Raw genomic sequence first — 144,179 nt, 5'->3', positions numbered from 1 at the left:
GGCGTCAACACGGCATGACTGTCAAAGAACCTATTCGGCAAGCCGTTGCACTGAGAAAAGATCTATTTGATGCGTTGTGGCCCAATCATGGAAACAAAGAAGAATATACGAAGGGAGAAAAGAAAGAAGGTGATGACGATCAAAATCGGATTATGATGAATAAACGTTGCAAGAAGGATTGACGTGCTTTAACTTTAACTACGCCAAAATGGATTCTATTGAAGTGTATGATTATAAACAGCAAAAATGTGTACCTATATCCCGGATCCGGATAAGTGGTATCAACATTTCAAAGACTTGAGAGACGGGTACGTACGTCCAGACAAACAGGACCATTACTTCGTAGGTAGCGGCGCTCATCTCAGAAAAATGGCCGAGTTTGAAGAGGAACGAGAAAGGGAAACGATAAAACAAGAAAAAAAAGGGAAGAATTTTCCGTAGTAAAATTACTGACAATTGTAGCTCAAGAGGTTGATATCGCTAGGTCGGAAATAAGACGGTCACAAAAGCATAGCAATCTGAAGCGACATAGGAATAAAATGGACATAACTATGATTTATGATTTAGACAGCCCACGACATAAGAAATATAGCGCTAGTGCGACCTAAGATACTTTGGATTGCAACAAAAATAAATTTTAAAAATGAATAACTATGAACTCGAGGAAATGTTAAAAGAGTACCTTGTCAGTGTGACAATATGTACTGCCGATCAACTTCAAATACGTAGGGGACAGTACGTCATTTCAAATACAGACACGGGCTCCAGGGATCGGAAAAGCATTGGGTGGCCTTTTATTTTCCTAAGAGATGACAAGACGAATTTTTCGATTCACTGAGTAACATACCAGATCCCTATAAAAGTGTTAAAGAAACCGTATTGGAAAAACCCGCAACAGTTGCCAAGGATACGCAGCAACGCCAGTTTCAAAAACGGACTTTGGTGTTCAACTTTGACGTCTCGTGTACAAAAACTTGTTGGCTCTAATCTATTAGTATAAGATAAACTGCATCTTGTTTGAAATATGGTCAACTTTACACATGCAAAATTTCAAGACGCTACTCGAAAGTTCGCAGGGTGTCGTGTTCTACCTTAAATACCTTATTAATCAATTAAATCGCAACCCCGGGGAATCCTGTATCCCCCATGTCGCCGCAACATTCATCAGCTCATCTGCGTCGGTGAAAGTATTCACAATATTTTCCATACTACCCGGTTAGTTTCTAATGATAGAATAGCACAAACTGGCCAAATAGCCTAAATTATCAAAACAAGACTGTCAGTTATGCTAAAAGACGTTTATTGCGCTGTATCGCAACAAATACTTGCTAATGAGCGGGCCTCTTTTACTTTTAACAGTCACCACGATAATTTACCGAGACTAGGTTAAACAACTTTAAATGTTCAGTGAAACTTTATGGTGTTTACAACAGAATCGATAGAAATACAGTAAGGACCATTAAAATAAAAAGCATATTTGGCTATGGTATTTCATGAACAAGTGTAATTAAAAACAGAAGAATTTCTATATAAGAACAAATATCAGAGTTCATCATTGTATTAACTATGAGTGTATGAGGTCTATTTAGTTAATACATGCAATAAATGTCCTTATGTTACACCTATATATATTGATCATACATGAATTTGTACACAAGTAAATATATTGTAAAAGTAACTAAAAAGACATTAATTACTCCCAAAAATAACATCTGTAGGGCCTAAATATATTAACCGCAAAAATTATTGGTACGGCCTAAATAAGTTAAAAAGTTTCGTGTTACTAGTGAAAAACGCTCCAGGGAATTATAACTACCTGTTGTGTTGCGAGGCATTATATGTGACATGTTGGATTATCTCGTTGCTATTTGTAATGAATTTAGAATGCCTTTGTCTAAAAAGAATAGTTCTTGGTTATGTAAAAAAAACGGTCAGATGAGCAGCGAAAGTTGATTAAAAAGCCAAATTATGATCCCTTTCTAAGGGGCCGGAGAACATATGTGAAATTTCGTGCAAAAGCACTAAAATCATTTGTTCCATACAGCTACATTTCTTAGAATTTATTGTTTTTGTCTACAGTATTGTTTTTACATTTAAAATTTGTAAAATCAATTTTGTTTTCATGCTCTTTTGGTATAAAACAAAGTCTACGTTTCTATTCCTAATATATAAATAGTTTTTGATAAGCAGTAATGCATTGTTGCGCTAAGAATACGTCGAGTTATGTATAATTCCGTATATGCAAATTAGGTATTATACATAGATGTAGCATTCGATTTAAAGGAACATGGTTTTTGATTTTAGAAATATATAGGCTGAACACCACTAAATCCAGCTCTTCTTTATTTCATATAAAATCCACTTACTTCATAACGGGTTTTCGACATTTTCTAGCATATCAGATTTTCAGAGACTTATATTCCCATAAAGAACTAGATCGCTACTTTACAAAAAAAACAAAAAGAAAAGGAGGTGTTAACTTTTATATAAGAAAAGTACAGTTCGGTGAACACAATCCGCTGAATTAACTACTTTTCGCTTCTTTCAATTTCTCTTTTCGAGACATAAATTCTTACGCCGCCATTTTTACCTAGCATGCGATAGGAACATGCCGATTTCAATAGAATGCAAAGTGATACATACTGAAACGCGGTAGGGTAAAAGTAAGCACGTTGCTGTCGAGAAAATGCACTAGGAAAGGAAAAAAGATTAGTACTATTTCTATTTGGACTACTTGTGATAGACCAGCGGAGGCTTACATTCTATTTGGTAGTGATCAGCCTATAACATGAATTATTTTGCATCCAAGATGGCCGTCGCGCACTTGCTGTGACGTCATCCTCAAGCATGCACAGTCCTGGCCCCGAAGAGACCCCCAATGCTGCTGCTTTATTTAACAAAATCTGTAAAAAGATCCTTTGGAAGCAAAGAATGCAACCAAGAATTATAATAGCAGTCTCGGTTTGATTGAGTCTGTTCATGAGAGGTAATGAAATGTGCAACACCTCTCACGACCCCTAGCACGGGCTTAAGCGGAACTCTATTACGTGTACACATGTTGAATGGACTCCATGATCCCAAAGGACCAGAAAATATAACAACGTCGCATATAATCCACATACAACATGGGCTATAAAGCTCTTACAAGTGCGACAAACTAGGTATCCAATAACAGATACTTACCTCTGCTTATCATATATTGTATGGGGTATACTGGTTTCAGGTTGTCTGTCTGTCCATCTGTCCGTAGACACAATCTTGTGTGCACCTACTCTCCTCATCCCCTAGACAAAATTTAATGAAACTTCACACAAGTGATCAGTAACAACAGTAGTTGTGCACGGTGCATTTTAGATAATTTCAGTAAAAAATACTACAGAGTTACGGGACTTTGTTTTAATTACTATGCTCTATACATAGAGTCTGTATATGCAATCTTGTGCACGCCTACAATATCCTGAACCCATGCACACAATTTAATGACACTTAACACAAGTGATTAGTAGTAACTCTATTTGTACATGGTGCATGTTAAGTCCTTTCAGAAAAAAAAATCTACACAGTTATGGGACTTTGTTTTTGTTAATATACTATATACATACAGACTGTATATGCAATCTTATGCGCTCCTAATCTCCCGAACCCTTGTACACAATTTAATAAAACTTCACACACGTTATCACAGTACCAACCCTAGTTGTGCATGATGCATGTAACGTTCTTTTAGATCATTATTCTGCAGAGTTATGGGACTTGTTTCTTGTTAATATGCTATATACTTAGAGTTTGCATATGTCATCCTGTTTGTTCCTTATCTCCCGAACCATTGCACACAATTAAATGAAACTTCACACAAGTGATCAGTGCCAATCTTACTTTTACATGGTGCATTTAAGGTTCTTTCAGAAAAATATATGCAGTTATGGACTTTGTTTCTTGTTTCTATACTATATACATAGAGTCTATATACATACATAACACATAATAATGCAATAGTGTGTGCATCATGTATGTCAAAGTAAACCTATATACCGTTCAACTTGGGAATATGTTCTATACCTTCACCGTTTCATTGTTATTGTTTTTACCCATAATTCCCGGAACTGCTGCCGTGCAGTTTGCGCAATAAATAATTTTCAGGACGACATTTGATAAAATAAAATTGCTTATGAACGATCCGGCGCCACATTATCAAAACAAATTATTCTATCGAGTTGAAAATTCGCGGTATTAATGGAAATCGGTGTTATTCGGGTTTCTTCAGGTAGCGAGTTTATGGATGATTCAAGCGGCCCGCTTTTTGTTTCCAATATTGAATAATAATGTAGGCTACATTACAGCAGTGTTTGAATAATAAAATCATCGTTTATCTATATTTTTTAATGTAGTAAAGCCAATACTTCAAAAATGTCAAAATAAAACGAACCCGCTGCCGTTAGTTGGTTGTCAGACTATTCCCCCCCCCAAGATGATTCCCCCTCAAGACACCCCCCCCCCCCCCCCCAAGACAATTCACTCTCGGACAATTCCCCCCACAATGTTATGTAAGGGTGACAGTTCCCCCTTTCCATATTATAATATGTTTAAAGGGTTGTAAAGTTTATTTACGGTAATATGGAAAAATCCTATACTCCAATACTGTATATTTAAAAATAAATAGAAAATCTTATATTTGATGCATTAATTTGGTACCCAAAATAAGGAATTTTTTATGTGAAGTAGTAGCATTTTGGATAAGTAGCCATGGCTGAGAACTTAATTATTTTTAAAGCAATTTATTTATTTGTTAACGGTATCTATAATGGAACCTCTATGCAAAGATGTATGTAAAAAAAATAGAAAATATTTACATTTAATAAGGTAATCTGATCGTCAAAATAGCATATTTTTCTATGTGAAAATGTGGCATTTTCGGGAACGTGGAAATCATAAAAGTGCTTAGAACTTAAATACACTTAAAGCAATTAAGTTAATTTTTGTATTTATCTATAGAGAATTAACCTTTATGCTACGACATATATAAAAAGAAGTAAGAAATATTTACATTTGATAAGGTTGTCTGATCGTCAAAATAATGCTCATTTCTATCTGAAGTTGTACTACTTTGGATAATAGCTAGCTAGTACTATAAAGCATTAAAGTATCATTTTTAGCATTTTCATTAGTGTTTTATATACATAATTATTTTACATTCTTTCTATTTTTATGTATGTAGTTTATATATTATTATACTAGAATAAAAATCGAATCAAATATCTAATTACATGAGATATAATCTAACCATAATGTTCTTTCATGTTTTCCGAGTTTCCCGATGTTGGACAATAAAACTATCTTAATCATATTAATTGGGGAAAACTAAAAAGATTACAGTTATGTTAATAAAAGCCAATAATACCACTTTAAACATTAATATGAAAAACTTGATCAAAAACGAAGCTGCAAACATGAATTAAAAAAACGATGAAATATCAATACAATTTTACAACTTGAAACGTCCTTGGAATTCACCATGAAATTTATTAAGGATGTTACATGTGTTGGTTTGCTTTCATTCCAGAAAGCATGGAGTAATAGTATTTTCTCTGGATAGAAAGTACTATATCCTTACAATACAGGTTTTGATAAATTTCTTACAAGAAGAAGTTGATTGGCATTATCTAATTTGGGTTTATCACAATTTTCAACAAGTGCTTCATCAAAAGTATCACACAAAGTTAGTAATACTGAATACTGATAATATCCTTTATACATGGACAAATTGTTATATTGTTTATAAATATCATAATCCTAACACATAGAACACAATTAAAATGTAACAACAACAATATCATAATTGATTGATCAATGTCAGCTTTGATTACTGTTTTACAGCTGGTAATTCAATCAAGAGGTGTGAAAGATTGACTGGTTACCATTTTGATTAAATTTGTTTATTGCAATAATGTCATTACGCGATTCTGGTAATCAGCACCTTTCAATCGAATTGAGAAGTCAAAGGAACAATGATTTGTTTGTATGTATCCCTTAATTATTATACATTTTAGGTTTTTTTTCTGGAATAAAATATCCCAAAAAGGTTTGAGATTTATTTTATACAAGTACTATTTCCTGTTTCATGTGTAAATAATCCTTCTGTAAGATGGAAGTATTTATCATATTCTACATAATATAAAATCAAATAAAGCGGATGCAGTGGTCCTGTGAGTTATAATTGTTCGTAAGTACTGACCTGGCACTCTTTTTTTATTTATTTATAAAACAATATTTTCTGGCGTTCTCATATTTTATGCGATATTTGTGTCCTGAAAATATCTACATTAGTTAAAATAATGGATACAGTTAACCAATGGCACAGTTAACATAATTATTTAAAAATCTCTTTTTGAGTCTTTTGGCTGAATTTTGTTCTTTAATAAGTGCATCAGTTATCGATAAAATACTCTATGATTATAATTATTTTCAAGACACCTCTTTCCATTCACATTCATTAGATGTAGATAATTATAGATATTGAAAAATCCGCAGAGGATTTTGTCCTACACTCAATATACAGATATTAGAAAGAAGAACCTTGGTAATACACAATGGCCCACTATTCAGAAAAATAATAATAATTCAATGTCTTCGAAAAATGCTAAGCTGCTTCTTAAGATAGCTAAGTTTATTAAAGAAGCCACACAATATAGAGTCAATACACTTAAAAATGATACCACATAATATACCCTGCCGCTAAGATCTAAGGAATTAATGTAGAAAATTAAGAAAAATAATTGTCATGTTTATTTTTATGGAAGAGGTAATTAAGTATTAAGATTTATCACACCGCTAATATGTAAGGAATTAATTGCATAAATTGTTTTTACTCAAAAATTGATATTTCAAACAAAATAAGAAGTGAAGTTTAACTTACGTCATATCTTTTATAATACTCATAATGGATACTCCTAACCAACCACTAAATTTCAAATTTCCAAAACGCACTTTTGGAATAAAAAATCCTGAACAGCGCTCATTCAATGTTCAGTGCTTGGCTTTACTATGATGAGGTACGTATTCTCTGATTTCACATGTTTTCATCATGAAAAACTTTTTAAATCATTTCTTAAATTTGTAACATTATCAGGTCGGAGACTTCCCCCGGATTGAGAGACAGTCTCTCGATCTAAACACTGTCTCTCGTTTGAAAGACAAAATGTCTTTCGATCGAAAGACTGTATTTAGCTTAAGTGTTGAAAAAACATGAAATCATTATTAAAAAAATAATTTCCTTACAGGCGCATTATCTATTCATTGAAACAACTTGTTATTTCAAGTAAACTGTACAAGAAACAAATTGTCATAGAAGTTTGTTTAAGCATTATAATGCTTAAGCAAAATTCCCAAATAATTTTGATTTGAAATTTTGATAAAAGAAAGATAATTTTCTATATTTGAAATAAATTTGCGCATTCTAAAAAGACAGTTTTAATTACTCTTTCATTGATTTTCATTGCTTAAGCTAATTTTAGTCTTTCGATCGAGAGACATTTTGTCTTTCAAACGAGAGACAATGTTTAGATCGAGAGACGGTCTCTCAATCCAGGGGAAGTCTCCGACCTGATTATGTAAATAGTAAGAAAATACTGGAGTCAATACCCCTAAAATGTACCAGAACAAAAATTTTCCGGGGAGCCTCCCCGTACCCCCATTATGGGAGGAGGTATCTCCCTCCAGTACCTACCCCACCTTTCGCGGCCCCAATATCAAACACCTTCCGACGTTGTCCTAAGAATATTTTCACAATGTCTAACTAAAAAATATAGATAATAGAATAAAGGATATAGATATAATTATCCAATGAACTGTCAGTTACCAGGTCAAAGAGTAATAATTTCTTCATTTAGAATAATAAAAAGCTCACCTTAGAACAAAATTAGTAAAAAGAACGATACTTTTACATCAGTATAAAGAAAAAATAATATAAATAAAATAAGGTGACAATTCCCCCCCCCCCCCCCCAGTTTGGGGGGGAATCGTCAGGGGGGGGAATTGTCAGAGGGGGAATAGTCTTGGGGGGGAACTGTCTGGAATTCCCGTTAGTTTGCTTACTAAATATGAATTATGTAAAGTTTTCAGCAAATGTTAAGCATTATTTTGACACCAACAATTAATAACAATTTGCAGAAATAAAAAAGTTACAGGTACAGGTCATTTTCTGTCCGGGTTTATCATCAGTACCAGTATTGGTGCATTTTGGGACTAGATTCTGTGCACTCAAATATCACGTACTATTATCTTTAACTCATGGACACTATTTTCCATTGTCTATCTAGTCTTGATACATTTAAAGAAATGATTAGATCTACGGTCATTTAAACAAAACATTTTAAAACATTTCCATTTGTTAATTTTTATAACAAGAGGAAAACCATCAGTCTTACTGTCAAAACTGAAAATATCAGAAAGAACAATTTATGCAGAAAAAAAAGAAAGAATCCGTATGACTAGGTTTTCCCGTCAGATAGGCAGCGCCTAATTTCATATTAAAATTTACTAAAATTGCATTATCATCCATTAGAGATTCCTCTTAATCCAGGAACGAACCATGGCGGGTCTTTGGTTCGCGAGAAATGTGAAATGGTAGTCTCTGACCGAAATTTTTGATAATTGTCACATAAAGCAATTCTGACATTACACAAAATGGACGAACTAACAAGGAAGTAAAAGTTACCTGACTAAGATTTTACTTCCTACTTAATCAAAACTTCATGATGGACGAGTACTATGATGACGAAAACGGTGACTCTATATATGCAAACGATCTGACATCAGAGCTACTGAATGTACAAGAGTTATTGAAGAATAATTCGCTCGACGAACTTCTCAAAATTGATCGAGATAACATCCGAGAGAAGGAAAAAGAAAAACAGTGGTACCACGGAAGGATAGCGCGAGATGTCGCAGAGGATATCCTTAAGAAAGGTATCATAAGAGCTACAGTTTTTAAGGAACTGAGATATGTATCAAATAAAGCTTGTTTGAAATTGGGAGCTGTCAAAATTATCAGACAGGGAAGAAAATATTTTTGTTAAATTTAAGAAAATGGCTTTAGATTCTTTTAGAACCAGAACTGGTTCACTAGGCAGCTTACTTATTCGTCCAAAAACTGTTCTCAAGCTACTGGTCCAGTGCCTAAATCTGCACAGTGCTGAGTTATTCGGACACCATTAAAAATGCTTTGCGATCGTGATTTTTTACTGGAATGAACATGATCGTTGCAGACGAACGTTTTGATGACCAGCTATCAACAACAGTGTGTGAATGTAAGTATTTCCCGAGGAAATTACCTTCAAATATCTGCACCGCTAAAAGGAAACATCGTGTTATGACGTCATACAGCGCACGCCAGTTATTTGAGATGCGACAAGGTACTAATTTAATGAGAAAACAATTATGCCTGTTGCAGACGACTCTTTTTCTTAGTTGATCAAAGCTGATGTAAAAACATGTTTTACATTTCTGTACTACCCTCAGTATGCATATAAGAAATTTAACCGATTTCTGTTATATGATAATTAATGCAATAGAGAAGAAAATGCCAGCATTTTGCAGACAAGGGAAGCAATTCAATAAGATAAAATCGGCGCGGCGTCACTATAGTGCATAATTGCGTCAAAAAGTATGACGACATCAACATAATCTGCATGTGGGTAAAAATTGTTGTAAATATTAATTTTCACTAAGATAGATTTTATTGCGCATTATTAGCTCATCTGATTTTTTGAAAAAAAACGATGAGTTATTGTCATCACTTGAGCGGTTGTCGGCGTCGGCGTCGGCGTTGCCTGGTTAAGTTTTATGTTTAGGTCAGCTTTTCTCCTAAACTATCAAAGCTATTGCTTTGAAACTTGGAATACTTGTTCACCATCATAAGCTGACCCTGTATGGCAAGAAACATAACTCCATCTTGCTTTTTGCAAGATTTATGGCCCCTTTTGTACTTAGAAAATATCAGATTTCTTGGTTAAGTTTTATGTTTAAGTCAACTTTTCTCCTAAACTATCAAAGCTTTTGCTTTGAAACTTGGAATACTTGTTCACCATCATAAGCAGACCCTGTACATCAAGAAACATAACTCCATCTTGCTTTTTGCAAGAATTATTGCCCCTTTTGGACTTAGAAAATCAGTTTTCTTGGTTAAGTTTTATGTTTAGGTCAGCTTTTATCCTAAACTATCAAAGCTATTCCTTTAAAACTTGCAACACTTGTTCACCATCATAAGCTGACCCTGTACAGCAAGAAACATAACTCCATCCTGCTTTTTGCAAGATTTATGGCCCCTTTTGGACTTAGAAAATATCAGATTTCTTGGTTAAGTTTTAAGTTTAGGTCAACTTTTTCTTTTAAACTATCAAAGCTATTGCTTTAAAACTTGCAACTCTTGTTCACCATCATAAGCTGACCCTGTACATCAAGAAGCATAACTCTATCCTGCTTTTTGCAATAATTATTGCCCCTTTTGGACTTAGAAAAATCATTTTCTTGGTTGAATATTATGTTTAAGTCAACTTTTCTCATAAACTATCAAAGCTATTGCTTTAAAACTTACAACAGTTTTTCACCATCATAAGTGGACACTGTACATCAAGAAACATAACTCTATCCTGCTTTTTGCAAGAGTGATGGCCCTTTTTAGACTTAGAAAATCATGGGTAGGACAATATTTCTATTATACAAAAAAAATCAGATGAGCGTCAGCACCCGCAAGGCGGTGCTCTTGTATTATTGTTATATTTGGCAGTTATACATTAAATTAGAAACTAGTCCACTTGATCACGTGATTAACAGGTAATAAAACCCCAATCGAACGGAGATGTCTGTATCCATTTACAGGACTGAATCTGACTGCTTTGTTTCAAACAAAGTCGTGTTCATTTTTATTTTTTGGAGCACTGATTCGTTGCATTTCATACCGAAATAGTGTCCGAATATTTAAGCACTCTGAAGGTCAATTTTGACAGCTTTTACTGGCCCGCTTCGGATGACCTTTTTATGATGAAATCAGCAATATACGATTCAGTTGTTTTTCATAGAGATTTATAACGAACCTAAAATTATACATTTGAAATGTGATGCACATGGGGTTTCGGAATGCAAAGTTATGGTCATAAAACCACCAAAAATGTCCGGATTTAGGCACTGGACCAGTAAAGTATTAGTGCAAATAATAGGATTTTCCAGACAGCTGTCGCTGTCTCCAGGGTTTTCCCTCGGGTTTTTTATTTGGGAGTCCATGGTCGGACTCCCATGACTGCTAATTTAAGGGTCCCTAATAATTTTTTGGGGTCCACAAATTACTGATCTTGAAAATTGACATTATTATTATAAAAATTTACCCTAAAACCGAATGAACTTGTATCTTTTTAATTTAGATAGCAGCTCATTCAATATTTCGGAATGGTATCTTTCAAAATGGCATGAGCTTCTCAATTCAGACCGGTAACAAAAGGTGTGATAGTCTTTTTGTTATGATCAAATAGCCAGTAATTACCGGCAATTAACTTGTCACCTCGTGTCAATTATGTTGTTCACAGTTTGATCTCGGTTAAAGATAATACTCGATCCTTAATTAGTATCATAATTTTTGTGATTTATTAATATTTTTTCATCAAAATACTTTAAATTTATATGAAATTAATTTTGTTTAATAGAAAAATAAACCATTCGATCTTTTACGGAACGTAACGGCAATCTTAGATTTTAGTGGTGACAGTTAGCGCAGAGAGTAGTTTCCCTTTACCAAAATGGTGAACATCGGTAACAAAACCTGTTTTGAAGTTGGAAAATCGTCTATACCTGTGTAATATGAATTAAGGCACTGCCTAGCATGGGGATTTATCTTATATATATCCGCTTAGAAAGAAATATTCAACAATCAAGAAAGTGAAACTTCGTCCTAACTGTAGTTTACATTTAGTGGCATCATACCTCTTACAGCGAATATCATACTGTGCAAAATTACGGGAAGCCGTGACGGTGACGTCATTCAGCGTTCTCGCACTGGCTTTAGGATTTTTTTGTTTGTTTGCACTCCACGCAGAAACTTGACGGCCTTTACACTTCTTTACTGTTTTAAAAGTGTTTTTCATTTGCATGTACAGTTTTCATTACGAAAAAGAAGTAAAATAATCATGTTAGCGCAGTTTATGAACTTCTATGACTGATTCGGGGTGCTCGGATGTTCATGCAGACAACCAGTCTGCTGTGTGTATATAAATCGGAACCAGAAAACATTGAAAAAATTGCCTCAGTATATGCAGACAACAAAGATGAATAATTATATACAGACGTTACCGTCTCGGGGATTTTCATCCCCTATAATGAGCACCCACGATTCGGGGATGGTCCCGGTGGTAAAAATACTGCACATTTTACATGGGTATCTGCGCAAAGGAGGCTTCAGTGCAAAGGAGTTTCGTGACCAAATTTGCGTGTCCAGAGGACACAGAGGCACTAAAAATGCGAGTTCAAAGCAGTAAAAGTAAACATCAGGGACGCAGAAAACCTGCGTCCGGGAAAACCCTGTGTCTCCATCACATGCAAACTTGTTCTGCATATTTCTGTTAGAAAATCCCCAAATTGACCCCAGTGAAATCCATTGGGAAAGTTTTCTGGTTAAGATACAAAATATTTGTAATGATTAAAACTCTGAATCTGATAATGAATTTATGTTGACGTTAAAGCATAAACTTGCCTCACTGACATTTTATGCATGTATATTTTGTTTTGTTTCTGCAGTTTAGTGTTATCGGCAGTCTGCTGTTTATTGAAACCAATGTCAGGTTGACTCAGGATAGATATCTCCTCGCACCTGTCACATCATATTTTTTGGAGAATAAAGTGTCGTATTAAAATTATGAATTAAATTCAAACCATTTGCAGCGTTCGACACTAACGGTGTCCCGGGATCCCGAGGACACCAAAAATCCGCAAGGGATCCTAAAGTTCACAATTTCGGTGTTCCGTCGGGACTCTTGATTTTCAGATAAAATATGATTCTAAAAAAATGTAATTCCCCAGTCTTGTTCGCTCAAACATCGGTCTTTTGCTAAGCCAGGGCGTTCAGTTGACCCGGGTTTTGACCCGCGAAAATCGAGAAAAACTCGTATTTTACCCGCATAAATTACGGCACGTGCGTCGGCTTGACTCGCGGAAATTTACTTAGATGCGTTCCAAGTTCGATAGTTCTGCCCCCTGTCAATCAAAATCCCAGTGAATTTCAATATTGTTCGCCGGCACAAGCGGAAATATGGCAGTAGGCGGAGCGTCGTATGTTATATTAGCTACCGACAGATGTCAGTCACGCCACGCGCCAAATGACACGTGCTTATCTCGCGGTTTGTATTTAGTACAATATGCTTTGTCATTATCAAAGGTGTTTATTGATCAATGTTTACAACTTAATTGATTAACAATGCAGCCTTAGATTATCGTGTTTGTACCATTATTTTGTTTGCGATTACATGAGCCGGTGGGCCGTTACGGTCTATAACAAATTTATTATCATTGCCGAGGCTTTGTCTGGGCAAAACAAATTAAATAAGCAGAAATTATACGTGGTATGATGAGAAAATAAAGTTAAAACAGTTATCTTTTCAAGACCTTTAACCGTTACTTTTGTTTTTCGTATTTGTCACTCGTTTTCTAGACCGACATTTTCGAACATTTTTATCATTTCTTACAAGATTTTTCTAGTACAAACTAAAATAAAAAGCCAATAAAACGTCTGCATTTACGAAAAATATGATCACTGTTGCCAAAGCAGCTCTTATTTAGAAGAATTTGCTGATAATAAAAGCATGCAAACACTAAACCCCACCCACTTTTAGGCAATGTGCAAAATAAAACAACTAAAATATGAAATGTTTAAGAAAATCTATTATGACCAATGTACTAGTTTTAGATAAAGTCTGTGGGAGTCTGTAGGAGTTGCATTAATAAGGCCTAAAAAATCTTTGTATCTGGTAACATAAAAAATTAGGGTAGGTAGGTCGGAACATTTTTTTTTTTAATTTTTTTTTAATACTTTTCGGAATTTTTTTTTATGTCAAAAAAATGATTACAAATAAGGGGGTTATAAGGGGGATTGAACTAGGCGGCATACATTTAGACGAACTACAACAAATGGCAGAGGAGTGCGATGGTAGTGAAGATGAGGGGGAAGAGGACTTGGACAGAAATGACATTATTCTTTTACAGCAAAAGTCATACAAGCTATTGTTGTCATTGATGTAAAATGGAAATAAAGTGGAAATAAAATACATGTAGTACTGTAAACAGTTGTGTTTGTTAGATTTTAGTTTTTTTCATGTTCTTACCACATTTTGTTATCAGGGACTCCTAATTTTCAGCAGGGATTCCTAAATTTCCCAGCAGGTATTCCTTCGGGATACCTAGCAAAAAAGTTAGTGTCGAACGCTGATTTGAAGTTTCTACATGAATATTGATGTTTACATTAATAATTTATTAAAGCAAGTAGAATCTTAAGTCTGATTATTTTATAGTCTAATATTTTGGGTTTTTAATGTCTTTGTTTTCCTAACAGTAAAATGCAGATATGGGTAAAGCTTAGAGGGATAACAGCTATAAAATATCAGATCGTAACATATGCCATCCTGATAAGCCAAATGAGTAGGGCTAGCTAAACTATGTACATAGGTTAGGGAACCAGAAATTTAGTTCTGTGCAAAGCTGCCTAAATTCACATTGTTTCTTTTGGTATAGAGGTCAGACATATATTTTTAACAGAAGTCAAAGGATATATAAATTCTCATTTAAAAAACAGATGTTAAGTTTAAAATATGGGGGTCAATTTCAGAGCAATATTTTTTGAATAAGCTTTGTTAGTAGTCTTGCATAAAACTGCTGTTTTTGTTAGGGATGATTAAACAAGAGAGTAGTCTTTACAAGGAAATCATATATGCTATAAACACGGCTTTTAAGATAAAATTTCCCTGTGACACATAATTACAACAAAAAAAGAGTTCTTAGCGATACATAGGGTTTTATTTGTTTTATGCTAGAATAGTATTATCGATTGTTTCCTGTGAAAACCTCTGCAGAATCCTTCAGAATAGGTAGTTGTCCTCACCCTTGTTGTCTCCAGTGCAAACCATTTCATTAATATTCTGCAAATTTTATAACACAAAGAAACACTGGGTTGTTCCTACAAGTGAAGATGCTCCTATGTTTTCAAATTATAAATACAAATGAAATTTGGTTTGCAATTTCAGGACTTGTCAAGCATGGAAACATGGATGGATTGTTCCTGGTACGAGAGAGCTCCTTCTCTTCATCTAGTTTTGTGCTGTCCTTATATAGTAAAGGAATTTTTTTCCACTTTCAAATCAATGAGGTGAAATCAGCACATTTCAGCATTGATCAAGGCCCAACAGTCCATGGTAAGTTTTAAAAAGAGTAGCCTAGTAGACTGTTTGCATGTGTTTACATAATCTACGCTGTATCATGTGTTGATTATTTCATATGCTAAAATTTCAATATGCAGCTCTAATCTTTTATATTTGAGGTTGTTATGTCCCTTCCCCTCCCTTCAAAGAAAATGGGTAATAATGTTATGTTCAGCGTTTGGTTAGTTACCAGGGTTAGACACTAACTTATTTGAACAAGGTTCCCAAAGGAATCTCTACTTTTTAAATCTGGGGGTCCTCCTCAGGCTTTGGGATCCCTCATAATATGATATATAAAAACAATCACAACAGGTGTCTTATGAGAAGTTATGGTCGTGACCCCAGTGGGATTCGAACCCGCAACCTCTGTATTGAGTGGCTGACACCTTAACTACTACAGAAGAATGTATCCAAACTGGTATCAATTTACATGTTTGCCAATGTCAAGACAAGGTCTCGATTTTGGAGACACTTGTATCTTATAGACATAATCATTGTCAAGTCTATTGTGACAACCACTAAAAATTATAGATCTAATATCAAAAACAAAAATTCTTGAAATTCTTGACTTCTCTTCATATATTTTAAAATATAAAATCTTAATATTACCTGGCATTTATATTCCCGATGATACAAAATTTATTGTAGTTTCTCTTTGAGGTTTGAAGATATAAAGTGTTAAAGTAAGGGAATTATATTTTTAGGCATAAAATTCTGTTTTGGATAACTTTCACATTGAAATTCATATACAATTTCATTTTGATGTTTGAAAGTTTGATTTATAGTTAATAGACTTATCTTCCGAATCAGAATTGGTAAGTATTGATATAAAAAAAAACAACCATCAACATGAATAACACTACAAAAATAACGGATCGTAAAATTTCTGAAAGTGCAAAAAGATCGCTGAGATCGAGACTCGTAACCGACTACAGTATTCTTGTGCTAAAAATTAAAATATTTTTAGATAATATTACGTAATATTTTGATGATCAAACGTCGGTACATCACGGATGACTTCCGCTGCAATTAACTCTTGGGGTGTCATAAAATATTTGGAAGCCGCGGTCCTTCTGTTTTGATTAACACTTCCCGTTATGTAAGGCCATAAATTCCAAGCCATTGTAAACACAAATTGTTGTTCAGGGGAAATCTGCATGTATCACGCGTGACCTTCATGACCTAACACATTTAAAAATACTTAGATGTGAAATGGTTGTTATTTTTAGAATGAGGAAAGTCCCGCGAACCGGCCAGTTGCAAGCAGTTTTCTCAGTAATTTTCCATGACGTAGCGTCGTGCACATGTAGGAAAAAACCCCGGTGTCTTTCTTTGCAAAGTACTCGATATATTTAAATAGTAACCACGATCTTGTACGTAAATAATGATGACGAAATCCCATTATTTTGAGTTAGTAAACATCTGGAATTTGTTTCTTTAGGAAAAGAAAGAAAATAAAGCGATTGATTATGAGACACGGGATAAAACGATTCTGTTCAAATGGCCGTTAATCGGTATTATACGTTTCTATCGGGTAACCGATAGACACGGGTCAATACGTTTCTATTTGGTAATCGATAGATACGGTGATAAACGTATCGATGTGGGAAAGGGTTAAATATTTTTCAAACAGGTATTTATCTTTTACTTTTTGGATATCATTGACAAAAAAAATAGGTATCCAGCCGGAATCCCAGCTTTTAGAAGTTGGTGTTCCTCCTCAAAATTTGGGATCCTCGGGCCCCCGGGACACCGTTAGTGTCGAACCCTGGTTACTGAACAATTTGACCTAGTGATGTCAATCTGTACTTGATTATTATCTGTGGTCAGTAAATGACTTCCATTGCTTTTGGATAGTAAGGTCAAAAGTTCAAAGTAATAGCATGCTTAATTCTGTAAAATTACATAAATTTCTATAATGAACTTGTCTATCTTTCAATTTGGACAGTACCATTAACTGTTTTAAGGGGTGCTTTGCAAAAAGATACTGACTTGAATGGTGACCATTGCAGATCATGATCAGACTGCATGGATGTGCAGGCTGGTCATGATCTACACTGGTCGCAAAGGCAGAACCAATCATGTCCAGCATGATAAGGGTTAATAAATTAATTGATTAATTATCATTAATGTTTGTATGTGTCTAGGACTGGATAGATTGATACAGAACTATCAGGAACAAGCACAGGGACTGCCTACACATCTTACACTGTTCTGCAAATGTAAACCCCCTCCTGATGAACAAAGATATTCTGGTGTTACCAACCTCTTACATAGAGCTGTTCTGGAAAGTAAGTCTTTAATTGTAAAACTCTTCTGATGATCAAAGATACCTGTATTCTGATGTACCAACATCTCACAAAGAGCCATTCAACAAAGTAAGTCTTTTAATGTATAAACTCCTTCTGATGAACAAAGATATTCTGGTGTTACCAACCTTTTATATAGTGCTGTTCTGGAAAGTGAGTCTTTTATTGTAAAACTCCTTCATGTGAACAAAGATATTCTGGTGTCCTTTATCATTTCATATAAACAAAGAAATATAACAGTGTTTTTAACATTCTTAATTTGAGATCAAGTAGTTCTAGAAATGAAGTTCATTCAACAAAAAATGGTGATGTTTTAAACCATTTTGAGTTTTTGATGCTGCCCCGATAACACATTATGTACTGTATCTTTTTCTTCAACATAGTCGGGTGTAATGCAATGGAACTAACCACTTTGATACTGCTGTTCTTTACTGTACCAAATAATCAAGAAAGATGTAGTAATTTTAGATAGAGCAGCTATTAGAAAGAAGGCTTCCTGGCTGTTTTAATTATATTATATTTAGTAGGTGAAAAGTTTTATCTTTATATTAAAGAATGTTCATACATTTGTATGCTCACTTGCGTTATATTCAATTTCTTGATTTCAGATATTCCAGAGGTAGTGAAACAAATTCTAGCCAGCAAGTATTGTCCATCAGTGAATGCTAAGTCTGAATGGGGTTAGTATATGTTAACAAGTTTTGTCCATATGTGAATGCTAAAAAGTTTATATTAACAAATACGGTCCATTTTATTTCGTGAATGCTAAATCTGTAAAGCATAAGTGCATGCAAGCAAGCATTATCAACCAATGAATACTTTCATTGCATCTGGGTAGTTTTATATCAGTCAAAAATGTCATAGAAATTTTAAAGAATTGAATACCAGTTTTGCACATAATAACCCTAGCCATATATATATATATAATTACATATATGTTATAAGTGTGCTTACCATGGAAAAAAATGCATTTCTGTCTTGATGAACAGTTGTCTTGTGTGCTCTAAATTTTTATGTGTGATTAATACAGCTTTATTATTGACAGGTATGACTGCCCTACATGATGCTTGTTACTATGGTTTTGAGGATGTGGCTGATCTTCTCATTAGAAATGGGGCCAATGTAAACTGCTTTGATAAGGATGGTCAGACACCATTACATGTAAGTTCAAATGTATAATATAGTCATACACCACTATAGGTAAGTCAAATAAGTATCATGGTCAGACACCATTACATGTAAGTTCAAATGTATAATATGGTCATACACCACTATAGGTGAGTCAGATAAGTATCATGGTCAGACACCATTACATGTAAGTTCAAAGACATAATATGGTCATACACCACTATAGGTAAGTCAAATAAGTATCATGGTCAGACACCATTACATGTAAGTTCAAAGGTATAATATGGTCATACACCACTATAGGTAAGTCAAATAAGTATCATGGTCAGACACCATTACATGTAAGTTCAAATGTATAATATGGTCATACACCACTATAGGTGAGTCAGATAAGTATCATGGTCAGACACCATTACATGTAAGTTCAAAGACATAATATGGTCATACACCACTATAGGTGAGTCAAATAAGTATCATGGTCAGACACCATTACATGTAAGTTCAAAGACATAATATGGTCATACACCACTATAGGTGAGTCAAATAAGTATCATGGTCAGACACCATTACATGTAAGTTCAAAGACATAATATGGTCATACACCACTATAGGTGAGTCAAATAAGTATCATAGTCAGACACCACTACATGTAAGTTGAAAGAATTAACATGGTAACCGTCAGACACCACTACATATTAGCTAAAAAAAGTAAAACGGTCAGACACCACTACATGTAAGTTGACAGAAGCAACATGGTCAAACACTACTATAGGTGAGGTGAAAGAAGTATCCTGGTCAGACAACACTACATGTGAGTTGAAAGAAATAACATGGTCAGACTAATTTAGTCAGACTGTACTACTTGTTAATTGAGTGGAATTAAATTGATCTGGTCAGATACTGTTAAATGTAATTTTTATACATACCTAACATATAATCGGACATTACTACAGGAATAATTGTAAATCTGCATGTTGGTAGGATCATTCAATTACAATATTATTGTTGAGATTACTGGTTGATTTTGCGATGAAGCAATGAACAGAAGCATATACAGGTATATCCATGAAAATTTGGCAGAAAATATTACACCTCAAGTTATTTGTTGTTTATCTCTTCAGCATGTGGGGAAATTGTCACTTATTTGCAGAGCCAAGTTAAAACACCACTTAGCTCAATAGAGAAATTGCATATCTGAGGATTGTGGGGTTGTGCGTGTTCTCTGTGATGATTTAATAGAAGAAATTCTTTCTGATGTCATTTAGTCATCCACCTCTAATTTCATGTTGAGAAGTAGGCAGTTACATGTGGAGAACAGCTTAGAAATGGTACAGTACCCAGGAACAATGGTTAAGTTAACTTCCTGCCATTGTGTAACTGAAATACTGTTGGAAAATGGCACTATGCTCAGAACAAAGTACTGGTATAACAGTTTAGTTAATAGCCAGCCGCATGACTAAAAATTCATCATTTTATAAAAAAAATACTGTAAAAGTTTGAAGTTTCAAACCCAGAAAACAGAACCTATTTTCTATGTTGTAGAGATGTTGTACAGGGAACAAAGCTGGGATTATATCTATATTGATACAAGAAGGAAACGCTAACGTGAACGAAAGGAACCCAAAGAGTGGCTGGATACCAATACATCAGGCTGCATACAAAGGATACTTGGACTGTATTAAGGTACAGTTACATTTGTTGCACATGCTTAATCTTCTATTTGAAGCAAAAAGCTTATTTGAGCTGCACCATGGGAAAACTAACATAGTGGCTTTGCGACCAGCATGTATCCAGACCAGCTTGCACATCCACGCAGTCTGGTTAGGATCCGTGCTGTTCACTAACGGTTTCTCTAATTGCAATAGGCTTTGACAGCAACAGTATGGATCCTGACCAGACTAAGTGGATGCGCAGGCTTGTCTGGATCCATGCTGGTCACAAAGCCACTATTTTGGTTTTCTCATGGCAAGGCTCATATCAGTCCTGTCGCAGTTAGGGGGCATAGATTACAGCTTCTCGCCTACCTGCTTAGGGAAGACAAGGGTCACCTGGTAGTAGATCAGCTTAGCTTTTTCTTAAGGAAAAGGCGTGCTGCATGTATGCATTGTGGCATTATAATTATGATGCCATAATCTGCATGCTATAATTTTGATATCTTTGAAAAATTTGCACTGGTAGGCAAGAAAAATTGTGAATGCCGAATTTAAGAAAGTCTTAAAAGTATTGATGTAAATTTCCATGATAATGTCATTTCCGTCAAGTAAAGAGAAACAAAGTTAACTTTGGCATTTCAGTTTTCAGCGACTTGAATATATTTCTGCTTGTGGAATGTCTCAAATCCACACTTTTGCAAATTCTTCAACCCGAGATCAGATCCACTCATACAGAATGGTTCTGTGATATTTCAGATACTGCTAGATTACCATTCGCCGTACTTGCCCAGAGCTGATGATGATACTACTCCGCTAGATCTGGCAGAAAATTATGAGCATGCAGACTGTGTTAAAGAAATAGGTAAAATTCTGTTCTGTATGCCAATTTAAATTTTATGGGGCCTCAGTGGCTGAGTAGTTAAGGTCCATGACTTCAAATCACTGATGTGGTTCAAGCCTCACTCGGGGCATTGAATTTATCATGTGAGGAAGCCATCTAGCCGGCTTACAGAAGGTCAGTGGTTCTTCCCAGGTGTCTGCCTGTGATGAAATAAAGCATGGAGGGGCACATGGGGTCTTCCTCCGCTCTCAAAGCTGGAAAGTCTCCATATGCTATGTTAAACCAAACAAAACAAACAAACTCCTTTAACCTTTAAAGGAACATGCTTACACTTTTTTAGATTTCAAAAACTGTCCATTTTTAGTGTTAACTAATGGACATATGATTTGTTTGTACAATATCCCATTATGAACGTACAAAAGCAATAATTTGATAACTTTGAATTGTCCTCATAAATAGCCATTTCCAGTTGAAACCAGAAAATACTTTGCGTCTGAAATGAAATATTTTCACAGTATATGTTTTATTTTCAGAGCAATTTGAACAGCCAAAAGTGATAACCCACAAATATGACTGGTTTCACCCTGAGATAGACAGACAGGTGCGGTCTACTTTCTTTTTGATGTTAATACAGTGCATTGACTTTTTAAAATATTTTTCAATACAACCAGTGGCTTTCTGAAGGGGGAAATATAGCGCAGTAAACCTAAAAAAGGGAAAGTCCAAATGATATGAGCTGTGCCATGGAAAAACCAACATAGTGGCTTTGCGACCAGCATGGATCCAGACCAGCCTGCGCATCCGCGCAGTCTGGTCAGGAACCATGCTGTTCGCTTTTAAAGCCTACTGCAATTAGAGAAACCATTAGTGAACAGCATGGATCCTGACCAGACTGCGCGGATGCGCAGGCTGGTCTGGATCCATGCTGGTCGCATACCCACTATGTTGGTTTTCCCATGGCATGGCTCAATTACAGTTAGTATGACAGTTACCTGTCCATAACAGCAGCCTTAAATCCAAGTTGAAAATGTGATCTTCTTTAAGGGTAAATATAACAATTTAAGGGGAAAATACAGCTATTTTTGGCTAGGGGAAAGAGCCTGTATTCGACTGTAAAAAAAAATAGTGTTAAAATTAAGTCTTGCATTTGAATTGATTTTAAATTTGTTTAAAAAGGAAAAATCTAATTTTTTGAAGATGTGTAATCAAAGTTTATCTGTTAGTTCTAGACTGTACATGTATATAGATATAGTCTGTAAAGATATATAAAGACTTGTCTACCTTGTTAGTCACACTGTGAAAGTTTGATGCTGAATAGAAGGAATTTAGCCATACTTTTACTTTAACTTAAAATGGTTTACATAAATAGCATTGATTTATTTGAGTTTTATGCCCCAGCTCCTCTTATGAAGAAGATGGGGTATATTGCTTTTTTCTATGACAGTCCATTAGTAAACCAATGAGGAACATTAGCTTGTTACTTCCCTTGAATTGTTGTATGATAAAGCGCAAGGATAACCAGATATTACATTGGTCCCTTTCAGTTGGATTCCTCTGACTTTTTCGTTATAACCTTTATCCAAGATGTTGCGGTTGGTCAAAATATATATGCTTTTTATAAGTAGGTTTCTAAATAAAATGATTAATCCAACCTAAATTTAACTGAGGGCCACTAAAAGAAAACCTGTCTTTAGTCATTTTCCAATCCAATGAAATTTAGTATAGATATTGCTTTTGAAAATTACAAAGAAATCAACGATAAAAACCGAGGGAGGACCAATCTACATCTTGGACATAATCAGGGGAAGTAACTGACTAATGTTCCCCATTGTTTCCCAGTCTGTAACTGGAAAACCTGTCTTAAGCCTTCAGATGTCAAACATGGTAGGATGACAACACACGTGCACAAATTTTAAGTCAAATTTCGGTTATCTCGGAGTAATATACTTATATCTTGTAGAATTTGAGGTACCAGATACCAAGTTCCAACTGTATTTTAATAATGAACATGTTAGAATGAAAATAAATAATGCAGTCTTGTGGATTATAGTCTGATTAACCACGGTTTAAAATCCTGCTTTTAAAGAAATGACAAAAATATATTGCAGCTTGGTATAGGAATGGAAATGTACATTTGTATTTATTACAGGGTGGCCAGAAGTTGTTAGAATTAAAAGGATTACGTGAGGGGCTTTTTCTTGTAAGAAGTAGCAAGAAAAACCCAGATTGGCACGTGCTTACACTATGTCATGATCAAAAAGTTTTCAACTATGAAATCAAAACAAAGGTAAGTTTATTTTCAGCTTTCTGAGTTTACACTCACATTTTTCAGTGAATTATTGAAATATTAGATTGAAATATACATGTATATCTGAAAATTTCACAGCGTAAAATATAAAATCAAGTTTTCACCAGCTGTAAAATAGATGAATTTTTCACTGAGAGAAAATACAGATAAATTTTCACTAAGTGAAAATTAGTGGAATTTTTCACTAAGTTAATATATATCAAATGTATATATTTTGTTAAAATCATTAAAAAGACATGATAAACTGAAAAAATGTTTTTGATATTTAAATTAACATGAAATATTTTCACTTGTAAAATCCTGATATTACATTTTCACTTGCCACTTGTGAAAATATCACATCTGGTGTTCAAATGGAAGGGTATATAAGTCCTACACTGAAACAAACAGATATTGTCTATTTATTTTAGCTTGATTGACTGCCTTAACTAATTAGTTTTACATGTTGAGTTTAAATGTTACCTGTCGGACCATTTGATGATTATCGTTATTCACACTGTATGACAAATTTGAACATAACATACCGAAAGGGGCCTCCATGGCTGAGTGGTTATGATCACTACCTTCAAATCACTTGCCCCACACCAGTGTGAGTTGGAAGCCTCGCTTTGGGTGTAGAAATTTTGCATATGAGGGATCCATGAGGTTTACACTGTTTCTACCCAAGTGCTGGCCCATGCCAGAAATAATGCCTAGCACAACTCCTGGAGTCTTCAGCCAATAAGTTACCATATAACCTCAAAGTGAACAGACTTAACCACTCAGCTATGGAGGTTAATCCAGGGTTTGTTTCGGTTTGCTAGATTGGCTGAGCAGCTCTCGATAAATGTTTTTTTGGGAAAAAACTGTTCAAATGACAAGTTTCCTATTTAAGTTGGGTTGATTTATCATAACTTTATAAATATTTTCATACGGACTATTTTCTAATGATATGCAATAATGTCACAGTCTACTGATTACCACATTTTTTCTCAATTACAGAATTACCGAGATCGGCATATGTACTTCATAGACGATGGACCATTTTATAAATGTCTTGAACATCTTATACAGTACTACAGTTACCATGCCAACGGTCTTCCATGTGCCTTATCAGTATCTGTTAATACAAGTATGTATATTGAAAAATATGAGTGGAGCTGGACCAAACCTTGCCACTTATATTTCATGAAGCAGACAAAACCACTCTTGGTCAAAACCTCTCCCAGACAAAACACCTCCCACTCAAATTTCATGAAGCAGACAAAATCCCTGCTGCACAAAGCCCCTGCAGCTTCTGTTTCATGAAGACCATTGTCACTTATATTTCATGAAGACAAAAACCCGCCCAAACAAAACCCCTCTTGCTTGTATTTCATGAAGCAGACAAAACCCCTAGTGCTTATGTTTAATGAAGCAAACAGAACCACACTTGGACAAAACCTCTCCCAGACAGAACCCCTACTGCTTATATTTCATGAAAAAGACAAAACCCCTAGCACTTATGTGAATGAAGCCACTCTTGGACAAAACCCCTCCCGAACAAAACCACTCCAGCCTATAGTTCATAAAGCAAACAAAACACTCCACCACTTCCATTTGATTAAGCAGACAAAACCTCTCTAACATTGTTTGTGTATAACAAGGCAAAACCACAAAAGTTTTATGCAGTTTAACTGATATTATTTGTTTTGAGTTAAATCAAGGGGTTAGTGCCAGAAGGTAGTAAGTGCCTTCTTTATTTATATGTACTTTAGAACTTCTGGCTCTAACACTTCAATTCATGTTCAATGTTTTAAATAATTTGCACAAAATACATTTTACTCTTTTAGATTTTACCCATTTCAAGAATTAACAAGAGCTGTCAGTGGACAGCGCGCTCAACTATTCTCAGTGCTTGATAGTATAATGTAAGCAATGAGTAAAACTTTAACATTACAATAAGCATATTCTAAATTGAAAAGGGGTCATAATTCAGTCAAAATGCTTGATAGAGTTGCCTCTTCCTTTTTACAGACTGGGTTCATGATGGTAAATAAGTATCCAAAATATGAAAGCAATATCTCAATAAACTTTGAAAATATTTGGGGTGGTATGCAAACTTAAACATTTATTCTAAGTCGAAAAGGGGCCATAATTCAGTCAAAATGCTTGATAGAGTTGCCTCCTCCTTTTTACAGACTTGGGTCATGATGGTAAACAAGTATGCAAAATATTAAAGCAATATCTTAATGGACTTTGAAAATATTTGGGGTGGTACGCAAACTTTAACATTCATTCTAAGTCGAAAAGGGGCCATAATTCAGTCAAAATGTTTGATTGAGTTGCCTCCTCCTTTTTACAGACTGGGGTCATGATGGTAAACAAGTATGCAAAATATGAAAGCAATATCTCAATGGACTTTGAAAATATTTGGGGTGGTACGCAAACTTTAACATTTATTCTAAGTCGAAAAGGGGCCATAATTCAGTCAAAATGCTTGATAGAGTTGCCTCCTCCTTTTTACAGACTGGGGTCATGATGGTAAACAAGTATGCAAAATATGAAAGCAATATCTCAATGGACTTTGAAAATATTTGGGGTGGTACGCAAACTTTAACATTTATTCTAAGTCGAAAAGGGGCCATAATTCAGTCAAAATGCTTGATAGAGTTGCCTCCTCCTTTTTACAGACTGGGGTCATGATGGTAAACAAGTATGCAAAATATGAAAGCAATATCTCAATGGACTTTGAAAATATTTGGGGTGGTACGCAAACTTTAACATTTGTGTGACGCTCACGCCGACGCCGGGGTGAGTAGGATAGCTCCCCTGTTCTTCAAATAGTCGAGCTAAAAAGCTGTCCTAGCCTGTAAATGTCAGTGTAGTGTAGTGCTTTGATATCTTCATTTTGTAATAAATTTAACACTGTTAAGATTTTCTTTTACGTAAAAAAAAGGATTTTACTGTGTATTGTCTTGTCTGTTAAAACACATTTTGCACAATGACCTACTTTTGGGGCCATGGGAAGTAATGCATCCATTTATGCCTAAAAAATGATTCCAGATTAGTACACGTAGATCTGCATCTCTTCCTGATATATTTCAAATGTGTTAAAACGGAAATAGATTTTAGTTTTGCTTACTTTGCAAATAAAACCATTTTTTCATTCAGATGCATCCTAATTAATCACTTTAGCCTTCGGCCTTTGTGATAAGATTACTATGCATCTAAACTCAAAACCGTGTTTTATTTGCCAACAAAGCAAACAAATCTAAAATCTATTTCCCATATATGTAGCTCACTGAGAACATAACCCTACCTATCTGTTTAGTCAATGTAATCTGTAATTTCAGCTCGAGAGTTGGTACAAATATCCAAAGATGATGAGTACTTTAATTTGGTGGATACTGCACACAGATTTCCTAGTAAGTCACAGCATACTGTCAACTTTACAGAACCAAAATTTCATTAACAAGTTGTTGAAAAAAATCTGCTATTTTACCAGTAAACTGTTCTTCCTCTATTTATTTGATGAATCAGGATGCTAGTATTTGCAAACCGAAATATTCCAATTCAAAACAGAAGTAAATATTACACAGAATTAGCTGCAGAGCTAATGTTGCAAAGTTAATGCTACAAAACTAATGTTACGAAGCTAATGTTGCCAAGGAAATGCTGCAAAGCTAATGCTCAAAAACTGATATTGCCAACCTAATGCTACAAAGCTAATGGTGCAATGCTAATACTGCAAAGTTATTTCTGCCAATCTTATGCTACAAAGCTAATATCATATTTAGTCAAATTTCTGTTATCCCCAAGTAAAACGCTGGATCCCTTGAAATTTGAGATACCTGCTTTCAACTGTATGTCTAAATGTTTATCTTAGTACCTTTTAAACATGATAATTTCTTATTTTCCAGCAAATGTATCTCCAGCCTTGCCACCCCGCCCAGAGGATCTGGACATGACTTACAGTGAGAGTGACAACCCGCCAGTGTCAAATGCTGCTCATCATCATGCCCCCCTGCCCCCATCCCCAACCCCACCAACATCTAGTCCGCCACCACCACCTAACCATGTAAGTATATATTTTCTTGCAGCTTACTGTAGTATTGGGCTACAAGAACATTGAAGTTTCATTATTCTAAGAAATCATTAATTTTCACTGGTGACTGTTTTCCTAAGATGTCTTTTTAGCTCACCTGTCACAAAGTGACAAGGTGAGCTTTCGTGATCGCGCGGTGTCCGTCCATGCGTGCGTCCGTAAACTTTTGCTAGTGACCACTCTAGAGGTCACATTTTTCACGGGATCTTTATGAAAGTTGGTCAGAATGTTCATCTTGATGATATCTAGGTCAAGTTCGAAACTGGGTCACCTGCCTTCAAAAACTAGGTCAGTAGGTCTAAAAATAGAAAAACCTTGTGACCTCTCTAGAGGCCATATATTTCACAAGATCTTCATGAAAATTGGTCAGAATGTTCACCTTGGTGATATCTAGGTCAAGTTCGAAACTGGGTCACGTGCCATCAAAAACTAGGGCAGTAGATCTAAAAATAGAAAAATCTTGTGACCTCTCTAGAGGCCTTAAATTTCAAAAGATCTTCATGAAAATTGGTCAGAACGTTCACCTTGATGATATCTAGGTCAAGTTCGAAAGTGGGTCACGTGCCTCAAAAACTAGGTCAGTAGGTCAAATAATAGAAAAACCTTGTGACCTCTCTAAAGGCCATATTTTTCATGGGATCTGTATGAAAATTGGTCTGAATGTTCATCTTGATGATATCTAGGTCAAGTTCGAAACTGGGTCATGTGCGGTCAAAAACTAGGTCAGTAGGTCTAAAAATAGAAAAACCTTGTGACCTCTCTAGAGGCCATATGTTTCATGAGATCTTCATGAAAATTGGTCAGAATGTTCACCCTGATGATATCTAGGTCAAGTTCGAAAGTGGGTCACGTGCCTTCAAAAACTAGGTCAGTAGGTCAAATAATAGAAAAACCTTGTGACCTCTAGAGGCCATATTTTTCATGGGATCTGTATGAAAGTTGGTCTGAATGTTCGTCTTGATGATATCTAGGTCAAGTTCGAAAGTGGGTCACGTGCCGTCAAAAACTAGGTCAGTAGGTCAAATAATGGAAAAACCTTGTGACCTCTCTAAAGGCCATATTTTTCATGGGATCTGTATGAAAATTGGTCTGAATGTTCATCTTGATGATGTCTCGGTCAAGTTCGAAACAGGGTCATGTGCTGTCAAAAACTAGGTCAGTAGGTCTAAAAATAGAAAAACCTTGTGACCTCTCTAGAGGCCATACTTATGAATGGATCTCCATAAAAATTGGTCAGAATGTTCACCTTGATGATATCTAGGTCAGGTTCGAAACTGGGTCACGTGCCCTAAAAAACTAGGTCAGTAGATCAAATAATAAAAAAAACCTTGTGACCTCTCCAGAGGCCATACTTTTCATGGGATCTGTATGAAAGTTGGTCTGAATGTTCATTTTGATGATATCTAGGTCAAGTTTGAAACTGGGTCAAAAACTAGGTCAGTAGGTCTAAAATTATTAAAATCTTTTGACCTCTCTAGAGGCCATATTTTTCAATGGATCTTCATGAAAATTGATCTGAATGTTCACCTTGATGATATCTAGGTCAGTTTCGAAACTGGGTCAGGTGCAGTCAAAAACTAGGCCAGTAGGTATAAAAATAGAAAAACCTTGTGACCTCTCTAGAGGCCATATTTTTCATGAGATCTTCATGAAAATTAGTGAGAATGTTCACCTTGATGATATCTAGGCAAAGTTCAAAACAGGGTCACGTACCTTCGAAAACTAGGTCAATAGGTCAAATAATAGAAAAACCTTGTGACCTCTCTAGAGACCATATTTTTCAATGGATCTTCATGAAAATTGGTCAGAATTTTTATCTTGATAATATCTAGGTCACCGTCAAGTTCAGAACTGGGTCACATGAGCTCAAAAACTAGGTCACTTTGTCAAATAATAGAAAAAACGACGTCATACTCAAAACTGGGTCATGTGGGAAGAGGTGAGCGATTCATGGTCCTCTTGTTGTATTCTGTTATCAGTCACCTCCAGTTTAGTTTTTCTTTCGCCAGCCATCTCAAATGTTCTTTGTAAGTGATTAAGTCACGTCTAATGCTCTGATTTTTATATTATCAGTCAAATGTTCTAATATTTTCTATCATCAGCCATTTCCAAGTTTTCTTTTGTCAGCAACATCCATTGTTTTAATTTTCTGTTGTCTGCTACCTTGAATGTTTTGTTCTCAGCTATCTCAGTGTTCTGCTGTCAGCCACCTCTAATGTTCTAGTTTCCTATTGTCAGCAATCACCAGTGTTCTGTTGCCAGCCACCTCTAATGTTCTAGTTTCCTATTGTCAGCAATCACCAGTGTTCAGTTGCCAGCCACCTCTAATGTTCTAGTTTCCTATTGTCAGCAATCACCAATGTTCTGTTGCCAGCCACCTATAATGTTCTAGTTTCCTATTGTCAGCAATCACCAGTGTTCTGTTGTCAGCCACCTCTAATGTTCTAGTTTTCTATTGTCAGCAATCACCAGTGTTCTGTTGCAAGCCATCTTCCAGTGTTCTAATTTTCTGGCATCAGCCAACTCTAATGTTCTGTTGTCAGCCACCTTCAATGTTCTTTTGTCAGATAGCACCAGTATTCTATTGTCAGCCACCTCAATTGTTCTCATTTTCTAGCATCAGTCGCCTCCAATGTTCTCATTTTTAGCTCACCTGTCACAAAGTGACAAGGTGAGCTTTTGTGATCGCGCAGCGTCCGTCATCCGTCCGTGCGTAAACTTTTGCTTGTGACCACTCTAGAGGTCACATTTTTAATGGGATCTTTGTGAAAGTTGGTCAGAATGTTCACCTTGATGATATCTAGGTCAAGTTCGAAACTGGGTCACGTGCCGTCAGAAACTAGGTCAGTAGGTCTAAAAATAGAAAAACCTTGTGACCTCTCTAAAGGCCATATTTTTCACAAGATCTTCATGAAAGTTGGTCTGAATGTTCACCTTGATTATATCTAGGTCAAGTTCGAAACTGGGTCACGTGCCATCAAAAACTAGGTCAGTAGGTCAAATAATAGAAAATCCTTGTGACCTTTCTGGAGATCATAAATTTACATGGGATCTGCATGAAAATTGGTCAGAATGTTCATCTTGATGATATCTAGATCAAGTTCGAAACTGGGTCACGTCCGCTCCAAAACTAGGTCAGTAGGTCAAATAATAGAAAATCCTTGTGACCTCTCTAGAGGTCATATTTTTCATGGGATCTGCATGAAAATTGGTCAGAATGTTCATCTTGATGATATTTAGGTCAGGTTCGAAACTGGGTCACGTCCAGTCCAAAACTAGGTCAGAAGGTCAAATAATTGAAAAACCTTGTAACCTCTGTAGAGGACCTATTTTTCATTGGATCTGCATGAAAATTGATCAGAATGTTCATCTTGATGATATCTAGGTCAAGTTTGAAACCGAGTCAACTGCAGTCAGAAACTAGGTCAGTAGGTCAAATAATATAAAATCCTTTGGATCTCTCTGGAGGTCATATTTTTCATGGGATCTTCATGAAAATTGGTCAGAATGTTCATCTTGATGATATCTAGGTCAAGAACGAAACTGGGTCACGTCCGGTCCAAAACTAGGTCAGTAGGTCAAATAATAGAAAAACCTTGTAACCTCTGTAGAGGCTGTATTTTTCATTGGATCTGCATGGAAATTGATCAGAATGTTCATCTTGATGATATCTAGGTCAAGTTTGAAACTGGGTCAACTGCAGTCAAAAACTAGGTCAGTAGGTCAAATAGTAGAAAATCCTTGTGACCACTCTAGAGGCCATAGTTTTCATGGGATCTTTATGAAAGTTGGTTTGAATGTTCATCTTGGTGATATCTAGGCAAGTTTGAAACCGGGTCAACTGCTGTCAAAAACTAGGTCACTAGGTCTCAACATAGAAAGACCTGTTGACCTCTCTAGAGGCCATATTTTTCAATGGATCTTCATGAAAATTAGTCAGAATATTTATCTTGTTTGACCTTCTTATCCTTAAGTGCAATGATAACAGGTGAGCGATATAGGGCCATTCTGGCCTCTTGTTTGTTTGTCAGCCATCACTAATGTTCTGTTGTCAGCCACCTCCAGTACTCTGTTCTCAGCCTCCTTAAATGTTATGTTGTCAACTATCACCAGTTTTCTATTGCCAGATGTTCTAGTTTTCTGTTGCCAACCACCTCCACTGTTCTAATTTTCTATCATCAGCCATCTCCAGTGTTCAAATTTTCTATCGTCAGCAACCTCCAATGTTCTAATTTTCTGTCATCAGTCATCACTAATGTTCTGTTGTCAGCCATCACTAATGTTCTGTCATCAGCCATCACTAATGTTCTGTCATCAGTCATCATTAATGTTCTGCCGAGAGCTATCACCAATGTTCTATTGTCAGCTTCATCTGATGTCCTAGTTTTCTGTTGCCAGCCACCTCCAATTTTCTCATTTTCTATCATCAACCATCTCACATTTTCTATTGTCAGCCACCTCCAATCAGCAAACAGCACAGCATTACAAAGAAACCAGAAGTAGAGCTGAGACAGATAGACAGAAAACTGCTGTCCCTAGGTAATGTATGAACAGATTAGTTTTCCAGACTTTGACTGTTTCTTTCCATAAATATAGCATGGATTTTCTTAAATGCATTATAATCAGCAGTTTGAACAGTTTTAAAAAATACATAGCCAGAAGTCAGTGCCCCCAAACAAAATGATGTATGTACCTGCATGCACCTCCATTTTTATGGGGGAAAGTCATGTGGTTATTATTAACCAAGTAATTTGAATTAAATTTATATAGACAATACCCATCTAGATTACATCAGCTTAAATGTCATTTAGTAAAAAGGAGACAGTGTCATTCTGAGTAGAATATAAATAAAAAAATTTAAATTTGTTTACCAAATAAGCGAGGCCTTCACATGGTTTGTCGCCTAATTTGTCACGGTTCAGAGTTCAGATGCACAAGAATTGAAAAATGTGGCTTTTAACCCTAGTGGTTAAATACCCAAGCATAAACCAGATGTCATGAGGCAATTTGCCATCATGATTATATGTTACTGGCTTTGTATCGGGAAATATGCACAAGTTTTCCAGCGGAAATATTGCGTGACTTTAGGAGTGCAGTATTCTTCCACTGAAGAATGAGTGCATATTTCCAGATGCAAAGATAATAACCTGTTTGTTACATACGATGATACGTTCTACATGTATAAGTGTAATTTAAATATTATGACTTTGTTCAATAGCCTGAAAAAGATTGACAATACTGAACTAAATAAAGAATTAATGCAACGACACATTAAATTACGTCTCACACCCAATATGAAATTCAGGCGTCAGTGAATGGAAAAATATTGACGTTTCTAGTTCCATTGTAACTTAATGGGGAATAGAAAGGACTGTGTAATAATTTACGTAATATTGCTGTTTTTCTGGTCCATGTGTTGTTAGAAAGTACATAGCTGGACTTTCTTTATTTAACTGGCGGTCAAAGCGAACCATGTTAAAATTATGTATAATATTTATGTTACAAATGCAACCTCATGTATACTGTGCACCCTCTTTGAATAGTATTCATCTCAGAAAATATGATTGTATATGACCTGCTTTTGTTGTCAAGACTAAAACTGTACCAATGTTTCACATAGGCAAGGAGATTGGACAGGGCGAGTTCGGTTCTGTAGTGAAAGGACATTATAAGAAAAAACCCACTGGTCGAGGAAAGACGGAGAAAATTGACGTCGCTATCAAATTGTTTCATAAAACGGCCATTAATAACCAGGAAGATTTTCTAAAGGAAGCTAGAACCATGCAGCAACTAGAACATGACTGTATCGTCAACTTTATAGGAATTGCAGAGTCAGATAATCATGAATTAATGCTGGTACGTATTGTGAAGTCATTAATCTTTAGCCTGCTAAATTTCTAAAATGGACTGGTCCATCATTCAATTTGGACAGTAACATTTATTATCCAAAGGGCTGTTCGCTGAAAATTTACTGACTGAATAGCAAACAGTGCAGATGTTGATCAGCCTTCACATATTCTCCATATTCCTCTGGCAATTCCGTGTATTACAGAAATCCATATCATCATTGAGCTACATTTACACCTGAAGAGTGCCGGAAAAGCAAACAATATAAAGTAATTGCACAGAAATTGACTTTGGTCATTACAAGGCTGCTACTGGTACCTTAAATCAAAAAAATTAAGCACCGGGTCATGGATGCCTAGCCATTACATAATGGCCCAAATCATGCACCATAAATAACATATATCTAATGTATCAAAATGTTTTCATTCTCCATCTGATGTATGTAGGTAGAGGAATATATCGCCATGGGCTCCATGCTGGATTATCTCATAGACCACCGAGAAAACATTAAGAAGACGGACCTGTATCTATGGGCAGCACAGATAGCTTACGGAATGATGTACCTTGAACAACAAAAAATGGTGCACAGAGATTTAGCTGCTCGTAACATACTGCTGCAGAGTAAAGAACGGGTAACCGCACAATTTTTTTTGGGGGGGGGGGGGGGGGTGGGGGGGCGTGCGCTGACTTTTAACAGTATTTTAGTTATGTAATAGCAGGCGGTTAACCTAACCAGTGTTCCAGGATTCTGTACCAGTATTACAGTACTAATTCTCCCCTCTCCCCAAGTAACTTCATAATTTCCATTGGAATTAGAGGTGGAGACGATTGATGTCAGACACATTGTCTTTTATCAAATTGTGATGAAGAACATACACCTTGCCAGGGGATCAAATACAACTTTATGATCCGTAGATCTGCGCTTTCTGTATTAAACTAACTGAGGGAGTTACACTTTTATCAAGTCTACAGACTATAACTGAGAAAAAAAATCAAAGGGAGTATTTTGTTGCCATGGTCGTATTGGGCAGGGAAGGTAGGGGGTGTTGTCGGCTTGTTGTCTGTTTTGCTTCACTGAAGTGAAACCCATGTCATTAGCACTGAAGAAAGTAAATGGGCCATGCCATGAGAAAACCAACATAGTGCGATTGCGACCAGTATAGCTCCATACCAGCCTGTGCATCTGCGCAGTCTGTTCAGGATCCATGCTGTTCGCTAATGGTTTCTCTAATTCAAATAAGCTTTGAAAGCAAACAGCATGGATCCTGACCAGACTGCGCGGATGCACAGGCTGGTCTGGATTCATGCTGATCGCAAAGCCATTATGTTGGTTTTCTCATGGCGTGGCTCAAGTATTTTCTTACTGAGGCAAAGATTTTCCTTTAACCTAGATTTGTTGAAGCTAACCACTAACGAGATGTAGACATATTTTTTCATGTATTTTCTGTTTCATAGAGGTGTATGATTGTTTCATAAGTAGAGAGACAGTGATGTCAGATTAATATGAATGTTTAAGAATAAAAAATCATAGCTTAGATTTAGAACAAAACAGATACTTTCTGCACAATAAATAATTAATAACAGATCCTATGATGTGTATGTTACAGGCAAAGATAAGTGACTTTGGTTTATCAAGAGCCGTTGGTTCTAACAGCGATTACTATAAAGCTACCACTGGTGGACGGTGGCCCATTAAATGGTATGTAATATTTGTTATATACACAGTGATGTTACTTATGTATGTTTGTTTTTAGCTCGACTATACGAAGTATAAGGAGAGCTATCCTACTAGCCCCGGCATCAGCGTCGCGTCGGAGTCTTTCCGCGTCCCCACCTTGGTTCAAGTTTTGGTGCACTTTGTCTTTTTTCAACTTATCTCTGTAATTACTTGATGGATTTGATTCAAACTTGAAATACTTATTCCTCATCATCATCCACATCATCTGACATAAGGGCCATAACTCTGGCACCAATATTTCATGAATTATTTCCCCTTTTCACCTAGATTTTCAGGTTAAAGTTTTGATGCACTTTCACTCTATCTCTGTTATTACTGAATGGATTTGATTCAGACTTAAAATAGTTGTTCAACATCATCACTCACATCATATGACACAAGGTGCATAACTCTGGCACCATTTTTTCATGAATTATTCCCCCTTTTTACTTAGAATTTTAGGTTGAAGTTTTGATGCACTTTCACTCTGTCTCTGTTATTACTGAATGGATTTGATTCAAACTTAAAATAGTTGTTCAGCATCATCACCCACACCATATGACGCAATGTGCATAACTCTGGCACCAATTTTTAGCTCATCTGATTTTTTGAAAAAAAAATGATGAGTTATTGTCATCACTTGAGCGGTTGTCGGCGTCGGCGTCGGTGTCGGCGTCGGCGTCTGCGTCGGCGTTGCCTGGTTAAGTTTTATGTTTAGGTCAGCTTTTCTCCTAAACTATCAAAGCTATTGCTTTGAAACTTGCAACACTTGTTCACCATCATAAGCTGACCCTGTATAGCAAGAAACATAACTCCATCTTGTTTTTTGCAAGATTTATGGCCCCTTTTGTACTTAGAAAATATCAGATTTCTTGGTTAAGTTTTATGTTTAGGTCAACTTTTCTCCTAAACTATCAAAGCTATTGCTTTGAAACTTGGAATACTTGTTCACCATCATAAGCAGACCCTGTACATCAAGAAACATAACTCCATCTTGCTTTTTGCAAGAATTATTGCCCCTTTTGGACTTAGAAAATCAGTTTTCTTGGTTAAGTTTTATGTTTAGGTCAGCTTTTATCTTAAACTATCAAAGCTATTGCTTTAAAACTTGCAACACTTGTTCACCATCATAAGCTGACCCTGTACAGCAAGAAACATAACTCCATCCTGCTTTTGCAAGATTTATTGCCCCTTTTGGATTTAGAAAATATCAGATTTCTTGGTTAAGTTTTATGTTTAGGTCAACTTTTTCTCTTAAACTATAAAAGCTATTGCTTTGAAACTTGCAACACTTGTTCACCATCATAAGCTGACCCTGTACAGCAAGCAACATCCTGCTTTTTGCAATAATTATTGCCCCTTTTGAACTTAGAAAATCATTTTCTTGGTTGAGTATTATGTTTAAGGCAACTTTTCTCATAAACTATCAAAGCTATTGCTTTAAAACTTGCAACAGTTTTTCACAGTCATAAGTGGACACTGTACATCAAGAAACATAACTCTATCCTGCTTTTTGCAAGAATGATGGCCCTTTTTAGACTTAGAAAATCATGGGTAGGACAATATTTCTATTATACAAAAAAAATCAGATGAGCGTCAGCACCCGCAAGGCGGTGCTCTTGTTCATTAATTATTCCCCCTTTTTACTTAGAATTTTAGGTTAAAGTTTTGATGCACTTTCACTCTGTCTCTGTTATTACTGAATGGATAAGATTCAAACTTAAAATAGTTGTTCAGCATCATCACCCACACTATATGACACAAGCTGCATAACTCTGGCACCAACATTTAATGAATTATGCCCCTTTTTGCTTAGGATATACTTATATAGTGTTTTGATACATTTTATCTTTACCTCTCTTATTACTTTAAGTTGATATTTTTGACATAGACACAGGCTATTGTGCAATATCTTCATCCACAATAATTATTGGAGTCATTAAACACTCCAGTGACAGCTCTAGTTTCCTCAGATGTGGCCAGTTTCACTATCCAGCATCGAAATAGTTGAGCGCGCTGTCTCCTGTGACAGCTCTTGTTTGTTTTGGGATTTTCACCATTATGTCTACAGTATTTCAGTTATATAATGGCGGGCAGTTAACCTAACCGGTGTTCCTGGATTCTGTACCAGTACAAACCTATTCTCCTCAAGTAACTGCCAACTTCCCTACATGAATCAGAGGTTGAGGACAGATGATGTCAGACACAATGTCTTTTATCAAATCATCATGGAGAACATACGCCCCACCCTGGCATCAAACTTGCAACCCCTTGATCTGTAGATCTTTGCTTTTTCTATTGAGCCGAGCAGGCAGGCTTGTTTCTTATGAGTTATGAACTTTATCATTTCCCTCCTTATGTGAGAAGACATGGGCCCATTTCTATTGAGATTTGTCCAAAACCAAGATTTTACATTTTTACTTGCATTTCAGATTCAATTTTGTTGAGCCCACTTGGGGTGAGCTTGACTTAGTCGCCACTTTTGGCAGTTCGGTGTATGTGTGTTGGTGCGTCCGTTTGGCATGCGTCCATTTGATTTTGTTTGGACCATAACATTGACATGCATATACAAATCTTGTTTATATTTGGCATGAATGTTTACCTTAATGAGAAGGCGTTTAATGCGCAAACCCCTACATCAAAAGTCAAGCTCACAGGAGGTGAAAAGTCAAATTTTTTTAATTTGTCTGGAGCATTTCTTCTTCATGCATGGTGGAATTTTGATGTAAATTGGCATGAATGTTCACCATTATGGGACAGAGTGTCCTGTGCAAGAACCAGGTCCCTAGGTCAAAGGTCAAGGTCACACTTGACAGCTGGCAGGCTCGACATTCTGCTCGTCGTCATACTTGTCTCACCATGTAAGATTAACAACAGTTTGGTACATAATATATATTAGATTATTGCGGCGATGTAATATACATTGTTACTGTAGTCATGTAAAAATGATGTAATCAGGTGTAACCTGTCAATTTTTAGCTCGACTACAAAGTATATGGAGAGCTGTCCTACTCGCCACTGCATCCGCATCCAGTCTTTGGTTAAAGTTATTATGCACTTTCGCCTAATCTCTTATTACTTTATGGATTTGCTTCTAACTTCAAAAAGTTGTTACTCATTGCTGATGATATACATGTGTGAAACATCATCACTTTGCATCAGTTTTTCATGAATCATCCTTCCTTTTTTACCTAGGATTTAGAGCAAATTTTTTGGTGCACTTGTACTCTGTCTCTGTTGTTGCTAAACACATTTGACTTAAACAACTGTGAAATCATTTTTATTCGCGTAGAACGAATTTTCGCGTATTTCGCGCTAGGACTGATGCGCCGATTTAAGACCACGCTATTATTATTTTTTAATTTTATTTTTTAATTTATAAATTGAAAATGTGCAAATTAAAGCCTGCGCGAAACAGTCCTTTTTCACATTTGTGCGAAATTTCATGCCAGCGAATTGAAATGATTTCACAGTATTGTCCCATATCATCATTGACATTGGAGTTATTAAACCCTCTAGGGACAGCCCCAGCTTCCTCATATGCGCACTATTTCACTATGATCCAGCATTGAAATAGTCAAGCATGCTGTCTCAAGTGGCAATTCCCGTTAGAAATGTTACTGCCTTCTGACTTTTTGCATAATACATTAACAGAACTGTAGCATAAATAAAGTAGAAGCAAAGATGTAGTAAAGTAAAGAAGCTGTAACAGTTGTGTTACCAAAAAACAATGTTCTTTTAATGGTAGCCTTTGTTTAATTTTAATTATTTTGTATGTTTTGTGAAAAGGTATGCTCCGGAATGTGTGAACTACGGTCATTTTTCACATGCGAGTGATGTATGGAGTTTTGGTGTGACGTTATGGGAGATGTTCTCATATGGTGAACCTCCGTATGGTGACATGAAGGGAATTGAGGTAACATACAGATTTTCAGTGTCACTGTACTTAAAATTGGATTTGAAACATCAGTATTTGAGCCGCGCAATCAGAAAACCAACATAATGGCTTTGCGCCAAGCATGGATCCGCGCAGTCTGGTCAGGATCCATGCTGTTCGCTAACGCTTTATCTAATTGCTCTAGGCTTTGAAAGCGAACAGCATGGATCCTGACCAGACTGCACGGATGCGCAGGCTGGTCTGGATCCATGCTGGTCGCAAACCCACTATGTTGGTTTTCTCATGGCACGGCTAATTTTATTTTCTATTGATGTTCAGATTTGACATCTGGTGGGTGTCACCAGTTTTGACATAATTATCATAGAAATCATATATTAATTAGGTTTTGCCTTAATTAAATTGACAACATCGGTGTGATATTGTAAGTTTTACTGAGGTAAAACCTAAATTTTTTGTAATTTCTATGACATTAATAGCTGGAGATGCATAGCAATTAACAGAGTATTAACTCTTTATTGAACATTCTGATATGACAAACAATGCTTTAATCATCACAAGGATATAATGTTGGCGTCACTTCAATGTGATTTTTGGCCCCATGTATACATCTAGAAATAGCGCTTTCAAATTTGATGAAATGTTTTACTTAATAGCATGTTTAAAAACAAAATGTCACATTGAACAAAATGTCTTGATTAATTTACAAATATAGTTACGTTATTTGCTCTGCTGAATAATTCGCCATCTGTTGCGCCGAAATTAAACTCTTCTGCAAGTCGTATTACCATTTCCATTCCTGGCGTGCATAAACAAAGAGCGTGACAAGCTAACAGTTGGTGCCATGCATGTGTTAAGAAACTGTTCTGTCATATTTGATCTAAATTTCACAATAAAATTCATATTAAAATCAAAATCATTTGTAGCAGAAAGTTGTTTTAACATACTATTTATACACTCGGGTGGTTATACGTCGTTCAGAATATTTCACTTGAGCTGCGCCCTTGTAACATTATTATGCCGGGCGTTTAACCGCCCATTGTGTATAAATAGTGTTAAAGCACCATTTTGCCATAAATTATTTCTTAAATATGTGTGCATTCCTTCACATAACAAAATTGGGGTCATAATACCATGCAATATTTCCACTGCAGAAGAACAGAAATATTTTTCATTATAAAACTGTCATAAATATACTGTGAAATCATTAATATCCGTGAGGGACTATTTTTCATGGATATTGTGGTTGAGTCAATCCACGAAATTTAATCCCAATGAACAAGTAAAATTCTCCTTCATTTTATATTCAAAAGTTTAAATCCAGGAATTCATATCCCCACGAAATTGCCGATTTGACCAAAACCACGAAATTTCATGCCCACAAAATTAAATGATTTAACAGTAGTCATTTTGCTGTGAAAATTTGATCATGTAACAGAACATTACTGGTCAGAAAACATACTGTAAATCATAGCTGAAGGTCATGGTCACAACTGAAGGTCAGTCTTTAAGCTTTGGCTTTTATGTCCAGTCTATATCTTCTAAACCCCTGGTCCCAGTGGAGCAGACCCAAGCTCAAGACCGCAACTGACTGAAATTCTGAGAGAGAAAAGTGTCTGATACAGAACTGATGCATCAGACATTAATTAAGTTTGCATTTTTCAGGTAATAAAATTCATAGAAGAGGGCAAACGGCTTGCGAAACCAGAAAACTGCCCTGAAATAGCCTACACACAGATGAAGAAATGTTGGAATAATGAACCTCGGGATAGACCAACATTTAAAGCATTAAATACGCACTTCCAAAGTGAGGATGAATATGTCAGTACAAGGGACTTTATGAAAACTATCCGAAAATAATCTGTTATACCAAAGAGATAAAGAATATTTTACAATATGAAAATTTACTGTATATAAATCTGTTTTCAATTTCTGTCATTATTTTGAAATATATATGGGTTTTTATCCATTCATGAAACTTAACAACGTACTGTTTGATTTGGTTGGTGTTGAGGATAAGATATTTGATCCATCAAATATCTCAGATAATGGTGTTACCATGACAACAGTCCAATAAGTCAAAGTAAAATTTGAAATTGCGCTTAGACCTGCAATGTTTTGAGCAGTGCCATAAGAAAACCAACATAGTGGCATTGCAACCAGCATGGATCCGGACCAGCCTGCACATCAGCGCAATCTGGTCAGGATCCAGGCTGTTCACTTTCAAAGCCTTTTGCAAGTAGAGAAACTGTTATCGAACAGCATGGATCCTGACCAGACTGCACGGATCCATGCTGGTCGCAAAGCCACTATGTTGGTTTTCCCATGGTGTGGCTCATTTATTTTTCTTTTTGTTTATGTAGTGAAGCTGTAATAACAATGGGCAAATCGTGGGCTGAGCGCGAAACTATTGTAACTGTATATAAATAAAGAACAAGATACAATAGTTTCGCGCTCAGCCCTCGAAATTACATATTCTGCCTTTGCAGTTTCGGCAATTTCCGGTTTTAAAGAAAAGTTATGACAGGGCCTCCTCTGCCATTTGCAAATGTAGTCATATGCTACAAATACAAGTAACTGGCTACAGATATTTGAAAGTGGCTATAAGAATTTTATTGAAATGTGGCCAAATATCAGCAATTCAGATTCAATTTGGCACTTTCTCTCAAATATTGGCTATAATTTTGAGCTGCCTTAGCTAATTTACATCCAAAAACATGCCAAATTGCTTAACAAGGATACATGATATTGTTGAAGTAGCCAAATGTTAATGGGGGTCCACTGCCTTTAACAAAATTACTTTTACTAAACTAAGTTATCAGACAGAACTGAAGGTTTATCATTTTTTCATATCTTTTAGTCTTAAAAGATAAGGAGGATTATGATATAATTCCATTATGGATATTACTTAACTTGATTCAAGCTGTGTGATATAACTAATTAAAGATACCTTATGAAAATCCCCATCAAATAATTAAATTTACTAATTATATAAAAAGACTGTGCATGTAGATTAAATTTCATACAGTGGCAGGCATTTTTAGCTCGACTATTCGAAGAATAGTCTAGCTATTCTACTCACCCTGGCGTCGGCGTCGGCGTCACACCTTGGTTAAGTTTTTGCATGCAAGTACATACGGCCATCAATTAAAGGCATATAGCTTTGAAACTTATTTTTTCTTTTTCTAGGTCAATTACCAACCTCTCTGGGTCAGGTCCCATAACTCTGACATGTATTTTGAGCAAATTATGCCCCCTTTTGAACTTTGAAAATTTTGGTTAAAGTTTTACATGCAAGTTATTATCTCCAAAACTAATGCAGATATTGATTTGAAACTTCACATGTGTCTTCGGGGTTATAAAACTAGTTGATAGCAGCAAGTCCCATAACCCTGACCTTCATTTTGGCCAAATTATGCCCCCTTTTGGACTTAGAAAATTCTGGTTAAAGTTTTGCGTGCAAGTACATACAGTTATTACTAAAGGGCATATAGATTTGAAACTTATTTTTGCTTTTTCTAGATCAATTACTAACCTCACTGGATCAAGTCCCATAACTCTGGCATGTATTTTGGGCAAATTATGCCCCCTTTTGGACTTTGAAAATTCTGGTTAAAGTTTTACATGCAAGTTTCTATCTTCAAAACTAATGCAGATATTGAATTGAAACTTCACATGTGCCTTCGGAGTTATAAAACTAGTTGATAGCAGCAAGTTCCATAACTGATATGCATTTTGGTCAAATTATTCCCCCTTTTGAACTTGAAATTCTTTTGATATTTAACCTTTTTGGGTAATATTTTCCTGCTTCTGGGACAATATTACGAATAGTCGAGCTTGGCTGTCTTATGGACAGCTCTTGTTTTTTTTAAAACTTCCAGTTTTTTAGTGGCAGTACACATTTATACTGTGTTAAGGCATACATATATACAGCGTGTACTAAATTAAGCATGATGCATATTGTTCTTGATACACAAAAACCTGTTAATTTTATGTGTTTTAAAACTATATATATTATTTGTTCATGTTTTCAAGTATTAAATTTGTGTAATGTTTACCTTTAAAAAAAACATTATCTTTAACAAAAGAGGTATTTGTAAGTTAAAAGAAGAAAAGAGACAGGACTATTCATTGAGACGTCATTACACAGGTATATGAATTATGCCTTAAGATATTTTTTAAGTTAAATCAAAAATTTAAGGTGAGAATATTTAGTTATGATAAAGACTTACAAAATGGGATATCCTATCTCACACCAGTAATTAGATTCTTTGTCAGTCAGACAAACATGTACGTATATTTTTTTAATTAAATATCTTGTGTATAATAGCTGTTACAAGAAACACGTGTGTTTGAAGAATGCATGTCACTGCTGGCAAGGCAATTTTTTCTGAAGCAGGAAAGTATTTTTAAATTCACCTAGAAAACTAGCAGAAGTATTAAAGTTAACCAGAGTCAAAAGTTGTAAAACAAAACTTGAAGACCAGTCTCAGAACTCTAGCATCTGATTGGTCAGTGCTGAGCAAAAATTTGAAATTGACCGATGGCACAGCTGCATTCCTAGACTGGTCTTCAGGTTCTGTTTTATAATTTTATTCCAAATTCATTTATAACTTTTGAACTCCTGACACACATTTATCTCCACTCTGCCATACCTTGTAGTAATAATAAGGTGTAAAATTGCCAGCTTTACAAGATGGCTGACATTTTGTAGAAATTTTCATCTTTGACTTGTCTTTTTCTGCAACTTTGTTATAAACTTCATGAATACAGAGAGAAAAACATTTGCTAAGTTGACATGTTTAAGAATTATAGTGGAAAATCAGATACAGATATATGGTAAATGTTTGCCGAGCTCTTGCCTATGGAACAAGTTGAAGTAGTGGATTCATAATGACACTTGGCAAAATCCATGCAATTAATATTCTTCATAATGTTATTTCGGCATCCTTTGGCCATAACAGAACATTGTTGTTTTTTTTTCATAACACTTGAAAAAACCCAACATCACAAGTTGAGAATATGGAACCGGAGGGAAAATGCTAAAATCACATATTGAGAATGGGAAATTGGAGGGAAAATGCCAAAATCACATATTGGTAATTGGAGGGAAAATGCCAAAATCACACATTTAGAATAAGGAATTGGAGGAAAAATACCAAAATCGCATATGGAGAATAGGGAATGGGAGAGAAAATGCCAAAATCACATATGGAGAATAGGGAATTTGAGGGGAAAATGCCAAAATCACATATGGAGAATAGGGAGTGGGAGGGAAAATGCCAAAATCACATATGGAGAATAGGGAATTGGAGGGAAAATGCCAAAATCTCATATGGAGAATAGGGAGTGGGAGGGGAAATGCCAAAATCACATATGGAGAATAGGGAATTTGAGGGGAAATGCCAAAATCTCATATGGAGAATAGGGAGTGGGAGGGAAAATGCCAAAATCACATAATTATGGAGAATAGGGAATGGGAGGGAAAATGTGGATTTTCCTTATTGGTCCAAATTTGCATATTCTTAAGACCAAAGGAAAGAATATGCATGACTGGAGGTATATTACCAACTGCAACATCTGTGAAAGGCTTACATCATATAATGATATACTGTGAAATCATTAATATTCTTGGGGGACTAATTTTCGTGGTTGAGTCAATCCACGAAATTTAATCCCAACGAACAAGTAAAATTCCCCTTCATTTTATGTTCAAAAGTTTAAATCCACGAATTCATATCCCCACGAAATTGCGGTTTTGACCAAAACCATGAAATTTCATGCCCACAAAATTTAATGATTTTACAGTATCTGTAGTGAAAGAATATTCAAAGTATTGATAATAAAAAGTCAGCATCGTTTAGAATATACTGTAGAATCAATTCATTTCATTGGCTTGAAATTGAAATTTTATTGTTTTGAACAAAATGGCAAATTTTAGGGGACATGGATTCATGGAGTTTAATTTTTACAGGCAGTTCGATTGAAATTTCACTCGTTTGTCTGTATTTTACCCCTTTGATCGATAAAACTACAAATTCATAAAAATTTGTCCCAAATATATGTTAATGCTTTCGGAGTATTTGCTTCAATGTTACTCACAGGCAAATTTAGATCCTTTTATATAAATCATTAGATTCGTTACCTGTAAACAACAGCCACTGTTTAGTCTGTTAAATGCTCAACAGGTTTCTTTTTGTGAAGTGTGGTTTTAACATTTAGCCTGCTGGCGGCAAGTGATTCTGCCTTTGTGACCAGTGCACATCAAGACCAGCCTGCACATCCACACAGGGTAATCATGGCCTGCACTGTTCGCTATTCAGTCAGTAAATTTTCTGTGAACACCCCTTTGAATAATAAGTGGTACTGCCCAAATCAAATGATGGACCAGTCCGTTTTAGAAATTTAGCAGACTAAGGGTTAATTTGCAAGTTCAAGATATAAGTTTTACTTCATTATAGAGATCTTTGGAGTTGGTAATATGGTCATTTTCAATTTCTAATAATTTCAGTTTAAAGATAACCGATGGCCATCTTTCTTAGGTATTTTCTTCAAGTGTAGAAAATTCTCATTAAATGTGTTTAACTATACTAAAAAATATAAATAAATTCTGTGTGTAAAGTGACATTCATAATTAAATGTCATGCAATAACAGTTGGCTCTTAAAAAGACTTCCAGTTTTTTAGTGGTTTAAATACACATTTATACTGTGTTTAGCTGTCCTTGTATACAGTGTGTACTATTTTAAACCTTACGCATAGTACTGTTAATACAAAACTAACTTATTAATTTTATAATTTACATAAACTATATGTGGTAATGTCCATGTTTTCAGGTATAAAATTTTGGTCTAGTATACCTTTAAAGTGGCAATATTCACATCTTTCTGCACAAAGTGTGTTTATGTTTTAGAAACAATTTTCAATTGCTATGCACTTAAATGTGTTAAATTAAAGATAATGCTGCATAAGTATTTGAAGCTGATGCTTTAGAAATAAAGAAATTGGACTAATAAGATAATAGTTCCTTTCTTCAATCTTATACACAGTGATCTACCTTACCTGTAGGTAGAGATTTCTGAATTTGAAGGGAAGCAACTCCTGCATGCAGTTTGACTTTTCTTAAAAAGACTGCCCTAGTCAAAATAAGAAAAGACATATTTAGAAATTTATTACTATAGTATTTCGTTCTGGAAACAGGAAGAGTTTGGTGTATTGGGTTAAAAGCTGTAATTTCCTCCACCTTTTTACACACACATCTATATCAGCTGGATATTTACTTCAAAAATGCACATAATTCCACTTTAATGAGCAAAATGTACTTTCCCTTTGTCAAAATCTTGTCCCTGATGAATTTAAACTTTTTTTTAACTTATGCTTACTGAGATATTTTGAACGCTTTTTGAAAACCATTTAATAGCAGATAAAGTCAAAATTGAAATTTAAAAACTTTTTAACCCTTACCCTGCTAAATTTCTAAAATGAACTTGTCCATCTTTCAATTTGGCCAGTGACATTACCTGTTAAAAGGATGAGTCTGATCATGATCTACACTGGTCGCAAAGTGTTTAGCAGGATAAGGGTTAATGTCCAAAATTGCTGAAATTTACAATGGAAAATACCTTATCAAAATTGTTTCTTGTTTGTTTGTTTTCCACAGTACTCTCAAAAGTAGTCAAGATATTTTGAAAAATTAAAAGATTTCCTATTACTGCTTCTGCACTTCTTTAGAATGATATTATTTTATTAAAGTTTTTTCCTTTTAATATTTAAACAGAAAGCAAAGGTTTCATGGGTTAAAGATGTTTCCATCCTACATGTGAAACAAGTAATTGAGCCATGCCATGAGAAAACCAACACAGTGCGTTTGGAACCAGCTTGGATCCAGACCAGCCTGCGCATCCGTGCAGTCTGGTCAGGATCCATGCTGTTCACTAACAGTTTTTCTAATTCCAATAGGCTTTGAAAGCGAACAGCATGGATTCTGACCAGACTGTGTGTATGGGCAGGCTGGTCTGGATCCATGCTGGTTGCAAACACGCTATGTTGGTTTTCTCATGGCGTTGCTCAAATTTTTTTTTCAAATGAAGAAGGAAAAAACTTGTGATGGAAAAATGGATTAGAATATCGTTTCTGTGTTTCTATACAGCATTATACATATAAGTGTTAATTACGTTTTAGTTTGTAGTAAGGTAGAGTATAAGTGCACCTGTAACAAGCTAAAAATACTTCAGATTTTGTTGTCAATATTGATGTGAAGATTCTAGAACACACTTCCTTTCAAATTTCACATACTTCCAATAGTATCTGTCTTTCTTATCATTTTAATACTTAACTGAGTACTTGACTGGGCTGGACCCACAGGTTTTATTATGATCGTTTAGTTTTCGTTTGTTTACAAACTGCTTCTTGTCTGTTTTAGCATTTAGTTCTGTTTAGCATATCCATTTTATGAGAGATATTTTTCAGTTCAGTTCTGTAAAGTCTAGAGTCTGATTTTTTTCAATTTATTAAAAATGTTCCTTCAAGTGTGAGAGAGAAATTTCAGGTTTTTTAAATACTGTAGTCTTGTGTATAAATCCAGAACATTAATTTTGTCCACATTTTTTACGTACTGAAAACTCATAATATTTACTTTCAGATACATTATATATTGTACGAAACGTGTTTGACTATTTCAGTATTAAATATATCTTTTTCTTCTGTGAGTTTGTGTAATTAGGTAGTGAATAATTGTTTCCTGCTCATTAATTATTAGTTTATTTTATTTGCTCACCATTATATAGTTATTTCAGGGAGCAGTCAAAACTATTCTCCTATCGGGATCGGGCACCAACCAATCCTTCAGGATGCTGCAGATGTTGTAACACAAAAAACATGATTATTCCTACAATCAGAACTTTTTATTCAGTTTTGAATGTCAAAACTATTTTCTAATTTTTGAATGTCAAAACTATTTTCTTAGTTTCAAATGTCTAAACTATTTTCTCAGTTTTAAATGTCAAAACTATTTTCTCAGTATGGAATGTCAAAAAAAAATTCTCAGTTTGGAATGTCAAAACTATTTTCTCAATTTGGAATGTCAAAACTATTTTCTCAGTCTGGAATGTCAAAACTACTTTCTCAGTTTTGAATGTCAAAACTATTATCTCAGTTTTGAATATCAAAATTATTTTCTCAGTTTTGAATGTCAGAACTATTTTCTCAGTTTTGAATATTGTCCTTAATACCAAGGAATATTAAACTAATCATTATAGATATTATTAGTAAATTAAATAAGTTTGAAAATGGTGACTTCTCACCATCACTGAGAGACCAATGAGTCATCTAACATACTTTTAATGGCCTCTTTTGACAGGAAAGTTTCTTTACGGTTTATACTCTACAGGGCATTTTTATGCTTCATTGTGTCTGAAAGGCGGATGGACCATAAACGCTGGAACTTTTTCCTGTCTGACATCATTGTCATTTACAGTATTTCTAATAAAAGGGTTCTGATGGATTTTAAGACTTTGATGGTTGATAATGAACAAGAAAAAAAAAGCAAGATACTTGATACCGGTGCATATCGGTATATTGAACTGAATGGCATGAAAGATAAGAAAGCAAAATACTTGACACATATCGGTATATTGAAAATATGAAACTAAAATGATGAAAATGAAGCATAAATATGGAAGCTGTCCCACTCACCATCAGCTCTTCCTCATAGAATGTAAATATCTTATTGTCTATTTGTGATTGCTAATTTAAAAGCACATATTTTTGCTGGGTCAAAATTTTGCGAATTGGAAAGTTTGAGTGTGTTTGCGAGGTTTTATATTCGCGACACTATAAAAATGGTATCATACTTGAATTTGAATTATACTAATGGTGAATATTTAAGCAAGGATTAATTTTCGCAGTATGTAGGGCCTCACAAATATAGCGAAAATTAAAAACTTCGAGAAAATTTCTGTTTTTACTGTAATTAGTTAAACGGTCCAGTTTCTTATATTTTGGTTATAAACTTTTTCACTTTTGTATTTTTGTATCTATTGTAGATAAGGTTCGTATCTGTATGTAATATATATATATATATAATTATATACTGTGATTTTCCTTTATTTTATACCAACCTGAAAAGCACTGGTACTAAAAAATCAATGCTAGATAAAAAAAAATATATCATGAAAGACAAATTAATGAAGTAGTCACTGAATACAAGGCAAATGTTCCCATTAAAGGCCATTTCATATATACTCTGAACCAAAACCAAATCCTGATAACATTTTTTTGTTCCATTTTGGAAACAGAGCTTTCACACATAGCCAAATTATTTCTAAACCTCAATGGCGAAATTGTGTGAAGTGGCATACTTGCAGAAATTCATTACCATTTTCAACATTTCATACAAAATTCTGTAACCCAACTAGGAATTCAATTCTTGCATGCTTTTTTTTCCTTTTTTGTTCTACCTTTTGGTTCAGTTTTGGGATATGAGTGAAATGGCTGATTGATCATAATTTATTTTTAATTTTTTCTGTCTCAGTTTTGGTTCAGTGTATATTTGAAATGGCCTTCGTGGGTCATACTTTACCAGGAAGGTTTTTGAGTATTTCAGTGCCCTTCTATGTGCTTTCTGTATATTTTGTGTTTGTATGTGTGTATATATTTCTTTGTTATTTACACGGATGTTATTGCTAGAATTTCTAAAAAATTTTGTGTGTGTAATTTAATTGCACATTTATTTGTACTAAATATTTTAGCAAATAGTGCTTGGCATAGTTCCTTGTACAGTGATTTTTTGTATAATTCTTACAATTTTTTTTACAACTTAAGACTTTTTGCCCATGGGGCAGGACCCCAGTACTGTCTGGGCTCAGTCAGAAATCTTACAGCCGCATTGCGTTTTAAGTGAGGTACAATTAATGCTGTTGAACCATGAATAAGAATAATTTGTGATCAGATACCTCAGAATGCAGCTGTATAGTAATGCATGTAAATATACTCTTCAATAAGATATTAGACCATTAAAACTCATTGACCACTCCTACTAGTACTATAGTTGCACTAAAAGTCATAAAAAATGAGCTGCGTCATGGGAAAACCAACATAGTGCATTTGCGACCAGCGCAGTCTGGTCAGGATCCATGCTGTTCACTAATGGTTTCTCAAATTGCAACAGGCTTTGAAAGTGAACAGCATGGATCCTGACCATCCGCACAGGCTGGTCTGGATCCATGCTGGTCGCAAAGCCACTATGTTGGTTTTCTGATGGCGCAGCTCAAATACAGTTGAACTTTATTTGCCCAAACTCTACTTGACCAGCAAAATTGGTTTGAGTTAACGCTTGTTCTAGCCATTGAACAAAATACATTATATAGGAAGTTTGTCGGGAACTTACAATAAATTCGGGCAAAGGGTGGTGTTCGAATTAACAAAAGTTCGAGTGAACAAAGTTTGATTGTCTATATAACTAAGCTTAACTCTTACCCTGCTAAATTTCTGTAATGGATTGGTCCATCATTCAATTTGGGCAATACCATTTATTATTCGAAGGGGTGTTTACTGAAAATTTACTGATTGAATAGCGAACAGTGCAGACCATGATCAGACTGCACGGATGTGCAGGCTGATCTTGGTCTGCACTGGTCGCATAGGCAGAATCACATGCCGCCAGCAGGCTAAGGCTTAAAGTCATATATCACTAGTAATAAGCTTATTTGATATACACACACTGTAACTTGTTAATAAATGTGCACTGTTTCTGCTTTTTGTTATAGATTATATGAAGTGTTTTATTTATGTCCCTGTTTAATGAATGGACAAAGAATGAAGTGTTTTCTACATTGTTCAGATATATATCAAACTAAATAAATATATGAGTAACACGACAGTATGGTTTTGTTATGTTTTTCTCTTTTATCTGACCAAAAGGTTTTAATTGCCATTTCCGTGTATTGTTTAAAGACCCATAATAACTTTTTTGTCTCCCCACCCCTTCCACTGGGGGAGACGTATTGTATTTGCATGATCCGTCTGCCAGGCAGTCCGTCCGTCCCTCACACTTCATTTCTGATCAATAACTGGAGAACCATTTGACCTAGAACCTTCAAACTTCATAGGATGGTAGGGCTTGTGGAGTAGACCACACTTATTGTTTCTGGGGTCACTTCATCAGAGTCAAGGTCACAGGGAAAACCATTTCCAATCAATAACTTGAAAACCACTTAACCCAGAATGTTGAAACTTCATCAGAAGATTGGACTTGCAGAGTAGATGACCCCTATTGATTTTGGGGTCATTTTATTAAAGGTCAAGGTTACAGGAACCAGAACATGTAAATCCATTTCCGATTTATAACTTGAGAACCATTTGACACAGAACCTTCAAACTTAATAGGATGATAGGTCTTACAGAGTTAATGAACCCAATTGTTTTTAGGGTCATTCCATCAAACGTCAAAGTCAAAGGGGCCATCTTTTCATTTTTGATCAGTAACTGGTTGTTTGATCATTTGACCTTGAACCTTTATACTGGCTTACAAAGTAGATGACCCCTATTATTTTTGGGGTTACTCGATCAAAGGTCAAGGCCACAGGAGCCTGAACATGAAAAACTGTTTCTGATCAATAACTTGAGAATCACTTGACCCAGAATGTTGAAACTTCATAGGATGATTGGAAATATAGAGTAGATGAACCCTATTGATTTTTGGGTCATTCGATCAAAGTTCAAGGTCACAGTGGCCAGAAATTGGAAAACTATTTCTGATCAATAACTTATGAACCATTTGACCCAGAACCTGCAAACCTCATGGGATAATAGGACTTACAGAGTCGATGACTCTCACTTAAACAAAGGTCAAGGTCACAGGGGCCAGAACATGTAAAACGCTTTCCAATCAATATCTTGAGAACCTCTCTACCCAGAACCTTCAAACTTCATAGGGTGATAGGATAGAATATTGACAAACTTATAGGTTGATTAAAGTGTAGAGTAGATGATCCCTATTGATTTTTGGTTCATTCTATTAAAGGTCAAGGTCACAGGAACCAGAATATGTAAATTCATTTCTGATAAATTACTTGAGAACCATTTGACCCAGAACCTTCAAACTTAATAGGGTAATAGGTCTTACAGAGTTGATGACCCCAATTGTTTTTAGGGTCACTCCATCAAACGTCAAAGTCAAAGGGGCCATCTTTTCATTCTCGATCAATAACTGATCCTTTGATCATTTGGCCTAGAACCTTCATACTTCATTGGATGAGAGGGCTTACAAAGTAGATGGCCCCTATCATTTTGTGGTTACTCGATCAAAGGTCAAGGTCACAGGGGCCTGAACATGGAAAACTGTTTCTGATCAATAACTTGAGAACCACTTGACCCAGAATGTCCAAACTTCGTAGGATGGTTGGAAATGTAGGATAGATGACCCCTGTTGATTTTTTGGGTCACTTTATCAAAGTTCAAGGTCACAGGGGCAAGAAATGGGAAAACTATTTCTGATCAATACCTTATGAACCATTTGTCCCAGGACCTTCAAACCTCATGGGATTATAGGACTTATAGAGTGGATGACTCCTATTGATTTTGAAGTTACTTAAATAAACGTCAAGCTCGCAGGGGTCTGAACGCTTTCCAATCAATATCTTGAGAACCACTTGACCCAGAACCTTCAAACTTCATAGGGTAATAGGATAGAATGTTGATAAACTTACATGATGATTGGAAATGTAGAGAAGATGATCCCTATTGATTGCTGGTGACATCAAGGCAAGTGCAGACTGGACTATCATCATAACTCGGAGCATAGCCCGAGTGAAACTTCTTGAATATGGAATGAGTAGATGACCCCTTTTGATTTTTTGGTCACTTAATCAAGTCAAGGTCACAGTGGCCAGAAATTGGAAAATATTTCTGATCAATAACTTGAACATTGACCAGAGCCTTCAAACTATGGATTACAGGACTTATAGAGTGGCGATTCCATTGATTTGGTCACTTTCACAAAGGTCCAAGCTCGCAAGGCTGACATGGAAACGCTTTCCAATCAACTCTTGAACCACTTGACCCAAACCTTCAACATGTGGGGGATGATAGAATGTTTGCAAAAAGGATGATTTGAAATGTAATGTAGATTTCCTAATTGATTTTATTGGGTCAACAATCAAAGTTCATCAGGGGCCAGAACGGAAACGTTTCAGTCCCTACTTGAACCATAGCTTAGAATGTTGAAATTTGAATGATTGGGCATGTGGTAGTGATCCTATTGCAGCAATCCATCGTGTTCTTGACTTCTGCTCTGTCTCGTTCGAACTTGCATAAATGTACTATTGGAGAGACATACGCTTTTTACAAAGCTGTCTAAAAGTTATTTTATTCTAAAGTTTTTTAACTTTGAGAGATACAAAATATCGAATTTCAAGAAAATTCAGCATTTCTTCAATGTTTGCTGATCTATAACAGAGTGCGGGTGTGGTATGCAAAATGATTAAATAACTTTTAATGCTATAGTAGTCAATTTCAAAGATCATAATTATCATAATGTAGTGTTAATTGATAAAATACTTAATCTTAATCATTGAATAGTTTGTGTACTTCAGAAATAATATTCTGTTACATTAACCTTACAGTTGACATGATTTGAATGTAATGTTCATTCAGCAAAGATTTTTTGTCATTTAGTTTTGACTGAGTCAAACATGCCAAAACGTTGCATTAGCATATCAAAATGACAAATACCATTTCTGCAAGACAATTTATCATTCTAGTGAGTTTGTGCTTTGGAAGGGCACCAGAATGACAAAGTAGCCCACCAGTACGACAAAATATGTTATTTATATTATATCTGCATTTGTCGTAGTAACATGTTTATTTGTTATTCTATCGTGTTGGCGCCCTTCCAATGCACCAAAAGGACAAATAAACACGCCAATACAACAAATACAGGTTTTGTCATTGGCACACTAGTTTGTCGTCGTGGCATGTTGGCGCTCTTAAAATAAGCCAACGCACCAGAAAAAAGTGGCAGAAATCAGCCACCATAGTTTTGTATTACACTTGTTTATTATTTCTCTCCTTTCTTGTTCAGAAAAGAAAAATAATAAAATTGTTTGGTATTGTGTTCTGATAGTGATAAAAATATATTAAAGCATTTTGTGGTGGTATTTGCTCGTTCTTGAACGTAGAGGTCATTCGAGCTCTCTCTGTCTTCTTAAATACCTGCTGCTTATTCATTTTTTTGGTATTCAATCCACTGATACAATAGGTATAATGCAGCCTGCTACACTTAAGAGCAAAACCCAGATGCCATCCTAGATTTTTATCAAAATTGGACTCTATTTGACAGGTAGTCACATGGCTTCTCATAGTAGGATTTTCAAAGCTTCAGTGAAAAGGTTGAAAAGGTATGGGGGGGCAGTGGGTTTGAATACGTGCCAAAGATTCACATTTATAGTAAAGCCTTATTTAGTAATCAGCATGCAGCCAAGGGAGTGATACAGTTTGGGTGCCTAAGGCAGGTGCTGATAAAGTCGGGTTGAAATTAGAATTAAATATACAACTGGAAAATGGTCTTTAACAAATGATTATCAACCTCTGTTTCTTTCTCTTTGTTGGTATAGCATTGCATACCATTTTCTAGAAGACTAATCAACAGTCAGTACCTTTTTGCTAAGCACCACTTTCAACAGTTAATGGTACTGTCCAAACTGAAAGATGGACAAGTTCTTCATATAAAAATTAAGGAGGGTAATGGTTAATACAGGATGGTTCCAACCAAACTATTTCATTACTTTAAATGATTTGTTCTTTAACCTGTTTCTTTTCTGATTCTGTCTCCTAATTACTGATATGTGTAGAACCCGTGTCTTCTTGTTGATAACCTGTGTCCAATGTCTGCATGTCCGTATGAGTGTCGGAATCAGCTGTTGTCGGTTGCATAGCATCTTGCTGTTTTCAATAGACTTGCTTATGCTAGTCTCATCTTCAGAGTCATGAAGATGTGATTCAGTTTCTTCTTGTTTGTCTTTCTTGTTATATACATCAGCTGCACAAGTTTCTAGCTCTTCATCGTCTAACACAATTTCTTCATTTATATCAACTGCATTTTTATCTTTTACAAGATTATCAACTTTCTCATTTGTTACTTTATGTTTATCATAACCTGTGTCCAATGTCTGCATGTCCGTATGAGTGTCGGAATCAGCTGTTGTCGGTTGCATCGCATCTTTGCTGTTTTCAATAGACTTGCTTATGCTAGTCTCATCTTCAGAGTCATGAAGATGTGATTCAGTTTCATCTTGTTTGTCTTTCTTGTTATATTCATCAGCTACACGAGTTTCTAGCTCTTCATCGTCTAACACAATTTCTTCATTTATATCAACTGCATTTTTATCTTTTACACGATTATCAACTTTCTCATTTGTTACTTTATGTTTATCATTCTTTGAAGTTTTGTTAATTCGTAGTGTTGATACTTTATTTTTCTTAATACTAGTATGCGATGACTCCAAGTATGTTTTCTTAATATATTTAAGCCGAACTGCACTGACGGGATTGTGAATAATTTTACTATACCTTCTCTTTATTTGTTTTGTTTTTTCTTTAGGAGCTTTGTCTTCTGTCTTTTCAGTTTCTGTTTTTGAGTCAGTGGTATATCTAAAGCCGATGTCTTGTAGTTTTTGGCCATCATTTAATTCTTTTCTTATATTATGAGCTATTGAGTCAGCTGAGATTCTACTTTTAGGTTCTGTTCTGTTTTCAACAGCCTCGTAGTTCTGAGACCCATATTCAATGGTATGAAGACGTCGTTCAGTTTCATCTGGAATGTTTTTCTTGTCATATTCGTCAGCTATAAGTGTTGTTGGTTCTTCTTTGTCTACCACGAAGTTTTCATTTACATAAACAATATCTTTATCCATAACAACATTACTAGCTTTTGTTTTTGTACTTTTAGATCCGTCATTCTTTCTGGTTTTGTTGATTCGTAATTTTAATACTTTGGTTTTAAACGGCTTTCTAAAGTAGCCATAGATTTTATGTCTTGTTGTAAGAGATTTTAGATTTCTTCGAGCAGTTCCATGCTTTGCTTTTGTTTCCAAATTTAACATTTTCCATCTTTTATAATTCTTGTTCTGATTTCTGGAATTACGAGTTTGGTCTGCTGTTAAAAATCCACGAGACCCCGACTTATTTTTTAAAACTTTATGCTTTCCATCTGTAGACGGAATCAGAATTTGTTGAAGAGGAACAACTTCTTCAACACTTTCATTATCTTCCCTTTCTTTAATGTCTCTTGAAAAATATTTTGTAATCGTGTCCTCATCTAATGTTTCTTCCTGTCCAGCAATATAAACGTCTTCATCGAGTTTTTCAAGCTCTGGCGCTTCTTCATCCTGATAAAGTTCTTTCAATTGAAACATTTGCAAGTTCTCCTCAGTTCCTTGTCTTTCATTTTCTGTTGTTTCTCTTAAATGGTTTTCCAATATTTCTGTCTCTGTTATATTAGCGGGTGCTACTTTATCACCTGTTATATCTACCTTATCATCTTGGAAGAATGTTCTTTTCTCTTCGTCTTCATACGCTTTGAAATAATCGTCAAGAGAAAGTTTGTCAGGTCTATAAATATTTCTTTTCTCTTTGCTATTGATAATCTGCTTTTTAACCTTAGCTTTGATGATTTTAACTGACTTGGAGTAGTACATACAGCCAATGACGACGACGACGATGATACCTATACCTACGACGGCAGCGGTTATGGCTATTATTAACGTTATCGTGTTATTGTTGTCATCACCTGATATTCAAAGAAAAAAAAGAAATTATTTTGAAAGTATATAATTATATAAATACAGAATTTATATTGATTGATAAGATGTCTGCGTTCAGACCGAATTCCTTTTCTCCTCACTAAACAATGTATACATGTATGTAGTTTTCTGACAAAAAATGCAAGCTAAATTGGTGAAGTTTTTGGCATATGAATTTGGAACACTTTTATCAGTATGAGGAATTAATGAGGCTTTGGGAAATGACTTTTACTTTAGATCTCAATGTACATATACTTACTTTGAAAAAAAAAACTGCAGTTTCGAATGAAAATTTTCTAAAGTAGCCATTAAATCGAAAGATGTGGGTCATTTGGTGACTATAATATGTATATACATGTATAAAGAATTTTGAATACAAATGTATGAGAAATAACGTCAAAATCATAATGTCAAGCCGCATGGTACCTGTGGGTTTGTATACTTATGTCTGACATATATAAACATCTCAGAGATGGGTAGTAGCTAGTTCTTTATCTAAGATATTCATTTTATAAACTGTCGAATACGAAAATATGAAAATTGTAAGCAATTCAAAACTTTTTTAATTTTAAATAAATAAGCAAAAAAGTTAATACAAATTAAAAATTCCGATCCCATACAAAAACAATGTAAAAACATTTGTTTTGCCCACCACCAGATAAGCAGATGTTAATGCGTGGCTCTATTTTTTATTTGAAAATTCCCTTGTCTTTAAGTTGGCATATGTACTTTTTTCTGTTATACATTTTAATGAAATGTTTACCTACTTGCTGTGTTCAGGTCAATGGAGGTAGAGTTCGAAACCTTTCATCATTTTTATACGTTTGATATAATGGTTATGTCTTTCGTCTTCATTTTGCACATGCCCTTGAAAACATGTATTTCGCGGAAGGGTTTTGTACACGTGAAAAATGTGCTGTACGAACAACGTTTACTGAAACATACTTGACTCACGGACTGACGGATAACATCTAACAAAAAGCGTATTCATATAGTATACCTGCTGCTGCAGTCACTGGCACCATACACATCAACAATATCCACATCAACATCGCGGTCTGTCTTCCAATCTTCAATAATTGTTCACATCATCTGTATGAGAAACACATATTGTTCTCATCACCTGTATGGAAAATACATATTGATTTTTCTTATGCTGTTTGTTTGAGAACTTTACATACCGTCTCAATAACTCAGTAGTCGAGTGCCAGCTTTTGAGGGGGAGAGAGGTGGGGGGGGGGGGGGGGGGGGGGGGGGGGGGGGTTCAAGACATGAAAACTAGTTCTGGTAGGTCCCTTGCTTAGCACTCGGTATTTAAAGGGCTGTTACAGGTAAGCATAATAAGCTCATGTAAGTTTCTGTTACCGGATATTATATTCGTCGGCTAGGAGCTTTATAGCTCATGCTGTTTGCCTTTATCTATACCTTCAAAGTTTGACAACAGCACTCATTTGTAACGCTATAAAACTGATGTTACTTAATGAATGACGTAATTATCTAGCAACAGAAACCAAAAAAAAAACGTACACGTGACAGCTTTGTGATTTTTAATAATAATATTAGAAAATACATTTTTAATGCGTGCTGATACATATCCGAACACAGAGCGGACGCAGTGGTCCAGAGATAACACTGTCTGACTACGAAAACAGGAATACCCCTCTCCTCCAACGAAAAAAAAAAACTAACTCTAGGATAAGAGTCCCGTGTATGGGTGCTTTACACATGACACACTGAAGAACCACGGAAGCTTCTGGAATTGGAGCGTCTTCTGTACCTTACTAACATTCTTCTAAAGAAGTCGCCGGCCATATCAGGCAAATGGGGTTGCCAGTGGCGATTTTAAGTACTAACTAAACTTACAAACAAACAAAATAATGTTCGAACCGCCGGTCCAGGAGCATATAAAATGATGCTTCGATCATTTATACATAATTCCTGTATGGCTATATGTCTGGCACTCATATGTTTCATGTTTTTTTTAAAAAAATATCGAACACTTGTACCAACCGAAATGACTTGTTACTGCACTTAAAATTGTCCAGCGCAGTTTTATTAACAAACTCTTCCGGAAAAAAAGTGATCAAAAGTGTTCCGCTCATTTAAATTTGGAACTATATGTACACATTATAATAAATACACCATTTTCGAACAAGTTAATGTTTTATTTTAATTCAAAAAAATGTATAGAATTTTTACATCAATTCTAAATGGAACAGTTTACCTCATTGTTTAGCATATGAACTTTGTTTTCACTTCCGAATCGACAACCACATTCACCGTGTGCTTGTAATGCCGATATTTTTTAAAGTTATAAAGGCAGTTTAATATACATGTATATGAACTAAATCTATTGATCACTGACAATATCTGAAAAACGATACGTAGTGAAAACAAAGACACCGTCTTTTCATACTTATTTTGTCATTTATAGGGGAATTGATTCACAGTCCTGACAATAGTATAATTTAAAGACCCATAACTATCTCTTTGTTCCAAATGTGAATATCGTGAAAACAATGTTCATATACAGTCCTGGCCCCCTGTCCACAAAACATTTTCGGTCTCGGCTGAGTTTGAGACTAGGAAATTTTACTAGATCTTTAATATTAAATTCTAGTTTCAGTATTTTATTCTACAACTTTTAAGACTAAACTCCAGTTGAGACTGACTATCAGTTTTGAATACAGCTGAACCTGCCTTAGCAGTCCCCTATATTAAACAGCCTCCTAGCTTTAACAACCAGTGAAGTAAGTTTTGTTCTAATTTCAATGTCTCTTAAGCAGCCACCGTCCCTAAAGACCCAAAAGCCTTTAAATTTTATGTTGAAAATAGATGGAACCACTATCCAAATAGATGTTTAGCATTAGTTAGAAAAGCACTACTTCCATTTCTGCCATGAACTTATACAATTACAGCGATAGAGGGAGGTAATGTATATAATTTATTCAATAAAACTGTCTACTATGTTAATCAATATTCAAATTTTTGGCACATATTGGAGAAAACATTTTGAAAATATAATTTAACAAAGTTGAAAAATTAATATATTTCATGTTCATAATAAAAGTGTGGCAGCCGCATTATAAACAACGGCCAGACTTTATCGCTCTCAAGCCGGATGCTTAATAAATACAGGTTTTACTGTAGTAACATAAAAATTATCATTAACTTTACCCTTATCCTGCTAAATTTCTATAATGAACTTGTCAGTCTTTCAATTTAGACAGTACCATTAATTGTTAAAATGGGTGCTTACCAAAAAGATACAGACTTGAATGGCAAGCAGAGCAGATCATGATCAGACTTCACGGATGTGCAGGCTGATCATGATCATGATCTACACTGGTCGCAAAGGCAGAATAATCGTATTCAGCATGATAAGGGTTAACTAAAAATTTAGATATGAGTGACGAATGAAGTTGCCTTATAAAAATCGCCTGAGACTGGATTTGTTTTGTGAACATGTGATCTGGGTCTTTAAATTTGTATAAATACGTAGATGGCTAGTGATACATCTTTTTCACTATATTATCTTTAATGCATGCTAATATTGAAAATATAATGAACAGTTTTAATGAGCTTCAATAATGTCAAATATCTAATATATTTATTTTTCATATGCAGGCATGTCCGAGAATTCAGCCACACTTTTCTTCACTTCTGCTACAAATAAATTGCTATGTTACTTTGTCAATTTGTTCACTGAAAATTCATAAAAAAAAACTCCTTTGTATATTTCAACTGAATTCTTTTTCCATGACTATATATTCTTTTTTTAATTTATATTGCTTGTTTTATCCTTTTGTCAATTACTTTCTGCGTATTTCAATTAGCCTTAATTCCCACTGTGTTTTTCAAGCTTACTTTACAGTAAACATGCGCTGTCAGTTTGGTCACTTTGCTCACTTATGTTAAAAAATTATGACGTAATCTCCGTATGCGATTTCGGCACTTTCCGTTTTTTTACGGAACGCATTGTGCGAGTTAAGCTACATTTACGTCCGAAGCATGCCGACTTGCATATCAATATTATAATTGTCGAATGCACCACCATAAATATCTACTAGACTTTCGTCGTCAGATAATTTTGGTTTTTGCTTTGATTCGCGTAATCGGATGTTTTGTTTTCCACGAGTCCTTAGGTTTTTTGTCATGGTCCAACCTTTGGTTGTTTCATTCCGCCATAATTATTTTTTTCTTGTGTGTGTTTTTCGTGTAGCTTAATCATTAATAATCAGTCCATTTTTCAGCTTTATGATTTGACTAGGTTGTATTTTTTATAACTTATTCTTCCAACGTTTCTTGCAGGTCGGGTTTTCAAATAATAAATCGTCACCTTAGCGGAAAAAGGCGAAAAAGTGCTTCTTAATATCAAAACAGTTATCAGCTTTTTGCAACGAGGTACCTATTATTATCTTTTCAATTTCTATCGTTATAGTGTTATTATGTCTTCCTTTTTACCTTGCTACGTTTGTCCTATATTAATACCAATATCTGTCATTGAAATATTCTTTAGTGATTTTTGTGAAAAGGCACTAGCTCGGCTTAGACTTCGGTTCCGGGGGGTACCGGGAGCTGAGTGTACATAACCACTACCTTTTCTTGTTTTCTTGTGTGTTGGTTTCTTTCTTTGATGCGCAATACTTGATTGATGATTATCCCGCTTAGAGTTTGTAGAATGCTGCAATGTTTTGCTTTTTAATCCTTCCTTTGGACCCGTTTCTGACGAAAATCGTCTGTGTTCCTCATCTTCCTTTGAAATATCAGTCTTTGACATTTTTCTTTGTGTATATATTTTTAAAACTTTTGAGGAACTTTTATGACCAGACTTCTTGAAACTCCCACTGTTTTCTGAAATAATGGCTTTTAAATGCTTCCGTAAATTTGATATTTTCTTTCTGCTTGTTTTTCTAGTCTTGCTTTTCTTTTTTCTATGATATGTCTCATTTGCCAGATTAAAAAACTGATCTATTTCTGGGAGACTTAAAAATTCTGCTGTCTGTCTTTTAGAAACGTTGTTTTCGTGCGAAGGATCGTTGCTTTCATTTTGCTTAAGAGTATTTCTTTCAAGAATTGTTTCTTTATTTATGTCAGGATGGTCATTAACATTATTTTCTTTAAAGTCTTTTTCAGAAACACTTTTGTTCAGCTGTCTATCAGTTTCAGTGTATATACCTACCACTGCTTCATGATACTCTGTTTTTTCTTCTTCATTTTGTTCATTTGCGATATCAGATGTTTCAGCTGCACTGTGTTTCTTTTCGAACATATCGTCTTCTTGCGATTCGTCCACATCGCTGTCTTTAAACTCCTTTTCATTTGCCTTTTCTATTTCTCCGTATATTCGATGTGTTTTAACAATAGGAATTGTTGAATTTGCATTTTGTTTACTAGTATTTTCTCCCTGCTGTTCAAGATCACTGTATGTACCTTTAACATTGGTTTCATATATCTCCATTTCTGTTTCTTCATATAGCTGTTTCACTTTATCTGGCGCGTGTAACATATCAGAAACTCTCCGCCTCTCATTCTCTATCGAAAACATTTTGTCCAAATCAAGTCCATGTTCTTTTGTATCTTCAGTTCGCTGACGTTCTTCATCTTCCTCAACAACAGCAACAAATAGTCGGTCTGAGTCCAATTCCTGCTCCGTAAAGTAGTTCTCCAATGTTGCCAGTTTATCAGGCGTGTCTATAAGATCGTGTCTATGTTTACAATTAATAAGCTCCCGCATCCAGACTTTGGTTCGTATTTTCTTTACTGCTCTGGTGTGGTAGATACACCCTGCACAAACGATGATGATGACAACAGCTGCTGTCACGCCAACCGAAGCAGATATGATTATAGTAACATCCTGACCATCGTTTTCTGAAAACACATACAGGTATAAATCTTTATGATGACTTGATCATTGTATTTTGAAAATAAATATAATGTTTGTTTTTGCGGATACTACTAGTCAGTGTTTGGTGCTTGATACCTTTGAAAGAAACACATTTTACAATGGTCAGATGAAATTCAGAATATATCTTGAACTATTTGAAAAAAAAGTAATATCGTAGGACTGTCATTATGAAACAAAGGGCACGATTCATTGCTCCAATGTCCTCAAATTGTATTTTTAAAATGCATATTGTTATCATAGCCAGCACGGCTGAATAGGTACAGCACAAGACTATGAATCGAGTGGGTTGCAAATCCGATACCTGGATGCGATGTTCTGAATATATATATGAATAACACATTACTAAACGACGGTATTTCTGAAGTTATTCGTCCTCAACCTCTTTTGAGAAATTGTAAGTTACTTGCGGAGAACAGGCCAGTGTTTGTACAGAATCTAGGACTGTCCCTCGCCGCTGTAGGCTCGAAGCCTGGCATGGGGTGTAGGCCCTTGAACTCTTTCATGCGAAGAAAATATCAGTTTAATGACGGCAGGTCGGTGTTTCTACCCAGGTGTCTGTCCGTTCCTGAAACAATGCTAGGACGGGCACCTCGGACCATCAAAAGCTGGAAAGTCGCAAAAATGACCTAATTGTTTTGGTGTTAATTCACACCGACTCTTTAGCACGGTGTTTCTGATATATGGTGTATTCAGCTCTCTTAAATCAGTAGGCACTGGTACTTTAGATATGAAATCACCAAAAGACCATACAGGATACATTATTTACCTGACTGGGCAGCAACGCCTGTTGCAGTACAAACCAGTAAAAGCCAAAAGATGGTCGCCATATCTTGAATACCATAGTACTCGCCTTTGCCCACCAGTCATGTGCTAGTTTTCACAATGTCTGTGGATTCATTAAAATGTACAAGGAATAAGTATAATGATTTGAAGATAAATGAAAAACAGTGAGACCAAACACATGAAGATCATCGAATGTATTATTTTTAGAATACCCATGATTCCATAATGAACGGCTGTCTTCGTGTTTTTCCAAAATCAGATCAGGATCCAGAAATACGAAATATGTCCTTTTTTCACAAATGAGCCGCACCATGAGAAAACCAACATAGTGCATTTGCGACCAGCATGGATCAAGACCAGTCAGGTAAAGGTTATAATTTGACTACATTCAGAAGTCATGTGAACAAAACATGCTGTGACTAAATACAGAGTTGGTGCGTCCGTGATATATTACAGACTCCGGTATATACCGGATTAACTAAATTTGAACAAAAATACCTTAAATGTATATATTTTGTAACCATGGTGATTCTAACCCTAACCTTTAGTCAGTATATTATGCACATTATACACTAAATGCGTGCGGACATGCAAAAAAAAATGAGTATTTTTGCCGTGCGTTCCATTTGATAATAATTCCGCGCATGCGCAGAACGGCTGCACCAACTCTGCAATGAGAAACATTCACAAAACATAGGGTCTATGCCAAAGTTCCTTAACTCATTTCAGATGTCGCACTAATCACGACATTATCGTGATAGCTACCTAGCTATCTCGTAACAGAAATATGCAACCATACATTTCATCTGTAGCGCTTGCATTTGTTATAAAATTATTACTGACGTACATAGATTCCACGTGGTCAGTCACTCGCTTTTATGAAATAATATTTTTAATGGGATACATTTCTTTTAAAAAGTTAACATATTAAACCACAAACCTGCTTAAATATTCCCTGTTCAGTTTCCGGTGTCTGTAATGATTAAAGTGTATTTACGTTTCAAATCAATTAAGTAAAAGTGATCAATACATTTCTTTGTAATAGGTTCACGGTAAACAAGTATGCATAACAAAAGAATTTTATATTTATACAGTATCGATATCGTGAAGTTCGATTATTAAAGGTTCATTCTACCATCGTTTATAGCGTGGCTGCCACATTTTTGCCTTGAATATAAAATATGTCTGTTACTAGTTAGTTGAATCGTAAGATATATTTCATATAAAATGCTTACTGTAGGAAACATTATTGAATATGTATTTAATTATTACCTCCCTTTATAGAGTTCTAACCATATAATTATGTATAGAAAATAGATGCATCACATCTACATGCATTTTGGTTTGTTTTTAACGTAACATTAAAAGCCTTATAACGTTAGGTGAGTTGTTTGTTTGCTAATAAATTTTATGATGTATGAATAAGATAATTTTGTACGTTATAAAATATCTCTGCAGTCCTTGTTCCCCTGTGGTACTGCTGGTGTATACAAGTATATAGTAATTCGAAAGTATAATCATTTTTTCTTAATAGAATGGTGTCTTAGGTGTCTGTCCTTCGGAGAGGTGCCTAGCCTCAATGCCACGTAAAGTGAGTATTTTTGTCAAATTGACGCATGAAATCGTTAATTAATTGTTGTGAAATATAGTTGAAGTATAACCTAGCCTTGTTACCCATAGCGATATCTTCCCAGTGCACGGATCACTCTCGGAATCTATCCTATTTTCTATAGTCACGAGTAACTTCTGTAATCCACACACCAGTAATGTGATTGTACAGTTCCATATCTTATAGTCTGACTCTCTGAATATTTCTTCTGTACTTGTATGTGTATATCAAGGTTTAAGCACACTAAGGGTAGAGGGGTGACCTGCTTTTACATGATTTTTCTCCATATTTCTGAAGTAAAAACATGATGTGTAGCATACTAAAATGAAGGTAAAAGTATACTAAACTAGGCCTATACCAGGGTACTATTTCAATAACATATTATGCATCATGCTTCGTTAAATATAAAAAAAAAACATGTAAAACTCTATTGTTAACTCCCAAAAGATTCAACTCTCTCATCAGTACTTAAATGAGCCAAAATTTTGTGTGCCCATAAGCTACCAAAGTGTATCATATGCCAGAAAAAAAGAAGAGTTACAGACAGACATCTGTTTCCTACCCCAATGAATTAAAAGTGATATAATTCAAGATTTTGTGCATTAATCAAAAAATGCGATACGCTTTTACAGACCACCCTTCAAAGGAACAGTGCCAAATTTCATAAATAAAGGAACTAAATTACATCGCACACTCCACAAAGTTATGAATTTCTGTTCTGAGAAAACGGAGAAAAGTTCAAAGCATGAACTCCCCTTATTTGTCAGCCAACAAATGAGACTACTTCATTTTTTCATTCCGGACAAATTGAACATTATTTATAATTATTCACAAATTATTAGGCTTCTCCACTAGTACAGCCAGTCAAAATCCGTTATATTTACCCACTATAACGACTGATGCCGGTCTATATTTTGGATATAATTTCGGTTACGTCAAAGCCATTTAACTCCCATTAACGCTCCCACTAAAGCCATTATGTAAGGGCGTACCCAGGGCGGTATGAATTATACGCACGTGAAAGGGTATGAGTGTGGGAGGGGGTATCTCCCCCGGATTTTTTGTTTAAATATATATATATATATAGAACTGGCTCTTCTTCAGAGGCTATTGTAAAATGTCAAATATTTACTGTTTTGGCATTTGTATGGAAGTATGGTATAGAGAATTTGTATGAAATAAAAAAAAAACAGATATCCCCAAAAATGTCGATAACTCCTTCAAAGATTGCCAAGCAGTTGAGCACCAAACATCCCCATACAATACAATACGTTTTATTTCAAGTCGGCAAGACACAAACATATGAAACATAAGCTCTGATGAGCTTTTTAACCGACCATGACTATATACACAGTACGTTGTATCAACAAAACGGAAAAATATTTACAGCCCCCAGTGAGGATCGAACTCACGACCCCTGGTTTACAAGACCAGTGCTCTACCACTGAGCTATAGAGGCAGATGCTCAAATGGAAGATTATTTTTATCTATAAATTAAATTAATACCGAGCAAGGTTGTTCTACATACCTGTGTTGACAAATCGATTACTACGCAAAAACGAAATAATTTATGATGTCCATTTTATACTTTAAAGGTACATACTTTGAAATAGGCATTCTACTTTTGTGAACATGGCAAAGTGCATCCAGAATGCTGCTGAGAAGTTGCAAAAACTGCAAGAGAAACGCACTACTTTTTACATCGGCATGATGATCCAAAACGAGGGCACACCCTTGAATCAAGATGGCGGATTGTGTAAATTTTGTCCCAAAATCCTGTAGAACTTTGAAACACACAGTGTAACGGTGCAGACAAATAGATACTGAAATGCGTGACTTTTAATGAAACATGATAAATTTGTCTGTTTATTAACGGAGTGTCATTGTCCACATATTATTCGTTACTTTGCTGTAATAAGAGATTTTGGCAGGTGCGACGAAAAACAAACAAAATCTGGTGAAAGTATTTTTCTGGTAGAATGATGGCAGGACATTTAAACCAGGTAAACATCATGTAAATAACTAACAAAACAACAATGAAGAAGCATACTTTCTATTTCCCTGTACATTTCTTACAATGGACAAACAAAACGGAAGTAAATCTTACCCCACCCACTCGAGAAAAATTATACATGTAAACATCATTTAACATGTAGAATATTGTTCTACTTCATTCATGGCACATTTCAGGGTATCAAAAGTGGCATTGCTCGTTCAGACTGTTTGTCACTGCTTATGAGCATGTGCCACATAGGGTGTGTATCTTCTTTGGAGTTAAAATTGCAAAAGTAAAGTATAGGAAGTGGCATATAATTTGTGTATCATATACACATAATTTATATATTTTTAGGTGATTCATTTGTTTAAGATGTCAAAGAGATGTTCTTATTTCACTAGGAGTACTGTATTCTTTAATAGGCTTTTTGTTTAAATACTCACACTTTAAATCAAGGCAGTGGCTAGAGAACCGGAATCGGTTCCCTAGACAGCGAACTTATTCGTCCGGAACCGGTTCTCTAGCCAAAGTACCGTGCATAGGCTAGGGAACCGGAATTTTATTTCTATGCATAAAACTGTCGAAATTCATTTTGTTTCTTTTGGTAAGTATCATGTGCATATTCTTATCTTAATAAGTTAATTATTTTTACCATTTCAGCAAGCTATGCCCTTTTATTTATTTGTGTTTACTGTGTCTCCAGAAGTGTACTCGCCGCATACTGTCCGCCATATTGGAATGATAAAATAAACTAGTACGAATGAATGCGAAATCGTCTACACTGGTGCCGAAATAAACTTGAAATTTAAACTTAAAAGGTATAAGACAATAAAAGAAACGATTAAAACAAATTAAGTAATTTCTGTTAATTAGTATCGATTACATATCTTTGAACGTGAAATGCCGAGGTGTTACAAACAAGTATTTAAAGTGATCAAAGAATCTGTATGAAGTTTTAAGGGCAATTAAATTAATTTGTTCATCTATAAACATGTAATGACGCAAATACAAACCAATATTATTTTATATTTAAATAATTTAAACATAGTACAAGTTTAAAGCAAAATTTAATAACATTTAAAAACTGCAAAGTAGTTTTCACGCATTCATTCGTACTAGTTTATATCATTCCAATACGGCAGACACGGTATATATGCGGCGAGTACACTTTTGGAGACAGTAAACGCAGATAAATGCAAGGGCATGATAAAATTAATTAAGATAATAATATGCATGACACTTACCAAGTAACAAAGTGGATTTCGGCAGCATTATGCATAGAAATAAAATTCCGGTTCCCTAGCCTATGCACGGTATTTTGCTTAGAGAACCGGTTCCGGACGAATAATTTCGCAGTCTAGGGAACCGATTCCGGTTCTCTAGCCACTGCCTTAAATCAAATCCAAAACATTAAGTTGGTAATACTCGTTACTGGTCAATTCAGTATTAAGAACTTGAAAAGATATTTGAACTTGATTACTGAATAACAGTGATATTTTCTGCTGTAGCCATTATATCCTCAATCTTAAATTGCTTTGTCTACCCATGGTAAAATCATAAGAATATAAATTTATGTATTTTTCAGTCTATGAATTTTAAACAGATTGAGTGCATGCACACTGCGGCAGTTCATTTATAATATTAAAAAGTCGTACATTAAATTTAGCTGCTGATGGTATGTGTCATGATTTTCAGTCTTATCTTTTGACAAAAGACAAATTTAAAAAAAATGTCTACTAAAATGGCGGAACTTGCACATTTATTTGCTCAGAATAATTATTTTTTCAGCCTGTGATTTTTATGACAACTTTTTCAGCAGTTTTCAGATCATCTGTCAGTCAGGGTTCCCACGTTACCGGGAAAACGGGAAAAGTCCGTGAATTTCAAAAATTGACTCCCGGCCGTGAAAATACCGGGAATTTGGCAAGAAAACAATAAAGGTATGGGAAAATACCGGGAATTATCCAATTTTGCTAAGGGAAGTAATTCATGATTCAAAATGGCGGACATGGATGTCATTTCAATTTCCTTTTTCGAAAATACCAATGTTTTTGTGGTTGATGGGCCTATATAGGTAGCTATGCTTGAATTTTTAAACAGTAATTTTAGGCTTTCGGTCATTTTTGTGTCGATTTTTAAGAAGCCCTGTGAAATTCCGATTATTTTTCGAGAACAATTGTGAAAATCGTGATTAGTGACACGCTTGAATTCAGTGATCAAACAACAACTTGACTGAAAATAATTTAATTGCTAGAAGTGTATCAAAGATTATATAAATAATGTAGGTGGCACCAGAGGTGTAGTTATTATGAAGGAGTTGATTAATTCTTCACAACATGCTAGACAAGTAAATGATTCATAGTTTCCTTGAGAAACAAAACTTCAGGACAGTAAGGAAACAAAAAGAAAAAAAGAAAATTTGCAGAGTGCAGAGCCTGTATTTATTTAATAAGTAGAAATTTTTAAGCAATATCGGGCCATCATGGCCCTCTTGTTCTTATATTTTTACACTGAATCTAGAAAAATTGACTGGAACGTACAACCCGATATGTCGTACAGAGGTCCTTGAAAATCGCAACAAGGTCCTGGAAAAGTCCTTAAATTTCATAGACGAAAAAGTGTGGGAACCCTGGTCAGTAAATTTATTGGCTGAAACATCCGTAAATTTATAAAACTTAAAATTACACAAGGCAAATACAATTTACTCTCCTAGATTTATAAATCCTTTCGAGCAAATCATTTAAGACTTAAATAATTTTAGATGCATGATGACTAGGACATTATACGAATGTTAAGCATTATTTTTTTTCGTTATCATTTGTTTGTTTGACTCTTATACACAGTCAAAAGACTCTGACTCCGAGGTACAGTTTCGTGAGGTTAATCCAGTGAGACTTGAAAGTTTGAATCTTGGTTTGGTAAGTTCATCTCCTGGAATGACTTGACCTACCCTGCTATGTTCAGCTTTCAATTATGGACTTGTTGATAATCAGTTATATTAATCTGTTAGTACAAAATGTATGCTATGCCTGACATCGCCTGTTGCCTCCTTTAATGAATCGGCAAAAACAATCCTCTTTGATATTTTTGGATTTTTTGGCAGCAGCCCTTACTTTATTTTCACTTGGAAAATGTATCATATATATCCATTTCTTTGTTTCAGTTTCATGTTATTTTGAATACTGTGAAATCATTAATATTCGTGGGGGAATAATTTTCGTGGCTGAGGCAATCCACGGAATTTAATCCAAACGAACAAGTAAAATTTCCATTCATTTTATGTTCAAAAGGTAAAATCCACGAATTCATATCCCCACGAAATTGCCACTTTGACAAAAACCACGAAAATTCATGCCCACGAAATTAAATGATATTACAGTATATGACATGATATGTAATAATTATTAGAATTAAATGATAAAATTTAGTCTGGACACAAAAGTGAGATTTTGTTTTGAATTACATGTAGCACAGGTAGGTTTGTATAAACATGATAAAAGATAATTTGTTTGTATCAGATATATATTTTAGAAGGGAATAATAAGTTCCAGGGAGTTTTGAGATTCATTTAGATACATGTAAGCGGTTTGGCTGGTGGAAGTAGCCTTTGACTGGCTATGTATTTTGTCAAAGTGAGTGGGGGTTGGGGTGGGAATTTGAGTCTTAGCATGACTATTCACTAATAGCAAGTGTCTTAGTTTGGTTTTTGCCTGCTTGATTGAATTCTGCTAATCATGATTATGCACCCTGTTATTATCATGGTTTTATCATGATTCTTTGCTTATTTCATATGTTTATTACTTTGTTATATATGATTCCTGGCTCTGTTATTACATATTTCTGTTCTTGGAATCCTGTCAGATTCCTACATTTATGACTGAGATAAGTAATAGTCTTTTAACACTTACTTAGTCATAGAATAATCACTATTTTGCCCTGATCTGAAAAATTGTATCCATTGTTGATTCTTCTCCCATTGAAATGGTGGGAGTTTCATGTTTTGTGTAATGCTGTAAAATTGTTGTGCTAAATACTAGTGTGTGTCTTGTTTTAGCTTATCTGAACTAGGGCTGTCATCGATAGAAACGATATCGATGTAACAACGATATTTTTTTGTCGATCGATTATCGATTCCCATTTTCAAAAATCGATATTTTACAGAGAGAAAAAACTATCCAGATAAACACTCGGACCCTCAAAAACAATTAAGCTTACAAAGTTGTAAATTTAGATAAATGCAAAAGAGAAGTGAAGGCAAAATAAAAATGAAAGATTTTATTAATTTTTATTTGTTTCTTTTATTTTCATAAATACAAATACAACACAATCAAACAGTAATATGAAAAGTAGGCAATAAAACTAAGAATAGCATTTACAGGAAGGTATATAGTATGCATATGAACAAATAGGTTGTTAATCTAACTTAATAATCGATATATTGATGTATCATCAATATTTGTCTTCTGATATATCGGTATCGTCGATATGCCTAAGACCCAATCAATGACAGCCCTAATCTGAACCAAAGGTTCAGGATGAGCCATTTTAAGTACAGATTGATGGTTTGGTATCTGAACAATAGTGCTGTGGATTCTCTAAAGGCCACAACTTTTGCCCAATCTTAATTAAACTTGGGCATAAAAGAACCTCAGATAGATTCAAAACTGGGTCACAAGATCAAGTCATACCAAATCATAGAACAGTAGAGTCCACATTTTCTAAAAGATCTTAAGAAATGAAACTTACTACAATTTTTCTTCGCAGTGAAATGTAGGTCAAGTTTGAAACTGGTCAGCGTCAAAAACTAGGTCACTAACTTAACTTAAGTCCAATTATTGGAAAATGTTAACATTAAAGAGGCCACATTTTCTACTGACAGTCAGAAGTTCTGAGTGTTTGAAACCATATCATCTTGGGTACAGTTTGTTTTCGTCAACATCATGTTTGTAAACATTAAAGATTGCGTAAAGTAATCTTAACTCAGGTTTCAATATTCTAGTGTGTCTTGTATAAGAAACACATGAGCTAAAGCTAAAACAAAACATAATAAAAACATAGAAAGGTCATTTTGCAAGTAGAGAAATTTTAGGCAGAGAGCGTGTAAACACGTATGACCTAGTAGTCGAATTGTAAAACTAGGTTAAAGGGACAAAATATAAAAAAAACATTATTAACACTCCAGCTCTAACCCACATTTTCTCCATCTACATGACACCTGGTCAGATAGTTTGTGTTTATGAAATCTAGGTCCAGTTTGGTTTGTCCATCTGTCTTAGCCTTGAACTTTCATCTTCATAATGTCTAACTGGATTTCATTGAAACTTCACAGGAGGGATTGGTATAAAACTTAGTTGTGCATATCTATGGAATGTTCTTGGATTATGTATTGCATCTATCTCAAGCATACAGAAACAACGATACGGAACCTATCAAAACACAATTGAGTAACACATAAGTTAGCATTTGTGTGACAAAACGGAAAAAAAAATCAGTGGAAGTTTTTGAAATTTTGCTTAAAGTATCGTGAAACGGGCCTATGATGTGATACATGTATCGCCAGACTAGTCTGTTGTGATACAGTGAATTTTGATATATAGCCTCCCTTAGAATAGTCAAATATTTCAGGAACACCAAGGAAGACCAGCCTGCTCATACCGCAGTTGGTCAGATCAATGGCCTAATTCTTGCTCTATTCTATTGGTTTAAAAAACCTTTGGAATCCAGGTGTTTTTTGGTCGCTATTTGGGCTAAATTTGGCACCCATTCCTTCCCCGGTCATTAAAAAAAGTAATAATTGGTTATTTTTCCCCTATGTTAAATCTTTGGGAACAACACAAATTGCCCACGAATGTTTGGAAAACTTAATAGGCATATAGATTTGAAACTTACCTTTTCTTTTTCTAAGTCAATTACCAACCTCACTGGGTCAAGTCCCATAACTCGGACAATATTTTGGGCAAATTATGCTCCCTTTTGGACTTTAAAATCCTGATTAAAGTTTTACATGCAAGTTACTATCTCCAAAACTGATGCAGATATTGATTTCACACGTGCCTTTGGGGTCATGAAACTAGTTGATAGCATCAAGTCCCATAACTCTTGACATGCATTTTGGTCAAATTATGTTCCCTTTTGAACAAAAATCTTCTGGTTAAAGTTTTGCATGCAAAAACTAATGTAGATACTGGATTGAACCTCTATAGATATTTAACATTTAGGGTAATATTTTTCTGCAGATGGGACAATAATTCGATTTCTAATAGTCGAGCATTGGCTGTCTTACGGAGAGTTCTTGTTATGTTTCCATTAATCAGGCTTTCCAGCATTCCTACCTTTTTTGAAAGAGCTTCTAATTTTTCCTACATTTCTATAAAACCTCCTATTACTCCTACTTTTTCATATCAGAAGTAGTTAAAATGCATTTTCTAACCCGAAATCAAATTTTTTTCTGTGCAGGACCCCTCCCGCACTTACCGCAAATAAATGTAAGTCTTAACACCTTGAAGTGTTTTAGTCAATGTCCAAAGAAAGTATATACTGTGGTTTATGAAAGTACATTGGATTCAATAGGTGCGTCTTTAGTGCATTCAATTGTGAACAGTGAAGTTCCAGGGCAAGAGCCCTTTTTTGTCCCAAAAGCTCTTTTTGTGATCCGTGGTTCGATCTGCGAATCGTCAGGCCCGTCTCGCGGATCGAATCAGATCGCCACTTGTCTGATGATCCACAGCCCTACCTACTTTTTGTCAAATATCCTTATTTTTTCCTACTTTTCTTCCACTTAATTGCCACATTTATTCCTATTTTTCTCCTACGTTTTTGTAATGGCTGGCTGGTCCAGTGGAAAGCCTGATTGACATAATGATCTGTCAGTAACTAAGTGTCAAAGCCTTCTCAATAATTTTAATATAATTAAGAAACGAAATATTTGTTTTGGTGTTCTTGCAAAATGAACGACAGAATAGGATCAGCAAATCCATGAATCGCGCTAGTGATTCATGTTTAATTTGCTGATCATATTCTGTTGTTCATTTTGCATGAACACCGAAAAAATGTTGAACTTCATTTCTTATATTTACACTATATTTCCATTTCATTTGTAAACAAGATTATTTTATAAATTGCATACATTTTGTTGCATTTAACATTAAAATCAGCCTCCCGGCCATTCTGTTCACAAGACGGAACAATTGTGACCTCATCTAAGGAATGTTCTCTTTGACTATATGCAGACATCGTCAAAACAGTAGCCCATTATCACAAAGCAGCATTGATGTACCTTTCGCGCCTCTCCTTTTGCCGTTCATACGAAATGAACGTCATAATTTTCAATGGAAAAGAATAGTGGGAATGTAGATTTATAAAAATGTTCTCGTTTTTGTAGTCATACGATCTGTAGGTCATGCAGTGCCTTTATGCTTTAACATTAAGTCGATTAAGTCGTGCACTATTTTTTTTTCAAGATTGAATGCATGGGAAGACATAAAAAAACACCCATTTTATCTATGTAAGATAGATTTTTTTGTAAGTACATATAATATGGTATTACATTGTACCTACCATTTAAACCACTGTATTTCAGTTATACATTCCATTACTATGTATAGTCGTGCTTCATTTGAGAGTGTAAATACCAGGAGGTTATTAAACTACGGTAGATTGGGGTAGCTTTTATGAGTAATGTAGTATTTATCTTGCATTGTTAGTTTTATATGGGATCCACCCAGTTTTCATTTCTGATGTTTCCGTAAACCAACAAGGAAGTCACCTGGTTAAAAAATATAAGAGATATTGGATATGATAATAAAGCTTTGTTAAGTGAGGAATTTGACACCTGTACACCATTTAACATTTTAGATTTACTAATAATTTCTTTGTATGTACGGTAAAGTATAAAATTCTTTTACTTAAGATTGTTCTGAAAATTTGAATATCTGTAGTGTTTTTTTCTAGTCAATTTGGTGTGGAAATTGGGCCCCAATGCCAATGGAAAATAGTAGTTTTGTTTTTCCAGTTTCAAAGTCTAAATTCCCAAATTTAAATTTCTTTTCTTTTTTTTCAGCTTTTTCAAACATGACTAAAACCTTAAACATTTGAAACACAAGACAGTTTGCTAAATTAATGCATAATGATAAATTATGGCCATTTTCTTAAATGTGACATTTTAATAGAAGATATGACTTTAACAATTCCAAAGTTAGGCATTTTCTGACACATTTTTCCTAATTGTAAAGGCTCCAGCCCCATTCCCAAATTAGTGGGGAAAAAACACTGATCTGTTCCAACACATTTTAAGATTTTTTCTGCATTTAGATTGATTATTTGAAACTTATCTGTAGCAGAGCTTTGTGGGAAATCTTTCATTATTACCCCATCATAGAAGTTTGGCATTTCAGCATGTGTATCGCCACAAAATAACTATATCGGCCAAAACGGTGAATTTTCGAACTGACACCATCACAAAATAACTGTTTTGGCCAAAACAGTGAATTTTCTAACTCTCACCTTTACAAAATGGCTTTATTGGCCAAAATCGTGATTTTTCAAATTGATATCACAACAAAATAGCCTTATTGGCCAAAACAGGGAATTAACATGCGTAGGAAAAAAAACAATTTCACGGTAAGTGGAAATGTGTTCTAAATTTAACTTTAGCTTGCTGTTGGTAAGTGATTTTGCCTTTGCAACCGGTGAAGACTAAGATCAGCCTGCATGATCTGCACTGTTCGCTATTCAGTCAGTAAATTTTCAGTGAACACCGCTTTAAATAAAAAAAAAATAATGCTTTTGCCCAAATTGAATGATGGAACAGTCCATTTAAGAAATTTAGCTGGCTGAAGGTTAGGGAGAAAATGAATAAATATTGAGGTTTTTGACAGGTATAATAATGGCTGAGGTGAGGGTTTTGATCTATTTAGGGTAATCTATCATGGGGAAAATTGTCCATTTTTATAATATAATGAAAAAATGTCATTGAAAACAAGATTTTCAAGGGTTTACGGTTTACCATTTAAAGATATTTAGATTTTATTATCGACCATGACAAAGCATAAACCTGAGTAAGTAAAGTTTTGTTCATTGTACCCCCCGACAACAAAGTTGTAAGGGTGGGGTATACTGGTTTCAGGTTGTCTGTCTGTCTGTCCGTAGACACAATCATGTGCGCACCATCTCTCCTCATCCCTTAGACACAATTTCATTAAAATTCACACAAATTATCAGTAACAACAGTAGTTGTGCATGGGGCATGTTAGGTTCTTTCAGAAAAAAAATTGCAGAGTTATGGGACTTTGTTTTTTGTTACTTTACTATATACATAGACACAATCTTGTGCGCACCATCTCGCCTCATCCCCTTGACACAATTTAATGAAACTTCACACAAGTGATTAGTAACAACAGTAGTTGTGCATGGGGCATGTTAGGTTCTTTCAGAAAAAAAATTTGCAGAGTTACGCGACTTTGTTTTTTGTTACTATACTATATACATAGACACAATCTTGTGCGCACCATCTCTCCTCATCCCCTTGACACAATTTAATGAAACTTCACACAAGTGATCAGTAACAACAGTAGTTGTGCATGGGGCATGTTAGGTTCTTTCAACAAGAAAAATTGCAGAGTTATGGGACTTTGTTTCTTGTTAACATACAGTCTGCATATGCAGTCTTGTGCGCGCCGGATCTTCCAAACCCTTGCACACAATTTAATGAAACTTCACACAAGTGATCAGTACCAACCCTAGTTGTGCATGTTACGTTATTTTAGATAAATATTCTGCATAGTTATGAGACTTTGTTTTTATGCCCCCATAGGGAGGCATATTAGTTTTCAACTGTCCGTCCGTTCGTTAGTTAGTTAGTTAGTTAGCGTTCGTCACAACGTTAACTTTTTACATGAAGGCACTTTACTCGCGAACCGCTTCACACAGGACCTTCAAACTTCACGTGCTGATAGTACTTATTGAGTACACCACCTCTACTGACTTTGGGGTCACCAGGTGAAAGGTCAAGGTCACAGGGGCCAACGTTAACTTTTTGCATGAAGGCACGTTACTCGCGAACCACTTCACCCAGGACCTTCAAGCTTCACGTGCTGATAGTACTTATTGAGTACACCACCCCTACTGACTTTGGGGTCACTAGGTCAAAGGTCAAGGTCACAGGGGCCAACGTTAACTTTTTGCATGAAGGCACTTTACTCGCGAACCGCTGCACCCAAGGACCTTCAAACTTCACGTGCTGATAGTACTTATTGAGTACACCACTCCTACTGACTTTGGGATCACCAGGTCAAAGGTCAGGGTCACAGGGGCCATCGTTAACTTTTTGCATGAAGGCACTTTACTCCCAAACCACTGCACCTAGGACCTTCAAACTTCACCTGCTGATAGTACTTATTGAGTACACCACCCCTACTGACTTTGGGGTCACTAGGTCAAAGGTCAAGGTCACAGGGGCCAACGTTAACTTTTTTGCATGTAGGCACTTTACTCGCGAACCACTGCACCCAGGATCTTCATACTTCACCTGCTGATAGTACTTATTGAGTACACCACCCCTACTGACTTTGGGGTCAAAGGTCAAGGTCACAGGGGCCAACGTTAACTTTTTGCATGAAGGCACTTTACTTGTGAACCACTGCACCCAGGACCTTCAAACTTCACATGCTGATAGTACTTATTGAGTACACCACTCCTACTGACTTTTGGGTCACCAGGTCAAAGGTCAAGGTGCTGCGGGGGGCATTTGTCACCATTAGTGACAGCTCTTGTTTGTTACTATACTGTATACATACAGTCCACATAATTATGCAATCTTGTGTGCGTTAAATTGCAATGTACCAGTACTGTGTCAGTGCATGCGGGGGAGGGGGGTGGGTTACATTCATCACCTTTAGTGATAGCTCTAGTTATGTAAGAAAATCAGCAAGTATTATCCCAGTTATTTACATGGGGGATGCAGGGATCATCCTAGGTCAAAATTTTAGGGAGAAGTGACTTCTCCCTCCACAGAATTTAGGGAGAAGTTGAGGAATTTAAGGAGAAGAATCGGCATAGCATTCAGTTTCCTGCCTATATATATCCACCTATTGTGGGTCTAGCTGTAACTTATAAACAGTAATTATTAAAGGAAATTGATTTTTGCATTATCATTTTCATGAATTTCTAAATAAAGTATAAACTTAGCTATGAAAAAGTCGCCTTTAAATTTTTATCCGAAATTTACATGTCCGAAACTCTTAAATTTAACAGGTGCACGATCAAAACGCCGTGAAAATTTTCATTCATGTTTCAATTCTCTTGCTTTTATTATGCCCGATTTTTGCATCAACTTGTTTAGATTTATACATTTAATTTATTTTTTTTTTTTTTTTTCGAAAATAATATCAAACTCGTAGATAATGGCGATCTTTTTACAATATTTTGTATGGCAGTTCTGACGTCAGCGAAATCATTTTTTATCCACAGTACCCGAGCAATTCATTTACAGAAATTGACCGTAATCATGGTAATTGAAATAATTTTTGAAGTAATCTTTAATAAAATGAAAGAATAATATACAATTGTTGCATATTTAAGATCATGCTCTCGTTAAGTTTATCGGCTTTTTACATGCCGATTGAAAATTTTCAAAATGGCGGCGGCTTACAATATTATTGATTGACACTGTGGGATATTAATGCTAGGATTGGCTGAAGTTTGACAGGCGAGTAGGCGGGGTTTACTGTGAATTTATCGATAATTTAATCTAGAATATGCATCAAGTCTTACAACTTTAAGTAAACAGATAATAACTCGCTGAAAAACTCGGCGATTTTGATTTCGCCCGGAGGCAATAATTAGGCGAAGTGGCCGACTTTAAAGCGTCACGATATCGCTCAAATTGCCTTGTAGGATGATCCCTGGGATGGGGGAAGGAGGGAATACTATATTGTATAATTATTGATATTCGTAGGGGATAAATTTTAGTGGTTGAGTCATTTCGCGAATTTAAATCCCAACGAACAAGCAAAATTCTGTTCAAAAGTGGAAAATCCACAAACAGGGCTCTTTCCTATGGATCTTAGGGGAAAAAAGCCCCAGGTTAAATCTGGATTTTTTGTCAAAATTGGGGAAAAAACATTGAAGAATCAAGTAGATTGTGAATTTTTAACACTTACCATACTAAACTTCTGTAACGAACTTGTCTGTCTTTCAATTTGGACAGTAACATTAATTAACTATTAAAATGGGTGCTTACTGAAAAGATGTTGATTGAATGGCGAACTGGCAAGAAACAGATGGATAAAGTCCAAGCAAATTCTTATTCCCCTGAAATAGCCCTTGTGGAAACTTTGTGCCAGTAAAATAAGGCTTTACACTTTTAAGTCCCATAAGGCTTTGAATTTTATATATAAAACAAATGATACACCTGTCCAAATAGATGTTTAAGCATTTAATATGCTTAATTATGTGGCTAGAAAGGCACTACCTATATTACTACACATGAACTTAATATACTATTAGAGCTGTAACGGGAGGTAATAAAAACAGTAAATTCAATAAAACTTTCTTCTACGGTAATCAATATTCAAACCTTTCATATTTATATTAGCGAAAACAATAATTGAAATTAGGATTTAACAAGAAATAGATACACAGTACTACAACCTCTCCAGAGCGGCCCTCTCTGAAGCAAAAACATCTATAACAACATTATCAAAATTTCTCTTAGCTGAAATGTACTATCAAATTCACCTCTCCAGAACAACAACCTCTACATAACAGTCAATATTTGTATCTCCCAAAGGGTGTTGCTCTACAGAGGTTGCACTGTATTTTATGTTCAAAATAAGAAATGGCAGCAAAATTATGAACAAAGGCACTATGAGCCTTGAAACTGAAGGAAGAGAATGCATGTTTTTGGCGCATGCAAAGTGACAGGAGGCACGCATGGAGTGATATTTATAAACGCTGTTATCTTTAGCCTTCCTGTATTGGGGGTCAAGTACCCCATGTTGTCTGTACACATTCCCTATTTCAGGTTTTATAACAAATTGGTTTGAACTAAAGAACCGATTAACAACTTATGCAAAATTTGTTGAACTGAAAAACTGCCAAACGGATTCAGAAAGAAAAATGTAAATTTTTAGAAGTTGGTTAGTATAATTGCCAAAATTTTGGAATCAGTGATACAGTCTATTTATGGTTACAGTAAGAGTTAGGTTGCGGAGATGTAACTCTTGTAATAGATGATTATGCAACATTGTTTTACGCCATTTTAGGATGCCCAATTCTATTCATGCTATGCTCTTTATAAATTAATGAAAAAAATATGCAGTGTTTTAAATACTTTTCCAGTTAAATGATTTAGTAATCATAGATTTTTTTTTTTTTTTTGATGTTACCCATAATGAATGGTTTAGTAATGATACACTAATAACTATTTTGCTCTGAATAGATTCAGGGATGACACGATTTCATGATTATGTGATTCACATTGTTGTAATGTGTTTATAAATAGAAATATAAGTAGTTTTATAGTTTTAATATTAGAAATACTTGTCATTTTTGTGCAGCTAAATGGATTGATAAAGCTGATAAACATGAAATTTGCATAAAATCTCAAGCTGTTAAGATGAGTGTTGTAGTTTTATCGACTGTAAAAAAACTGTTGCACTCTCATAAATTATGAAATTTGTTTGTAAAAACAAAAAAAGGTTTTTGTTTTTTTAAATTTGATTTATGAATTTTGATCTTTAATGAGACAAGGAAATCTTAACATGAAGTGGTTGTAGGAAATTGAAAGTTTATGTGGTGAGGTATGGAGAAATGTGCCCTTGATCAGCTATATGGTGTTGTTTACTGTACCTCAAAACAGTGTTCATTGGGCAGCCAGTTGAGATAGAGCCTACATCGAAATTCTGACTTGAAAAAAAAAACACTTCCCAGTTGATGTGTAGAAGAAATATTAGAGTAAGACAAGACTGTTATTCCCAAGTCCTTGACCTTTAGCCTGCTAAATTTCTAAAATGGACTGGACCATTATTCAATTTGGGCAGTACCATTTATTATTCGAAGGGGTGTTCACTGAAAATTAATTGACTGAATAGTGAACAGTACAGACCATGATCAGCTTACTGGTCTGCACTAGTTACAAAGGCAATATCACTTGCCACCAGCAGGGCAAATTTTAAAGCCATATAATAAGGAAATAGTCTTGGACAATAAAATACCTTTGCAAGTAAAACTCTAAATGAGCTTATATACAGTAGACAGAAATTTTATGGTAGTGGACCTGATATGACAATTTAGACTAGCCACTAGACTGATAATAAATACATTTCTACAATTTTCCTTTTTTTATGCCCCCGAAGGGAGGCATATAGTTTTTGAACCGTCTGTCGGTCTGTCAGTCTGTCCGCAATTTTCGTGTCCGGTCCATATCTTTGTCATCGATTGATGGATTTTCAAATAACTTGGCATGAATGTGTACCACAGTAAGACAACCTGTCGCGCACAAGACCCAGGTCCGTAGCTCAAAGGTCAAGGTCACACTTAGACATTAAAGGATAGTGCATTGATGGGCGTGTCCGGTCCATATCTTTGTCATCCATGGATGGATTTTCAAATAACTTGGCATGAATGTGTACCACATTAAGATGACGTGTCGTGCGCAAGACCCAGGTCCGTAGCTCAAAGGTCAAGGTCACACTTAGACGTTAAAGGTCATTTTTCATGATAGTGCATTGATTGGCGTGTCCGGTCCATATCTTTGTCATTCATGCATGGATTTTAAAATAACTACGCATGAATGTGTGACACAGTAAGACGACGTGTCGCGCGCAAGACCCAGCTCCGTAGGTCAAAGGTCCTAAACTCTAACATCGGTTATAACTACTCATTCAAAGTGCCATCGGGGGCATATGTCATCCTATGGAGACAGCTCTTGTTTTCTGATGAATTCAATTTCATAGAGACAAAAGCCAGTCTATTTTAGAGATTTTTACAGAGGATTTACAGAGGAATGATGTTGAAATTTATCTTGTGATATTGGACATAGAATACAGACTGGCTCAGTTCACTACAGTTAATCATAAAATGTAAAAAAGATATATCATAGTCTAGGAGCTAGTCTAATGACAATTGACTACGTCCATTTGATTTTGTGTTTTCTCGGTCTGTCTGTATGCAATGTTGGCAATTTTTTATCTTATGTTCAATGTGCACGTTCTCCACATGTGCTCATAGGAATTACAATAATGGCCAAGGGTGTGCTTCAGTATAACATACAAGGATACCTAATCACATAGAAATTTCATAGTTATAAATGGTCTGACAGGGGAGGCAAAATCAATTGTCAGATTGCCCAGGTTGTCTCAGAGCCTTAACGGAGAAGAAGAATTTCACCGTATTTCACTATTGACCATTATTAGGACAAATTAGAACAAAAGCTTCGGGCAAAAATGGGCAATAAGTCAAAATCAGATTTTGCCGTCCCCCAGCATGCTCTTGCTTGACTATCAATGTGCTCAGTACCAAATTTTCATAATGTTATTTGCATTGTTCTTGTTTCGTTTTTTTCCTTTTAAGATTTACATTCTGTGATTACTACATCACAGAAATTACTAAAGAGAACTAGTCTTCTTCAGACCGAAGAAGTATTTGCTTGTTTGTTTAAATTTTAAAATTTCCAGCTTTTTTAACCAGACCACGTGGTCTTTTACAAGACATTGACAACTAGTCTGAAAGTTTTGTCAACTTGTATTGTTTGAAAACTTATTTGTTTGTTTGTTTTTTTTTCAGAGGGCTTCCAAGATGGCTGTTGATCCAGAAATTCGATTTACAAAGCTAGAAAAAATTGGGAAAGGATCTTTCGGTGAAGTGTTTAAAGGAATAGACAATGAGACACAGGAAGTTGTAGCAATAAAAATAATAGACTTAGAGGAAGCCGAAGACGAAATAGAAGATATACAACAAGAAATCATGGTTCTCTCTCAGTGTGATAGTCCGTATGTGACAAAGTATTATGGTTCATATCTAAAGGTGAGAGCTTGATCAAAAATGATTTTATGAATTTTGCAGAAATAGAAAATTACTTCTAAATATTCTTTGATTGTTAAAAAAAGTAAGCTTTATTGTTAATATTTTATTATGATATGATGTAGCACTATGAATGCCAAAAAAGAGGAAAATCCTATGTATAAATGCTGTCTTCCAGAACATTATTTGCAGAGGGTATTACAGAACATTTCTTTCAATTCCACGCCGATTGATCCAAGGTACAATCACCTTGTTCAGGTGAAAATAAAACAGTTTCAAAGGAAATTAAATCTAATTAGTATTTCTATCTAGAGGAAACAAACTATTTTTGAGTTGTAAAAAAGAATCATTTAGCTGGGGTATTAGTCTGTTGAGCAATAAATGTTTTGTATACCTTTTATAGAACAAGGTTTTCCGTTTAAAATTTCTCTTTAAATGAAAGACAATACCATTCATGGTTATATATTAATTTGAAACAACATAGAGGGTGCTAAAAGGAATACTTTGAAGTTTCAAAATATCTTGGCGAGTTTGAATTTAGGATCATAAATTTTGTTTCACACGGGTAACATTATAAAATACATGTCAAGTTCGACTTCGAGGTCAGTAGGTCAAAGGTCAAGGTCACAATGACACGGAACAGTTAAACGGTTTCTGGACGATAACTTGAGAACGCTTGGGCCTATGATCATGAAATTGATAGGAAGGTTGGTCATAACTAGCAGATGATATTGATTTTGAGATTAGTAGGTCAAGGTCACAGTTAAACCTTTTTCGGATGCTTGGGCCTAGGATCACGAAACTTAATAGGTTGATAATGGCCAGCAGATGTTGGCTTACTTCTGTGACAAGACTGTATTGTGGGAGTATAATTCATCACTCCTGTGACCTCTCTACTTTTGATAGGGTAATACTCCTTCGTAGTATTTTCCCGCCATTTCAGACACCAAATTTTTCTTAAAATTTCAATTTGACTATTTGTTGATCGCTTGTTACATAACTTCCAGGATATTTGAAGAAGGCATAAATTAAACATTTCTATGTAAAAATTGTTTACAAATGAATAAGAATGAGTAAGAATTTACACAGGCAAAAAGTACATTTTTAGCTCGACTATTCGAAGAATAGTCTAGCTATTCTACTCACCCTGGCGTCGGCGTCGGCGTCACACCTTGGTTAAGTTTTTGCATGCAAGTACATACAGCCATCAATTAAAGGCATATAGCTTTGAAACTTATTTTTTCTTTTTCTAGGTCAATTACCAACCTCTCTGGGTCAAGTCCCATAACTCTGACATGTATTTTGAGCAAATTATGCCCCCTTTTGGACTTCGAAAATTTTGGTTTAAGTTTTACATGCAAGTTACTATCTCCAAAACTAATGCAGCTATTGATTTGAAACTTTACATGTGTCTTCGGGGTTATAAAACTAGTTCATAGCAGCATGTCCCATAATTCTGACTTTCATTTTGGCCAAATTATGCCCCCTTTTGGACTTAGAAAATTCTGGTTAAAGTTTTGCATGCAAGTACATACAGCTATTTCTAAAAGGCATATAGATTTGAAACTTACTTTTTCTTTTTCTAGATCAATTACCAACCTCACTGGGTCAAGACCCTTAACTCTGACATGTATTTTGAGCAAATTATGCCCCCTTTTATACTTAGAAAATTTTGGCAAAAGTTTTACATGCAAGTTATTATCTCCAAAACTAATGCAGATATTGAATTGAAACTTCACATGTATCTTCGGGGTTATAAAACTAGTTGATAGCAGCAAGTCCCATAACTCTGACTTTCATTTTGGCCAAATTATTCCCCCTTTTAGACTTAGAAAATTCTGGTTAAAGTTTTGCGTGCAAGTACATACAGCTATTTCTAAAAGGCATATAGATTTGAAAATTATTTTTTCCTTTTTCTAGATCAATTACTAACCTCACTGGATCAAGTCCCATAACTCTGGCATGTATTTTGGGCAAATTATGCCCCCTTTTGAACTTTGAAAACTCTGGTTAAAGTTTTACATGCAAGTTTCTATCTCCAAAACTAATGCAGATATTGAATTGAAACTTCACATGTGCCTTCGAGGTTATAAAACTAGTTAAGAGCAGCAAGTCCCATAACTGATATGCATTTTGGTCAAATTATTCCCCATTTTGAACTTAAAACTCTTTTGATATTACCCCTTTTTGGGTAATATTTTCCTGCTTCTGGGACAATATTTCCAATAGTCGAGCTTGGCTGTCTTACGGACAGCTCTTGTTTACTATAAAATTGACATTTAAAAAGATCTGTAAAAACACAGCTTTCAAGGTCACATTAGAAATTTAAAATAATAAAAACCTTGTATCATATACAGATATACCTGTATTAACCTTTACCCTGTCTTAAATGGACTGGTCCATCATTCACTTTTGGCAATACCATTTATTATACGAAGGAGTGTTCACTGAAAATTTACTGACTGAATAGCGAACTGTGCAGACCATGAAGATAGAAGTTTAGAACAGAAAGTCAAATAGGGTACAAATATTTTCGAGCGCAGAATGAACAATTAAACACAATATTAGACTGACATGACTGTGATGATGAACGTTATAATTATGGCACGCGATGGACCAGATTAAATATAGTTTCATTGAAAGAACAAATTTAGCTTGAAAGATTTCTAGTTATACTTGCAGGAAAATGTAGGTCATGCAAAATATTTTTGCAAATATTAAATTACACCAATGATCTATAAACCATTCAGTTTGAAAATGTTACCCTGTATAAACTTTTATGTTCTGTTTTGAGTGTTTAATGAAGAATATACATGTATATAAATCATGTACATATACTGTCATTGTTTTCAGGGGTCAAACCTTTGGATTCTCATGGAATACCTGGGTGGCGGGTCAGCATTAGACTTAATGAAGGCAGGACCATTCCAGGAAAACGATATAGCAATTATTTTACGGGAAATTATCAAAGGCTTAGATTATTTGCACTCAGAGAGGAAACTTCACAGAGACATCAAAGGTGTGATATGATTCATACATGTCATATTTTACACAAGTGAACACCCTAAGTTTTTGGACACCCTCAAAATTTGTCATATTTTACTCAAAATTTCATCTATTTTGAGATTTGGAAGTAAGATTTTTGAGGTCTAGTCACAAATTATGTTGGAAAAGAAAGCTAAAATCTGCCGTAGTTAGTATCAGATGAATATTGCTAATATCAAAAAAGATAAGTTTTTTTTTCTAATTTATGAAGAATGTTTCAAAGTATGACATGTAAAATGCACAGTGTCTGGAAATACGAAAAATGAGAAAATGTGTGCAAGTGTTGGATTAGGTCTATATATTTATGAGGAATATTCTTAACGGATTTAACAAGGGAAGTATTAAACATAAAATTTTTCATTATGAGGAATGGAAAAAGGTGAGTTACAATTTACAAGTAAGTATTGTGCTATGATATTAGAGATGTTACTGTTTCTACAAATTTTGAAAATGCATTATTATGACATTATCCATGATCTTAACACCTTAAAGAACAGCTTTTCCTATCGACTTGTGAAACATCTACAAATCAGTCAAGAACTTGTTTCTGAAGGTGTTTTATGAATTTGTTAATTAATCTTTATCAGTTATTTCAGATAGTGTGGGTGATCTAAGGCCATCTAGGCACTTAGTTACTTAGCTTATAGTCCAAAAGGCCAGTAATTAAAATGGGTTACATGTAGCAGTGTAATGATTGAGCGTACGACTTTATTATACAGAGGGTGAAGGGTTTGAATCGTAATAAAACTTATAAAAGAGATTTTTTTGGCATTTTTTGCTATCTGATGTACCCGCCTGCTTAGCTCAGTAGGTAGAGCGTTGGTCTACGGATCGTGGGGTCTTGAGTTCGATCCTCGGGCGGGACGTATGTTCTCGGTGACTATTTGATAAAAGACATTGTGTCTGAAATCATGAGTCCTCCACCTCTGATTCATGTGGGGAAGTTGGCAGTTACTTGCGGAGAACAGGTTTGTACTGGTACAGAATCCAGGAACACTGGTTAGGTTAACTGCCCGCCATTACATAACTGAAATACTGTTGAAAAACGGCGTTAAACCAAAAACAAACAAAACAATCTCTGATGTGGGATACGAATTTGAAATTTAGAAAGCAGTCCCTGAGGGTAGTAACCCAAGTTCATGATGTTATTATAAAGTTTACAAAAGATGTCAAAGAAATGTGCTAAACTGAATGCAAAGACTGTATTGATGTATGTTTCTGTGCTTGCAGCTGCCAATGTGTTATTATCGGAGCAGGGAGATGTGAAATTAGCTGATTTTGGAGTGGCCGGCCAGCTCACAAATACTATGAATAAACGTAACACATTCGTAGGAACTCCATTCTGGATGGCACCAGAAGTTATAAAACAGTCAGCCTACGACACAAAGGTAGGCTAGAAATTTGCTCTATTTCTAGAACAAGCTAAAATATTGTTTGTTTTTAGCTCGACTATTCAAAGAATAGGGGAGCTATCCTACTCGCCCCGGCGTGAGCGTTAGCATGAGCGTGAGCGTCACACAAATGTTAAGTTTGCGTACCATCCCAAATATTTTCGAAGTCCATTGAGATATTGCTTTCATATTTTGCATACTTGTTTACTATCATGACCCCAGTCTGTAAAAAGGAGGAGGCAACTCTATCAAGCATTTTGACTGAATTATGGCCCCTTTTTGACTTAGAATAAATGTTAAAGTTTGCGTACCACCCCAAATATTTTCAAAGTCCATTGAGATATTGCTTTGATATCTTGCATACTTGTTTACCATCATGACCCCAGTCTGTAAAAAGGAGGAGGCAACTCTATCAAGCATTTTGACTGAATTATGGCCCCTTTTTGACTTAGAATAAATGATAAAGTTTGCGTACCACCCCAAATATTTTCAAAGTCTATTGAGATATTGCTTTCATATTTTGCATACTTGTTTACCATCATGACCCCAGTCTTTAAAAAGGAGGAGGCAACTCTATCAAGCATTTTGACTGAATTATGGCCCCTTTCCGACTTAGAATAAATGTTAAAGTTTGCGTACCACCCCAAATATTTTCAAAGTCCATTGAGATATTGCTTTGATATTTTGCATACTTGTTTACCATCATGACCCCAGTCTGTAAAAAGGAGGAGGCAACTCTATCAAGCATTTTGACTGAATTATGGCCCCTTTTCGACTTAGAATATGTTTATTGTAATGTTAAAGTTTTACTCATTGCTTATATTATACTATCAAGCACTGAGAATAGTCGAGTGCGCTGTCCACTGACAGCTCTTGTTCCACCCTCTGCTTACCCACACAGAAATATCACAAATATTAAGGCAGTATTATCTTTTGGGATGTGTAGTTCTAATTCTAAAAATAATCTTAATTTAGTTCAGTTTTGTTACTTTCAAATCTAACTGATGATAAAAGATTGCAGAGATGTATAAGGCTGAAAAAATGGTGTTACTGCTACATGCAGGAGGCACAGACACACAAGTATTTTGAGAGTACAAATGTACAAAATATCATCGCTAAATACCTACCCAGCCTTAAATGAGGAAAAACAAAGATATAATTGAGCCGTGCCATGGGAAAACCAACATAGTGGGTGTGCGACCAGCATGGATCCAGACCAGCCTGCGCATCCGCGCAGTCTGGTCAGGATCCATGCTGTTCGCTAACAGTTTCTCCAGTTCCAATAGGCTTTAAAAGCGAACAGCATGGAGCCTGACCAGACTGCGCGGATGCGCAGGCTGGTCTGGATCCATGCTGGTCGCACACCCACTATGTTGGTTTTCCCATGGCACGGCTCATATGTCAGGTTGATCTAAACCACTTAAACTGAGAGAAGCCTTTTTTTATGCTCCTGAAGGGAGGCATATTAGTTTTCAACTGTCCATCCGTTTGTTGGTTTAAACAATATTTTATTAATCACAGTTCATTTACAACATGTATATATATATATATATATATATCAAAAAAAGCATACAGGATTGAGTAGGAAGCTGAAACCTTATTTGAAACTCTCTCCTTAAATATTTACATTTATCATGTTAAATCACGGTAACATCCGTTTGTTTGTTCATCACAACGTTAACTTTTTGCATGAAGGCACTTTACTCGCGAACCACTGCACCCAGGACCTTCAAACTTCATGTGCTAATAGTACTTATTGACTACACGACCACTATTGACTTTTGGGTCACCAGGTCAAAGATCAAGGCGCTGCAGGGGCATTTGTCACCATTAGTGACAGCTCGTGTTTTTTCGTTATTTTAAACTTATTATGAAAGTGGAAGTTTTAAAAGACTTACAAAAAAGGAGGTGGTCTCTGTGTTTGTCTGTTTTAAATCACTTAACCTTCACCTCTGTAGGTTTTAGCCCTGTCATCATGTCATGGTGGCTTTTAGGAAGCCACCTAGTTGGCGTACGGAAGGTCAGTGGTGTTGCCAGGGATCTCAGTCCAGCATTAAAGCAGGAAAATTGCCGTATAATCTTAATTGTGTTAGTGTGACCATACCTTGCTAAATTTCTATATGAACTTGTCCATCTTCCTATTTGGACAGTACCATTAACTGTCAATGGGATGATTAGCAAAAAGATACTGGATGAATAGTGAATAGTGCAGGCTGATCAAGATCTACACTAGTCACAAAGGCGGAATTAATTGTGTTCAGCTTGATAAGGGTTATTAAATCCCTACAAAACAAACAAGCAAAAAGTCAAAATCTCTGTGCCTTCTAATAGATCTATGCAAAATATGCAGTTTGAGAAATATGTTCTAAGAATAAGATATTAATATAAAAGTTCCAGTCATAGTATGACACCATTGTCGGAGTTGGTGAAGTTCATTGTCAGACTTGCCAAGTTCGTCCAAAATCCCTTAAGGATAAGTAGAATTTCGTGATATAACTTATTAACCTTTAGCCTTCTAGCAGCAATTGATTCTGCCTTTGCGGCCTGTGCAGACCAAGATCATGGTCTGCACTGTTAGTTATTCAGTCAGTAAATTTTCTGTGAACACCCCTTTGAATAAGAAATGGTATTTCTCAAATTGAAAAATAGACCATTCCAGACCATTATAAATTTAGCAGGTTATGGTATTCTGTAATATGGACATGTAGAAAATAGCTCTTGGCAAATACTGACTAGTAAGTCAAAATCAGATATATCTGCCCCTGACTGTGTAATCAAGCTTTTTCCAAATCTTTTGTTTCAAGTCCAGAGCTAATTGAAGCAGATGTTTAAAAAATGTCATCAGCCATAACCACTCTACGAAGGACCCCCAACCCCAACCCCCACCCACAGCATTTAGTATTGAAATATTTGAAAAATGTATGTATACATGATTTATACAACTGTGAAATCATGGGTAACTGAGTGGGAGATAAGTGGTATTTTACTGTAGTAATTTTGTGCACATTGTCAGTTGCTTAGATAATGGGGTTTGTAAATTTTAGTGAATTTCCTTTGAAGTCTTTTGTGACAGCTTGCTACAAGGCTCTGTATTTATTTTATTACATAGCTTAGTGGTAAGATATGCATGTTTTTAAACAACCATGTGATATGTATCAGCATACTTATATAAATGTGTTATATACCAAAGTTTGACAAGTGCGGTACTATTCATGTATTTAGGTGCTCCCTGTTTGAGAGATATTTTAATTGACCTTAATCGTAAGCCTGATGGTGGAAAGTGATTCTGCCTTTGTGACCAGTGCAGGACCCAAGATCAGCCTGCACATAGGTGCTGTCTGATCATGGTATGCACTGAAGTAAATTTTTAGGGAACATCCCTTTGAATCAGTGGTACTGCCCAAATTGAATAGTAGTCCATTTTAGAAATTTTGCAGGGTCAGCATTAATAATGAAAGGTTCTTGAATTTTCAAATGTCTCGTTATCTTTGTTTGACTGCAAGTAATTATCTGTCCTGTGCTTTCCCCCATTTGAAGAAGACTTTTACGTAGTTTGGTTGGTCTGTAGGTAGACCGTTCGGTTTCCTACCATTAACTTGAGAACACTGGAGTCTGAGCCTGTCACCTTTTATACTATATATGTAATAGGATGATTACCTGTGGTCAGTATTTGACCACTTTAGTCAGTATATAGATAAACTGTATTGTTGTCATAGAAAGGTTTATTATATACGATGATCATAGTAGGTCAAAGGTAACAGCATGCTTGCAACTGAAAATTTACGTACCAAGTTGGCCCCAAAAGGTTATAATGGGGGCATGTATGTGTATTTTAATAATATTTCAGCTGAATTCTATCTTTTGATCATGATAATTTGTGGAGACATTAAATTTTAACACTGTTAAATAGTGATGTACATGTGATCTTGTTATAGCACTTGCACTTGACATGTGATCAACGTTAGGCAAAATCCAAACCAAAATTCAAGTCAGATAGAACATCCCTGATTGAACTACTGTAAAATCATTCAATTTCGTGGGCATAAAATTTCGTGGTTTTGGTCAAAATGGCAATTTCTTGGGGATATGAAATTGTGGATTTCAACTTTTGTACATGTATATTAAAATGAATGGGAATTTTACTTGTTCGTTGGGATTAACTTTCGTGGATTGACTCAACCACAAAATCCACGAAAATTAGTCCCCCCACAAATATTAATGATTTCACAGTATGCGTCTGTATAAGTAATAGATAAAATCTGTAAAAAGATCCTTTGGAAGCAAAGAATGCAACCAAGAAGAATAATAGCAGACTCGGTTTGATTGAGTCTGTTCATGAGAGGTAATGAAATGTGCTCTCACGCCCCCTAGCACCGGCTTAAGCGGAACTCATGAACAGGTAATGAAATGTGCTGTCACGCCCCCTAGCACCAGGTTTAAGCGGAACTCTATTACACATATGAGTAACCCATTTGTAGTACAACAGTACTGGCTTTTCAAAAGAATGACTTCCAGAGTCTAAAGCTGATCAAATAAATCAGTGCATTTTATTATAAAATGAAAGACTGTTTTTGTACTTTCAGGCTGATATATGGAGTTTGGGTATAACAGCGATAGAATTAGCCAAAGGTGAACCTCCAAATTCCGATCTACATCCGATGCGGGTCCTTTTCCTCATTCCAAAAAATAATCCACCACAGCTGATAGGCAACTACAGTAAATTGTTCAAAGAATTTGTAGAATTGTGTTTAAATAAAGACCCAAATAATGTGAGTATACATGCAACATTTTGTGTAATTGAAGTCTAGGCCTAACAAAAAAATCTGTGTTTTTAGCAATCTCTTACCCTACCTGGTGAATATCTACAACTCTATAGAGTACTTTTTTTTTTGAAAGAAACTTGAAAAAAAAACCCAGCTTAATTGCTCCTTGATCCTGCAGTAATTTGTTGTTTGATATATATTAAAACATATATAACTCTATTACTGTGATCTTATACACCCTCAGCTGGATTCGTAAATTTGACAGGAATACAAAAATGTCTCTATCCCAACTAGCCTTTCAGAGACTGTTGTCCTAAACAGAGAATTATTTTCTAGGCTTTATAGGCAATTAGTGCATGGGATAACTTTGTTTTAAAGCTTATTAAAAGACAGAAAATACGGACTGTGATTACAAAAATTGTAGTGCTCAGTACTAGATGTTGGTACAAAGATTGATAGTACTGTGTGATGAACAATTCATTCATGAAGCTTCTTTTAGGTTACACTGACAGTTAGCATGCGGAAGAAATTTTTGCACTTCTTTTTTTATATGCCCGTGTCTGAAAGAGCGGGGGCTTATTATGTGAACACCTGTGGCAGGGGGCGGTCAGCGTTCAAAGCATGTTCACTCTCTAAGTCAAACAGTTTTCATCCGATCTTCACCAAACTTGCTTACAATGTTTTGTAGCATAATATCTCAGCCATGTTCGATAACCAGCCAGATCACCCCAGGCACTCTTGGATTATGGTCCTTGAATTAGCCTATACTGTGTTGGTACGCCGTAAAACCTAAATAAATAAATAAAATTGAATTACTCAGAAAACTGGAAATTTAGTCTTGTCCGCTCTAAGTCGAACAGTTTTCATCCGATCTTCACCAAACTTGCTTGCAACGTTTGTGGGCATAATATCTCGGCCAAGTTCGATAACCAGCCAAATCGCCTCAGGCACTCTTGGATTATGGCCCTTGAATTACTTGAAAAACTGCTAATTAAGCCTTGTCCGCACTCTAAGTCCATCAGTTGTTATCCGATCTTCACAAATCTTGCTGACAATGTTTGTTGGCATAATATCTCAGCCAAGTTTGATAACCAGCCAAATCGCCACAGGCACTCGTGGATTATGACCTTTGAATTACTCAAAAAAACTGGAAAGTTCAACTTGGATAAACAGCAAAATCGCCCCAGGCACTCTTGCATTATGGCCCTTGATGAGACCAAGTTCAGTGACGAGCGTATTTTGTGACAGTCTGGCACTCTTGTTTCCCAATGACTTTTGCATGTTTAAATTGTCACTTCTCCAAAAAAAATTTAACTTGAGAGACAGAAACTTCAATATATGCGATGCAGACTGGGAAACTGCAATATTCAACTAAGTCACTTTCTTGTTTTTGCAGAGACCTTCAGCAAAAGATTTATTACGGAATCCGTTTATACGTAGGGCAAGAAAGACAGCATTTTTACAAGATTTAATAGATCGATATAAACGATGGAAGATTGAACGAGGCAATCAGGAAGACTCTGATAGCGATGATAGTAATGAGTAAGCAGATTTATACATGTTTTTTTGAGTCCCTTACAAAATGAAATTGGAACGTGTAGATTATCCTTTCTCTGCATGTATTCCCACTCGCTTACCTCAATAGGGAGAGCGCAGGTGTATGGATTGCAGGGTCTTAGTTCAATCCATTGGTTGGGGCGTATGTTCTCTGGGACAATTTAATAGGAGACATTGTATCTAATATCATTCCTCTTCCACCTCTGATTCATGTGGGGAAGTTGGCAGTTACTTGCGGAAAACAGGTTTATACTGGTACAGAATCCGGGAACACTGGTTAGATTAACTGCCCACCATTGCAATACTAAAATACTGTTGAAAAATGGCATTAAACCCAAGCCAAACAAACAAAGATTGCCTGCTTTTATGTACTTGTGTGTCCTAATTGTGCACCGTCTGTAATTTTGTTATGCGTAGTTGAATTTTGAAATAACTAGGCGCAAGTTACCACAATAACAAAACGACACGTCACATGCTAAATTCAGATCCCTGCCTCGAAGGTCAAGGGCTAACTTAGAGGTTAAATATTTTAGTTCAGTTACAACTCTAGTGCAAGACTTAGCGCTTTAAATCAAAGATCACAGAGATCAAAGATTGTATGTCATTTTTCTTGTCTGGTCTGTAATTTCTCATATGCATAGATGGATATACATTATAAGACGAAACCTGTTAACCTTTAGCCTGCTGGCTGGCGAGTGATTCTGCTTTTGCAACCACTGTAGACCAAGATCAGCCTGCACAGACGTGCAGGCTGATCATGGTCTGCACTGTTCGCTATTTAGTCAGTAAATTTTCAGTGAACATCCCTTCAAATAATAAATGGTATTGCCCAAATTGAACAGTGGACCAGTCCATTGTAGAAATATAGGAGGCTAAAGGTTAAAGAATGCAATCTCACAGGAATTTCCTATCGTCATTAAGGGTGGATTACCTTATATTCTTATTTCTTATTAGCTTTGTTTTTCATCTTGACAGAGATGTCGACTCAGGGGACGAACAAGAAAGTGTAAAATGGCTTCTAGATACAGTTAGAGACAACGACCCAAATGTCCTGGAAAAATTGAACAATAAAATCACAAATGGTGAAACAGATGTGAGTACTGGAGAGTGTGTTAGTCAGATAATATATATAGTTGTTGTGGATATACAGATAGTGATGGGCAGAATAAAGAGATTCCTGGCTTATAAGCTTATTTTGCTTTAGAATGCAAAGTAGTGTTAATTGCTTTATAACTTAGTATCAAAAAGACTATTCTATAAGCTTGATTACTTAAGAAACAAATTTGAAAAAAAATCTATAGCAAGTTGTCCTTTCTGCTTTCGACTTACGTTGAAGTTACCTTCATTAAATACATGTCAGTTAGAAGGCATTGTGTTCATCTACTGTGAAGTCTTATTAATTTTGTGGGCATGTAATTTTCATGGTTTGGTCAATTTGTGGGCATATAATTTTCCTGGTTTGGTCAATTTGTGGGCATATAATTTTCCTGGTTTGGTCAATTTGTGGGCATATAATTTTCATGGTTTGGTCAATTTGTGGGCATATAATTTTCGTGGTTTGGTCAATTTGTGGGCATGTAATTTTCATGGTTTGGTCAATTTGTGGGCATATAATTTTTATGGTTTGGTCAATTTGTGGGCATATAATTTTCATGGTTTGGTCAATTTGTGGGCATATAATTTTCGTGGTTTGGTCAAAACGAATATTTCATTGGGAACTTAGATGAATGGATTTTTGACCTTTGAACATAAAATGAAAAGTTAATTTTACTGCTTTGTCAGAGAAAATTTTGAAATTTGTCTCAACCACGAAGTCCACAAAATTTACTGGCCCCTTTTTAGACAAAATTCAAATCTACACACAGAAAGAGCACACACTATGCATTATTAGTTGATTGCTGTGTTTTAATCTTGTGTTTTATACATCATAAACAGTCTATCTTCAATAAAATGAGGAAGATCTTACTGCCCAGGATTATCTGTAGTATGGCATGCTAGCGATGAATTGCTACATGTTTGTTGTATTGGGAACTGTCCCAGCTTGACATTGCTCTTGTTCTACTTGACTGTGCTATTCCCAGTTTGGTTGCTAAGTATTTATCTCTTGAACTTCTCTTGATGAAAAGATCTCTTTTAAGAAAGTACATTACTTACAAAAAAAAAACAACAAAAAAAACCCCCATCTATAATGCATTTATTTACAGTTAAATTCTTGACCAAGGCAACATCATAGGGTATCAGTAAGAGTTAAAACACAACAAAACACAGATTTTTTTACAAAGCGGGTCAAAAACATAAGGTGTTAAAATTACTGATGTGAAATAATACCCTGTTTGCAGGTCGTAAGTTTTTTGGTTTTTTCGTGAAGCAGAACAAGTTGTAATAGTTGTATAAGAGATGCTTTCAGACCAGGGCCAGTATTCATCAATGTTTTAATGTCTGAAGCTTCAAAATGCTGAAATTGAAAATGCTGAATTTGAGCTTCAGAATGCTGAATTTCAAAATGCTGAATTTTCTTCTCTGTCCTGTCATATAATAACATTATTGTGCATATTGTGGTGAAACTTACATGAAGGTGCATTTTAAGACTGCAGACAGCTCAGTAAATTTTCAGCAGCATAAATGAAGGAAGTTGTGGCAAATTCAGTATTTTTGCTGTTGTGTACTGTAGTCTAAATAAAAGATTCAGAGTTTGAACAGTGATGAAACTGGACCTGTAGAAGCTTACATATTGTGGTAGTTGAATGATTTTATGATTGACTTCAATTTTGCTAGCTTTACATTTCACTGCAGTCATATCTTACATGTAGTTTACACGCTGTCATTTTAAACAGAATTATTAGCTTACGTTTTCATTTGAAATTTTCATCATATAGGATTGTATAGTTTATTTTATTTTTTTTAATTGTAGGTAGAGGTTATATCATTTTGATGAAAATGTTGACAAAAATATACATACCCTTGCTCTTTTGAAACATATTAAAGAAATTTGATGACATGTGTGGTCTTCATTGTAATTTCCTAATCTTTGTTTAGAAGTTTTAATTTGTTAATTACCATAAAATGTTTAATTCTTGATGCTAATTTAAAATTGACTTAAGAATATTTACTTAGTAAACTTAAGATTATTTTCTGTGAGAAAGTAAAAGAATGATTTTTTTTATAGAATTTTCAATCAAACATGTTTTCAGACACTCTTAAACAAAGCAGTGTATGTGGAACTTACTACAGTATATACTACAGTATTTTGTTTTAAAGCATATTTAGTGAGGTAAAATGCATACCTCTTCACTAAACAAATATGGTGTTTAAAATAAGCAGCTTTTGGATTTAAATAGCAGATAAAATAGAATGAGAGTTGTAAAACTTTTAAGTACTAATGAAATCTCTGCTATGTTTTTAGTCACAACTGTAACATGTTTGATTGTTGTTGTTGTGTTTTTTTGCTGTTTTAAATATTTCCCTATTCCTATCTCCCTAGATCAATCTATCTAAAGGGTGGGAAAATTCTACTTGTGTGCTCAGTGAAATTATTTCTGTCTACAACTGAATATTTGCTGATAGTAGTAGATTTCTTCATGTTCATAGGAAAAGTTGTTTACAGACCAAAGCATTTGTTTTATAAGTTGCATTTCACATATCATGTCCATATTGCATCAGGTAAGACAACTTTCACTAGAGAAATACTTGCATTATATACTGACGCACCTATAGAAATTTCCTGTACTTACTTTGCATCATCATTTTGTATATGCCTGTGTGATGGTTTGCATTTTGCATGTTGTAGAATCGAACTTCACTGCTAGGAGGGAACAAGCGCCAGGCTCCTGCCGCGCCAACATCACAAAGTCTTAATAATATTGTAAGTTGGTGTACTTGTGAGAATGATTATCTTGTGAGAATTGCTGTGTTGTCACTTGTGGGGAAAAAGGGTTTTTTCTTGGGAGAAACCTGTTATATTTAAGTTATGAGAACAACTTGGAAGATGTTTAAGCAGAATAAATATTGATGCAGAAATTGTTAGGCAGATCAGGTGAGTCATTGGATATTGAAGTATATCATAAATTCAGAAGTAAATCTCCTTCAAAGAAGTGTTATTTTGTATACCTGATCAAGGTCAAGCCCAAATAGCCAAAATGTAATTTAATAAAGTCTGCCAGCCAGCCAATGATTCTGTAACTTATCATTCAGAGGGCACATTGTTTTTGCTGTTGGGTAAATTTGTGTAAATAAAAATATAAAGAAAATGCCTAAATATTCTGGTAAAAAGAACAGCCAGTAGTGGGTGGAGCTAGTTTCCAAGTGGATAGAGCTAGTTTTCTAATGGGTGGAGCTATTTCCAAGTGGATGGAGCTAGTTTCCAAGTGGATGAACCTAGTTTCGGAAATGGATGGAGCCAATTTCCAAGTGGGTTGAGCTAGTTTCTAAATGGGTGGAGCAAGTTTCAGTACATGTTTATATATCTGTTTGAGGCGTGAAACTGGGGTGAGCGATCTAGGGCAATCATTGCTCGCTTTGTTTTGCTCTCTCATTTGTTAGATTTTATTGTTAAACAGAATTAACACATTGCTAAAGCTGTCTCTTGCAAATTCCTTCTTGCGGAGTAGGCAAAAATATGGTGATGGGGTAGCATAAGTATTAATGCTGTATTGTTTGTCTGAATATCATGCACAGTAAATACTTCTTTAACTGTATATTGTACTTTGAACTCTATCAGATCATTTATTTTCAGAATTTTAGTCTTTTTTCAGAATATCAAACTTCATTTTCATAAACATTTCATACCAGTTTTAACTGTCTTTAATAAACAATGCTTGTTTTCTTATGTATGGTGTATGTGATTTGCTTTTGGTGTATCTAACCCAGTTTATATTGTACCCCTTTTACAGCATGCCGCCCCACAAGTGCAACCTTATTCTGGGCAAGCCCTGCCCCAACATCGAACGGGCTCGCACGAGCCGTCTCAGCAGTCACGGCTTGGGTCCAATAGCATGCAAACCATTCCACAAACCTCACAGCAGGTAGATCCACGAGTAACGCAGCAGTATAATCCTGTAAGTCTGACAGTTCAGAGATATGGCATTATCTTTTCTTTTTTTCACAATCCTTTACTAGGCCTCTTTAAGTTAATTTCTAGATTACACTCCAGATTCTTTTAAAGTGTGTGGAAATTTAAAAAACTAATGATTTCTGTGTTTCAGAGAAAACTATTTTGTGACAAATTCAACAAAGACAGACCATTAAAATATGTTGGTTAAGATAAGCCATTAAAATGTGTTCGTTTCAACAAGATAGGCCATAAAGATGTGTTTATTTTGACTAGATAGACCATTAAAATATGTTTGTTTCGGCAAGATAGGCCATTTAGATGTGTTTATTGTGACAATTAAAATATGTTTGTCTTGACAAGATACCCTGTTAAAATGTGTTCATTTCGACAAGATAGGCCATTAAATATGTTTGTTCCGACAAGATAGGCCATTAAGATTTGTTTGTTTCGATAAGAAACGCTGTTAAAATGTGTTTATTTTGACAAGAAAGACAGAATATGTTTGTATAGACCATTAATATAGAGAGTCCAGTAATGTTTACAATTTGCAAAATAGCCCTCGAAATACATTTAAGTGGTTGAAACAGACAAATACATTTTATGTAAAAGTTAAAGTTGGGTTTTAATCTAGGAGTTAATTTAAACTGGCCTAGCTTTAGATGGTAAATTATAGATCCCAAATTACTAGTTGCAGATAATGTTTGTTTAACATTTAAAACAAGGGGACAGGTGTGTGTTTGATGATGTGTTTGATTTAACTAGAATTGTGAATGCTGTAGAGAGGGGACAGAGGGTTTTTCTGTCATTCCATCAGTTCAGTCATTCATGTTTTAAGGTCTGTAAAATATCAGCAAGCCCATTTAAGCAGGTGTTTAATTCATTAATCTCTCATTTTTCCCATGTACATGTTTATTTGATCTTATTTATCTGTTTTCATCTTTGTTCTTTGTAATACAATTTTTATGCAGATTTCAGCAGAGTAGCTTGCAGTAATTAACCATATTTATATATCGTTTGTGTTTATATCCATTTTTTTATGTTCTATGCATGTTTTAAGGCTGCACGTCATGCAGGGCCTCAGCTAGGGCCTATAATACATGAACGGTCTGGCTCTGCACCTTCACTCTCTTCAGTAAATGATTCAAGACAAGAGCCAGTAAGTTTCAGACAAACAAACCACTAACCCAGAGCAGCTTATGCTTCTTACCCCACCCACTTGCAGATACTAAGAAGAAAACACCCAAGACACCCTGATCAAATCTTAGTTATTAGAAGCTTTTCTCCTGTTTAGGATTTTTTGTGACACTTTATGTATAAGTTTTATACTATAATAATTTATATACATGTAAATGCAAGTGTATATATTTAATTTATGATAGCAGATAGTTTTGTTAATTGAAGATAGGGGTTAAGGTGATGGAAAGCAAAAGGGGCTATGAAGAGCTTAATTTGAAATAGATTTTTATGAAAGTCACAGAAAATCTTTTTTTAAACTAAAGGAGATGTATTATATATAATGGCATAGATCAAATCACAGCCTGCTTAGTCAATATTACTATATGTTATACAGCTACATGCAATACACACTTTGCTTTTCAATGCAATACAGCTTTGAGGTAACTGTATTTGTTTATAGCAGTTTAGAATGTTCTTTTAAGACACAACTTGTTTGAAAATGATTATAAGGGTTTTGAATTGCTCCTGACCTGCACAAATACCATGGTCCTTAATAGTTGCCTAGCAGGAAGCACTTTGGATCTGATGTTCTTGCATACCAAACAGGATTTTCCTGTGTTTTTACAAACTACAGACTGAGGTGTAACTGTAAGATGGCTTATGTGCTGTAATTTATGAATGAATGCGTTAATTCATATGCTACAGTCTACTATAATAAAATAGTAGTTAAAAGAAGAGCATTTGTTTTACATTATTCCATCTAGTGATTGAAGAATACAGCATACAAGAAAAAGAATGTCACTAGGTGAAGGTTTGGATGGAAATATCTAGCTCTCGGTTAACTGTCTTTCGGTAACTCCGCAGAACCTAGTTACTGCCTAAACAGTTACGTTTGAGCCAGATATTTCTGTCTGCACCTTCAACCAGTGAAAAATTCTTTACATTTTAAAACCATTGCAGTACTGCAAAGAAGACATTTTTCCTCTGTATTTTAGCGAAAATAATAGATCTTCAGTTTGTGAAATAGTATTGGTTAAGTCATAGCCACGAAGTTTCAAACCATGTTGAGATGTCAAAATATTGATAGAAATTTTTGATAATTCATGGACAGATATTTATAATATTTGAAAGTATGTAATGCTTGAGATTCAGTTATGATACTAGGCTTGTGGCTAAAAGCTCTTAACCTGTATTTGGTGTAATCTTTGGTAAATAGTCCAATGTCCCTTGATAAATATGCAACTTTGATTGAATATGAACACTGACAAAGATTATCATTTCAAACATGGGGAATTTGGTTATCTGTAAATATGTTTTAAGTGCTGATAAAAATTGAAGTTTAGAGTGACATAGATAAACTTTAAAAGAAGAAAACGCCCAGTAATTTTGATTCCTTAGATAAAAAGGTAGGAACTATGTTGATATAGGGTGTACCAATATATATCTTGATATGGAAAAGGTCATTGGAAATTTTGTCATTAGAATACTTGATATATCAGATGAAATTGTCAAGTATTCTCTAAATCTTTCATTATCGTAGGGTTAAAAAGGTGACCAAGTTGACAAACTAGCTGGCCTTGAAACTCTTTCTCTCACGGTCACCTGTGGTTTCGAGCCTCACTTGGATCCCTATGTTGGGAAGCTATTCAGCTGGGTGTTAAAACTCATTTGTCCTACCCAGTTACCTCTCTTTGCCAGAAATAATGGCCTTTGGGTCACTTGTGTTACTTCCTGCAACATTAAAACTGGAAAGCTTAAAAATCCAATTTCCAGTAAGAAAATTTCTTTTTTTTAGTATGTATGAAACATGTTGATTTTTGGTGAAAACATTTCAGACAAACTAGGGTACAAGGACATGCCATTGTTCTAGTTGTATTAGCTCATTATGTTAGGAGTTTTTAAAGGAAAAAATCCTGAGACAGTGTATCAAATTGGTTGCTATAGACAGAAAACAGTTACCTTGAGTACATAGAAAATCTGTATGGTTTTTTTTTCACACATTATAAGCCTAACCCCTATTTTGTTATAAACTGAGCTTCTCTATACTGAAAGGGCTTAAGAGGTCATTGACCAGCATTCATGGATAATTAGAACAGTACTGAAAAACTGTTAAAAATTTTTTTTAAAAATTGAATATATTAAAAATTACATGTGATTTTTTGCAAATAATTGAAAATATATACATGTAAGTAGATGATCCCCTTTCTGTATGGAGCAAGCAGGTTTTCTCCTAAAACAAATGACACCATTTCAGAGTTTGCATAGGAAATAGTGTTGCTTTGTTGTATATATAATGCATCTAGAGAGGTTTTACTGTAGCACTGTCAGTGAAGAATTCATTTTGCTTTGCTTTTGAGAATAAAGGGAGGAACTGAATATAATTTACCTCTGTTCATGATAATATAGTAGACTGAAAAAATATAACAGTCAGTGGCAGCTTCATGTGTTATGGTATGAACACTTCTGGCATAAGTTTATGTACTTTTACTGGGTAGGACTGCAAAAAATTTTAACATTTGGTTAATGAACTCAAATTTTTGGTATAGTTGTTAGATCCAAAAGAAGAAACACTGGCAGTTCAGTTTAGCACAACTAGTAGCTTTGCTTATCGTTTGCATCTAACATCCTGTATTCATACAACTCTGTAGTTTCATTTTTGACTACTGAACTGTTACATCAGGTAGCAACTTAAGGTAGCAGGCCTGAATTGGCAGTTGATGCTTTCTGTGCAATTATGGGAATTCTTTAGATAATACTAAGTACAATCAAACCTGTATTAAGCAGCCATTTAAAGGACTGACACACTGTGACTGCTTGATTTAGGTGGTGGTGCTGATTACAGGTTGAAATAAGGACAAAATGTCCTTTCAGGACTGTCTGCTTAAAGCAAATGGCTGCATTATACAGGTATAAGTAAGGACAAAATGTCCTTTCAGGACTGTCTGCTTAAAGCAAATGGCTGCATTATACAGGTATAAGTAAGGACAAAATGTCCTTTCAGGACTGTCTGCTTAAAGTAAATTGCTGCATAACACAGATGGTCACTAATAATGCAGGTTTGACTGTATTCTCATTGTGATCTTCAGGGCATTAGCTTAATGAAACTGAGTTTCAGTGAATACAGGATGGGCTCATTGTTGCTTAGATAACAAATTTCCTGCTAAGATGTAGATCTTTCCTTATGTATTTACAATTTTATGAAAAAAAGAACAATAATGTGAAACTATTGTTTCTAGGTTATTAACTTGTATGCAAAAGGAACAGTAATGTAAAACTTCTGTTTCTATGTAACAATTGTTTGTTTTATTTTTTTTTTAACACAGACAGTTACTGTTTTCAAATGTTCATCATTTGTAGACTTTTATGATAGGCTTTTTATCAGAACAATCCGACTGTAGGTTACAGACAGTTTGCCTATATCCAGGTTTCCTCTTGGACATGAAAACTGGTCCCTTTATTATTAGTTGTAGTGGGATCAAAGCACTGGTTTTGCAATATTCCAGAGTCAAACCCCCACAGTTTCAAACATTGTGATAGGCTTAAATTAAGTCAACCAGATTATTATGTGATAGGCTTAAAATGATTGCTTATAGCCCACAAGAAGTCTGTGAAAGACAGAATTGAGTATGATTCATTTCTCACCCCACCTCCAAAAAAAAAAAAAAAATATAAAAATAAAAGAAAAACACAACACTTAAGATATCAATATTGATAGAAACAGTGTATTATGCTGTATGGTAAAATTGTGAAAGGTGTCTTTAAGGAGGCTTATTAGCCATCTGTGCATATGCTTTAGTAATGACTCTGTATTTAATCCATGGAATGTATTTAGTTAGCTAAATGACCAAAGTTTCTGTTACAAAAGGAAGACTATATTTCAGATCTATTGCACTAATGTAAAAGAAAGAAAAGAGACTCACTGTATTAGCCAGTGCTTTCCAGCTATTTTAACGCTTACTGAATCAGGTCTTTATATGGCCAATATAATTTTAATGCTTTCAATTACATTGTAGCTGTCACTAACAAAATTGTTGTACTAGTTAAAAAATTAAATGGCATTGATTTTAGATGTTTAGAAAGCTTGGAAATTGTGATCACAACTTATCTTCTATATCATTAACAAAATGTTCAAGTTGAATTTATTAGAATTACATGAAGACATGAATGCTTCCTCATTACTATGCCTGTACCAAAGTTTGCACAGACCTGGAAAAATCATAGGAAAAAAATCTTTTTTTCTGGAAAAAAACATGTCATTGGAAAACTGCCAATTTTATCTTGGAAACATCAGTGAAATTATCACAAAATAGTCTTGAATTTCGAAATAACTGCTTAAAGTTTATGAAAGTTGATCTGTATAATGAATTAGCATTAACAAAAAATATTTTCTTCAAAATGAAAATTGATAAAAATGCCACTATTTTTAAGCAGTCTAAATTAGACGTTTACATTTTTTTGTTCCGAACTGAATTCAAGGGTGTTTTCTTTTTTTTAGATGACTCGCCATTTGCACTGTTTCTAGTAGCTGAAAACATTCCCTTTTTTCCACTCTCTGCGTGTAAAATGTGATAGAAAACTGAATTAAAAATATGGAAAAGGTCACGAAATATTGTAAACTTAGGTCTTTGCAAACCTTGTGTACATTTCATAAAGAGAGAGGATATTGGGAAAAAAAATCCTTGCATTTCAGTTAAGTAATTTTAACAAATTTAGTTAAAAAATAAATTTCACATCGGAATTAAGATTTGCTCCATTGAGCAGCTCATATTGTATTCATGCTTAGTAATGTTTTACTTAATTATTTTCTATGCACAAGTTTGCCTTGCATACATCTTCAGAGACATTTATATATACTTTTTGGCAATTTTGAGATTGTATATTTTATTTAGTTAGTGTATATTTTCTGCTTAAATACTGAATATCTCAAAATATTTTAGTTGGGTTAGAAATGGTTATTTGAAATAAGCCAACTTTACCTGGTTTAAAAAAATAAGATGATTAATTTTAAGTATAATATAGTTTGAATAACATGGCAGAGTATCTTCACATAAAAGTATTTTCAGATATTCAGTAAAGCTTTCGTCTTTGTATTCCAAAGAAATTCATGGATGCAAAAAAAATAAAAACAATCATTGTACATGCATGAAAGTTGATGCATATAACATATTTCTGTGTATGTCCGTTTGCAGAGGTCAGCGCATGTTATACACTCGAGGAGTAGGTCTGATATATCACGCGGCGGCGGCCCTGTCGTCTCTCCAAAACCGTCCTTTAATCGGACGGGTCAGCCGAACAATGCTGTATATATCAATCCTAACTATGAAAACGTCCCAGTAAGTTATGGTTATAATTGTATATGCATGAACTACAGAACAAATGAACTATATAATATATGTATGCATGCGTCAAGAGAAACAAGCATTATCATATCATAAATAAACAGCCTATACACTGTTATTATGTTTTAATGCTTTGGAAGTTGAAAAAAAAATGTAACAAACATTTCTGTTTTCCAGTGATAAATTCATGCTGTGGGAGGGGGTGGGGAATTGCTCCAGATGTATTATAGATGGTGCAGTATTGACAACAGGCTAACAAATATTTGTTACCATGGTTGCAAGTATTTTTAGCTCACCTGTCACAAAGTGACAAGGTGAGCTTTTGTGATCGTGCGGTGTCCGTCCGTGTGTCCGTCCATCCGTAAACTTTTGCTTGTGACCACTCTAGAGGTCACATTTTTCATGGGATTTTTATGAAAGTTGGTCAAAATGTTCATCTTGATGATATCTAGGTCAAGTTCGAAACTGGGTCACGTGCCATCAAAAACTAGGTCAGTGATCTAAAATAGAAAAACCTTGTGACCTCTCTGAGGCCATATATTTCACAAGATCTTCATGAAAAAATTTGGGCAGAATGTGCACCTTGATGATTCTTGGTCAAGTTCGAAACTGGGTCACGTCCATCAAAAACTAGGTCAGAAGGGCTAAAATAGAAAAAAAACCCTTTTGACCTCTCTAGAGGCCATATATTTTACAAGATCTTCATGGAAATTCATCAGAATGTTCACCTTGATGATATCTAGGTCAAGTTTGAAACTGGGTCACGTGCCTTCAAAAACTAGGTCAGTAGGTCTAAAAATAGAAAAACCTTGTGACCTCTCTAGAGGCCATATATTTCACAAGATCTTCATTAAAATTGGTCAGAACGTTCACCTTGATGATATCTAGGTCAAGTGCGAAACTGGGTCACGTGCCATCAAAAACTAGGTCAGTAGGTCAAATAATAGAAAAACCTTGTGACCTCTCTAAAGGCCATATTTTTCATGGGATCTGTATGAAAGTTGGTCTGAATGTTCATCTTGATGATATCTAGGTTAGTTTCAAAACTGGGTCACATGCGGTCAAAAACTAGGTCAGTAGGTCTAAAAATAGAAAAAAATTGTGACCTCTCTAGAGGCCATATATTTCATGAGATCTTCATGAATATTGGTCAGAATGTTAACCTTGATGATATCTAGGTCAGGTTTGAAAGTGGGTCACGTGCCATCAAAAACTAGGTCAGTAGGTCAAATAATAGAAAAACCTTGTGACCTCTCTAGAGGCCATATTTTTCATGGGATCTGTATGAAAGTTGGTCTGAATGTTCATCTTGATGATATCTAGGTCAAGTTCGAAACTGGGTCATGTGCGGTCAAAAACTAGCTCAGTAGGTCTAAAAATAGAAAAACCTTGTGACCTCTCTAGAGGCCATACTTGTGAATGGATCTCCATAAAAATTGGTCAGAATGTTCACCTTGATGATATCTAGGTCAAGTTTGAAACTGGGTCACGTGCCTTAAAAAACTAGGTCAGTAGGTCAGATAATAAAAAAACCTTGTGACCTCTCTAGAGGCCATACTTTTCATGGGATCTGTATGAAAGTTGGTCTGAATGTTCATCATGATGATATCTAGGTCAAGTTTGAAACTGGGTCAACTGCGGTCAAAAACTAGGTCAGTAGGTCTAAAATTATTAAAATCTTTTGACCTCTCTAGAGGCCATATTTTTCAATGGATCTTCATGAAAATTGATCTGAATTTTCACCTTGATGATATCTAGGTCAGTTTCGAAACTGGGTCACGTGCAATCAAAAACTAGGCCAGTAGTTATAAAAATAGAAAAACCTTGTGACCTCTCTAGAGGCCATATTTTTAATGAGATCTTCATGAAAATTAGTGAGAATATTCACCTTGATGATATCTAGGTAAAGTTCAAAACAGGGTCACATACCTTCGAAAACTAGGTCAATAGGTCAAATAATAGAAAAACCTTGTGACCTCTCTAGAGACCATATTTTTCAATGGATCTTCATGAAAATTGGTCAGAATTTTTATCTTGATAATATCTAGGTCAAGTTCAAAACTGGGTCACATGAGCTCAAAAACTAGGTCACTATGTCAAATAATAGAAAAAATGACGTCATACTCAAAACTAGGTCATGTGGGAAGAGGTGAGCGATTCAGGACCATCATGGTCCTCTTGTTAGGTGAGCTTTTGTGATTGCCCTGTGTTCGTTGTCTTGTATCATTAACAGTTCACAAAATTTTGGCCCAATCTTAATGAAACTTCATAAAAATGTTACTCTCAAAACCTTTAACAAGTTTGAGGCTTACGGAAGGTCGGTGGTTCTACCCAGATGCCCGCTCATGACGAAATAGTGCACGGAGGGGCACCTGGGGTCTTCCTTCACCATCAAAGCTGAAAATTTACCATATGACCTATATCTGCGCCCAACAAAATAAATGAATAAATTAGATAAATCATAGAAAAACCTTGTTAACATACTAGAGGCCACATTTTATACATGAGTTTCTTGAAACCTTTTCAGAATATTTCTCTTAATGAAATCTAGGTCAGATTTGATACCATGTCAAATGGTGTAAAAACTAGGTCAATGGGTCAGATCAAAGAAAAACCTAATAAACTCTGTAAAGAGCAAACTTTCTGCATGATCTTCATGAAACCTCCTCATCAGAATGTTTGTCTTTTATAAAATATAGCTTTAGTTCAAAATTGGGTCATCTTTAGTCAAAAACAAGGTTATGAGGTCAAATCGATGAAAAACCTTGTCTATGCAACAGAGGCTATATTTTGTACTTTATTTCATTGAGACTGTATTGATGAAATCTAGGTCAAGTTTGAAACTTGATCGCCTGGTGTGGTTCTGGGACGATCTGTGTATGAAAAGAACTGGAACCACTGCCTTACCCTTGCATGATCGTAAGAGGCGACTAATAGGGTCTTAACACTTGGTTTTGCTGTAACTCTGTGATTCCAGCAGGTATGCAAATTTTGATTCCATGCCTCATGTTTTTATTTCGATGTAAATGAGATGTGAAACCAAAACTTGTAGTCCTGTTTGGCGCCATATAACCTATACTGTGTTGCTGCACCGTAAAACCCAAATAAATAAATTGAAACTTGATCACATGGGGTCAGAAACTAGGACACTGTATTGGACACTGCAATAATGGGAACACTTTCCATATATTGTACATTTTCTTCCTGAGTTACATGATAGACAGATAGATATCTTTATTGTCTTCATCAAACATAGGCTAAGGTTGAAATGTGATCATCAGTGGTCAAAACTAGGTCACTGATCATTTGTGGTCAAAACTAAGTCACTGGGTTAGATCATGCAAAAATCTTGTTTACACTTCTCAGGCCTCATTATCTAAGTAATCTTGATAAAATGTTGTTTTGATGAAATGTTGGTCAAGTTAGCAGTTGGGAGTTAAACGTAGGTCACTAGCTCAAATCAAAGAAAACTTTGTAACACTCTTGAGGCCAGATTTTCTACCTGATCTACATGAAACATTGTCAGAATGTTTGTCTGAACAATATCTTAAGTCATTTAAGAAACTGTGCTGTTCTGTTAACTTAGGTGAGCGATATATTACTGGACCTTTGTGGACCTCCTGTTCACAATGAAAGCTATCAATTTTATTATGTCTCCCCCAGGAGACATATTGTTTTTGCCCTGTCCGTCCGTCCGTCCGTCACACTTCATTTCCGAGCAATAACTGGAGAACCATTTGACCTAGAACCTTCAAACTTCATAGGGTTGTAGGGCTGCTGGAGTAGACGACCCCTATTGTTTTTGGGGTCACTCCATCAAAGGTCAAGGTCACAGGGGCCTGAACATTGAAAACCATTTCCGATCAATAACTAGAGAACCACTTGACCCAGAATGTTGAAACTTCATAGGGTGATTGGTCATGAAGAGTAGATGACCCCTATTGATTTTGGGGTCACTCCATCAAAGGTCAAGGTCACAGGGGTCTGAACATGGAAAACCATTTCTGATCAATAACTAGAGAACCACTTGACCCAGAATGTTGAAACTTCATAGGATGATTGTACATGCAAAGTAGATGACCCCTATTGATTTTGGGGTCACTCCATTAAAGGTCAAGGTCACAGGGGCCTGAACATTGAAAACCATTTCCGGTCAGTAACTTGAGAACCACTTGACCCAGAATGTTGAAACTTAATAGGATGATTGGTCATGCAGAGTAGATGACCCCTAACGATTTTGGGGTCACTCTGTGAAAGGTCAAGGTCACAGGGGCCTGAACATTGAAAACCATTTCCGGTCAGTAACTTGAGAACCACTTGACCCAGAATGATGAAACTTCATAGGATGATTGGTCATGCAGAGTAGATGACCCCTAATGATTTTAGGGTCACTCTATCAAAGGTCAAGGCCACAGGGGCCTGAACATGGAAAACCATTTCCAGTCAATAACTTGAGAACCTCTCGACCCAGAATGTTGAAACTTCATAGGATGATTGTTCATGCAAAGTAGATGACCCCTATTGATTTTGGGGTCACTCCATTAAAGGTCAAGGTCACAGGGGCCTGAACATTGAAAACCATTTCCGGTCAGTAACTTGAGAACCACTTGACCCAGAATGTTGAAACTTAATAGGATGATTGGTCATGCAGAGTAAATGACCCCATTGTTTTTGGGGTCAGTGTATTAAAGGTCAGGGTCACAGTGGCCTGTTCATGTAAAATCATTTTTTGGAAATAACTTGAGAACCACTTGACCTACAATGTTGAAACTTAATAGGATGATTGGACATGCAGAGTAGATGACCCCTATTTATTTTGAGGTCACTTGATCAAAGGTCAAGGTCACAGGAGCCTGAACAGTGACTTGAGAACCACTAGGCCAAGAGAGTTGAAATTTAGCGGGATGACTGGACATGCCAAGTAGATGATCCCTATTGCAGCCAACCATCAGTGTCTCTTTGACTCGCTCCTGACCCCTATTGACTTCTTGCCTATAGGATTTTGCATTGGGGGAGACATGCGCTTTTTTTCAAAAGCATTTTCTAGTTTATTTTGGTCTTGAAAAAGTTGACTTATATCACTGGAATACTGAAATTCTAAAGCAAAAAAAGAAAAATTCAACAGTTATGTCACTCACATGTGGGATGTTTAAAAAAGGACTAAAATTGATAATTTTCAGAAAATAGTGGAAATTGTATAATTATTTGGCAGTTGGATATTTTGGCTGGAAATAGAAAAAAATTCTTGCAGTACTGTGAAACCATTAATATTCATGGTTGACTAATTTTACTGATTTCATTGTTAAGCTTATCTGCAAAATTTAATCCAAACAAACAAGTAAATTCCCATTCAATACTATTTTAAAGTATAAATCCACAAATTCATATCCCAACGAAATTGCCATTTTTGACTGAATTGATACAGTAGTTTCTTTTCCCAAAACCATGAAATTGCCATTTTTACCAAAATTTTGAAATTGCCACTTTTACCAAAACCATTAAATTGCCATTTTTACCAAAATTATGAAATTGCCATTTTGACTGAAATCATGAAATTGCCATTTTGACAAATTTGTGAAATTGCAATTTTGACCAAAATCATGAAATTTATGAGATTTCTTGCCCATGAAATTAGATGATTTTTACAGTATATAATTATGCGAATATAATATTGATAAAGAAAGTTCATGATTAAGTGTTAAGCATTTACAGCGAAATCTGCGTTCAGTGTTTAGCATTTACAAGGCTTTTTTTCAAACATCCCACATTATCTTAGGATAAAGGCTTTTGCTGTAAAATGTGCAAATTCTTAAAGTAAAAGATTGTCACTGTTTGATAGAACAAAGGGTCTCTCAAGAGCAACCTTTAAACTGAACCATGAAATATAAGTTTGGTTGATACACAGTGGCAGTTCTTTTCATTCTGAAAGCTTTCGCTGTAGCACAGTTATACTAAAGCTGTTGTTTTAGGGACTGTTCATGTCTGTATTTGTGTCTGACAGCTTCTTTGGGTGTATGGGTCTCTGTGCAGATTTCGAGGTGGTCGTAGAAAAAAAAATGGTTGCACATCTTTAATGTTCTTTTTGATGAAGGATTTTATAATCGTAACAAATTGCTACGGATCTTCTCACAGCTTTCTTGTGTTTGTAATTATTTTTATATGTATGTACAGTAGTATAGGAGTAAGTCAAAAATAAAAACAATATTGATTTTTAGCTCATCTGATTTTTTGAAAAAAAAAAATGATGAGTTATTGTCATCACTTGATCGGCGTCGACGTTGCCTGGTTAAGTTTTATGTTTAGGTCAGCTTTTCTTCTAAACTATCAAAGCTATTGCTTTGAAACTTCGAACACTTGTTCACCATCATAGGCTGACCCTGTACAGCAAGGAACATAACTCCATCCTGCTTTTTGCAAGATATAATTATGGCCCCTTTTGTACTTAGAAAATATCAGATTTCTTGGTAAAGTTTTATGTTTAGGTCAACTTTTCTCCTAAACTATCAAAGCTATTGTTTTAAAACTTGCATCACTTGTTCACCATCATAAGCTGACCCTGTACAGCAAGAAACATAACTCCATCCTGCTTTTTGCAAGATATATGGCCCCTTTTGGACTTAGAAAATATCAGTTTTCTTGGTTAAGTTTTATGTTTAGGTCAACTTTTTCTCTTAAACTATCAAAGCTGTTGCTTTGAAACTTGCAACACTTGTTCACAATCATAAGCTGACCCTGTACAGCAAGAAACATAACTCCATCCTGCTTTTTGCAATAATTATTGCCGCTTTTGGACTTGGAAAATCAGTTTTCTTGGTTGAATATTTTGTTTAAGTCGACTTTTTTCATAAACTATCAAAGCTATTGCTTTGAATTTTGCAACAGTTTTTCACCATCATTAGCGGATGCTGTTCATCAAGAAACATAACTCTATCCTGCTATTTGCAAGAATGATGGCCCTTTTTAATCATAGAAAATCATGTATTCAATATTTCTATTATATAAAAAAAATCAGAAGAGCGTCAGCACCCGCAAGGTGGTGCTGTTGTTGAGTTTAAAATATCGTTTATTAACCAGTTATGAAAATGTTAATTGATACTGAAATTTGCCTATTTGGCAAAAGAATTCAGTCTTGTAGCTTATACTGATTGGCATACACAGCCATGTTTGTTTCCTCATACAAGCTTTCTGATTGGCTACACACTCATGTTTGTTTCCTCATACAAGCATTCTGATTGGCTATACAGTCATGTTTGTTTCCTCATACAAGCATTCTGATTGGCTACACATTTGTCATGTTTCAGATGCAGCTTGTCATCTCATAGTTTCACTAACATTTTAGTTGCATAATCATTCGATTTCCATCATACATTAAATTTTATATTGATTCAATGCAATTAGGATGCCATTTCAATAGTATTTCTGTTGGTCCACTTAGTCAGTTTTTCTGCAATATGGTCAAACCTGTATTAAGCAGCCAGCAAAGTGAGTGACCCATTCTGGTTGGTTAAGATGGTTCAACTAATTTTATTGATTAAAGGTATACTTAACCCAGATTTCATACTTGAAAATATATTATACATTTACTTCATGGTACTTGTATAAACATAAGATAACATGTTCCTGCATGTAAACAGTCTTGGACATGTGCGGATCCAGTGGGGTGGGGGTGGTGGTGGGGGAGGGTCTGGACCTCCCCTGGAAAGTCACCAAAAAAAAGAGAAGAAGGAAAGAAAATGGTTTTTCAAAAAGGTAACATTAGGACCGCATTCAAAGCGTATGTGGCTGCTGCTACATACGACCTGGATGTAATTCATATTTATGTTAATTATCTCAAAGAAACGAAGAATTTTACCGTTAAGAAAACTTAATTTTATTATTTTTCCCAAATTTAACAGGTGAGCTCATAAAATTGTGAAAATAAGGGGTATATTGTATATAAAATTGCAATGGAAAAGGTGTTCTTAAATGCTCCTAAAATGCCCCAGAATGCAGGAAATGAAGCGCTGAACTTCAAATTTTTCCAGGGAGGCATGCCCCCAGACACCCCCCACCCCCACTCCCCATAGCTGGTCGGCTACTTTTCTATTTCAGCCTCTTCAACAAAAATCAATTGGCAACCCTGTACTTGTAAACAGTTAGCATCCACACACAAAAAAAATACCACATCAAATTATTTAGTGTATAAAGACACATGTTTGTCAGTGATAGTGAGGGGTCGGTCGAACCCCCTCTGAGAAAATTGGCTGGATCTGCGCATGTTGAATGTTAGTTTTTAAAATGTACACACCTCATACATTATAGGGAAGCAAAATGCCTACTGTGAATAAAAAAAGACTGGAAGTTTTTCTAAACTACTAATATAAGTGCTACTGTATGATTTTTAAGTTATGAATGTAGCTTCACATACACAACTATATTGTACATTTAGGTTAGTTAAATACATTTGATGAGTATTTTTGGCATTTGAAATAAATATTTTATTGATAAAATATGTTAACAAAAGATGGGCAGTGAATATCTTTAAAGAATGTCTTATATGAGCTGAGACAGAGAGAATAGTTATAATAAGATGTGAGCCGTGCCATGGGAAAACCAACATAGTGGGTGTGCGACCAGCATGGATCCAGACCAGCCTGCGCATCCGCGCAGTCTGGTCAGGCTCCATGCTGTTCGCTTTTAAAGCCTATTGGAATTGGAGAAACAGCATGTATCCTGACCAGACTGCGCGGATGCGCAGGCTGGTCTGGATCCATGCTGGTCGCACACCCACTATGTTGGTTTTCCCATGGCACGGCTCATGTTTTTGTATATTTAAGTCTTTTGTGTCACTTGTCAACATGTATATCCTACATCAAGTTCAAATATAACCAAAATTCAGAATGTAAAATATGTGTAACATATATATTATATATGTTAACTAATCACCTAATTACTCTGACCAATCACTTGTATGTACATGTACATAATAATATATATATATCATCATCATACCTTTCTAACAGTGATTAAATAAGTACAGACATGTAAACATGTACAGAAGTAAATTATTGTTGATTCTGTGTAGATTATTTTACAATGTGGGTAAGCAGTTTTATGACTTGCATAGTCTGACGGAAAATGACATTTCTGGCAAAGTAGGTATGCTGCAAAATGGAATCTTGTGGATTTTCTGCCAAAATGGCTGTTTCGTGGATATAACTTTTCAAGATAACATAATATGAATGGAAATTACACTTGGTCGTTAGGGTTTAATTTTGTGGATCAGTGCAACAATTGAATCTACACAAAAAAGAAATAGTCCCCACAAATTAATATTAGTGATTTTTAAGTTTGTATTTAGGACCATTATTTTTGTAAGGACGATAGTTGTTTTATACTTGAAAAGTTGTTGGTATGTTAAGGATTTTTTTTTTTTTTTTAATTCAAGCACCTGAGGTGTAAAAATTTAGAATGTCATAGTTTTAATGCAATTTACTTGTTTGCATTCAAATTATGCTTGTAAAATGCAAGTCTAAAGATTAAAACATGTAGATTTACATGTAGAAGGCACATTCAAAATGTACGAAGTTTAAAATGTATAGATTGATGTGTAGAAGGTACATTTAAATGTACTTGTGTAACTTAAATGTGTAGAAAGCACATGTAAAAATGTGAATACAAAGACTAAAATGTGTAGGTTGACGTCAAAATGTGCTTGCTTAATGTAAATCTGAAGATAAAAACGTGTAGATTAACGTGTAAAATGTAACTCCATGAAATATTTCGAACAATTTCCCATGGATGACTAAAAAAAGTAGTGTTCTACAAGCAGGCATATACTCATTATGCATCCTGAAACCTCTTGTGTTGTTCAGATATTTGCAAGTTTTGCAGATGCAGTCATGTAAGATGTGTAATCTTTGCTGGAAGTGTTATTTTCAATCCGACTGTATAGTTATGACAATAGTGTGTTTATATTTAGATGATGATATTTCATACATCACATAAATACATTTGTTAGGTATCAGATCCAAAGCCATTGTATAGCTTTTATTCATTTTCTGCTTGCGAATTGATTTTATAGAAGCATCTGTTAATGTCTGTATGTTGATATAGCCAATTTTGAAGATGTTGGGAAGATTACACAAAATGTACTGCAACAGCTGAATATTGTATAGTGAAACCTGTATTAAGCAGCCATGGGTCTACGTTGCCATGGTTACAGCTGTTGACTTTGAATCACTTGCCCCTCACCTGAGTGGGTTCTAACCTCACTCGGGGCGTAGAATGCATTATGTGAGGAAGACATCGCACTGGCTTAAAGAAGATCAGTTGTTCTACCGAGATGCCCGCCCTTGATGAAATAATGCTTGTAGGGGCACATGAAGTTTTTCGCCCATTAACAAAAGCTGGAAAGTAGCCATATGACCTATAATTATGTTGATGTGACGTTAAAACCAGTAACTTTTTAAAGTACCCAGTTAAAGGACTGAGATAATTGGTCTGCTTAAGGCAGGTGGCTGTTTAAGACAGGTTAAAGTTAGAACAAAAAGTCATTTTGGAAAGTTTGTTGATTAGGCTGCTTAAGGCAAATGGCTGTTTAAGACAGGTGACAGCTTAGGCATGTTTAGCTGTATAAAACAGAAGTGACAGTTAAAGGTCATCAAGCATTCTATGTACAGAACTTCTCTTGATGAAGCTGTTGGCATTTAGCTTTTGGAATGAATTAAAATTACTGACATTATTAGTTTAATAAAAAAAAATTATGTGTTATGAAGTGGCATCAGAAATTGATTTTCCAGGAGTTAGGTGTAGACTAGTTATATAGCAAAAAGAGCATTAGAAAGTTAATTTTAAGTGGGGGTGGGGGGTGCTCATTTTGTAGGATCCCATTCCTCATAAAAAATAGATAGATAAAAAAAAATCCAAAAAAAGTCTGCCTGCTTAGCTCCATAGGGAGAGTACAGATCTACAGATTGTGGGGTTGTGAATTTGACCCCCGGGCGCAGCGTATGTTCTCTGTGACGATTTGAAAAAAGACATTGTGTCTGAAATCATTTTGTCTTCCACCTCTGGTTCACGTGGAGAAGTTGGCAGTTACTTGCTGTGAACAGGTTTGTACTGGTACAGAATCCAGGAACACTGGTTATGTTATATAACTGAAATGCTGTTGAAACACAGCGTTTAAACCCAAAATGAACATAAAAACAAAACTTTGTTGGTTCCAATCACTTTAATGTTCTATAAATGCTATTATAGTCTTATGCTTATGATTACTTTGGCTTTTGATTACTGTGAATTCATTTTATTTTGTGGGCGTGAAATTTTATGGTTTTGGCCAAAATGGCTAGTTTCGGAGGATGCAAATTCTTGGTTTTTAGTTTTGATAATAAAATGAATGGAAATTGTATTTATTCATAATGATTGTGGATTGACCCAGGTAGCATACCACAAAAAATAGGCCCACCGCAAATATATAGGTATTATGGTATCCGCTAAAAGAAATCAATTTTACAGATTTTTTTCTCCACTTTTGTTGAATGTTTTCAGACATTTTATCTATTTTTTCTGAAGATATTTTTTTTTCTTCAGATTTTGATGAAAATCCACTCATTAAATTTCTTGTTACCTTATCTAAACTTTCACAGCCTTGTATATGTTTTAATCTCTTCTAACTGAAGTTTTGACTGTATGTTGAAAAGATGCTGACCTAGTTTGAATGTGGGGGCAATCTTTTGTTGTCGATGTTTTTGTTGAGTCGATGTTTCGTTAGCTTACCCGAGTATTGTCTGTGTTTTCTCTAGCAGTTTTCCAGACCCAAGTCCCAGTATGATATACCAAACCATCACCCGTCTCATGTAACTGCGCCCAGTCAGTCATACCTCATGCGTAGTGGGCATGAGGGTTCACCGCACAGATACGTTGGCGGTCAAGTAAGTTGGAACCTGTCCCGAGCAACGCACTTGTAACTTATAAATGTATTGCCATTTTTGTAACTGTTATATCTTTGTAACTGCATGGTTGTTACGCATGGAGCATGTTCATCTTGCAGGCATTTTGTGGACTGGATTAACAAACTGGCAGTCGGAAACAATCGCTGTTATATAATCGGATACCCCAATTAACTACAAGGTTAACAGGGAACTTCATTGAAATCCAGAGAAAGGTTTTTGAACCCATATTTCCATTTTACTGTCATGGTATGGCAAAAAGAAAATGCATAAATATTCTTGCAGCAGTAGTATTGGCAGCAAATTTAGCATTTGCTTTAGCATGCTTCACAAAGGTCCCGGCCTCTGTGACAGATTGATTGATGTAGCTGGCTTCGAATTGCTATGGGTTCAAATCCTCCTTTAGGGTGTTGAATTCTTTCATGTGCGAAAGCCTTCCTGGGCTGGTTTAGAAAAAGTCTGTGGTGCTACCCAGGTGCCCACTCACGCCTGAAAGAAAGCCCTGAGGGACACCTGGGGTCTTTCTCCATTATCAAAAGATGAAAAGTCGCCAAATGAACTATAATTATTGTATCTTCAATGTTAAACAAACAAAAAAAAATCATATATTGTTATAGTAACTTGTAATTATTAAAACAATCTTTAAATATAATCTGTGGCTTCATCACTGCGTACCTTCCTTAAACAGCCCTTTGAATAATATAAAGTGGTGCTGCACAAATTTCATGATAGACCAGTCGATTTTAGAAATTTAGCAGTGTAAAAGTTAAGGGTCGGCTACCTTTATATGAAATAATCTGACAAGATAGTTGTGATTGAAGCTGTTTGGAATACGGCCTTGTATTTATTGGGGTATCTGATATTTGATTATGTTATTGTATGGTTGCTATCGTATATAATTATATATATTCTCTTTTAGCTAGAAATATGAATGGCAGCATGATGTTATGATATATATATATATATAGGTTTGCATTTTTGCTTTAAAATATCTGTATTAGTGTGTATTGTCAATATTGCATTTATATTACTTGGTAGTACAGATACATGTACATTCTGGTTATTACAGGAGAGTCAGCGCTTGAAAAGTTGTTGAAAGCAGGGTTCAAGCTAGCCCAGAAAAATTGGAAGAAGTGACTTCTCCCTTCAGTGAAAATAGGGAGAAGTTTTCTCAGAACAGGGAGAAGTGAGGCTGCGGGTCAAAACAGTCATTAATTAAACCGTATATTACAGTTTTGATGGTACATGTACAACACAAAGGAATAACATTTCAAAACAACACATATTTTACTTATAAGTACAAAATGCCAAGTATCAAATACAAACACACACAGTGAACATGTATTTATGCAGTCATTTGAAACATTCATGAATAATACTAAATCAGCATCAGTATTATAACAGGCATGTGTAGTGTGATTTGTTGTTCGGCTCATGTGTCATGACCCCTTGCATATGCTTTATCAAATTTTGCCAGTCTACATATAACACAGTGCGATTTGCCAGGCTCATCTTCCTTCCACCAGTCAAAACTAACAATAGAAAATTATTTTTTCAATTATTATCCATGCACACCCCTGTTTCAAACCCCAGCTGGTCAAAATCCGGATATCCAAAATTTTATGTCCGGATACTGATACACTCATAAGCATTGCCCAATTCTGCAGTCTAAAGAATATATTTCACAAATTGTGATGATGCAAAGATAATTTAACAGCACAGGACAGTATCTGATATTAAAGTCTACAATGACAATACCTTTTATTGGAGAAAATTAAGAAAAATGTTCATGAAATACCGACAAGTTGTCACCGCGAGCAGACATTCTGACAGCCTACTTTCGTTTTCAAAAAACTTTTACAAAAAGATAAAAGCTAATGTGTTCTTATCTAAAACTGATTGTGATTGATTTTTATTGATTGAAATTAAATATCTGTTGTCTGAATTTCAATTTAATTTGTGTATAACACGGATATTTACATCTGGCAGCCGCAATTAAAACCATACATTACGAACAACTCTGGTTATTATTCAGAGCTTTTCTTTAGGCTCTATCGGTCAATTTGCGATGGGCTATCATCCTATAATCAGCTGCTGACTCTTGCGCCGACATACTTGTGTTTCTGCTTTTATTTACCCTACTTTTGACAGTTTTTAGTTGTTTGTTTTCACACGTGATGCACACACTTTTTATCCGTGATGCACAAAATCAATTAAAGGCAATTTTGTTTCGCCTCGTTTGATTGGTGTTTCCAAAGTTTTCGACCAATTAAAATCATCCTAACGATATTCGGTGATAGGCGGAGCATACTTTGTTGACAGGTGAAGTCCACAACCCGTAACGGGATATGTTTCGCTAATTGATTATGTAATGTTTTTACAAGATGATTAGAAGCTGATAGATGTGATATATACATGTATGATAACTGCCTCGGGCGCCAGATTTTAGGGCGACTTGTTTTTCGCTTTTCTGTACAAACAGAGCGAAGTCATCAGAAAAAGAGCGACCACTTCGCTCACGTCGCCTAGAAGCGTGGACCCTGGAAAGAATTTTCATATGTTCGATAAATACAGTGAAACGGAGTAGGCTCGAGCATCGATAGCACGTGCACCTTGGCTAATTAGAGCGATAAATGTGGTTCCCGGCCATATTAATGTTTGAATGGCTTGAACCTCTGAATTACTTAAGATTTTATCTCATTCACTTGCAACTTTGAGTGGTCAGCGTGTACATGCATTTTCGTTACAAATATAGATATATTAATGTGTATTCAAATATTTTAAAGAAGTTTTAGTTTTGTCCCGTAAATACACTGCAATATTGTGTCATGATTTGGTATATTTTGGGCCCAAATGAAATGATGTTGTTTGGGAAAAGGGCATGTTTTTATTACCGTATGTAGTATTATGTTGGTTTGGTACACTAAAGGTCTGTAGTTTACTGAGGTATTTGGTAAGCTTCTACGCTTTTAATATCATATGTATAGTATAAAGCCATTGTGTTATTTTATAATTTAAGATTTTGTATTCTAAATACTTTTTTTGTATAAGGATTTTTTTTCCAAAGATAGGCAAGCTGCTTTATATTCCATTTTTACGTTTAAATCATTTTTTTTTCTTTTTTAATCAGCCGCTGTTTTATTAGCTCACCTGTCACAAAGTGACAAGGTGAGCTTTTGTGATCGCGCAGCGTCCGTCGTCCGTGCGTGCGTGCGTGCGTCAGTCCGTAAACTTTTCCTTGTGACCACTCTAGAGGTCACATTTTTCATGGGATCTTTATGAAAGTTGGTCAGAATGTTCATCTTGATGATATCTAGGTCAAGTTCGAAACTGGGTCAGGTGCCTTCAAAAACTAGGTCAGTAGGTCTAAAAATAGAAAAACCTTGTGACCTCTCTAGAGGCCATATATTTCACAAGATCTTCATGAAAATTGGTCAGAATGTTCACCTTGATGATATCTAGGTCAAGTTCGAAACTGGGTCACGTGCGGTCAAAAACTAGGTCAGTAGGTCTAAAAATAGAAAAACTTTGTGACCTCTCTAGAGGCCATATATTTCAAAAGATCTTCATGAAAATTGGTTAGAACGTTCACCTTGATGATATCTAGGTCAAGTTCGAAACTGGGTCACGTGCCGTCAAAAACTAGGTCAGTAGGTCAAATAATAGAAAAACCTTGTGACCTCTCTAAAGGCCATATTTTTCATGGGATCTGTATGAAAGTTGGTCTGAATGTTCATCTTGATGATATCTAGGTCAAATTCGAAACTGGGTCACGTGCCATCAAAAACTAGGTCAGTAGGTCAAATAATAGAAAAACCTTGTGACCGCTCTAAAGGCCATATTTTTCATGGGATCTGTATGAAAGTTGGTCTGAATGTTCATCTTGATGATATCTAGGTCAAGTTCGAAACTGGGTCACGTGCGGTCAAAAACTAGGTCAGTAGGTCTAAAAATAGAAAAACCTTGTGACCTCTCTAGAGGCCATATTTTCATGAGATCTTCATGAAAATTGGTCAGAATGTTCACCTTGATGATATCTAGGTCAAGTTCGAAAGTGGTCACGTGCCTTAAAAACTAGGTCAGTAGGTCAAATAATAGAAAAACCTTGTGACCTCTCTAGAGGCCATATTTTTCATGGGATCTGTATGAAAGTTGGTCTGAATGTTCATCTTGATGATATCTAGGTCATGTTCGAAAGTGGGTCACTTGCCCTCAAAAACTAGGTCAGTAGGTCATATAATAGAAAAACCTTGTGACCTCTCTAAAGGCCATATTTTTCATGGGATCTGTATGAAAGTTGGTCTGAATGCTTATCTTGATGATATCTAGGTCAAGTTCGAAACAGAGTCATGTGCGGTCAAAAACTAGGTCAGTAGGTCTAAAAATAGAAAAACCTTGTGACCTCTCTAGAGGCCATACCCTTGAATGGATCTTCATGAAAATTGGTCAGAATGTTCACCTTGATGATATCTAGGTCAAGTTTGAAACTGGGTCACGTGCCTTAAAAAGCTAGGTCAGTAGGTCAAATAATAAAAAAAACCTTGTGACCTCTCTAGAGGCCATACTTTTCATGGGATCTGTATGAAAGTTGGTCTGAATGTTCATCTTGATGATATCTAGGTCAAATTTGAAACTGGGTCAACTGCGGTCAAAAACTAGGTCAGTAGGTCTGAAATTAGAAAAATCTTTTGACCTCTCTAGAGGCCATATTTTTCAATGGATCTTCATGAAAATTGATCTGAATGTTCACCTTGATGATATCTAGGTCAGTTTCGAAACTGGGTCATGTGCGGTCAAAAACTAGGCCAGTAGGTATAAAAATAGAAAAAACCTTGTGGCCTCTCTAGAGGCCATATTTTTCATGAGATCTTCATGAAAATTAGTGAGAATGTTCACCTTGATGATATCTAGGTAAAATTCAAAACAGGGTCACGTACCTTCGAAAACTAGGTCAATAGATCAAATAATAGAAAAACCTTGTGACCTCTCTAGAGACCATATTTTTCAATGGATTTTAATGAAAATTGGTCAGAATTTTTATCTTGATAATATCTAGGTCAAGTTCAAAACTGGGTCACATGAGCTCAAAAACTAGGTCACTATGTCAAATAATAGAAAAAACGACGTCATACTCAAAACTGGGTCATGTGGGAAGAGGTGAGCGATTCAGGACCATCATGGTCCTCTTGTATTATTTATATTTAACTATGAGAATTACTGTGCTGATAAAAACATGTACAAGTATATTATTGAAAATGTTCTTTAGTAAATTAAACCCTCTTTTTTTATTTCTTACTTATGATTTTGTGTGAGATTAGAACTTTTGGGTTTTTTGTAAGATGGTGTTAACTTGTTGCATGCCGTTGTTGTTTATTTTTAAATTTACATATACAAGTGTTTATATATTTTATTTTTTTGGCCATCTTAAAACATCAACAAAATATAGAAGATCTATATTGACTGTACTTAGATGCCAGTTTAACCTCAAAGGTTCATTTAGCAGTGTTGAGTCTATCCTTTTGTTAATTTTTTTTTTGGCTTGGTAATGGGAATTTGTGTAATAATGTTAAACTAATGGTTTACACATGGTAACTTTCTATCACATTTTTTTTTCAGCTCAAATCGGTTTAAATTTGTTACAAGTTCTTATAGTGATGATCACAGTGGACAGTTCTAACTAACCATTATCACCCTTAGTATTCTATTATTGTATCATTACATAGTATAAATACATGTACATTGAACTTTGATTATATTTTAAGTCTTCTTATTTCTGTACAATTGCTTGTGTTAAAACATAAGATGTACCCAAGTTGTTAATGAATGATTTTTTTAATTCCGCTACAAATAATGTGTTTTGATATTTTGTTTCACATAGGTATTATAAGTTTTGAGTTACATAACATACCAACATGTTGTATTTTTTGTGTTACACAGCCTCCAGTGCAGCCAAAGCCTCCCCGCCCAGGATCTGTCGGTGATATGCCACAGTTGTCTGTCAGCTTAACAACTGCCATACTCCCTCTACTTGTACAGGTAAGGCATATGTTACACTCTCATTGCTCGCAGTAAGGTATAGGTTATCGTACATTACACTCACTTTACTCGCACAGTAAGGTATAGGTAATAGTGGGTAAGATAACGACTACAGTCACTTCTTGCACAGTAAGACATAGATTATGCTCTCTCTGCTTGTGCAGGTAAGGCAAAGGTTATAGTCTCTACTTCTACAGGTAAGACATACGTTACACACCCTTTACTTGCACAGGTACAACAAAGATTATACTCTCTCTACTTGTGCAGGTAAGGCAAAGGTTATAGTCTCTACTTTTACAGGAAAGACAAAAGTTACACTCCCTTTACTTGTACTCGTAAGGTATACTTTACACTCTTGTTTACTTGTACAGGTATACAGGTAGGACAGATTACACTCCCTTTACTTGTAAAGGTAAGACAGATTACACTCCCTTGTACTCGTAAGATATACTTTACACTTGTTTAGTTGTACAGGTAAGACAGATTACATTCCCTCTACTTGTACAGGTAAGACAGATTACACTCCCTTGTACTCGTAAGATATACTTTACACTCTTGTTTACTTGTACAGGTAAGACAGATTACATTCCCTCCACTTGTACAGGTAAGACAGATTACACTCTCTGATACAGGTAGGACAGATTACACTCCCTTTACTTGTAAAGGTAAGACAGATTACACTCCCTTTACTTGTACAGGTAAAACAGATTACACTCCCTGATACAGGTAGGACAGATGTCACTCCCTTTACTTGTAAAGGTAAGACAGATTACACTCCCTTTACTTGTACAGGTAAAACAGATTACACTTTCTGATACAGGTAGGACAGATTACACTCCCTTTACTTGTACAGGTAAGACAGATTACACTCTCTGATACATGTAAGACAGATTACACTCCCTTTACTTGCACAGGAAGACAGAGATTATACTCACTACTTGTTCAGGTAAGACAGATTACATTCCTTTTACTTGCACAGGAAGACAGAGCTTATACTCAGTGCTTGTACAGGTGAGACAGAGATGTCCTTGTACAGGTCAGGCATATATATCATACTTCTTTTACTGGCACAGGTAAGACATTGATTATAACCGTTTACTTGTACAGGTAAGAAATATATTATGCACAATTTTAGCTACATGAATTATACTCCTTTCTGCAGATGAGACATAAAAATAATTTCTCGGCTATTAATCATGGATAAGTTTGGTAATGAGTCAGATTGCTATAATAGCTCCAGAGTTATGGCTCTTGACAGAGTCTCAATTGCAGCACAGAAGACATGCATTTAAGCCATCGGTTGCATAGTTTTTCACATAATATAATTCTGGTACCTGTACACTTTCATGTAAATTATTCTCCCATTATAACTGGCTTGTAAAGCCATTGAGGTGCACCATATATGGTCATCACAACCTATTGATTTCTCAGGTAAGGTTTTCCTGTATTCATAATTTGCAGCATCAGCACTTGAACTTGTTCCCATTATGATTAATCAAAAGGTATGAAACATGTGTACATACACCAGAAATTAATTTATTATAATTGATTAAAAAAAACCACACTGTATGTTCTATTGCAATTTTCAGTTAAAAGATGAGTATAGGGAAGATTATAGACGTAACGGACGTCCAGTTCAGAGAACGGAGGCTGCTGAAGAGTTGAAGAATGCTTTTGACCTTGCCGAGAGGTCGTGTCCCGGTATTGCTGATGAGCTGGTGACTGGCATCCTTAGCAAACTCGGTAGTCTTACAATGTCGGACAGTGACATAAGACGTGCAGTGGATAAAGTAAAGAGGTGAGATCACATGTGACTCATGTAGATCAGGGTTATATCAATATTTAATGTGTGCTCACTTGTTAGTCATGTAGATCGGGTTGAGATCATTAGGCAGTGTGTTCATATAAGTCATGTAGATGAGATGATGTGAAAAATGGTACTGTGTAATTCTCTTGCTTGGCGCTCGGCATTAAGAAGATAGTTCTAGAACTGGCCAGTCCGGTGTCAGTATAATGTGATTGGGTGGGGTATCGTGTCACATGTCCAGGGCGTGATACTCCAGTTAGGCAGCACTATATAAAGATGGAGGTGGGCATTGTGCTTGCTGCTACAAGTAGACACTTGTTTATATGACTGACAATTTGTTGAAAAACGATAACCCCCATATTTGGTTATGCACACAAGGAAAATGCATAAAATAAAACCGCTGAAATGTTTTTTTGAGTTTCAAACATTCCTTCATTTCATTTTTATTTGAGCCGCGCCATGAGAAAACCAACATAGTGGGTTTGCGATCAGCATGGATCCAGACCAGCCTGCGCATCCTCGCAGTCTGGTCAGGATCCATGCTGTTCGCTTTCAAAGCCTATTGTAATCAGAGAAACCGTTAGCGAACAGCATGGATCCTGACCAGATGGCGCGGATGCTAGCCTGGTCTGGATCCATGCTGGTCGCAAAGCCACTATGTTGGTTTTCTCATGGCACGGCTCATTTAGTACTAGATACTTCTGCTAGATCTTTATTATTGACAGTTTTTTAAAAAAAATTGGTTATATCCCTGCAAATTAACTTTGATTTATGTAAAATGACATTTGTGTTGCTAATCGTTCATAAATTAGAAAATGACAATTTAAAACCCTAACAGAATGAATGTTGTAAATTTCAGACCAGTGTAGTACAACGTGAAGAGTTTGTCATCATCCATTATACCTGTCCATTCCATAAAGTGTACATATATCTTCGTACCAAGTTTGAGCTGGGTGCAGGCTGCACAGCGATCACAGAACTGGGGAACCAGCTGTATCCAATATTACCAGTAGAGTTAGTTCCCTTGCCTTCCATGCAGGGTTACCTACCCTGCCACTTATCATGTGGCCACAGTTAGTGGCTTATTACTATGTTTTAATCTATTTCAATATGTATTCCAAGTGGAATTTGTAAAAAAGAAAACTAGACAACAAAAGCAATGTGCCAATTGACGTGAAAGACTAATAGCGGGAAATCTTTATGAAGACAGGATATATTCAAACAGAAGTGTTCTATCATATGAAGAAAGTGTTTCTGTTCGGATTTGTGTGTAGCTAAAGCTGTCTGAACAACATTAACCAAGTAGGGTAGTCACTTTAAGAAAATGTACTCACTTAACGATTCCACTATTCGGTATATGTTGCCGCTACTTGGAAAACGATTCCATAATTACTAGGAAGGAGAGAGCCTGCGGAATGCTGGCTGGATTTCCTGTTTAATAATTCATATTACTTGTGTGATGGAGGTAATGTGCCAATATTCATGAAATATCATCTGTTGCTGTGTAGAACCCGTGACGATGCACTTTAGTATATATTGAAGGTTAAAAAAAAAATGACAAAGTCATTTGTAAAAAATTCATTTGTAAATTAAAGGCATCACTGAAAGCATTGAAGTATTGACATAACTTTGAATTACCTGACCATTTTACAGTGGATTTTTACGTTTTATATATACATATATAACATATGAGCTGTGCCATGGGAAAACCAACATATTGGCTTTGCGACCAGCATGGATCCAGACCAGCCTACGCATCCGCGCAGTCTGCTCAGGATCCATGCTTTTCGCTTTCAAAGCCTATTGCAATTAGAGAAACTGTTGGCGAAAAGCATGGATCCTGACCAGACTGCGCGGATGCGCAGGCTGGTCTGGATCCATACTGGTCGCAAAGCCACTATGTTGGTTTTCTCATGGCACGGCTCATATACTATTATGTTATTATTACTCATAGGTTAAGACTATACACTAGAAAAGTCTAAATTTTCTTGGCAAGTTGAATTTTAATTAACAATGTTTACCTCAGTTTAACTTAAATTTGTCTGTTAAGGAAATATTTGTTTAGCTAGAAATACTGGAGAATGACAATCTTAACAAGGAATCTTGAATACATTATTTTGCTTGTTAGCTCATCTGATTTTTTGAAAAAAAATGATGAGTTATTGTCATCACTTGAGCGGTTGTCGGCGTCGGCGTCGGCGTCGGCATCGGCGTCTGCGTCGGCGTTGCCTGGTTAAGTTTTATGTTTAGGTCAGCTTTTCTCCTAAACTATCAAAGCTATTGCTTCGAAACTTGGAATACTTGTTCACCATCATAAGCTGACCCTGTATAGCAAGAAACATAACTCCATCTTGCTTTTTGCAAGATTTTTGGCCCCTTTTGTACTTAGAAAATATCAGATTTCTTGGTTAAGTTTTATGTTTAGGTCAACTTTTCTCCTAAACTATCAAAGCTATTGCTTTGAAACTTGGAATACTTGTTCACCATCATAAGCAGACCCTGTACATCAAGAAACATAACTCCATCTTGCTTTTTGCAAGATTTATGGCCCCTTTTGGACTTAGAAAATATCAGATTTCTTGGTTAAGTTTTATGTTTAGGTCAACTTTTCTCCTAAACTATCAAAGCTATTGCTTTGAAACTTGGAATACTTGTTCACCATCATAAGCAGACCCTGTACATCAAGAAACATAACTCCATCTTGCTTTTTGCAAGATTTATTGCCCCTTTTGGACTTAGAAAATCAGTTTTCTTGGTTAAGTTTTATGTTTAGGTCAGCTTTTATCCTAAACTATCAAAGCTATTGCTTTAAAACTTGCAACACTTGTTCACCATCATAAGTTGACCCTGTACAGCAAGAAACATAACTCCGTCCTGCTTTTTGCAAGATTTATGGCCCCTTTTGGACTTAGAAAATATCAGATTTCTTGGTTAAGTTTTATGTTTAGGTCAACTTTTTCTCTTAAACTGTCAAAGCTATTGCTTTGAAACTTGCAACACTTGTTCACCACCATAAGCTGACCCTGTACAGCAAGCAACATAACTCCATCCTGCTTTTTGCAATAATTATTGCCCCTTTTGGACTTAGAAAATCATTTTCTTGGTTGAGTATTATGTTTAAGTCAACTTTTCTCATAAACTATCAAAGCTATTGCTTTAAAACTTGCAACAGTTTTTCACCATCATAAGTGGACACTGTACATCAAGAAACATAATTCTATCCTGCTTTTTGCAAGAATGATGGCCCTTTTTATACGCCCGTTTGAAAAACGGGACGTATTATGGGAACGCCCCTGGCGGGCGGGCGGGCGGGCCGGTTGGCGGGCGGGCCGGTTGGCGGGCGGGCGGGCAGGCGGGCGGGCGGCGTCCACAGACCTTGTCCGGAGCATATCTTCTACATGCATGAAGGGATTTTGATGAAACTTGGCACAGTTGTTCACCATCATGAGACGGAGTGTCATGCGCAAGAACCAGGTCCCTAGGTCTAAGGTCAAGGTCACACTTAGAGGTCAAAGGTCAAATTCTAGAATGACTTTGTCCGGACCATATCTTCTTCATGCATAGAGGGATTTTGATGAAAGTTGGCACAATTGTTCATCATCATGAGAAGGAGTGTCATGCGCAAGAACCAGATCCCTAGGTCTAAGGTCAAGGTCACACTTAGAGGTCAAAGGATACAAGAATGAAAACTTTGTCCGGAGCATTTCTTCTTCATGCATAGAGGGATTTTGATATAACTTGGCACAAATGTTCACCACCATGAGGCGGAGTGTCATGCACAAGAACCAGGTCTCTAGGTCTAAGGTCAAGGTCACACTTAGAGGTCAAATGATACAAGAATGAAAACCTTGTCCGGAGCATTTCTTCTTCATGCATAGAGGGATTTTGATATAACTTGGCACAAATGTTCACCACCACGAGACGTAGTGTCATGCGCAAGAACCAGGTCCCTAGGTCCAAGGTCAAGGTCACACTTAGAGGCCAAAGGTCAGATACAAGAATGACTTTGTCCGAAGCATTTCTTCTTCATGCATGGAGAGATTTTGATGTAACTTGACACAATTATACACCATCATGAGACGAAGTGTCATGCGCAGTTCCCTTCTTTCGAATTACTTCCCTTTGTTGTTACTATAAATAGCTTATATTGTAACTTTTTCATTACTAGTCGTAGGGAAAAATCGAGACCACTTTTCTGTAGTACAACATGCATGCTACATCCAATTTTGAGGTGTATTTTGACCAGTCTCTACCTGGTAAAGATTTTTGTGAGGACTTACAATTTTTTTTTTTGTTTTTTTTTTTTTTTTTTTTTTTTTTTTTTTTAAGATTAACTTCCCTTAGTTGTTACTATAAATAACTTATATTGTAACTTTTTTATAATTGACCGTAGGGAAAAACCAAGACCACTTTTCTGTGGTACAACATAGATGTTACTTTCCAATTTTAGGTGTATTTTAAGGTATCTCTACCTGGTAAGGAGTTTTTTTGTGGACTTAGAAAAACAAAACACTTAGTTATTACTAAACAACCACAAAATTAAAATTCCATTTGCAAATACAGGTGCTAGAGTAAAGAAATTTGCTGTGACGGGCGTATATTGTGACATTCTTGCACTCTTGTTAGACTTAGAAAATCATGGGTAGGACAATATTTCTATTGCACAAAAAAAATCAGATGAGCGTCAGCACCCGCAAGGCGGTGCTCTTGTTAAAAATTGTGTAACAGTTATTTACTTTAAGGCCCAAACATCTAATTCTTTTGATTTAACTGCAAGTAACCCTAGACTGTATCATAGGAATAGTCAATTCAGAACAATAGTTTAATGGTGTTGGTAAAACTGTTGATGAAATTACTAATGAAATGAATTCACCTAGCACCTGTCTGACTTCTGCTTTAATTGAGTGCCACTGTGCGAAAACTAACATTGGGACTTGGTGACCAGGAAGGATCCAGCTCAGTGCTCATCCACACCGTTTGTTTTTTTCCCACATCTGTACTGTTCCTTTATCAATTTCAGTACTTTTATGCAGCTGATAAATAGTTTTGATCCAGATCATATTGCACGGATGTGCAGAAGCTGTAACATTGGTTTTCCCACAGCAGTGCTCAAAAATCTTTTTTAAAATCAGAATTTTTTATATAACTGAATTAAATTTCTGACATGCACATAAATATAAATACAAGGATCCAGAATGATAGCATTTTTAAGAGAGAATTTTGATTTAGTTGTTTTGGTCTTAAAGTAAAGCATTTTTGCCCAATTGTTATGGCTCATTTTGATTGCCTTTTATTTGAATAAAGGCACAAAACTTCAGGAATATTACTAATATAGATTATATCCCTGGTTTATTTCCCTTTGTCAAAATCTAGATTTTGTTTTCCTTACTGTATTAATCCAACTGTAAGATGGGTCCTTTAAATACTTCTAAATTGACAGAAATTTTTGCGACTTGTTTATAAATACTTAGGGTCAATGACATTGACTCGCTTATTAGATGAGGCAACACATAAGGTCTTGATTTTTAAGGAGAAAAACATAGTCTTATAGACGAGTAAATATGGTAACCAGTGTCAGTGCTAGAGAACCTTTCTATACAGCAGGCCATGAAGCTAATCTCTTATTTGGAAAGATCATGATTTTATAATTTCTTCTCAAATAAGACTTTGGCAAACTTATCTCAACTTGGTTTACTGGTATGAATCAGTTTCGAATATGATCACTAAGACCGTTGTCGTATCTGTTAATCTTTATTCCATTGTTTATTCTTTCATTCTGTTTGTTAAGAAAATCATTCCATTTTGTTAATTTGGTATATTATACGTATTTTTCTGTCAGTCGTTCACCAGTTTTTAAATCAGATTTGTGTATCGATAGCTCTCGAAACAATTTCTTGTTTTGTAATCTGTTACTATTACTGTATTAAAGGCCCATTACTCTTGTCAGATTGGGATACCAGTAATGTCTGTGATTGGTCCTATGCAAATGAATATGTGTTTTAAACTGGGAGATACGATTTCTTACTAAATTTTCTTATCAATTAATGAGTTATGCAGAAAGTTATTGAATACTGTATTTATTGAATGTTCATTGAAATTACATATTTACATGTACCTACACTTTTTAGAGCTGATATCAAGTTAATGCACAGGGCCTATGGTTATCAAACAATTTTAAGACCAGTCTCCAAAATCCTGCGATCTGATTGGTTGATTTTGAACAAAGAACTATAAAATACACAGAATGGCAATAGGCTGTAATTTCGTGTCAGAGCGTGAATTGGCGTTATCTTAGTGAAGCGTACAATTTGTACCTTTAAACTTACATCTAAAATACATGTTAGCTTCTAAAACAACATTAGTTTAAAGTGAAATAGTCTTAAGACACAAAATACACATTTCTTACCATCAAAAGAAGCGTGGTCATACGATGATAATTAATTACTGATAAATAATTGACCATGTCCTTCTTTTGCATACAAAATGGTGCGTGGAAAACGCGTCACTTCCGGTAAACGAGATCTTGTTTAGTTGTCACGTTATTTTGGAGAGATTTGCTCTATATGCCTTTCAAGTTGCCGATCTATTTATTTTTATAGCTCTTTGTTTTGAAATAGCTTTTAAAATTGACCAATCACAAGGCTGCACTCTTATACTGGTATACCTATTTTTCCAGAAAATTATACAAAACTCCTTTGTCATCATGAGAACATTCATTTGTTATAATTAGTTAGGTTTTGTCAAAAAAGTCTGAAAATTACTAGATAATAAGGAAATAAGCAGAAAGTGTGCTTAATTTTGAATGTTTGGTTGTTTATGAGATGTTTGTATTACTTGTGAACTGGTAGTTTATGAATAAGGTGATTACTTGTAAACTGACTATTAAAACATAATGAAATGTATTTTTCTTTATCAAAGTTTGACAATTTCACTGTTGCTGTTAGATATTATTTATACTCTCGTTTTATTTATTTGCATAAATAACATTAAACATGAAAAATCAAATTAGGCTATATAACAGTCCTAGAAATTGTATAGTCTAGATCATAATTAATATGTATGTGTGTTTTAACAGTAGAAAAATAAACAAGGAACAGTGTTATTTTATAGGTGCAGTGCATAATATTGCATGAAAAATACTACCGTATTTACCCATCTATAAGATGATTCTCCTGTAAGTCTGGTTTGTTTTATTACTTCAAAATCAGTAGTATTTTGCAGACTCATACATAAAACTTTTGACTCGCTTATTAGACTAAAAATTTTAGGTCTGATTTGTAAGGAGGAAAAAACATGTCTTGTAGGTGAGTAAATATGGTACATGGCAGTGAAATCCTAGGAAGTTCATGACCAATATTTGAATTAAGGAAAGGGTGTGTCATTTCTTTTGAGAGCATTAAGCTGTACTTTTAAGTTTACTGTGACATCATTTTACTTTGTGGGCATAAAATTTTGTGCTTTCAACAAAAATGGCTATATGATGGAGATACATATTCGTGTAATTTTAATTTCAACCGAGTCCCAGTCTCCTAAGTGGTGGTATCCCCTTAAAGTAAAGATGTTTTCCAACACAAACGTTTCTATCAGGATTATGATGTTAGACTTTAGTTTTTGAATTATTTCGAGTATTTTTTTTTTTTTTTTTTTTTTGAGCTAATGTAGGTAAAAGTAAGAATATGATATTTGAATATCTTTTCAACGATTTTCATGGTCACATGATATTTGTGACAGCAGTGATTAATTTAGCTCTAGGGGAGATAATGACTGCTGGGAGTTTGATCTGTGTATTTGAACAACTTCAAATAGGGTACTTTGATTAGGAATAATGTGGTATAAATAGATGAAGTTGTTAATGTATCTGAATTGTGTACAACATGTTGATAAGATTCTATGTAAAGTTACCTCATTTCTGTGTGTTAAGCATTCCTTGTTACTTTAAAAATGAACCAGTTTGTTTGAGCCATCCTTGTGCAGGATGGATTTAACTTCTTAGACTTTGGTATAAATCTCTTAACTGAATCATTTACAAGTTCATGGATTAATCCTTATAATGCTGGACACGATTGATTCTGCTTTTGCAACCTGTGTAGATCATGATCAGCCTGCACATACGTGAGTTTCAGACAGTATTGATTCATATAAAAAAAAAAACATTGGTCTAAAATACATAGAAAAAAATACCTTCCACATTTTGGCCCTCAGTAAAATTATTTGTTTATAGTTTATAAAAAGAGAAATAAATTTAGCGAAATTAACTGTAGACATGCCCTTCTGAAATATTATTTGAGTTTGTAGGCACATATAAATGTAGGTGTTAACCACATCAGGTAAGCTAAAGAATGGTAATTATAACATACTTCCTTCCGTAGGGGTGACTATAACCGGATAATGCCAGCAGGTGGCTGTTAAATACAATAGGCCACTAAGGCAGGTAAATCTGTAGCTGCGAGATGATATTCAATATATTCTTGCAGACTTTGCCATGTATATTAACCCCTTTCAGACACATTTGGTTGAATGCTTTGTTAATTTTGAATTTTATAGGAATACATTATCTGTGTGATAAAAACGTTTTGTAGAGTGTGAGATTCTATTTTAATACAGGGAAGCTGTACAGATTTCTTAAGAATTATAATGTTATTATTACTGCATACAAGTTAACCCTTTACCATGCGAACACTATTGATTCTCCCTTTGGACCATGTAGATCATGATCGCCCTGTTTCTTTTTCGTCAGATATTTTTGGTAAACCCCCCTTTTTCGTTAAGGGTTTTGTCCAAATTGGGAAGAGTGACAATTTATTATAGGGGTTTTAGCGGGTAAGGGTTAACTACATTATACTTAAGGAATGGTTTGTTTTTTTTTAACTAATCGTTGTTAAAAAGATAATACAAATATAAATGATAAAAAAAATGAAAAGCTTTAGAAGGTTTTATTTTTAGCTGCTTTTTATTTAAATTTTCAGGTTAAATTTTTGAAACCACTATGTGGTTTTCTCATGGCACGGAATTCATTAGTTTTATTACGGGTTAAGAGTAACTGGGGAAAAGTCTAAAATTTTTTGTCGGTTGAATTTTAACAACGTGGCCCTCATTTTACATAAATTTTTTGTTAAAAAAAGATTTTTTTAGCTAAAAATATGGGTTTGAAAATTTAACAGGAATTTTGAATCATTATTTTGCTCGGAAAAAGTTGTGTAACTTTTTTTTTTAAGGCCAAAACTTTTAAATTTTTTTTGATTAAAAAAAGAAACCCCTATCTGTATGTTAAAAAAGTCTTTTCGAAAAATAGTTTAAGGTGTTGGAAAAAATGTTGTGAAATTACTAATGAAAGATTCCCAGCCCCTGTCTGATTCTATTTTAATTGAGGCCATGTGCGAAAACTAACATTGGATTTGGTGAAAGGAAGGATCCAGTTAAATTTTTATCCCTTTTGTTTTTTTCCCAATCTTAATCCTTGTCAATTTCAGATTTTTATGCAGTGAAAAATTTTTGACCCAGTAAATTTTGAGGGAGTGCAGAAGCGAAAATTGGGTTTTCCCACAGCATTCCAAAATTTTTTTTAAAATCAGGATTTTTATATAAGAATTAAATTTTAAACATGACATAAATTAAATACAAGTCCGAATGTTGTTTTTTAAAGAGGAATTTTGATTTATTTGTTTGGTTTTAAAAGAAAAGCATTTTGCCCCAATTGTTAGGCCATTTTGTCCCTTTTTTTTATTTGAAAAAGGACAAAATTTGGATATTACAAATAAATTATACCCCTGGTTTTTTTCCCCTTTGTCTAATCTAGATTTTGTTTTACTTACTTTTAACCAAATATAAGTGGGGTTTTTAAAATCTTCAAATTTTGACAGATTTTGCGATTGTTTATAAAAATTTAGGGTCAATGAATTGATCGTTATTGACGAGGAAACCCATAAGTCTGATTTTTAAAGGGGAAAAAAACATAGTTTATAGAGATTTTAAATATGGAAACCAGTGTATTGTAGAAAACCCCTTTCTGTACAGCGGCCATGAAGCTAATTTTTATTTGGAAGTATTTTTTTATAATTTCTTCTCAAAAAAGACTTGGCAAACTTATCTAAAAATTGGGTTTATGGTTGAATCAGTTTCGAATGACAAAAGCCGTTGTCTTATTTGTTATCTTTTTTCCCATTGTTTTTTTTTTTCTTTTTGTTAAAAAAATTTTCCATTTTTTAATTTTGGAAATTTTATACGATTGTTTCTGTCGTCTTTTCCCCCAGTTTTAATCAGATTTGTTATCGTAGCTCTCGAAACAAATTTCCCTTGTTTTTAATTGTACTTTTACTGTTTTAAAGGGGCCCATTTTTTGTAGATTTTGGGGTACCAGTAAGTCTGTGATGGTCCTTGAAAAGATTGGTTTTTTAAAACTGGGAGATACGATTTTTACAAATTTTCTTATCATTAATGTGTTTGAGAAATTTATTGAATACCTATTTATTAAGTTCATTAAAATTTACTATTTAATGTACCTACCTTTTTAGAGTGGTAAAAGTTAATGCAGGGGGCCATGGTTATCAAAAAATTTTAGCCCAGTCCAAAACCCTGCGATCTGAGGTTGTTTTTAAAACAAAAAATATAAAATACACAGAATGGCAACTGGCGAATTTTCGTGTCAGGTGTGAATCGGCGTTATCTTAGTGAAGCGTCAATTTGTCCCTTTTAAACTTCATTGAAACCTGGTTCAAAAAAAACATTATTTTTATAGTGAAAAATATCTTAAGACACAAAATAACATTTCTTTTCCCCCTTTTTCTCTTTTTTTTTTTTTTTTTCCATTTTTTTTTTTGTAAAAAAATGGGCGGAAAACGCGTATTTCCCAGTAAAGAGATCTTATTTATTTGTCCGTTATTTGGAGAATTTGCTCTGATCCCTTTCAAGTTGCCGATTTTTTTTTTTATAGCTTTTGTTTTGAAAAGCTTTTTAAAATGACCAATCACAAGGCCCCCTCTTATAATGGAACCCGGGTTTTCCAAAAATTTAAAAAACCCCTTTGTCATCTGAGAACTTCATTTGTTATAATTAGTTGGGTTTTGTAAAAAAGTCTAAAAAATTATAGAAATAAAAAAATAAGCAAAAAAGTGTGCTTAATTTGAAGTTTGGTTGTTATGGAGTTTGTATACTTTAAAAGGTAGTTATGAAAAAAGGTAAATTTACTTGTAAAAGACTTTAAAAACTATAAAATGTATTTTTCTTTATAAAAGTTTGACAATTTAAAATTTGCGTTAGTATTATTTATACTCTGTTTTATTTTTTTGCATAAATCATTCTGAAAATCAAATTGGATAAACGCCCTAAAAATTGATAGTCTAGATCAAAATTAAATATTTATGGTGTTTTAACGTAGAAAAATAAAAAAGGAACAGTGTTATTTTAAGGTGCGGGGAAAATTTTGAGGAAAATCTACCGTATTTACCCATCTATAAGTGATTTCCTGAAAGTCGGTTTGTTTATTATTTAAAATCGTGTTTTTTGGGCCTCTTGATAAAAACTTGACTCGTTTTAGACTAAAATTTTAGGTTGTTTGAAGGAGGAAAAAATGTCTTGTGGGTGGTAATAGGTACTTGCAGTGAAACCCTGGAAGTTTGCCAATTTGGCCGGCCATGAGAAAACCAACATAGTGGGTATGCGACCAGCATGGATCAGACAGCTGCGCACCCGCCCCAGGGGGTCAGGCTCATGCTGGTTGTAAACCCTTTTGGGAAATTGGGAAAAAAAATGTTGCAAAAAGAGGACTGCCCAGATGCGCGGAGGCAGGCTGGTCGGGATCCAGCTGGTCGATACCACAATTTTGGGTTTTTCCCCTGGCACGGTCATTTGAATTAAGGAAAGGGGTGTCATTTTTTTTGGAGATTAAAGAGTGCAAAAAGTTTTATTTTTAAGTTTACTGTGAATCTTTTTCTTGGGGCAAAAAAATTTTGTGCTTTAAACAAAAATGGCTAATGATGGGTAATATTGTTTTAATTTTATTTAAACCGAGTCCGTTCCTAAGTGGTGGTATCCCCTTAAAGTAAAGTTTTTTTTCCCAAACAAAGTTTCTATCGGATTTGATGTTAGACTTTATTTTTTAAATTTATTTCGAGATTTTTTTTTTTTTTTGGCTAAGTAGGTAAAAGTAAAAATATGATTTTGAAATCTTTTCAACGTTTTTTCATGGTCACATGAATTTGTGACAGCAGTGATTAAATTTTAGCTTAGGGAGTAATGACTGCGGGGATTTTTGATTGTGTTTTGAACAACTTCAAATGGATTTTGATTAGGAAAAATTTTGGGGTATAAAAGATAAGTTGTTAATGTATCTGAATTGTGTAAAATGTTGATAAGATTCTATGTAAAGTTACCTCATTTCTGTGTGTTAAGCTTTCCTTGATTTTAAAAAATGAACCAGTTTTTTTGAGCCTCCTTGGAGGGGGTTTAAATTCTTAGACTTGGTATAAATCTTTTAAAAATTTTACAATTTCATGGTTTAATCCTTATAATGGGGGACAATTGTTTTGCTTTTGCAACTGTGTAGATCTGTCGCCTGCACATAGTGGTTTGACGTATGTTTAATAAAAAAAAAAACTTTGGTTAAAATAATAAAAAAAAAACCCTTCCACTTTTTCCCCCTCAGAAAAATTTTTGTTTTTTAGTTTAAAAAAAAGAGAAAAAATTTTTAGCGAAAAAACTGGCTCCCCTTCGAAATTTTATTTGAGTTGTAGGCACATATAAATGTAGGTTTTAAACCCAATCAGGTAAGCAAAAGAATGGTAATTATAACATACTTCCTTCCGTAGGGGTGACTATAACGGATAATGCCAGCAGGGGGCTGTTAAATACAATAGGCCATTTAAGGCAGGTAAATCTGTAGCTGCGGGGATGATATTCAATATTCTTGCAGACTTTGCCATGTATTTTAAACCCCCTTTCGGGACACATTTGGTTGAATGCTTTGTTAATTTTGAATTTTATAGGAATACATATCTGTGTGATAAAAACGTTTTGTAGAGTGTGAGATCTATTAATACAGGGAGCTGTCCCAGATTTCTTAAGAATTATAATGTTATTTTTACTGCATACAGTTAACCCTTACCATGCTGAACACTTTGATTCTGCTTTGAGCCCAGTGTAGATCATGATCTGCACTGTTCTCTGTTCAGTCAGTATATTTTTGGTAAACACCCTTTTAACAGTTAATGGTATTGTCCAAATTGGAAGAGTGACAAGTTCATTATAGAGGTTTAGCAGGGTAAGGGTTAAACTACATTTCATACATAAGGAATGGATCTGTTTATTTTTACATATATCTGTTGTTAAAAATGTATAATAAAAATTTATCAATGATAATAAAATGTATAAGACTTTAGAATGTGTTTTATTTTTAGCTCGACTTTTTACTTAGAATTTCAGGTTAAAGTTTGAAAAGCCACTATTTTGGGTTTTTTCATGGCACGGCACATATACCTATTACGTTATTATTACTCATGGGTTTTAAGACTGTACACTAGAAAAGTCTAAATTTTTTTGTCGAGTTGAATTTTTAACAACAGTGTGACCTCAGTTTACAAAAAATTTGTATGTTAAGAAAAGATTTGTTTAGCTAGAAATACTGGAGATTGACAATCTTAACAAGGAATCTTGAATACATTATTTTGCTCCGTAAAAGTGTGTGTAACAGTTATTTCTTTAAGGCCAAAAAATTTAATTTTTTTGTTTTCAACTGCAAGTAACCTAATCTGATCTTTAGAAATAGTCAGTTCGAACAATAGTTTAATGGTTTTGGTAAAAGGGTTGATGAAATTACTAATGAAATGAATTTCCCCTAGCACCTGTCTGACTTCTACTTTAATTGAGTGCCACTGTGCAAAAAACTAACTTTTGGGACTTGGTGACCAGGAAGGATCCGTTCAATGCTATACCGTTTTTTTTTTCCCAATCTGTACTTTTCCCTGATAAATTTTCAGTACTTTTATGGCTGTAAACAGTTTGATCCAGATCATTGCACGGATGTGCAGAAGCTTGTAACATTGGTTTCCCACAGCAGTGCTCAAAAATCTTTTTTAAAATCAGGATTTTTTATATAACTGAATTAAATTTCTGAACATGCACATAAATATAAAATACAAGGATCCAGAATGATAGCATTTTTAAGAGAGAATTTTGATTTAGTTTTTTTGGTCTTAAAGTAAAAGCATTTTGCCAATTGTTATGGCTCATTTTGATTGCCTTTTTTATTTGAATAAAGGCACAAAACTTCAGGAATATTACTAAATAGATTATATCCTGGTTTATTTCCCTTTGTCTAATCTAGATTTGTTTTACTTACTGTATTAATCCAACTATAAGAGGGGGTCCTTTAAATACTTCTAAATTGACAGTATTTTGCAGACTTGTTTATAAAATACTTAGGGTCAATGACATTGACTCGCTTATTAGACGAGGCAACACATAAGGTCTGATTTTTAAGGAGAAAAACATAGTCTTATAGACGAGTAAATATGGTAACCAGTGTCATTGCTAGAGAACCTTTCTGTACAGCAGGCCATGAAGCTAATCTCTTATTTGGAAGATCATGATTTTATAATTTCTTCTCAAATAAGACTTTGGCAAACTTATCTCAACTTGGTTTACTGGTATGAATCAGTTTCGAATATGATCACTAAGACCGTTGTCGTATTTGTTAATCTTTATTCCATTGTTTATTCTTTCATTCTGTTTGTTAAGAAAATCATTCCATTTTGTTAATTTGGTATATTATACAGTATTGTTTCTGTAGTTGTTCCACCAGTTTTAATCAGATTTGTATATCGATAGCTCTCGAAACAAATTTCTTTTTTTGTAATCTGTACTATTACTGTATTAAAGGCCATTATTCTTGTCAGATTGGGGTACCAGTAATGTCTGTGATTGGCCCTATGCAAATGAATATGTTTTTTTTTAAACTGGGAGATACGATTTCTTACTAATTTTCTTATCAATTAATGTGTTATGCAGAAAGTTATTGAATACTGTATTTATTGAATGTTCATTGAAATTACATATTTACATGTACCTACACTTTTTAGAGCTGATATCAAGTTAATGCACAGGGCCTATGGTTATCAAACAATTTTAAGACCAGTCTCCAAAATCCTGCGATCTGATTGGTTAAATTTAAAACAAAGAACTATAAAATACACAGAATGGAAATGGCTGTAATTTCGTGTCAGAGTGTGAATCGGCGTTATCTTAGTGAAGCGTAAAATTTGTACCTTTAAACTTACATCTGAAATCCATGTTAGCTTCTAAAACAACATTAGTTTATAGTGAAATAGTCTTAAGACACAAAATAAAATTTTTCTTCCATCAAAAGAAGCGTGGTCATACGGTGATAATTAAGTACTGATAATATAATTGACCATGTCTTCTTTTGCATACAAAATGGCGCGTGGAAAACGCGTCACTTCCAGTAACGAGATCTTATTGTTGTCACGTTATTTTGGAGAGATTTGCTCTGTATCCCTTTCAAGTTGCCGATCTATTTATTTTTATAGCTCTTTGTTTTGAAATAGCTTTTAAAATTGACCAATCACAAGGCTGCCTCTTTAATGGTAAAACCTGGTTTTCCATAAAATTATACAAAAACTCCTTTGTCATCATGAGAACATTCATTTGTTATAATTAGTTAGGTTTGTAAAAAAGTTTTGAAAATTACTAGTTAATAAGGAAATAAGCAGAAGTGTGTTTTAATTTTTGAATGTTTGGTTGTTTATGAGTGTTTGTATTACTTGTGAACTGGTAGTTTATAAATAAGGTGATTTCTTGTAAACTGACTATTAAAACATAATGAAATGTATTTTTCTTTATCAAAGTTTGACAATTTCACTGTTGCTGTTAGATATATTTTATATCTCGTTTTATTTATTTGCATAAATACATTAAACATGAAAAATCAAATTAGGCTATATAAACGTCCTAGAAATTGTATAGTCTAGATATAATTAATATGTAGTGTGTTTTAAACAGTAAAAAAAATAAACAAGGAACAGTGTTATTTTATAGGTGCAGTGCATAAAAATTGCATGAAAATACTACCGTATTTACCCATCTATAAGATGTTCTCCTGTAAGTCTGGTTGTTTTATTACTTCAAATCAGTAGTATTTTGCAGACTTTGCATAAAACTTGACTCGCTTATTAGACTAAAATTTTAGGTCTGATTTGTAAGGAGGAAAAAACATGTCTTGTAGGTGAGTAAATATGGTACATGGCAGTGAAATCCTAGGAAGTTCATGACCAATATTTGAGCCGTGCCATGAGAAAACCAACATAGTGGGTATGCGACCAGCATGGATCCAGACCAGCCTGCGCATCCGCGCAGTCTGGTCAGGCTCCATGCTGTTCGCTTGTAAAGCCTATTGGAATTGGAGAAACTGTTAGCGAACAGCATGGATCCTGACCAGACTGCGCGGATGCGCAGGCTGGTCTGGATCCATGCTGGTCGCATACCCACTATGTTGGTTTTCCCATGGCACGGCTCATTTGAATTAAGGAAAGGGTGTGTCATTTCTTTTGAGAGCATTAAGCAGTGCATTAAGCTTTACTTTTAAGTTTACTGTGACATCATTTTACTTTGTGGGCATAAAATTTTGTGCTTTCAACAAAAAATGGCTATTGATGGGATACATATTCGTGTAATTTTAATTTAAAACCGAGTGTCCAGTCTCTAAGTGGTGGTATCCCCTTAAAGTAAAGATGTTTTCCAACACAAACGTTTCTATCAGGATTATGATGTTAGACTTTAGTTTTTGAATTATTTCGAGTTTTTTTTTTTTTTTTTTTGAGCTAATGTAGGTAAAAGAAAAGACTATGATATTTGAATATCTTTTAAAACGATTTTCATGGTCACATGATATTTGTGACAGCAGTGATTAATTTAGCTCTAGGGGAGTAATGACTGCTGGGATTTTGATCTGTGTTTTTGAACAACTTCAAATAGGGTACTTTGATTAGGAAAAATGTGGTATAAATAGATAAAGTTGTTAATGTATCTGAATTGTGTACAACATTTTGATAAGATTCATGTAAAGTTACCTCATTTCTGTGTGTTAAGCATTCCTTGGTACTTTAAAAAGAACCAGTTTGTTTGAGCCACCCTTGTGCAGGATGGATTTACTTCTTAGATTTGGTATAAATCTTTTAACTGAATATTTACAAGTTATGGATTAATTCCTTATAATGCTGGACACGATTGATTCTGCTTTTGCAACCTGTGTAGATCATGATCAGCCTGCACATACGTGAGTTTCAGACAGTATTGATTCATATAAAAAAAAAAACATTGGTCTAAAATACATAGAAAAAAATACCTTCCACATTTTGGCCCTCAGTAAAATTATTTGTTTATAGTTTATAAAAAGAGAAATAAATTTAGCGAAATTAACTGTAGACATGCCCTTCTGAAATATTATTTGAGTTTGTAGGCACATATAAATGTAGGTGTTAACCACATCAGGTAAGCTAAAGAATGGTAATTATAACATACTTCCTTCCGTAGGGGTGACTATAACCGGATAATGCCAGCAGGTGGCTGTTAAATACAATAGGCCACTAAGGCAGGTAAATCTGTAGCTGCGAGATGATATTCAATATATTCTTGCAGACTTTGCCATGTATATTAACCCCTTTCAGACACATTTGGTTGAATGCTTTGTTAATTTTGAATTTTATAGGAATACATTATCTGTGTGATAAAAACGTTTTGTAGAGTGTGAGATTCTATTTTAATACAGGGAAGCTGTACAGATTTCTTAAGAATTATAATGTTATTATTACTGCATACAAGTTAACCCTTACCATGCTGAACACTATTGATTCTGCCTTTGAGACCAGTGTAGATCATGATCTGCACTGTTCTCTGTTCAGTCAGTATATTTTTGGTAAACACCCCTTTTAACAGTTAATGGTATTGTCCAAATTGGAAGAGTGACAAGTTCATTATAGAGGTTTAGCAGGGTAAGGGTTAACTACATTTCATACATAAGGAATGGATCTGTTTATTTTTACACTATATCTGTTGTTAAAAATGTATAATACAAATATCAATGATAATAAAATGTATAAGACTTTAGAAATGTGTTTTATTTTTAGCTCGACTTTTTACTTAGAATTTCAGGTTAAAGTTTGAAAGCCACTATGTTGGTTTTCTCATGGCACGGCACATATACTATTACGTTATTATTACTCATAGGTTAAGACTGTACACTAGAAAAGTCTAAATTTTCTTGTCGAGTTGAATTTTTAACAACAGTGTTGACCTCAGTTTAACATAAATTTGTATGTTAAGAAAAGATTTGTTTAGCTAGAAATACTGGAGATTGACAATCTTAACAAGGAATCTTGAATACATTATTTTGCTCGGTAAAAGTTGTGTAACAGTTATTTACTTTAAGGCCAAAACATTTAATTCTTTTGATTCAACTGCAAGTAACCCTAATCTGTATCGTAGAAATAGTCAGTTCAGAACAATAGTTTAATGGTGTTGGTAAAACTGTTGATGAAATTACTAATGAAATGAATTCACCTAGCACCTGTCTGACTTCTACTTTAATTGAGTGCCACTGTGCGAAAACTAACATTGGGACTTGGTGACCAGGAAGGATCCAGTTCAATGCTATACCGTTTGTTTTTTTCCCACATCTGTACTATTCCTTGATCAATTTCAGTACTTTTATGCAGCTGATAAACAGTTTTGATCCAGATCATATTGCACGGAT

General features: G+C 35.1%; 4 protein-coding genes and 1 non-coding gene across 18 annotated transcripts; 2 read left to right on the top strand and 3 right to left on the bottom strand.

Moving 5' to 3' along the window:
* Positions 1-8,683: 8,683 nt before the first annotated feature.
* Positions 8,684-44,192, top strand: LOC123555115 (tyrosine-protein kinase HTK16-like). The gene is made up of 18 exons (XM_045345710.2): positions 8,684-8,964; positions 15,276-15,443; positions 17,597-17,740; positions 18,367-18,438; positions 18,804-18,919; positions 20,429-20,569; positions 21,295-21,400; positions 21,913-21,980; positions 23,529-23,666; positions 24,669-24,798; positions 27,002-27,073; positions 27,569-27,726; positions 32,208-32,292; positions 33,374-33,609; positions 34,047-34,232; positions 35,208-35,299; positions 39,107-39,233; positions 40,878-44,192. The coding sequence occupies exons 1-18, from the start codon at positions 8,751-8,753 to the stop codon at positions 41,070-41,072; spliced, it is 2,448 nt and encodes an 815-aa protein (XP_045201645.2). The 5' UTR covers positions 8,684-8,750; the 3' UTR covers positions 41,073-44,192.
* Positions 44,193-54,627: 10,435 nt separating this feature from the next.
* LOC123555118 (uncharacterized) lies at positions 54,628-60,387 on the bottom strand. Its single transcript, XM_045345725.2, has 3 exons — positions 59,234-60,387; positions 58,010-58,101; positions 54,628-56,996 (listed from the first exon to the last, which is right to left on the bottom strand). The coding sequence occupies exons 2-3, from the start codon at positions 58,059-58,061 to the stop codon at positions 54,982-54,984; spliced, it is 2,067 nt and encodes a 688-aa protein (XP_045201660.2). The 5' UTR covers positions 58,062-58,101; positions 59,234-60,387; the 3' UTR covers positions 54,628-54,981.
* Positions 60,388-60,524: 137 nt separating this feature from the next.
* Positions 60,525-67,034, bottom strand: LOC123555120 (interaptin-like). The gene is made up of 5 exons (XM_045345727.2): positions 66,913-67,034; positions 65,375-65,600; positions 64,641-64,673; positions 63,684-63,803; positions 60,525-62,880 (listed from the first exon to the last, which is right to left on the bottom strand). The coding sequence occupies exons 4-5, from the start codon at positions 63,742-63,744 to the stop codon at positions 61,478-61,480; spliced, it is 1,464 nt and encodes a 487-aa protein (XP_045201662.2). The 5' UTR covers positions 63,745-63,803; positions 64,641-64,673; positions 65,375-65,600; positions 66,913-67,034; the 3' UTR covers positions 60,525-61,477.
* On the bottom strand, positions 66,697-66,768 carry Trnat-ugu (transfer RNA threonine (anticodon UGU)). Its single transcript has one exon. It is a non-coding gene; the product is annotated as a tRNA-Thr (tRNA).
* Positions 67,035-67,039: 5 nt separating the features above from the next.
* LOC123555116 (serine/threonine-protein kinase 26-like) lies at positions 67,040-127,029 on the top strand. 14 transcript variants are annotated; one of them, XM_045345712.2, is made up of 16 exons: positions 67,040-67,312; positions 70,149-70,223; positions 83,089-83,328; positions 86,179-86,344; positions 87,601-87,758; positions 92,345-92,530; positions 93,921-94,066; positions 95,057-95,174; positions 97,869-97,943; positions 98,971-99,135; positions 100,189-100,287; positions 105,497-105,640; positions 117,433-117,558; positions 123,514-123,612; positions 125,202-125,410; positions 126,279-127,029. In XM_045345712.2, exons 1-16 carry the CDS (start codon positions 67,289-67,291, stop codon positions 126,286-126,288), a joined length of 2,040 nt encoding a protein of 679 aa, XP_045201647.2. In that variant the 5' UTR covers positions 67,040-67,288; the 3' UTR covers positions 126,289-127,029. The 14 variants fall into 14 exon arrangements, with proteins under 14 accessions (XP_045201647.2, XP_045201646.2, XP_045201649.2 ...); XM_045345711.2 differs by having other exon boundaries at positions 117,430-117,558; XM_045345714.2 differs by lacking the exon at positions 97,869-97,943 and having other exon boundaries at positions 117,430-117,558.
* The last annotated feature ends 17,150 nt before the right edge of the window (positions 127,030-144,179 follow it).

The sequence above is a fragment of the Mercenaria mercenaria genome, chromosome 7, assembly GCF_021730395.1.
Source record: "Mercenaria mercenaria strain notata chromosome 7, MADL_Memer_1, whole genome shotgun sequence".
Taxonomy (NCBI): Eukaryota; Metazoa; Mollusca; class Bivalvia; order Venerida; family Veneridae; genus Mercenaria; species Mercenaria mercenaria.
The sequence above is the reverse complement of the archived record's forward strand: the minus strand, read 5'-3'. Positions and strand labels throughout refer to the sequence as shown.

Coding starts and splice junctions, on each gene's coding strand:
- LOC123555115 (XM_045345710.2), top strand. CDS start 8,751: ATGATGGACGAGTACTATGATGACGAAAACGGTGACTCTATATATGCA. Junction 17,741..18,366: donor ACATAGAGCTGTTCTGGAAA/GTAAGTCTTTAA, acceptor TCTTGATTTCAG/ATATTCCAGAGGTAGTGAAA. Junction 27,074..27,568: donor TACTGCACACAGATTTCCTA/GTAAGTCACAGC, acceptor CTTATTTTCCAG/CAAATGTATCTCCAGCCTTG.
- LOC123555118 (XM_045345725.2), bottom strand. CDS start 58,061: ATGTTGATGTGGATATTGTTGATGTGTATGGTGCCAGTGACTGCAGCA. Junction 56,997..58,009: donor GCCAGTGACTGCAGCAGCAG/GTATACTATATG, acceptor TTTGAATATCAG/GTGATGACAACAATAACACG.
- LOC123555120 (XM_045345727.2), bottom strand. CDS start 63,744: ATGGCGACCATCTTTTGGCTTTTACTGGTTTGTACTGCAACAGGCGTT. Junction 62,881..63,683: donor AGGCGTTGCTGCCCAGTCAG/GTAAATAATGTA, acceptor ATGTGTTTTCAG/AAAACGATGGTCAGGATGTT.
- LOC123555116 (XM_045345711.2), top strand. CDS start 67,289: ATGATGGCAGGACATTTAAACCAG. Junction 92,531..93,920: donor TAAATAAAGACCCAAATAAT/GTGAGTATACAT, acceptor TTGTTTTTGCAG/AGACCTTCAGCAAAAGATTT. Junction 100,288..105,496: donor ATGATTCAAGACAAGAGCCA/GTAAGTTTCAGA, acceptor GTCCGTTTGCAG/AGGTCAGCGCATGTTATACA.